Source organism: Medicago truncatula, chromosome 8, assembly GCF_003473485.1.
Source record: "Medicago truncatula cultivar Jemalong A17 chromosome 8, MtrunA17r5.0-ANR, whole genome shotgun sequence".
NCBI classification, from domain to species: Eukaryota; Viridiplantae; Streptophyta; class Magnoliopsida; order Fabales; family Fabaceae; genus Medicago; species Medicago truncatula.
The window spans coordinates 29,310,330-29,454,508 of record NC_053049.1 but is presented as its reverse complement, the minus strand read 5'-3'; the positions used below and the strand labels follow the sequence as shown (position 1 = coordinate 29,454,508).

The following is a 144,179-nucleotide window of genomic DNA, read 5'->3' as shown; positions in this document are numbered from 1 at the left end:
ATATTCTCGACAAAAGAATTGTTGAGAAAATTCTAATTTCTATTCCTCGTAAGTATGATGCAATTGTTACTACGATTGAGCAAACCAAAGATCTGTCTACTTTGTTAGTGACAGAATTAATAGGCTCACTAGAAGCTTATGAGCAAAGATTGAGTAGGCATGATGATGATACAATTGAAAATGCCTTTCAATCAAAGCTTAAATTACGGTCTCAAAATAAAGGATTTGGAGGAAACAAGAAAAGTGGAGAAAATTCAAGAAACAAAGAATTTTCTAGAAATTTCTCAAAGAAAAATCAAGATGATTATCCTCCATGTGGCATATGCAAGAGAACAATCATGCCGAGAAATATTGTCGATGGCGCGGAAAACCACAATGTGCATACTGTAAGAAATTCGGACATGTGGAGAAGGACTGTTACAGCAAAAATAAGCATCAAGCAAACTTCGTTGAAGAGCATGAGTGTGAAAAGGACCAACATGACTATGACCAACATCTTTTTTATGCCACACAAGATTCCAATAACGAATTGAGTAGAAATTGGTACTTGGATAGTGGTTGCAGCAATCACATGGCCAAAGATGAGAGCATCTTCAAGGATATTGATTACTTTGTCAAAGTAAAGGTTCGACTGGGAAACGACTCAGTCATGGAATCTAAAGGCAAAGGCCCTGTGATGGTGGAAACTAAGAAAGGTACGAGGTTCATCAATGATGTCTTACTAGTCCCCAACTTAAAGAAAATATTTTGAGTATTGGTCAAATGATGGAGAAAGGATATATTATACACTTTGAAGGAGACACATGCTCAATATTTGACAACAATCACAAAAGGCAAGAGATAGCCAAAATAAAAATGGAGAAAAGAAATAGAAGCTTTCCAATAAGCTTCAAATATACTACTAACACTGCCTTCAAAGTTGAAGTTGATGAAAATGCAAGCTGGAATAGGAATGAAGGACAAGTTGAGAGAAGCAGCATTACCATTCCAATAAAACAATCAAACAGTGAAGCTATAGAAGAAGCAACTAAGGAACCAGGTACGCCACCTTCACATTCTCAACAAGAAACTTCTTCTCTAAAATCTACTCCAACAAGAGTGGGATCACTGGTGGATATATATGAAACTTGCAACTTGGCTAAACATGAGCCTGTCAACTATGAAGTGGTGTCAAAACCAGAATTATGTGCCAAAGGCAATGGAGGAAAAGATCCAAGACTAAGAAAATCTTTGAATGGGCATAATAAACATCCTCGAGCATGGTACACAAGAATTGATCAACATTTTATCAATCGAGGATTTGGCTAGATCAAGATTTGAGCTACTACGAATTATGCTTGGAGTTACCGAAATATGCATCAAGGAGGAGTGTTAGAATGTGCTGCATATTTCTAGAATTCTCTAGAATGTATTAGTAGTTTAATTTATAGAATGATGTACATGCCTATATTTCTCTAGAATAGTTTAGTATGTTTTAGAATTAATTAATATTACACATGTAGTAGGAAATGTCATGAAGAATCTAGAAAGAAATATCTAGAACATGACATCCACACTATAAATAGGCAAGCATGTACTCATTTGTAATCAATCCAAATAATCCAAATCAATCCAATTTGGAGAGCAATACAATCTATTCTTGCTCCAAGTCCTCACACTACTTACTACTATATTTCAACTATCAACTAAAGCCTTCTTCACTATCCAACTACACTCTAAACTATCACTAATACCCAAAATACTAACAAGAACACTCTCTTGAAGTGTGTAGAAAGTTATCCCATGATGTGTCTAGAACTCTCCCTTGGAGCCTATAAAAAGGGGAGAGCTTGTCATTAGTAAATCAAGCAAGCAAACAAGAATCAAAGTATTCTCTCAAGTAATAAAAATAGTTCTTCTCTCAAATATTCCCTCCTCCTAAATTTCTCACAAAGTCTCACTATAACCTTCTTCCTTTCCAACAAACATACACCATTTTCTAACTCACTAGTTTGCATACATTTTTTTTATAAGGCTATCAGTTTGAATATGCTTAAACCTCATATGTTTGTGAGTAGTTTATTCATAATGCACTTGGACATGTTTTAAATCAGATTTTGCTAGAGTTAAAGTCTTGCAATTGCTCATCTAGAATTACCGACATCAGCATCTTACCACTCACTGTTCATGTTTGTATTATCATATTCAAGATGAATTACAAATAACTATTACTTTAATTTAGGCAATGCAATGGATGCAACTAGATCTGAATTATTGTGTTTCATTTTTTAGATTATTGCTTTTCCGGGAAGGAAAGTAACATTTTATAATGATGTTTATGATTTCTCTTTTTCTGCAGGTGCTACTCATAATTCAATCAGGTTTGCTCAGGTGTATGTAGAAAGTGTCTTACTATCTTTGTTAGCAGTCATTGTAGATATTATTCAAGTCCAATTTTCTTAGTTTTTGTTAAATAGAACTTATTTTATGGCAATTGTTGCAGGCTGATGGAAGTAGAAGAAGGTTAACTTCTGCGCTTTCCAAGGTTAACTTTTTGGGTTAAATTGAACCTATAGTTTTCTATAATGGGTGAGGGCATACTTGTATTCAAATATATTGAAGTTGTAATAAGATCTGAAATGTTTAACAAATGGTTTATAATTTTTTTCCTATGAAAATGGTTATCAAATTGAGATATTGTATTGTTTCTAGTTTGGAATATTTGTATTGTTGATTGGTGTTCTCTTTCAATAAAAGTTGTAGCTTATAGAGAAAAAACTTATAGCTATTGCTCTGTCCCAAATTTGACTCTCAAGATAGCTATCAATAAATTCTTTTTAAAAAAATAATTCAAAAGAACTTTTAATATGCCATTTGGCTTTCATTAGAAGATTATAATCCAGTGGTTCCTTATTTTCGTGTGATTTTCCTGCAAGTAGCTTCAAGTTCTTGAGGATTTTGCTGTCGATACAATTATGCTGCGGAATCACCTGCGGTATGTTTGCAACAAGCACACACGGGCAGGGAAAATCATCCAATTCTGCCCAAAGATTTCCTTTTCCGCAGAAAATTTTCCTGCGGTTACTAAAATCCTCAGGAGACAATTACCAACGAAGGTTATACCTGGGAACCTAAATCCTTGGTAAATTCCGTAGGAAACAGGTTTCCTGTGGAATTTTCACCAATATCCGCAGATAATTCCGCAGGAATATTGAGAGTTTCTAGTAGTGTGGGATACAAGCAAAATCAACTTAGAATAATTAGTATATCATAATTCATAACCTTATTTTCCATTTAATTATCCAAATACTTACTAGACAAATAGCTTGTTTAGCTAGCTTTGTTTAACGCACTCCAAATGCTTGAGTATTTTTTTGTCAAAACGGGAAATAGATAGCGGCAAGGCATGGTCACATGCATGAGTTTGGACCAAACCATAAGAAAACAAAAAAGGTCGTTGTTAATAGGGTGGTGAGATGATGAATGCTCAACTGCAGGGTTCAATAAGCGGTGCGAAAACAAGAGGGGAGGCTTCTTGACGGAAACAAATTATCTCATATCATTATCAATAATATCAACAACATTACTTGTAACCAAATCAAACACTTGAGGAATCATATGTGTAGCTGCTCTAGCTAACTCATGAGCAACCACTCTGTTTTTCCTCCTAGAAAACTCAACACTCGAGCTTGGACGTGCTGCAAGACTAGAGATAAAATCATTAATAATAAAACCAAAATAGGATAATTCCCATGAAGGCTTATTAAAATTGTCTAAAACTATTGTCGAAAAAAAAATTGTCTACAACTACTTTTGCATCAAACTCGAGTTTGTGGTCCATCTTATTACTTGTAATAAACCAGAAACCTCACCTTCTTTAACTGTTAAAATGGAGAATGATCAATTTGATATTCTTCAATCAATTTTTGTATATGAATGTCAATCAAATTGATGGAAAAGTTGTGCTTTTAAGGGTGTGATTAGGGTGCAAATTGATGGATGAGTTATAGTATATCACATACGACTACACCATAATGAACAATGGGAAAAAACAATTGAGAGAGTGCATAAAATCCAAAGCAGCATAATTAGAAGAAATAAGCTCCTCATGAATTGGTCCATTAGAAGAAATAAGCTCCTCATGAATTGGTCCATTAAAGCAAACTAAACCTTCAATTCAAGGTAAGAGAAAATCGTTCCATAAAAAATGACAGTAAAATGCAAATGGATTAAGAAGAATGTTTTGATATTTAAATCTGAACTGAAACTTGAGAATTGCATATTTGAGATATAATATCAAGTAAACCAAAGTCATGAAACAAAAGATATACAAAATCATCCTAATTAAACATTAATTCAGAGCAACATAAACCTTAAGGAAGGTAAATTATAAACTTTAAAGAGAGGAGAGATTAAGGGAGTTATGAACCTAACACTAGAGTTCATCAGGAGAACAATAACAAAGGATTAAACTGTTGTACATGGAAAAAGTTTTAATGCTTTAGATGTTACTTGCATGTCATTGTTTAGAAGCTTTAATATTGTGATAAATAATCATTTCAAGGCCAACGTTTGAAGCTTTAATATTGTCCATAAACATGAAGTTGGAAAGGGAAGATCCAAGCAAGTATCAACACCATAGTCTTAGCAGCAGGCGGTGCCATTAATTTCAGATTAAGATTTATGCCGGAAGCCATGATAAAGTAAATAGGTTATTCGTATTCACAACAAATTAACCTCATTTCACTTTAACACAACAAATCAACGTATTCATTCCATATTTCAGACAATGTCCCTTCCACAATAGGTTATTCAGATATGCATTTTTCATTCCGTATTTCAGACAATGTCCCTTCCACATAAAAAATAAGCTCCCGACATTAATAGGTTATTCAGATATGCATTTTTCACAATGTTCCTTCCAATAAAGCAAACAAAAAAGAGCTTGTTGTCGCAATTGTGTAACATGTCGGCAAGTCAAACACACGGACGGGTTGAAGGAAACAGATAGAGAAAATGGGATTCCAAATACTGAGGGTTAATTATATTCCAAAAAATATCTCTCCTAATTAATTAAAAACATAAGGTCTGGTAAAAAATAAAGAAGGACATCCAGATATTGAGCCACCATAAGTTTGTGTTAACTAGGGGGGACCAATAATAGTGTCGGCATACTTTCCCATGGTTACTTAGTTTGTATAAAATCATATCATATCATATTTTATAAAACTCAATAAGTTTTCACAATTAGGTTTTTCAAAAAGAGAGAGAAAGTAGAGTTTGGTTAAACATGCAGATTTTAAGATGACATATTTTTGCATACACTATCAATATGATCCATCTTTTGAGAGATATCTCCTTACTTATCTAGGTGAAATTCAAGTGCTATAGTATGAGTACGCTATGTCTTTTTCTATGTTAATGTTATGCACTCAAGAAATGGTTGATTTTGGAAAATGATTTTCTCATATGAAATACCCTCTCAATCGGCTCAAACATGCTCATCATATTATGTCATGCAGGAGTTCACGAAAGAAGCTTGCGGAAGAATTAATGGAAGTGAATAACCAAATTGCTGAGCTGAATTCTGAAGCCAAAGACACTGCAGTAACAACAAATTCTTTAACTTATAATCGAACAATTACCATTACATGGGTGAAGACTCGGTCTTATATTTTATCAAACCGAACATCACTCTGTCCAAAGGGTGTTCCACAGACAGGAATTTTGCGGTGACTCTGTCCAAATTTCCTCAAGCAGGAGTAATGTTTCTTGGCTTTTCCTTGAGAAATGTTGGATCATCATCTTCCTTCGAACCATCATCTAGAAGTTTATGAAGCCATGGTGGTCGACTATTTTCATCATACCCGTAATCAAAGAAAAGCTCCTCCCCAGTTTCAATACGTTCCTTTGCAAATATTCCTACTCGATGATCCCCATTAACAAGCACAACCTGCAATAGGAAACACATTATTTACAATTCAATAATTAAGTACACGGTGTAGAGATTAAAAGATAAGTTTCGTATATCGCATATCTCTATAAAAATGAGTTGCTAGACTCACCTTTGCATAGAAATTAGCTTTTGATGAGTGACTTGCAAATTCAACTTGTTTCCTTTGCGATAAGCATCAAGACGATAATGAAAAAAATCATAGTAAGGATTAACATAATATATGTTTTTTGGGATATAAGGATGACTTGATGCACGAAAAGGTTGACTAGAAAAAATTAGTATTCAGATAGTAAAAGACCGTATAGGTTAATATGCAGTCATTTTTCCACAATTCCTCACTTATATTATCATCATTTTTCTGCTATACACTTTAGGAAAAAACTAGTAAACAAATAAGTTTAGGCTTACATGGACCACGACTATAGGTTGTCATAATGAATTACAAAGAGAAATCTAATTACTATACAAAATTTGTGATTCATCATGACCACCTATAATGGTGGTCCATGTTAACCTAAGCTTATTTCTTTATTAGTTTTTTCATAAAGTGTACAACAACAAAATGCTGATAAGTGAGGAATTGCGGCAAAATGACTGGATATTAATCTATCTAATCTTTTACTATATGAATACTAGTAATATTTTTCTAGTCAACCTTTTCGTGCATTAAGTCATCCTTATATCCCTAAAATCATCTATTATGTTAAACCTTAGTATGATTTTTTTCAGTATTGTCTTGATGCTTATCGCAAAGGGAACAAGTTGAAATTTGCAAATCACTCATCAAAAGCTAACTGCTATGAAAATGTGAGTCTAGCAACTCATTTTTATAGAGATATATGATATATGAAACTTATCTTTTAATCTCTACACTGTGTACTTAATTATTGAATTGTAAAAAATGTGTGTCATATTGTAGGTTGTGGTTTTTAATGGGGATCATCGAGTAGGAATATTTGCAAAGGAACGTATTGAAGCTGGGGAGGAGCTTATCTTTGATTACGGGTATGATGAAAATAGTCGACCACCATGGCTTCATAAACTTCTAGATGATGGTTCCAAGGAAGAAGGTGATTCAACATTTTCTCAAGGAAAAGCCAAGAAACATTGCTTATATGAAGATATTAGGCATTCTTTCTCTTCAACGGAAACTGTATCAATCACGGACAGCCCTATGATCACATTATCATGCCCAAGAGTTCCATATCCATATTCCTCCTAAAGTGCATGGTGCTCGCCTAGGATAATCCTGAGGATCAAAAACACCACGCTGTATTCACATATGTTCCCAAACAAGACAATGTATGCATAAAACTTATTTAAAATTGTATTATCATAATTTTTACAACTATTATTTAAAATGTTATATTCTACTTTCCTATTATTGAATTTTTACAATTGTTACATCTACTTTGCATTGATGTCATTGTTATCTCTGATCGATATAAAATATTGGTGGTGTCTCCGAAGGTTAACATAGATTTTTTTTCCTTCTTTTAAAATTGATATTTTATTGGTTGCTTCTCTTTAAATATTAATATAAATATTGATACTCTTTTTAGTAAAGTTCTCTTTATTTTTCTTTCTCACCTACTTTGTAATAGGTGTTTTTGCAAAAACTTATCTATATAATTTGACTAAGTGATGTTCTTTGCATGGTTACATAATTTCCAACACATTTCTAATTATGGAACCAATATGCCCTCCAATTAACCGCCCTCCAGTTAACCAACTTCTAATACCATTCATACTTCCTAATTAAATACTTACCCCGGTCCTTTTATATGAAACAAATGGGTCAACAAAAGCTGATGTGTTTGGTCTACATTTTGAACCAAATACATCAATTTTGGTTGACCAATTTTTCCCTTATAAAAAGGTCAGGAGTGTATTCTAACTAGCTTCTCTAATAGTCCCTTTTTTTCATCCAAACATGGAGAAAAAAGATATAACCCTAAAATTCATATTTACATGATATGAGATTTACAAGAGAGAAACTAACTATCCCTATTTATACTTTAACTGGACTCTGAGACTGAGTCCTGATTAAATGAGGACACAGGTCATGGAATATAAGAAATTAGAGCAGCCAAAGATGCCGCAACATAATTTTATGATAAACCCCATTTTTATACTCGAAATATTCTCAAAATTCAATGTGGCCCTCAAAAGATTTTTGTATAAATTTGGTCCAATGATATTTTAACAAAAGTTACTGCGCATAGAGGCAAAATTGATGTCATGTCAAAAATCATCATAGTTAATATTTCCAAGGTCAAATTGATGTTCAAAAAAATCTTTTAAGGATCAAACAGGAGATTTTCAACATACACCATATATAATATTGCCACTTATAGTTATAACTAACAAATATAATTAAACAACATGGAACCTTCCTTTTACCAAACCATGTTGCTAACCATTTAAAATCCACATTATATGATAGTCAATATAATTTCATAATAACTAAAGTACTCAAAACAATAAAGAAAAAAAATGCGTAACACTTCAAATACCTGTAAGGTGTTTGCATGGAGAGTATCAATCCCTTCATGAAAATTGTCGGCCTCCTTTTTCTTCATATCATCAATCTTAGATGTTTGGATGATAACATCTACAAACGCAAATATAAGTAAAAACAAAAGATCAATTATACATATTTTCTTAAGCAATACAACATCTATGATATATGGTAAAAAAACTATCAATTCAATAAAATCATTGCATAATATCTAATATGTATTATACCTTCCATAGATCAATCTTTGTGTAAAACCTGACCTAAAACTAAAACAGTCTCTTTCACCTCTAAAACTTTCGAGAGAACTTATGAAAACCCTTGTCCATACCATGTGTTAAACATGAAGGATTCTCAATGGCCCAATTAATAACATAATTAATCAATAACAAAACAAGATTAAACAACAATTAATCACAAAAAAAAAGAGATTAAAAAAGTTTACATTTTCACTATTAGGAGAATGGTTGGTTGAATTTGGTGAGCCGCATAAAGAAATAGGTGTGAGAAGATGTGGCTTCTTCTTGTTTGGTTGGTCGTGATCTGAATTTTCCATTTCAATTCTGAAAATTTGAAGAAAAATGAACCGCACGAAGCATTACATATAAGAGAATGAAGATGAAAAATTGTGAAATGTGTTAAGTTAGATAGAAAAGAAGAACGAGAAATAGAAAAGGAGAAAGAGAAATTAACGGTACAAAATATAGCACTTACTTCCAAAACTCTTTCTACTAGAACTTACAACAACGTCTTTAAATTTGAGTTTGGACATTCAACGTCTTTAAAACTATAGAGTTTATCGTCCATTTGAATCTCATAAAGCTCAAGATATTCATAAGAAAAGAATAAAAAAGTAGTAAATCAAAAAATATGAAAAAATAGAAAAAGTCAATAAAAACTTTCCTTTAGTAAAATATAAATAAATAACAACTTCCTTTTAAGTTTTGTTTTAAAAAAAAATCCGTTTTAAGACGTTTCTAGAAAACACTTTATGTCCTTTTTAATTTTACTATAAATATAATTTTAGTAAAATTTCAAAAAAAAATCATATATCATTTCTAATCTTACCAAATTAATGGACCAAATTAATATACAGCCAGCGATTCAAAAAATTATGGGACATTTTCTATCAACAGAAAAACAATAATGAGAAAAAAGAGAAAAAGTATAATGTAAATAAAATATTCTTATAGTCAACCTTTTAAAAAAAATTCCTTTCGTTAAAAAAATAAATAACAACTTCCCTTTTATGTGTTGTTAAAAAAAATCCTTTTTTGACAAAAAGAAAATCAAATCCCTTTTCAATATTTATTTTGTCAAAAATAAGGATTTACTTTTTATTTATTTTGTCAAAAATAAGGATTTACTTTTTAGGGTTAAATATGCTTTTAGTCCCTATAAAATCATAAGTTTTCAAGTTTAGTCCCTATAAAATTTTAATGGTAATTTTAGTCCTCCATAATTTAGTTTTGTAAGAATAGTCCCTATTTTGAAAACTTTTTTATAAAATGGACACTTTTAGTCCTTCAAAATAGTCCCTTTAAAATGCAAATAGGGACTAAAAGTGAATAAATTTTTTGTAGGGACTAAACATAAAAGCTTGTAATTTTGTAGGGACTAAAAACATATTTAACCCTAAATATGCTTTTAGTCCCTATAAAATCATAAGTTTTCAAGTTTAGTCCCTATAAAATTTTAATGGTAATTTTTGTCCTCCATAATTTAGTAGTTTGTAAGAATAGTCCCTATTTTGAAAACTTTTTTGAAAAAATGGACACTTTTTTTTTTTTTTTTGGTACATAAATTTTAAATTTTTTGTAGGGACTAAACTTAAAAGCTTGTAATTTTGTAGGGACTAAAAACATATTTAACCCTATTTTTTTTACCAAAGTTATAATTGATTTCTAGAAAGACAAAATTACACTTTTAGTCCCTTAACTTAATTTTAGGTAACAATTTAGTCCTTTATTTTTTTCATTTCAATTTGGTCATTTTTGTCCATTTTCATATACAGTTTTAAGCTTAAAATTCATGATTTTATTTTCTTATGGTCTTTCAGTCTTTAAATCTATAATCCTGGTCTATGTTTGTATAAGAATATTAGATTTGAAGCTTGAAAATGTATATGAAAATGGACAAAAATGACCAAATTGAAATGAAAAAAAGATAAAGGACCAAATTGTTACCTGAAATTAAGTTAAGGGACTAAAATTATAATTTTGCCTTTCTAAAAAATATGAATAAGAATAATAATTCATGTCATCGAATTTCTGGCTTCAATTAAGTCATATATTTGGTTGAGACCGAGAATTGTTGTATGTTTTGAGTACCAAACTTGTTACTAGTGGTATTCAATTTTATGTTTGAGTAGTTGATATCAGCTTAATAATCCATTTGTACTTCACCAATGATGGTTGGTTCGGTTGGTAAGGAGTAAAATTGCTCGCAAGGTCGTGTATTTCAACTTTTTCTGCCGATTTGAGGGTATATTTGATTGGTGATCTTTGATGGTATTATGATAGCAATTTATGCCCCTTTTTAACGAATGCCAACATTCATAACAAAATCACCAATCGGTTAGGAAAACCAATGTTCGATACATGAGTTAGATAAATTTTTCTCACACTTAACTTACCTTACGTCGAAAGTCATTGATTGGATTTGCACTAGATCAAAGCTGATCTGACAATCTGAACCGAATAAATACCTGAACGAAACAAGAAAGACAAACAACGCCGCACAAAGTCGACGAACAAACCAACGACGCACTAAGACGACAAAATCATAATCAAAGAAACTAAATAGATGTGAGAATTACTTATTTCAATAAAAGGGAAAAAGGAAAACGAGTTAGAGGGGTGATTTTGAGTCAAAACTTAACCCTAAATAACCCCTCTTTGGTGGATGCAGGATAAGAAACTAGGTTTTAGTAACGGTTGTTTAAGATTATTGATACATAATATGAAAATCAACAAATACCCAAGCTCTCTTAGTTTTGTTTTTTTTTTTTTTGATAAGTCAAGAGCAAAATGACATAAAAAAGAAGAGTTGCACTCACTGTGTAAAAGAAATTTACACAGTCAGCCAATAAAATTTTGCCACATAATCCTTTTTAAAAAAATGTTAATTTATTCAATAAAAGGTAAGGTGTGCCTCTCCACGTTCTTGTCTTTGTTGTGTCGTTACTCCCCCCATTTTTTTCTCTCTACTTCTGTTGTTCTTGGCAAGGGTTTTATTGTGTTTCATTGATTCAATAAAATAAAATAATAAGCTACCATCTACTATGGAAACAAGGACTACGAATAAAATAAAAGGGAAGAAAACAAAACCAAGACAATATCCTCATATCAATTTTTTAGTCAACACTAAGAGCATAAGGATTTTTAGATCTCCCAGCCAAGAGTGTTGTAAGAATAAATTTGAAGGATGTTGCACTGCGTTAACACAACGGTGAACGAAATGGGAACTGGGAAGAGAAGGCAATGGTGCGATAGAAATTTAAGGTGACTATTAATTTTAAACATTTTCTTTTAAAAAAAGGATTATGTGGCAAAATGTTATTGGCTGACTGTGTAAAGTTCTTTTACACAGTCAGTGCACCACAATTAAACTCTAAAAACGAATAGTGTCCAACTAAGTTGATACCCTACTCTAATTTGTTGTCAATTGCTCATATGGGTGCGTTTGTTTGACGGTTTAAAATTTCATTCATGGGATTAACCTTTCCTGGGAAATAATAATGGGCATCTTATTCCTGAGTATTTTTAGAAAATTGTGTTTGGTAAATAATTGTCAGATTCATGGGAATTGTTTGTGATAGTGGGTATATGGGTAGCTATTTCCATTTTAGTACCATTTACATGGGAATCTTTTATTCCTGCCCACTTTCTTTGGGAATAAAATCATGGGTAAGTGGAAGTTATTTTTTTCCTAGGAATTCTTTATTCCCGGGAATTATTTTTTTAACTTTGTAACAAACATAGGAATCTATAATTCCAACCTCCATGTTCCTGGGAATAATTTTTTAAACCAGGAAACAAACACCCTATATATTAAAAATCGATAATGTAGAGAATTTTATTTCCAAAAATAAATAAAATTCGATAGGATTCTCGAAAACAATACACTTTTATTTGTCATATAAATATCAAAGTTTTTTTAATGAAATATTTTTTTTTTTTGTATCAGTGACTAAGCACGTTTGTATGGTCCATTGAAATAGTATATTTTTGGCTTAAATATGTAAAGTCCTCTTTACGTTCACGTGTTTTTTGTAACACCCCGTTTTCCCAATATACAAATTTCTTAAATCATTTATCAGAGTAAGCATCATAAACAACGGGATATCACATATAACATAATCCAAAACAGTTAAATAATAATTTAACCAAATATCTTAAACATTGTAGCGGAAATTATATCGTAGTCATAAAACGTTTTGGCACGCAGGCCCCATCAAAGTAATCTCAAAAGAGTTAGTTCAATAAACAAACAACATATTATTCACGTAATAGAACGAAGCATGCATAACATATAGCCCCATCCCGTTACGTATCAGAGCGACCTAGACGACACAGTGAAGGCAAGGCCACCCACGACGGAAACTGCACACTAAGCACGATCACCTGCAAGTTACCCATACGAAGGGCAACATTTTCAAGCAGAAGGGGTGAGATTTCATAACAAAATAATGTTAATCAAAGTAATTCGAATCATAATTAACATTAACATCATAATCAATCATAAGTAACTTTGCATATTTGATAAACAATTATCACGTAATCACATCATCAATCATAGACAACTTTGCATATTCAATAAACAAGTATCACGTATTCACATATTCAATCGTCATCAACAACATAGCATTATAGACATGACAATGTGACAATGCTCTTAGACTCCTTATATGCATGTGGTACCAATCGTCATCATAAGTATTAATATACTTTAAACGTGCGGAGGACAAAGCTCCTAATAAAATCGTGCGGAGGACAAAGCTCCTAATAATCGTGGTGAGGACTAAGCTCAATGAATGCTAATGCATGGACTCTTATGAACAAATCACCGTAATCAACATATCAACATGCATCCAATAATTTGGAGCTAAACGTCATCATTTCATCTTATATAGACATTATGCACTTAGTTAAATAACAGCAGCAGCATAGTCAAGTCACATAACAGAATGATATCATTATATCAATAGCAAATCAATTGCATCATAATTAAACTTTCATATCTTACATAATTGTACAATATATTAATCATGCTCAATTAATATCAATATATCTTAAACAGCTTTACAGACTGCATTAAACGTCATCATCAGGTCTCATTATCATAAGGGGGTTCACTCTTGATCCAAACGTGCGACACAGATCGCACAAGCACTCATTACACTCCAACCTGGAAGTGCTCGCGAGGCGAGGGTTCTTACTCGCCATGGCGAGTACAAGACAAGTTCCAAACTAATGCTGTTTTGAGTTTAATCTTGTCCTACATTCATCCTTAATCATTACTAGGTATGTTCAGGCACTCAAAGGCACTCAAGGTCCAACTAAAAAGTCGAAATTACAAAATCCAACATGATCTCTGCCTTAACTCGCTATGGCGAGCAATACCAAAAGAACTCGCGAGGCGAAGGGAAAGGCTCGCGTGGCGAGCGATGAAGATCATCACTCGGGAGGCGAGCGATGAATGTCGCTACGGCCAGGCTTCCTATTTTCACAAAAATCCGACGATTCTCAGGGTTCTAAGCCTAGTATTGATTCCAAAGTTTCTCCTAAACATCATCTAAGGTCCAGGAACACTTTCTACACCAATTTAATCAATTCCTACCGTTTAATCATCAATTTTAGGGATTTGACCTAGTTTTCGTTTTCTCCAATTCAATCCTAATTCTTGCTAACTAATCATCAGAATTACATTCAATTAACAATACTGAGTTATTAGTCTCACCCTTACCTTAAATTGCAGAAAATCGCAGCTCTCCCTCTTGGTTTCTCTTCTCTTGGCTTTTTCTCCCTTTTTCTCCAAAAACGTACGTACAACAATGTTTTTCTAAAACTAGGTCTAACTCTTTTATATCTCCTCTTAATTACTTATCTTATCTCACTTTCTCCCCCAAAACTATCTAAAATATCAAAACAGCCCTCAACTAAATAATATATATTATTTTCAAATCTTTATTTTATTTAACAATAAAATAAATCCCTTAATCTTATCAAATCGTCCAAAACTCATAACTTATCACAATATCAACCAAACCATCAATAAAGTCGTAACTCATTCAAATCATACCAAAATCATGCATATATTATATAAATATAATATAATCGCCTAAACTCGATTAAATAAACAATTAACGAAAGTGGGCGTTACATTTTTGGTTTTTGTTCATGTATCTTTTTTTAGTCCAGGTTTGCCTCTATTTTCCAGCACAACGCTTTTTTAACAAAAGTTATTGTTAGGGACCAAAACCAAAACGTTAAAAACATACTGGGTTTATTTTAGAAAAAAAGATATAGGGACTAAAAGCAAAAACACAGGAATTTACAGTGATCTTTTACATATTTAAGCCTTTATTTTTTAATATAATTTATTTACTTAAAAGCCAAAAAAAATAAACGACAATTAATTTTTTATATGAAAAAATAAAAAATAAAAATTGAAATTAATAAAAAAAAAATCAAAATTAACTGGTAAGATTATAAACTATATTCAATTTTTTTTAGTTAAAACCTTTTTTGACCAAAAATAAATATATAAATAATTAAACCTTTTTTTAGAATATAATAAATAAAATTCTAAGGATTTTGGACTAAAAAAATTAGTTAATTTTCGGTCAAAAATAATAAAAAGTAAATCCTTATTTTTGACAAAAGAAATATTGAAAATAGATTTTTTTTTTTAAGAACACATAGAAGGGAAGTTGTTCATAATTTTTTTGACTAAAGGAGTTTTTTTTAAATGTTGAATAAAGGAAATTTTTATTTACATTATATTTTGTCTCTTTTTTTCTCATTATTGTTTTTCTCTTGATAGCATATGTCTCGTAATTTTTTGATTGACTAAAGGAGTTTTTTTTAAAGGTTGAATAAAGGAAATTTTTATTTACATTATATTTTGTCTCTTTTTTCTCATTATTGTTTTTCTCTTGATAGCATATGTCTCATAATTTTTTGAATCGCTGACTAAGTATATTAATTTGGTCCATTGAACTAGTTTTTTTAATATAATTTCAAATAAGATTCGTTTATTCTGAAAATTAAAAACAAATCGCAATTAATTATTTATATGAAAAAAATTTCTATTAAAATCTTATAAAATATAATCATAGGTAATTGGTTAAGATTACAAATGATTTTTTTTTAATTTTACTATATATATATATATTAAAATTTAAAAGGTTGTTATTTAATTTTCTATTTTTCTTTATTTCTTGTTACTCTTTTTATGTTGATAAAATATGCAAGGTTCGGGGTTCAAACCCCGGCCACCACAAAAAAAAAAAATATGCATCTTAAGTTCTCGTCAGCTTATCTTAGTTCGTATGGACAATGCATGATATATGCAAGGTCCAGGGTTCAAACCACGACCACCACCAAAAAAAAAATATGCATCCTAATTTTCTGAATCGCTGATTAAGCATATTAGTCTAGTCAATTGAACGTAATAATAGACTTTTTTGCATCAACGAAAACACTATTAATCAAGTGTTCGACAAGGTAAAACTTCATTCATATTGGTGGATTAAGACAACTAATGCCATTTATGTTGTTGGGGTTCATGGTTGGTTGTTGTGCCCGCTTGCTTGTCCGGGCATTGGTTAGTCAGTTTCTGTCGTTTGTTGTTTGGACTCTGTTTGTAAACCTTAGTCATCTTCTTTAGGCACGTCTTGTGCTTGAGATGCTTTCTTGGTTGTTAATATATATGCCATTTTTCCTTATTCAGAAAAAAAAATATGGTCAATTGAATTAGTTTGTTAATATAATTTATTATAAGATTTATTTCCCCTAAAAAAAGATTTATTTATTTATAAGCTCATTAAATTAGAGTTAATTGTTTGTATTAAAAAAAATTCTATTTAATTTCTATAAAAAAATAATTGTTTATGAAGGTACTTTTGTTTTGGCCAAGGTTGTTAGCTACCCTTGTCGTTATCATGTTGATATTGGGGAAGCCTTGGGATTATGTTTTGCCTTGCAGTGACTTAGTGATATGCAAATTGACAACGTTGATTTCGAAACAGATTCCAAGCTTACTTGTGATGCCTTCCATACTACTTGATACGACTGCTCTGAATTTGGGTGCATTATTTCTTCCTGTCGTACTCTAGTTAGTTCTTTCTTTACCAACTCTAGGGTAGAGTTTGTTAGGCAACAAGCCAATGAAGTTGTTCATGTTCTTGCAGGAGAAGCCACATTACTAGCTAGTCTCGCCATTTATTTTCATATATCCGAATGTATTGAATCTCTTATTATATTAATGAAATGATATAAGCATATTTCCTTAAAAAAAAAAAAAAATCACAATCAGTTAATAAGATTTCAAATGATATCTAATTTTCTTTTGATTTTACTACATATATTTCTTTAATTTGAGAAAAATATGATAAAATGCAATATAATTATATATTAAATTTAAAAAGGACATAAAGTGATTTTCTTCTTCGAGAAACGACTTAAAATGGATTTTTTTTTTTAAACAAAACTTAAAAGGAAGTTGTTATTTATTTATTTTTGACGAAAGAAAAGTTTTTATTTACTTTTTCTATTTTCCCATTGTGTTTACTTTTCTATTCTTTTTTTTATTAATATCTTGAGCTTTTTAAGATTCAAATGAACTATAAATTTCAACGATATTGAATGTCCAAACTTATAAATTTAAAAACCCAATATTTTGGCTAGCCTAAATAGATCCTATCATTTCATCTAAGTATTATTGTAGTAAGTGCCATTAGAAAGAGTTTTGGAAGTAAGTGCTATATTTTGTACTGTCTTCTCTTTCTCCTTTTCTATTTCTCGTTCTTCTTTTCAAACTCAATACAGCTTCACAATTTTTCATCTTCATTCTCTTCATTTTACTGCTTCATTTGGTTGTTTTTCTTCAAATTTTTAGAATCGAAATGGAAAATTCAGATCACGACGAACCAGACAAGAAGAAGCCGCATCTTCTCACACCTGTTTCTTCCCGCATCTCACCAAATTCAACCATCCATTCTCCTAACAGTAAAAACGTAAACTTTTTTTTTGGTGATTAATTGTTGTTTAATCTTGTTTTGTTTTTTGATTAATTATGTTATTAATTGGGTCATTGAGAATCCTTCATGTTTAACACATGATATATGTTTTTTTTTTTAAACGGGAATAGATATGTATGGGCAAGGGTTTTTCATAAGTTCTCTCAAAAGTTTTAGAGGTGAAAGAAAAGACTGTTTGGTTTATTGTTTATTTTTTTAATAATGACTTGTTTATATGTTTTACTTAAAAAGGAGGCCGACAATTTTCGTTAAGTGATTTATTCTCTCCATGCAAAACAGAAAAGAGTATATTGTTGGTATTCAGAACTATATAGACGAGTGCTCACGAGATCAATCAGACATAAAACACCCTTACAGGTATTTGAAATGTTACTTTTTTTTCTTTATTGTTTTCACTACTTCAGTTATTATGAAGTTTAGAATAACTTAGGACAAATTTAAAAGATATTGACTATCATATAATGTAGGTTTTAAATAGTTAGCAGCATGGTTTAGTAAAAAGAAGGTTTCCTGTTGTTTAATTATATTTGTTAGATATAATTATAAGTGGCAATATTATATATGGTGTATGTGTAAATCTCTACTTTGATCCTTAAAAGTTTTTTTGAACACTAATATGACCTTGGAAATATAACAAGGATGATTTTTGACATAACATCAATTTTGCCGCTGTAAGCAGTAACTTTTGTTAAAATATCATTGGACCAAATTTATATAACAATCTTTTGAGGGCAACATTGAATGTTTTGAAAATCTTTCGAGTATCACAATGGGTTTACCATAAAATTATGTTGGGGCATCTCTGGCTGCTACAATTGTACAGAGAATATGTTTGGCACATTCATATCTTGTTATTTTGATGATTGGTGAATGTTAAAATGATATGGAAATATCTCATGAAATTAATATTATCGTATCTTAAAACAAAGGTGATCTATAAGGACTCCTTTCCATAATTTCTTACTAGCGAAAAGACGGGCATTCACTTGCTCGTCTTTCCGCTCTTTTTACTGCGTTAAAATTTGAAAATTATGAACTATGTCTTTTTTGAATGTGAAAATTCAAAGTTATTTTGGGGGGTGGGAAAAGTTTTTGTCCATGACCTTAACGAAGCTCGCATAAGTTAGCCCAAGTCATTTGTTGTTATTTTCTCTCTTCGATACTTATCCGCCGTTTTCTGGAGTGTTTCTCGCAAATCAATCGCCTGTAAGCCAATCTTCATTATATTATTCGCTTATTATATGTTTACATTAACTAAGTCTTGAAACTGTTTTACTTGAATATTGTTGATTCGTTCTTTTTGAGAAGTGACGTTCATTCTTCACCACTTCCTAAATCGTGAAATTTTCTAAAGCACAAGGTATGCATTTATTTTGATTTACTCTTTTACACGTTGATCATACAAGAGAGATTAGATTTTGGCGGATTCATTGTTCCGTTTTTAAAAAAATGTTTTTATTGTCCATTTTATGATTAGATACTAATATATGGTTGTAGTAATTTGCTGGTGATTTATAAGCCTAATTAATTGAGCATTCTGAGGAATATTTTTTGACCTAAAGACAATAAGTTGACTAGATCGCATGTTTTATCAAAAAGTTTTTATGGTCAACATTTTTTTTTGTTGACAAAAGCTTTCTAGTCAACATATTGTCTTTAGGTCAAAAGATATGCCTCAGAATACTAAATTAATTTGGCTTATAAATCACCAGCAAATTACTACAACCATATATCAGCATTTAATCATAAAATCAACAATAAATACATATTTTACAAAATGGAACAATGAATCCTCAAAAATCTAATCTATCTTGTATGATCAACGTGTAAAGGAGTAAATCTAAATAAATGCATAAAATTTCACGATTTAGGCAGTGGTAAAGAATTTCACGATTTAAAGAATGCACCCTAATATTTATTGATAGATATTTTCTATGTCTCTAGAGATCTTATTGGCTCTATAAATTTGGCCGATGGCTTTAAAACAACTGTTTCTTGAGAGTTTAGTTTTTTAATGATTAAAGGAGAGCTTGACGAGATTGTGGCTGAACTTGAAGTGAGTAGAAGAAAACTAGTCGGTTTGAAGATGCAAAAGGATGCAGCTATGGGAATGAATTCCACCAATGCTGATGTAGTGAATGGAAACTTGTCTCCTGAGAAGCCTGCAGAGAGAGCCATTACTTTGTCCGACTTGAAAAATTCAATTGAGGAAGCCAAGGTTTTATTTTTTGTGATTTCTTTCCTTCTCTCATTCATTTGTCGATTCTCTGTCTAAGATATATGCTTGGCTGATGTCACAGATAGTGAATGATGATCGTCTTTCAGAGCTTCAAGATGCACGGGTAGGAAATTAAATATTGACAAAGCAATTCCAAGAACGCCAGGTTTGTAAATGGTTTTGTCATTATTTCTTGAGTAATTTAGATGCATATACTCTAGGGTTCCATGTAAAAGTATATTTTTATGTGTGTTTAAAATTTAGAGTATAAAATTTGCTTTTAAATAACCATACTTAATCCACGTTAGTAATTTTTCACATATTTTAATTTTATATGGAGTTGTTTCATATTTTATAATAGGGTTTAAAATTATATGTTATAAAATATAACGAAAAATTTGTATTCAAAATTCGATTATATTAAAATGTATCTGCAATACTATTTTTATTTGAAGTGTGTTTGATTATTTTTTTGCTAGATTATTACCAATAAAAAAAAATATTTAGGGACTAAAGCGTAGATTTTAACACAAGAGGGGAGGCGAATGTAATTCAAGCTTCCCTCAAAGGAGGGGAGTGAAAAATTTTCTAATATGTTTTGAATAAGAGGGGAGGAAAGTGTATATTTTAACATAAATGGGGAAGGAAGTGTAATTCAAGCATCTTTGAAGGAAGGGGAGTGTAATTTACTCTAAATTAAAAAGGACAAAGTGTTTTTTCTAGAAATGACTTAAAATGGATTTTTTTTTATATACAAAACTTAAAAGGAAGTTATTATTTATTTATTTTTGACTAAAGGAAAGTCTTTATTTACTTTTTCCTATTTTCCCATATTTCTTGTATTTACTTTTCTATTCTTTTTTTATTAATATCTCGAGCTGTTTGAGATTCAAATGGACGATAAACTTCAATAGTTTCAACAATGTTAAATGTCCAAACTCAAATTCAAGTATTATATATTGAGTTTTAAAGACCTTAATTTGACCCATCATTTTAAAAATTTAGACAAGTGTTTAAGAGTGAAATACTAGCATAAAGGGTTTTGGAAGTAAGTATATTTTGTACTCTGTACTCTGTTTTCTCTTTCTTCTTTTCTATTTCTCGTTCTTCTTTTCAAACTCAACACAGCTTCACAATTTTTCATCTTCATTCTCTTCTTTGTAATGCTTCGTTTGGTTCATTTTTCTTCATCTTTTCAGAATCCAAATGGAAAATTCAGATCACCACCAACCAGACAAGAAGAAGCAGCATCTTTTCACACCTGTTTCTTCCTGCATCTCACCAAATTCAACCAACCATTCTCCTAACAGTAAAAACATAATTTATTTTTTTTAATATCTTTTTTTTTTTTGGTGATTAATTGTATTAAGAAAAACAATAAACTGACTTTACTTTCTTTCTAGTTTCTTACAATATTGCATGTTTTAGGGAGAAAATTTATCTGAAAAAAAATGGAAATATGATGGAAGAATGTAGATTGAAGTAAATAATTTTAAGATTATAATGAATGTGTATATAGGGATTGATGTTTTGTTATGAGCATTGCTCAAGACATTTAATTTTCTCTATAGTTTCTTGTTTACACTGTCATAGGGGATTCTTTCTCTGGTTGAGGGTTACATTAATACTTCTTAGATACATATATGTAAGATTTATTGTCATTATTTATACCAATTTAACTTGGAATTCATCGCTCTTACTGAGTTGAGGTGACATTGATTTTAGGATGGAATACAGACTTGAGTGGGAATTAACCAGTCTTCCTGAGTTCTTAACATGGTAATTAATTTATGGATAAAATCAAATTAACTTTACTTTTTAATTTTCCAACATAAACCTTGCACTAATCTTAATATTTAGGCAAATAGGCTAAGCCCAATTAAATAGTTTTTATGATATTTATCTAATTTTTCGATGGTTGAACCTCGATTTGTTTAACCAATTTTTTATTTACATTTTATGATTTATGCACTTCATTTATTTTTTCAATAAATTTTTATTTATCTATTTGTCATTTGATTCAACCATGGTTAAATCAATTGAACCAAGTGAACCAATGACCTGTAGTAATATCTTGAGGTTTATTTCATGTATGTGCAATGTTTGATGCTATACATCCCATGACAGCTAATATCTAAGAATGAAAAAACATTCAAGAATAAATTAATGTTCTAAATAAAATATTTTAAATTTGGTAACATTTTTTAACATGATTCTATATAAGAGTAAAATATTTTTTTCATAAGGTTCCAATTTGAATCTTATACCAACGATAAATTTTTTTAAATGTTACGAAAATCGAAACCTCTAGATGAATGAGCATGATTTAGTTGATAAGAAATTGACTAACATGTAAAATTATGAGTTCAACTTCTTCTGTTATCGTTAGAACTCATAATTTTACATGTTAATCAACTTCTTATCAACTAAGTCACGTTCATTCATCTAGAGGTTTCAATTTTCTTACCATTTAAACAAATTTATTGTTGGTATAAGATTCAAATTGTAACCTCATGAAAAAAAAAAAAATTACTCTTATATAGAATCATGTTAAAAAAATGTTACCAATTATAAAATCTTTTATTTAGGACATTTAATTTATTCTTTAATGTATTTTCATTCTTAGATATTAGCTGTCATGTGGATGTATAGCAACAAACATTGCACATACATGAAATAAACCTCAAGATATTACTACATGCATATCATACCACTCATCCTCATATCATACCTATACATCTGAAATCGAGGTTTACTTTTCTTCATACTCAAACTATATAAAATGTTGTTAGTTGCTGCAACATTATCAAACTATATAAAATGTTGTTAGTGGCTGAGAGGTTTACTTTATCAAACAACTGCAAAAACTTTCAACACTGAGCCTATTTCAAATTATGATGAGAAGATCCCTTCTAGAAGTTAAAGTGGAGCAAAGTATTATAAAGCCGTAAATGATAGTAACGTTAGATAGGTTAATTAGGAGTTAGTTGGTTTAATTGGCTATATAAGCCTTAATGTACTAGTTAATGTAACAATTCTCTCATAATCAATATTATTTTCCTTTTCACTTTTCTATGTTTTTCTCTCATATATGAATTCTATAAAGAATTGTAATACGTTATCAGAGAATAACTATTCCGTTATTTTCTTGAGAAAATTTTCATCGATTCCTTTGTTCATTTACTTATACTCCATGTATGATTCTTGAGGTTTCAGCATACCTCTGTTTAGATTTATGAAGAAAAGAAATTATCTTGATTATAACTCAAAACCATTCATCCATATCTTATTCAATGTATTTTATTTGGTGCAACCTTTGAATTTTACCGGACTGTGTTGTTGAGTTTATGATGGAACTAGCGGATGCATCACCGCACTTCTTAATCACTTTTAGATTAGATACATTAAAAACATTAAAATTTTAACACTATGAATAGCTGGGAAGAAACTGCGAAATTGCTAGGAACTCATGGCTAGTGATTTACTTTAAAATTTTTGTGTCAATATCCTAGTCAAATTTTGTCAAAAAAAAAAATCCTAGTCAAATAGTTAGGAAATTTAAATTTTGAATAGTATTTCGCTAGATATTAGTTTGAAAATAGCTAGGAATTTCTAAATATTAATTAGTTGCGAATAAGCTAGGAAATATTTTGCTATGTAATTTGCCGCCCAATCCATGCCACGGCCAGTTTGATACCTAAATCACAACCAAATTTGTAGCTAATTGAGTTTTGCTAGAAATTAGCTACGCGTTAGCTACGATTTGTGGTTCTTCATTCATAATTTTTCAACCGAAGTTCCCAACTTAATTTGACACCTATACTCTTGACAATGCAAAATCCAAATTTGAGTGATCTAGAGGCAGTGCATACAAGAGTGAGAAAGGAAGGATCGAAAACATGTGTAACCAAACACACTCTCATCTTCGGTTTTGCATCCTCACTAACACATTGCATATTATTATATGCATTAATATTAACTCCCCTGCTAATTTTCTCATTCATTATAACACTGAAGCCATGTTATATCCCTTTTTGTATCGGCAGGGTTGCTCTCATGATTTAAATTTTGTCAATTCAAGCCATGTTATATATAAAACCAATAATGTTAAGTTTTAACTTCACAACTTTAAGCTTTTAGGATATAGAGTGTGTTCTTTACTATATTGAAATTATAAGGAAGGTTTCTGAATTGGGGATTTTTGGTTTTATTGAGGGTTGTGGAAGAAACAACGATTTTGGTGATGAATTGTGGGAATTTGAATAAAGTTTAAGTGATTCTGTTGCATTTTGGCAAATTGTACTTACTTTCCTCATATATTAAGGGATATAGGTTTCGATTTATTATTATATAATAATAATCAAAGAAGTCAAGAATGTGGCAGATATGGTCAGTGAATCCTGTGTTCACTTTGCAGCGCACCAAATACCTCAGTAGTTTTCCTCAGTGGAAATGGTAGAAAAGTCGTAGATGATGTAATTCTTCGCACATTACTTGTTATTATTTGAGCATTCCTTGCAAAAGACGGGTTGTTTGGTTCAACTTCGCCAAGTCATCTGCAACACTATTCGCCTCACTCAGGTTACCGTGTACTAAGGAAACCTTCAATATTATTTGCCAAGTCTCATCCTTCCATGTTCGATCCTTCTTTCGAACAGTCACTCAATCAATATTATTTGGATTTGGTCGAAATACAGCTTGCACAGACTGCACAATTAGTAGCACCTATATACATCAAGCAATACGCCACTTTCTTGCTAAGCGAAATAAAAGCAAAGCAACACATCAAGCACAGGACCAATCTATTCCTTATCAGAAAATTAAAATAAATAAATCTTTTAACACATAAAATAATTTCACATCTCATGCTATAACCCTATCTATAATAAATAGATCTCATGTTCTCCTGTAAAAAAAATACACCTCTTGTTAAACTCTAACATCACTTGTTGAATATTATAGAGCAAGATCACATAGTTAGGGTATTAAGAGATCAACCATAAGCTAAAACTTGTAACTTCCGTATTTGATATTTGCACAAGATGATCACACTCCGGTATTTTAGAGCTTGGTTGAATATATATGTATATCCATCATTCGATATGATCTCATAATTTTAAATTAGTTTATTTTAAAATAAATTCAAACTTTGAATGAATTTTATCTACTATGTACCGGTATCCAACCAAACTTCAAGATACATAAGAACATACCTTTGCATAATTGCTTTTTCTTTGTTCTTATTCTTGTGTTTGCTTTTCTTTTAGAATGTTTCTTGTGTTTGTTTCTTTGATGATGTATGTTTTTCTAGTCTCTACATTATTATGTCAAAGATAGTAATAGAAATCACGCGATTTAAGTATTATATGTTTGTTTTTGTTTTGTAGTATGTCGAGAGAATTATAAACATGCATAAACCCTTTCCTAGCAAAAGCCAACCGAATTTTTTTGGCTCGAATCTTCTTGATGAGGCTCTCGCTATCTCTCCATTCTCAGATCAAGCCCTTCAACTTCGAGCGATGTCTATGCTATGTCTTAGAAGGTTCAAGGACCTTGAAAATATGCTTCAAGAATATACTCCTAAGTTGAAAATGACATATGATTCCATATCGGCTTCCTGATAATTCTAGATCAGAGTTTGTTCGAGAGCGTCTCTGAATTGATAAATCTTTGATCGCTTATTTCTTTAAAAATGACCAAATGAAGGATATTGGAGGTAAAAAAAAATGTTTGAATTATTTATTCATTATTTATTTTAAAGTAGATTATTATATTTAATTTGACTTGGTCATATTGTAACAAATAGTTTATTATTTTTGATCAAACAAAATAAATTTTTTTGTTACAGACTTACGGTAACAAAATAATTGTTTATGGTTATATAACTTTTCGAAATAGTTTTTTTTTTTTTTTTTAAGAAGTAACTTTTCCATATCTTCACAAACTGTTTATTCTTGATGGATTTCAATGCATATCCTTTAAGAATAATCCATTTACTTAGCAAGAATAATTGTAATTGGTATTTTTTCATTGGCAACTAATATTTGTTCTTATTTAAAAAAAAATAAAAAACTATTTACTATTAAAAATCCTTTCATTACTTTGATCTGTAAATTATTACTCATATACAGTTCATGTAAGATGGGTGGGAAAGACGATTTGTGCTAGAAATGTTGGTAAATAGTTTAATTAATGTCATGGTTTAAATATGTAAAAATTAAATGATTTTTAGAGTTTAAATCGAAAGTCCTAGTATCATAGGGATTAAGTTAATGTTTTTGCCAGCTACTAATGCAATTTTTTTTCCAATGCTTGATTTAAAAAACTCCATTAAATTTCAAAATAATGTACGTTAAAGTTATATATATACACGTTTATTCAAAGAAGACCAATTGGTAGCAAACTATTTCTATTTTAAGATCACATACTAGGCATTGTTTTTACAATTTCTTGTCTATTGATTAAGTTAATATGGATTAAGATAGTCGATACATGTTTAAATGTTCACTGAGATTTCTTGGTTTAATTGTATGAATGTGAATTACACATACTTGGTTTTAGGGAAAACATGTTTCCATTTAGACCCACTAGACCCTGCAATGGTTCTTCTCCAAACCGGAAAAAGCATCGCTAGAGCTGCATTCCGTTGCAAGAGCGTGTCCGACCACTGTTTCCCTGATGTAACATACTGTTATCCGATGACACCATTTCAAAGCCACCAACAACCAAACCATCTGGAAGTCCTCAAACTGAATGTGAAATTGTAAAGCCATTATTTTGTTACAATAAAACTACAAGGACAGAATTTTATCTTTTCAATGAGAAGTTTCACATTCTGTTTGAGGGCTTCGAGATTGTGTGGTTGTTCGTGACCTTGAAATGGCCTTAAAACGGTGTGTTACAACATTCAGGAAGCAGTCGTAAGACCAAGATGCGGTCTTGTAGCAAAAAGCAGCTCCGAAGAGGCTTTTTTCAGCTTAGAGAAGAACCCATTGCATGGTTCGGTAGGCCTAAATGGAAACATCTTTTCCCCAAAACCAAATATATGTAATTCACATTCATTAAATCCAGAAGGAAAAAAAAAAAAACAAATAAATGTTTATCCATATATCAACCACCTTATAAAATATTAACTTTATCGATATATAAGTAACATAAAAAAAGCCTAGTATGTGATCTAAAAATAGAAGCAATCGGCTACCAATTGGTCTTCCTTGTTATATACGGTTAATGTACATTGATTTGAATTTGATAGGAGTTTTTAAAATCAAGTGTGGAAAAACATTTCATTAGTAGCTGACAAAAGTATTAACTCAAACCCGTGATACTATGGATTTCAATCTGATCTCAACTTTCCTTCACAATAAATATAAACTGAACCCCATGACATCAACTTAATTATAAATCCAAAAAGAATTGATCGGTTTGTTAAGATTTGAAAAAGTTTAAACAAATGTCTTGTTAGTAATAAAAGAATTGATCGGTTTAACACATTTCATTTATGATAATATTTCAAATACAATGAGGAAATATAAGAACATACTTTAAAATAAATAAAAAATTGTAACATTTTGATTACCTCGGGTATCCTTCATTATTCCATTATTCCCACTTTTAAAGAAATCATCAGTCGTGACACGCTTTATCAAATCAAAAAAACATTCGAATATAAACTCTATCGAAAAGACTAGAATTTGTCTGTAATTTCCAAACTAAGAATATATTCTCGAAACATACCTTCAACGTCCTTAAACCTTATCAAAAATAGCAAAGATCTCATTCGAAGTTTAAGGGCTTGATCTGAGCATGGAGTGATAGCAAGAGCCTCATCAAGAAGACTCACAACCAAAACTATTTCGCGTGGCTTTTGCATAGCAATAAGGGTTCGTGCATCTTTAATATTTCCCTCAACAATCTACAAAACAAAATCAGACATGTAATAATTCTTAAATTGTGTGAGCACATTCAAGAATAAAATAATTGTTTAAGGTTTACCTGACCATTGGCCAATTTTGTTATGTGAGAGAATAGATTTCAACCTAAGAACACCACTTTGTGTTTGTTTGTTGAGAAGTGGTAGAACCCAAAGTGGGTATTTAACGTTGAGCTCAAGAAATATATAAGGTAAGCAAATAAATGGGGACGCGTCAATGAGAACGAGAACAGAAAGAAGTGAATCAGCTTCTACGTGCCAAATTAAAATCATGAAAGATCACTAGTAACGGAAAACATATATCAATTTGAGGGTGAGGCCTTGATTACCCTATCGTGTTTAGGGGTATTTACCTTTTAAGATATTAACCAATTAAAATGTAATATTAAATGTCAAATAAATAAGTCAATTTTTCTATAAAAGAAATCAATTTTAATAAGGTAACTTTTAATTTATATTTAATTATATTTAGGTATACAATCTTAATTAATTTACACTATAGGGCTTGTAACAATTAAAATTTCACATCAAATACGTTCATAAATTTTATTCCATTCCAAAACCTAAAACACACATAACATGCAATTTCTTCTTCATTCTTCTTCCCATATTGATTGTTCAATTCTCTCGTTCCAGAATTGCCGCAGTTTCCAATTATCGTGAAATCGTTGCCGTCCGTTTGATTCCAGACATCGTGAGATGGTCGTTGTTTCCAAAAGCTATATCCACGAATTGCTCACGAATTAACACTCACCTTATGAAATTCATGTTTGTATTAACATTATTTATTATTTATTTATTTTACTTTGTATTCTATTCCATAGTGTTAACCGACCTCACACCGTGGTCACAATCTGAACAAATGTTCATTTCTGCAACCTAAACACTTTTCAAATAATGCCTATTAGATTTTAGGCTTAATTGCACTTTTGGCCCCCTATCTTTTCAAAAGTTGTGATTTTGACTCCCTAAGTAATTAAAATACAAAAAAGCCCCCTATGTATTGGATCTTTGGCAATTTTAGGCCCAAGATCAATTTTTGACTTGGTCTTCATTGACGTGACACCCACATCATTTATTTTTTTTAAAAAAAAAATTAATTAAAAAAATAATTTTTTTCAATAAATAAATATTTTTAAATAATTAAAAAAAATGAATTTTTTAAAATTTATAATAAAGAATTTGATTTATCCTCTAAAATTAAATTATTTCATAAAATTATCTCATTTAAACACACTCTAATCAGTCAAACACAAGCACGATTTAAGGAAACTTTAAGCTTTATTTTAACATACTTGAATTCTTTTAACAACAGGCTTGGCGATCGACTGAAGACGATTTGTTATCTGCTTCTTCAACTTGTGAACTTCTTCCACTGATCGGAAAGTTTGATTGGCTAATTGGTGGCTACCTGTTTCAGAAGAATAAACACGACAAACAAAGGGAAAAAGGAGTATAAAATGTAGGGGAAAGGTGATAATTGGAAAGCTAAAATCCGTGTGGGTTTTTTGTGTTCTTGTACACGTTTGTGTTGTCTTCCTGCATTAACAAAACAAATTTGTTTATTCTCTTAGATTTTTGTTTTGTCCATGCAAAAATTCTAACTCCATATGCATCGAACGTAAATATATATTCTTAAATACTAATTCAATATCTGTCCAACATAAAAATACTACTCCATACCTGATTTTGATTTTGGTTTTGATTTTGTTGCATCCTAATTTTTAGGGTTGCTTGAAAAGTGTAGTGTTTGAAACCAAATTGTGAGTTCAGGACACTACTACATAAATGTAGGGAAGATACTAGCATATTGGAGGATTTGAAGTAAACATCATTGAAACGCAACGTTTCACTTTTTTTTTTTTTTTTTAAATATAAAATAAAGAAATTAAATAGAATAAAATAAAAACTAGACTGCAGCCACCTAACCCCACCCTCATTTTATTTCTCCCGAAGCTTCTGTATCCCTCTTTCAGTTTCCACTTCTTCTACCATCCTTCAGTACATCATTTTCCTTCCTCTCTTTCAATATACCATATTTCTTCCATAAACCATACACATGTGAGATCAATTTCACATCTAATCAAAGATATCTCAACTCTTACAAGTGCTCTTGGGTGGGATTTTGAGTTTGGGTTTGTGGATTAAGAAAGGAGAAGAATGCCATACTGTGAAAGTTGATCATTAAGACTTCTTGGAGGTATATTTATCAATTTACAACTCAATTAGTGCATATTTAGGCATGATTGGTGTTAGGAATTAATTATTGAGATTAGAGTAGATGATATGGGGATTTTATGGTTAACATAGTTATAGAAGTAGTAGAATGAGTTTCTAATTCATGAGAAAAATTATTGATGCTCAGATATGATGCCAGATGTTTCATATGCTACTTCAGGAGTGGTTAGAGAGCAGACTTAGTTGATGTGCCTTAACTGTGAGTTGATGACGATCATTATCAATTATTTTAATTATCATTATTATTGATATTTTGAGTATTTATCAAATTGGGGAACACACCCTTTGAACATTCTTCTCGTCATTGTTATATAATTTCAAAGTCATCAAATTTAACTATACTCTATTCGGATTTATTTATTGAGCAAAAGATTTGAAATTGACGTTTGGTTGCATATACTATGACATGAGTTTTGAGATATGGAGAAATACGGTTTTGAGATATATGTTCTTGGAAATTTTTGATATTAATATGCGCTCCATTTGAATTTGAATTTTTACTTGTGATTTATAAAGTAGAGAAATTGAAACGGAAAATTTCATTGTATGTATTTTCATAGTTTTGTTGATATGTTGTGAAACATGGTTTTGAAATATGCGTTCTTTGAAAGGTTAGATATTAATTTGTACGCGATTTGGATTTTGAATTGGATTTGCATTTGGATTTACTTATGTTTATAAGTAGTAGATTTTCGATTGAGTTTTGATGATACGTATTTTGAAATAAGTTTCGTTATGTTGTGAAATATGGTCTTAGCATTGTGTTTTAAGAATGGTGTTTTAAAAATTATGGTTATAATGACGACGACCTAGGTGCACCTAGTATGTGATTTCAATTAGGTAGAGTTACCCCGTTGGATGGAGCCGCCCCGATGGAAAGGCCACCATTAGGAGGAGAGGGCTATCAATGAGAGGTAAACTTCCTAATTGAAAATGTTTTACACTTTGTTTTGAGTCGAGAGAAAAGAGATATCCGTTAGATGGAGTCGCCCCTATGGAAAGGCCACCATTAGGAAGAGAGTGCTATCAACGAGATGAAGCTAGTTCTCGATTCACCCATTAGATTATTTTCGCTAAAGTTGGATTTTTATACTTTCTTCAAAGTCGATTATTTTAGTATTATTAAATGGAGTTTGAATTTATATTCTATTTGGATTTGATTATTTCGATTCCTTTTTCATTATACGCGATTTCTATATTTTCTTTAAAGTTGTGGATTTGGGTTCACTTCTTTACGACATTGGAATTTTGGTATAGTCTTATTTGTTTGTGAAACTTATAAGATTTCTGAATTTTCACGGTACACTTGTTTGTGAGTTTATTATATTTTTACACGGTTAGTAACTTTGTAAATCAAAATTTGATTTGAGAAAAGTAAAGAATCGTGCCCTTGTGTGTTTCCCTTCTAGTGGTGGTGGTTGTTGTCTCTCACTAAGTCCTTGTAACTTACTCCTTCATTTTCTATTTTTTTTCAAATTTCCAAGTAGCTATGGCATCCTTTTTCGGTGAAGGAACATGTAACTGAAAATGGTTACGTCGGAGGAGCGCATAACATAAAATGGTTACAGTGGAGGATCGTTAGACGGTGGTGGTTAGCGAACGATCCCTCATTCTAGCGCCAAATGATATGTCCGGTGAGGATGGATGAGAGGCAACGGTGGCAGAAAGGGCTCTAGTACAGTGGCGACGAGTCTTCGTGATGGAACGAAAGGTGCATTTAGGCACGTTAGCGCACTAACGCTCAAGTCAGTAATGGAACTGAGAGAGAGTGTGTAGAAAGTGTTGTGAAAAGTGAGTCATACCTTGAGCATGAAGCAATGTCGCCCTTATATAGGCGCGCGTTGAGAATAACCGCCTCCAGGTTTTGCGGCGTGTGATTAGGGACAATTAGAAGGGTGATCCTCGCGCGTGGGTTTGAATGGATGCGATGCAGTGCACCAAAGTTGATGTGATCCTTCGGGCACACGAACTTAAGGAGGTGTAAGTTAAGCCACGTGTCAACATGGGATTGGTCTCTGACCGGTCCGAAACAATTACCGTTTGAAGAAAAAACTAATTATCCTCGTTGTACTTGGTCCTGGACGATAATTTCTTTTATCTTCCCCTGTGTGAAACTATGTAAAGTTTGATACTTATGTCAATAAATATTGACTCTCTATTTCATGTCATTGAATGCTCGTCAAATACATCTTGCGGTCCTTTAAGTTTGATGTTAATAACAAATTAGTCTTTTGGGTATTTTTTGTTACAAATTGCTTCTTTAAGTAATAGAATATTTGCACTGTTACCCATTTTTTTCAATCAACTTCGTTAAAATGTGCTTATGGACCATTTAAAATTAAGGTGGTAGGTTCAAAAGTGTTTATGACATCAACCATGATTACTAACGCATATTTTCTTCTTCTTATTTTTGAATTTAAGTTTAATTTTATAAATAAATATTTCATCAATAGTATTATAAATCAAGTAAATGATCAATTTTGATTTAAATCAAGACTGAATATCACACATATGAACTATAGTTTTGAGAGCGATGAATTTGAACATATGAATTTAGTATTAAACGTTCAAATAAACACTTTTTAATCGAGTTTGATGAAAATAGAATAATAATGAGGATATTTTATGATTTAAAAAGACTAATTTATTATAATTATTTAAATTTTAAGAACCACGTATGATATTCGATCTAAAATTCCCTTCCACTAACTTTATGCTATCATGACCCGTCCGAAAGTAATTTTTTAAAGTTTGGAAGTCAATGATATATATTATTTTTTACCAAGTCAAAGTCAATGATTTATATTTTAATCGCACTTGATTTATTAAAATTGTCAACCATTGACTTTTTTTCCATCTCATATTAATTTACTAGGTTCATTTCGAAAGTTATTAAGTTGATGGCCCCACAAGTTTGAAACTAAACAGTAGCTTTATACTATTTATTTCAACATTAGCACCGTGGAAGTGATCCAAGCAAATGCTATTGATATCAAATTAACAAACAAATTATTTATTAAATAAGCTTATTTTTCTTTGCAGCAATGGATTCAGAAATGGTAAAGAAGCTTGGAACATCTCTCTTGGTTCCTTCTGTCCAAGAGCTAGTAAAGCAACCCATCGCCAAAGTTCCAGAACGATATGTTCAGCAAAACCAAGAACCTTCTGTAGTATCTAGCACAATCTCTTTACCACAAGTTCCAGTCATCGATTTGAAGAAGTTATTGTCTGAAGAAGATGGAACTGAACTAGAAAAATTCGATCATGCATGCAAAGAATGGGGTTTCTTCCAGGTTTGAATCACCGTCTCCCTTTTTTTTTTGTATGAGTCACAATCTCAATGGTTACATACTATAAAGCACGGACACTGACACGGACACCGAAACGACACTGACACGGACACGTCGACACGGATAAAATTTTGAGAAAATGACATAATTTAATGTAATCACAAGTGTCGTGTCGGTGTCGGACACGATACGTGTCAGACATTGGGACACGCCTTAGAGAGGTTACACATATGATTTATGGTTTTATTGTAATTTGGTAGTGTTAGTTGTCCCGTAACATGAACCATGATTTTCAAATTATTGGCAGTTGATCAATCACGGAGTCAATCCTTTATTGGTGGAAAATTTTAAAAAACTTGTCCAAGACTTCTTCAATCTGCCAGTGGAAGAGAAGAAAATATTATCTCAGAAACCAGGAGATATGGAAGGTTTCGGTCAGATGTTTGTTGTATCAGATGAACACAAACTGGAATGGGCAGATTTATTCTACATTATCACTCATCCATCATACATGAGAAATCCAAACTTATTTCCTAGTATTCCCCAACCATTCAGGTTCTTTCCGTTCTTCTATTTGAAAGAAGAAAAAAAAAAAATTGACATCCTTGCTGTGCACATCCTTTTGTACTACTCTGGAAAATTTCAGTTAAACAAATATTTTTCAGTTGCGTGACCATTATTTTTCCACTCAATTAACCAAATAAATTCTTGAAAAATAGTGGTCACGTAACTAAAAAATGTGATCACACAAATCATATATTTAGTTAGCTTAAATTTTTCAGAGTAATGCAAAGGGATGTACATTCTATTTGTACGTCTTATTTTCAAGCATACTAAATATTTAATATTTAAGAAACTTCATCATTTTTATATATTTTTTCATTTACAGAGAAAATCTAGAGATGTACTCTTTAGAACTGAAAAAGCTATGTGTGACGATCGTTGAATTTATGTCAAAAGCATTAAAGATCCAAAAAAATGAATTGCTAGAGTTGTTTGAAGAGGGAGGTCAAGCAATGAGGATGAATTACTATCCTCCTTGTCCCCAACCAGACAAAGTCATTGGACTCAATCCTCATTCTGATGGTACTGCCCTTACCATTCTTCTCCAACTCAATGAAATAGAAGGCCTTCAAATAAAAAAAGATGGAATGTGGATTCCTATTAAGCCTCTCACAAATGCTTTTGTTATCAACATTGGAGACATGCTAGAGGTAATTAATTAAAACAAAGAGTTTAATAATGTCGTCACATTATAATCAATCAAGTGTGTGATTGTCTTCGTGAGCTTAGTTCAGTTGCTATAGATAATGTATAAAATATGTAAGGTCTGGGGTTCGAACCCTGGTCACCACCAAAAAAATCAATTTCTTTTTACACCAACGATAAATTTGAATGAAACTCAAAAACAAAAGCAATCCACAAATTTCTTTTTCATGTTACATTTAGTAGCTATATTATATTACAACAATTAAAAAAAATCATTCCTTCAAAAAAAAAAAAATCAGAAGACAATCAATGTAAATATTTTGATTTTACCAAATATTTTAAATTGTTCGACAGATAATGACGAATGGTATTTATCGAAGTATTGAACATCGAGCAACAATTAACTCAGAGAAGGAGAGGATTTCGATTGCCACATTTCACAGTGCTAGGTTGAATGCAATTCTTGCTCCAGTACCAAGCCTTATTACTCCTAAAACTCCTGCAGTGTTCAAGGACATTAGTGTGGAAGATTTCTTCAAAGGATATTTCTCACGCAAGCTTGAAGGAAAATTGTACATTGATGACATGAGGATGAAAAATGAGTGATAGTAATAATGCATTGGCATGGAAAATTAAATAAAGATCATAGCAAATAAAGTCATGTTGGATGTGATGTTGTACAATATAATAATGTCAGTTTGAATTTACTCTTTGTTTAGTAATGTCAGTTTATCTATAATATACACCAAAGTGCATAAGAACTTACATTTGAAATGTAATTATGTAATAACAGATGCACCGACACTTTACATTTATTTTTATCGTTTTGTGCTTTGTTTGTGAGTGAGGGCTAAATGAATTAATGGCAAACTAGGATTAATTACTTGACTAAATTGAGTGCCTTAAAAATAATCAACTAGTAATTTTAGGATGGAATTTTACTTCGGACCTAACATCCTTAGTAATTCCACTCACGCTTTTATTTCTTGTTACGCTACGCCGTCGCGTTTAGTTTTTCAAGTTTACCGTTAGCTTAGAAAAAATCTTTTTACCAAAAAATCAAATATATCAAACTTCAAAACATATTTTCTTAATAAACCTTTGATTTTAATCCAAGTGTTTTTTCTTTTTATTTTCTTAATCAAATGTTTAATCAATTTAATATCCATATTAGAGTTGAGTTTCGTATAATTAAAATTTGACCAACCTCATCTTATTCTTTCATGTCTTGAGGCCTCTTATCTCTTCTTAAAACCTTTTTTTTCTTTTCAAAAATGTTAAAATCAATCTAACCCACCAAAAATCATTTCTTTTGAGAACGAACTACGTTGGGTTTTGATCCCTTTTCTTTAAGAGTATGTAGGCAAAGGATTTATCCTTCCAAATCAAATAAAAACAACAAAAACATACTTCTTCTCCCCCATTCTTTCACCTAGACTCTTAGGCAATAATTTTCAAATAAGCAAAATAATTTAGCACAAGATAATTAGGCAAGAGGTTCCTACGGAGTACCGTAGACGCTTAGGGTGATAGCACCTTCCCTTCGCGTAACCAACCCCCGAATCCAAAATCTCATAAGGGTTTTTACTCACTTTTTCCCTTCCCACGAATAAAAGTAGAGAGTTCAAAGATTGAATATTCAAATCAATTAATGAGTTGATATCCGAAAATCAAGGAGCACACCTTCCTAGACTTATAAACTTTAGAACCATATATATATATGTATGGGTTTTGCTAGAAGACACATTTTATGAATGTGTCTTTTAACAAGTTATTCTATGAGCATTTGCTAAAAGACACCAACTAATTTTTATGAAGGTGTCTTTTAGCAAAGTTATAACTGAAAAGTGAAAATCACACCTTGAGGTGTGGGTTGCTAAAAACACCTTCATGGGTGGCTTTTAGCAAAACCCTATATATATATAATCTGCATATCATGTGTAGTTGTTTACACCTTAAATGAGCTCAACATTCTCAACTTATGATAAATGAAGTGTGTTGTTGTGTTATGTTTAGGTCATTATATCATGTACGTCACAATTCTTGACTCTTCGTTTATACATTTTTAAGTCTACCGTTGTTTAGATCATTCTTTTTTTTTTCTTTTTTAACAAAAATAAACGATATTCATTCTTTTAAATTGATAAAGTACAACAATACAATATAAATCAAAAGTCACGGGGAGGAGGTGTGTTGCGAGTAATTTACCTAAATGTTGGATTTGGGTCCTTTTGTATTGGACCTATGTAAATGGCCCTTTGAACATTTGCTTGGTTCAGAACATTTATCAAACATGTTTTCAAGCATTCTATATTGACTATTACTTTTCCCACCCTGCCTGTTTCTTGCGCGCCCTACAAAAAAAATCAAAAATACCCTTGGTTCGGATTATTTAATCCCAACCATATTGCTAGAGCTTTCCAGAACACCAAATCCGAACAATTTTTATATGTGTTTATTGGTGTTTTCTTTGATGTCAAAGGTCTCTGTTGACCGTTATATAAGTCCCAGGTCATAAGTACATACAATGAAAATGTGTTTGTCATTCAAAACCGTCCATAAAACGCATTAAAACTCCACTAACTGGCCAAACCTTTGGTGAAACGCACCGTAAAAAAATAATTGAGAGTGTCCGGATTATATATTCCGGAAATGACAAAAACTATCCAGATTATAAAATACAGACAACTTCTTTGGAAGATCAACAGACCTATTAATGGCGCCCTATTTGAACTTTTCATCTTTATCCATAGTTCAAGTTCCAATTTTCATCATCATTGCACCTTTCTTCACAAGATTTCCAAGATTTTATGTCTCCCAAGGAAATTAATTATCCACTATCTCAAGGCATTTACGCTTCTTTGCTTCTTTCCAAGATATTTGCTTCTCTCCATTATCTCAAGTCACATTCACCATTATAAAAAGCCATGTTACCTTCTTGCATTACCACCAAATCCTGACTTTCTTTCCTTTGCATCTTCCATCTTCCCTTCTGACTCAAGGCAACAATAAACTCCTTCACACCATGGAAATGCTTCCACCAGAACTTCAACTCGTCATTGCCAAGAAGATCGCCGTTTCAAGCACTAGAGAGTTGCTAACCTTCCGGGCATCCGCAAAATTTCATCGGAGACTTTCCGAAAACCCTGAGGTGCTCAGAGCGATGTCAGAAGATTGTATGGGCCTTTTTCTCCTCGATTCGCCTAACACGGGACAAAGGAAGTTCATGCGGCAACTTACTCTCAATGGTCATGCACTGTACTGCGTTGTCAGAGCGACTCAAATGCTTCATCAACCTCACCTTGACCTGCCTAGGATTCAATCTGTTCTCACAGCGTGGAACGCGCAAGGTCAGATGAAGCCAAGTACTTCTTGATCATGTTGAAAGTGCTGGCAAGCGAAGGTTTTGTCAGAGAAAGGGTTTTTCCCATCTTTCACGACCTTTTCACTCGACAGCGTCTTTCTTATAGTAGAACCGTCATCAGTGTCGACGGTCTTCTCTTCGATTGGGGTCAACTCGAACTACGTTTTATGCCCCCGGGTTTGGACTACAAGTTCACTTGTCTTTCCAGCGGGGCTTGTGTGATGAGCAATATGATCCGCAATTCTCACTTTCCATCTCCAGGTGCAGACGAGGATTATGATATGATAAACATCTGCCTTCCTTGCCGTCTCGACACCGAGCTTGGTTGGTTTCTGAGGCACTTCCGCTTCTTCGACCTTGATTTTATGTTATAAAGGCCTAAAGGCCCTTTTTTGTAATATGTCGTAAGAATTCAGATTACATAATTCGGAAATCATGGGAGGTGTGCGGATTATGTAATCCGGACTGTGTCAGGATGTTTTGCTCAAAGGTTTCAAAAGATTTTCAAAGATTATGTAACCCGTTTTATTTTTGTTCGTATATTTGCGTTTTTATTTTGCATTTATTTTATGAATTTAACATCTAAATAATATAAAGTAATTCAAAGTGTAAGCAATGTGTGAAATTCTGGTACAAGTGTTTTCAGGATTATATAATCTAAAAACTTCTGAAAAATTATTTATCCGGCACGCGAGAAACAGACAGGGTAGGAAAAGTAATAGTCTTTTATATTTAATCATCGAATACTTTTTTCATTGAGAAATTCAGCCTTCAAATATCTTTCTATGTTTGCGATTTCAATATGTTTAAAGACTACAGTAACATTGTCTTACAAGTAGAGCTGTCAAAAAATGCACTCGGGCTTTTCAGCCCAAGCCCATTTGGGCCATACAAAAGTTGGGTCGGTCCGGGCTTTGGGCCGGCCCATTAACCCATATTTCATTTTATTTTTGTTAAAAAACAACATATTTTTTTAAAAAATTATCAACTAATTTAAAATTTATTAACAAAAAAATATTTAAATAAATAAACTTAATAAATATGGATGAATTTAGCTTACAGTTTTAAAATTTTAAAGTTTATAAATTATTAATTTGATTTAATTGAAAGAATAATCTAGAGTTTAATTTTTATTCAATGTTAATGTAAAAATTATTTATATTTTTATGTCCATCCAATCATATTTTAGCAAAAAAATAATGGTGAGTAACTAATACATAAGAAAATACATAAAAAAAAAGTGAATAAATTTTAAAAATAAAACATAAACGAGCCAGGCCGGGCTGGCCCATGGCCCACCCGAGCCGGGCCGGGCTCTAGAATTCACAGCCCAATCATAAACAGGTCGGGTCGGGCTGGCCCATTTCTATAGTCGGGCCTCTCGGGCCCGAGCCGGGCCGGCCCATTTGACACCTCTACTCACAAGTGATCAAATGACTATTTACTCTTTTATAATCCATAACAAATCAGACTTAAAAACCCTTAAAACAAAATCAGAAATAACTTGTGGCCCTCCTACACACCCTTAATTTTTTATATGTAATTAATAAATTGGACCGTCATAAATATTCCTAAGGGTTACGGTAAAGATTCTAGGGTTAAGAATCGTAGACTAGGGTTCTAATCTAGGGTTTTAGACTGATTATTCGATCCTTTTAGACTGACCCCAAGGGGGTTATTTATAGCCTGCTAATGGGCTTTTTCCTGCGTGACTTAAGCTCTAAGAAAGCAGGGTTTTTAGTCTTTTTAGCTCATTTAGGCGGTTTAGGGCGACTTCTAGAGGTTTCAAGCCTCGTTATTAATCACTTCGCCTTGTTCCAAGCCTCGTGCTTGGGGGGCTGGTGGACCGTCATAATATTCCTAAGGGTTAGAGCCCTCCAGAAGGGCCAAATCCACGTTATTAATCACTTCGCCTTGTTCCAAGCCTCGTGCTTGGGGGGCTGTGGACCGTCATAATATTCTTAAGGGCTTAAAAGCCCTCCAGAAGGGTTTAGGCGCCCTATAGAAGGGACTTTGGAGGCCTAGGCGCGTCCTCCTCAGGGCGCCGTCTACCTCGGCTTCTAGAAACCTCTAGAAGTCGCCCTAAACCGCCTAAATGAGCTAAAAAGACTAAAAACCCTGCTTTCTTAGAGCTTAAGTCACGCAGGAAAAAGCCCATTAGCAGGCTATAAATAACCCCCTTGGGGTCAGTCTAAAAGGACCGAATAATCAGTCTAAAACCCTAGATTAGAACCCTAGTCTACGATTCTTAACCCTAGAATCCTTACCGTACTTTTTCTGCAAGTACAGTTGGCGCCGTCTGTGGGAAGAGGTAAAACTAACCTAGACCACTCTTTTGAATCGTAATCCGCGATTTAGAAATTCTAAAGCCATAGGAAACTTAATCGTAGTCACTAAACTGCGATCCGGATGATCTTCATCATTCCCAACCGCCACGATGACCGAATCCTCCGATCACGATGCAATTGGATGAAAATCAATTCGGAAGCATGGCAGCAACCTCGCCGCCGATGAGAAAGGTGGCGTGAACAGAGTTATTAACTTTGTAAAATTGCTTGCCTCCCTTGCATAAAAATCATTATATAAAATTGATTGGGTGTCTTGACCTATTATTAATTCCTTTGTTATGAAAGCCACGAATAAGATATACAGTATCTTATTGGATAGATTATGTTTTATCAATTCCTTGTTATGGAAGCTACAGGTTATGTGCAGGTGGATATCGGGGGAGCTATATTGGTTGTTTGTTTTGAATGGATGATCTCTATCTATTTTAGCAGGTGTAATGCAGGGGCATGTCGGGAGCTATATTAGTATTTTTTGTGATGATTCTTTATTCAAAGTTTGTTTTATGTTATAAGGAGATATGAATCATATAAATTGAATTGATTGTGGTTTTGTATCTATACACGTATGTCATCTTTTGTTTTACATCATCATTGGCTATTTTTTATTAAAGTGATTAGCTAATGGATACGTATATTGTATATTCATGTTATGATCATAATCGATAAATAATATAAAGTGTTTGAATTTGATTACAATGAAGATAATATGCCTAACATGAATTCCTATTATTGTATAAATGGATGCTTTATCTAGGTGGTTGATCATAACTAATTACTTTGATAATAATGTGTTTCAATCTTGTAATTATGTATATTGCATCCTATGGTCAATCGATTATGGATTTAGCTTTACAGCTTTTCAATTTAACTAGTAATATATGTTGTGGTTTGGCCTCATGCTTCGTGAACCTAATTGAGTTTGTTAGTTGGAGAGGTGTTTTTGTGCAGCTTTTTGTGCAGCTTTTCGATGCCACATAGCGCTTTTTGGCCTCTGATATGATAGGAAGTATGGTAGTAACATTCTCAAAAGGGGATCGTATACTCTGTTTCTTTAAATTTTTGTAAATAAACCGTATTTATGATATTATGGGTTTCGACAGTTGATTTGAAAGTAACTAACATGATTTGTTCGAGTATGTATGTAATATCTTTGTAAAGAGAATTCTACGAATTAACAAGAGCGCCAAGAACTTCAACGAACCAAGGGAACACTGCACAACCGTAACAACGTCTCTCATGACTCAGAGAAAAAAATAACGTTCAGGTTTCATCTTTCCGATCTTTACGTGTAGGACAATTGTATATTGAGAACTGACTTATTCTTCGATAGCCTATTATATTTTTGTTTTTACTCGGATTGGCGAATAGATAGGATAATGGGCGAGTTAGTTCCAATTTCTTATTATGAGAGAAAAGAGCACAACAAATAAAGAAAAATAGGTAGAAGAAATAAGGCGAGTATTTACACTTTTTATTGTCGAATATATTTTGAGAAAATAATTCTGTTTGATTTGAAGAAAATTTATCGTCAAAAATATTGTGAGAAAATATACTGTTTAGATTTGAAGAAAATTTATCGTCGAAAATATTGTGAGAAAATATACTGTTTAGATTTGAAGAAAATTTATCGTCAAATATATTTTGAGAAAATATACTGTTTAGATTTGAAGAAAATTTATTATCAAATACGAGCTAAATAAAAGAAGACAAAGAATAGTTAGTTTTGAGGAAGTATGATTGCATATGATTAAAGGACTCGTTTATTTATGATACTGATTACTTTGGAAGTTTGGAGAAATTGTTATATTTCAGATAAATCAAGGTTGGAATACTAACAAGCTCGCCAAGGGCTAGATGAATAAAAGAAGAGAATTCGCCAATCAACACGCCATGATTAAACGAGCATGGAAGCAATAGTCCCGCCATGGAAAACATAAAGATGAAACGCGGAGTTATATTCTAAAATAACCTTTTCGACCTTTGAGATTTGTTTTGCAGGTTTTTTATAAAAGGGAGACTCAAAGCCAGTACGACCTTCTTAAAGGCGACTAAAAATCCCGGCCAGTATGACCTTCTTAAAGGCTGCTGAGACTTTAAAAATCCCGGCCAGTATGACCTTCTTAAAGGCTGCTGAGACTTTAAAAATTAGTACGACCTTCTTAAAGGCGACTAAAAATCCCGGCCAGTATGACCTTCTTAAAGGCTGCTGAGACTTTAAAAATCCCGGCCAGTATGACCTTCTTAAAGGCTGCTGAGACTTTAAAAATCCCGGCCAGTATGACCTTCTTAAAGGCTGCTGAGACTTTAAAAATTAGTACGACCTTCTTAAAGGCGACTAAAAATCCCGGCCAGTATGACCTTCTTAAAGGCTGCTGAGACTTTAAAAATTAGTACGACCTTCTTAAAGGCGACTAAAAATCCCGGCCAGTATGACCTTCTTAAAGGCTGCTGAGACTTTAAAAATTAGTACGACCTTCTTAAAGGCGACTAAAAATCCCGACCAGTATGACCTTCTTAAAGGCTGCTGAGACTTAAAAGTTAGTACGACCTTCTTAAAGGCTACTAAAATTCCAAGCAATAGGTCCGACCTTTTTAAAGGCGACTGACAAGTCCGACCTTTGTAAAGGCGATTGATATTTTAACATCAACAGAGCGCCTATGAAAGTTTTAAAACTTTATAAAGAGCTCTAATTCGGCAAATCCGTGAAAGGGATAAAAGAAGATAATTCATAAAAAGAAGCCAACAAACGTTTATGGTATGAACAAATCGCCCATAAAGATTAAACTTCATCAAACCCTTATAAGTTAAGGACGCCCAAAGAGGACGCCCAATCGAGGAACAAACGATAGTCTTCTCATAAACAGAACCATCCCGCCCAAACGTATTAAAACGTCCCGACCTCATAAAGAATCAAAAGCACCACGCCTTGTTCCAAGCCTCGTGCTTGGGGGGCTGTGGACCGTCATAAATATTCCTAAGGAGTTTAGAAACCCTCGGAAGGATCCTAAACGCCCTTTGTAAAAGACCTAAAAGGGTTCTCCAAAAGCTCTATTGGACTTAGACCCTCAGAACTTTCCTGAATCTATTTTTAGGAACTCTTCAGCTTTAAAAGCACCACGCCTTGTTCCAAGCCTCGTGCTTGGGGGGCTGTCGACCGTCATAAATATTCCTAAGGGTTAAAAGCCCTCCAGAAGGGCTTAGGTGCCCTATAGAAGGGACTTTGGAGGTCTAGGCGCGTCCTCCTCAGGACGCCGCCCACCTCGGCTTCTAGAAACCTCTAGAAGTCGCCTTAAACCGCCTAAATAAGCCAAAAAGACTAAAAACCCTACTTTCTTAGAGCTTAAGTCACGCAGGAAAAAGCCCATTAGCAGGCTATAAATAACCCCCTTGGGGTCATTCTAAGAGGATCCATTATTCAGTCTAAAAACCCTAGATTAGAACCCTAGTCTACGATTCTTAACCCTAGAATCCTTACCGTACTTTTTCTGCAAGTACATAAATCTATACATTGTGCTCGAACTCATGTAGGGGTAGGATCTATAAAGTTGGTAGAAAATAGGCTTAGATGATTTAGATATGTAGAGAGAAAACTCATACATGCCGTTGTAAGAAGAGTAGATCAAATGGAAGAGAGTCAGATAAAAAGAGGTAGAGGGAGACCTAGGAAAACTATTAGAGAAACCATTAGAAAAGATTTAGAGGTCAATAAGTTGGACCAAATATAGTTTATAATAAAACACTATGTCGTAATTTGATCCATATAGTCGACCCCGTTTAATGGAATAAGGTTTGGTGTTGTTGTATTGTGCTCGAACTCAATATCACAAAATTCCAATAGAATAGCATCAAGTGATGGATTAGTTGAAGACATGGCTTGGTTCTACATATTACCTTTTCCATGTACGCACACACTGGTCCTACTTGCATATTGTCAATGTCCTCTCTCTCTCTCTCTTGTTTTCTTTCACGAATATTTAAGATTCAGTCAGCAATTTAGTGCTATAGCAAAGAAAAGTAATTCTATGCCATAAATATCCTTGTGACCACCATCAAGTTGCACGTCCTTTTTCTTAATATGATGCATCATATATGCATAAAACCATTTTTTTTTCCTAATAGCAAATTGATTGCAAAAGAAAAATACAAAATCAACATGGATATGATACGTCTTGTGATGTTTAGTTGCATCAGATTCCTTTGTTTGCCAGCTAAGTAACTCCTGTCAGATTTGGTCATTTTCATGCATAAAGATACTTAAAATCTTCTGCTTAGCATGCATTTATATAATTAGCTTTATGTTATATCGTTAATTAATTAAAGTTGTAGATTCCTCATTTTGATTCGCTTGATTAATCTATATAACCATGCTTTACCCACCTCTTAACCATTTTCAGCTTAGCAATTTAAGCTGAAATTACTAGGGCATTTAAGATTGCTTGGTCCGTGTGAAAGGGTATTTCTATGCCATTTCAATTCAACCACCCGAAATTTGTTACACTATATATAGTATAGTTAGTATACATTTCAAAAGTAGAAGTATATACGCATGCTAATATATACTTTCCTACAAACCAAGTATTCTTTTTTCATTTGTCAAAAAAAAAAAAGGATTGTCTCTTCTTGATATATCAATGAAATTTAAAGCCTCTAAACTAGATACCCTAATTTAAAAACATAAAAAATTGATATATTTAGAAACAAAATAGTTATTATTTTTTAAAACCCATTTAAATTTAGATTGCATTTAACCTAAACGATAGTCTTTAGTTTGAATTCGGAAAATGTAAATTGTTACAACTTTTGAGATCTTTATGGTTAACTTGTGCCGTTTCTTTTCAACTTGAGAGATTAATCTCTAATATTGCATTTGCAAATACATAGTTTATAAAAACAACATATTATTAATTGGAATGGTCACCTAAATATTGGTGTCCTCTAGATATTTTTTATTTTTTTTTAAAAAAGGTAATGTGAAAATTATTATAAATTAAGGTCAAACTCTTAGCAATGAATATACATCTCATCGAGAAAATGAATAGTGTTAAAAATGGAAAGAAGAAAAAAAGTGCTAATTTATTTTATCCACCCTTCACCGTGTTAATTTTTTGGCAATCAAAATCAAATTGTACACGTTTCAAACTCTATTAGTTGTTCCCAATAGGATTACAGCTAGAATTAACGAACGAGACATGTAATGGACATTACAACCATGCAAGGAAGATTGAGACTGCCCATCAAACATTAACTAAACGTCCATTCTATTCCATACCTCTAACTTTAGGCCAAGCCCCACTACACAAACCCTGCCAAACCAAGAAATCACCTTGCACATGACACTTTGGAATGTTGCCATTAAGATCCAAGACACCCACCAAAAAATATATTTCCTCCGTCCTTTGTTATAAGACCAACTTATAAACTTTACGAGTATAATAATAATAATAATATAGTTATAATAATAAATATATTAATTTTTTTTCTCATAATTACCTTTACAATTATAAATATGATTCTAGAGAAACAAATTTACGTTTCTCAATTGAAAATTAAATTTAGTTCAAATGGTTAATTAATTTCAATTAAAGACAGATTATTCGAGAGACTCCGAGTAGAATTATGAATAAAACAATAATTGATTAAACTTTATTTACTTTATGATCGAACTATAGATTATATGTGTCTGTTTTTCTTTAAAACTTGAGGGTTAAAGAGAGAGAAAAGAATATTTTTGTAAAGAAATTATTAAGTAAGTGAAATTTTGAAAAAGAATATCCTATACTAAGGGACATAAAGATTTCAAAAGTGAGTCTTAAAATAAGTGATGGAGGAATCACTATAGATTGAAAGAGAAAGCCAAGTAGACATTGGCCAGCTAGAAAACAACTAAGCAAAGATTATGAAATATATGAACCCCATTAAACAAACCAACCACAATATATATACCTAATCTTCCATGTTAATTTTCACATCATCTTGTGTCCTAAATAAACATGACTCATTTGCATCAAAACCTACCCTTCTCATTTCTACTAATATTTTCCTTAACAACATTGGTTTCTTCACATAGTAGGCCTTATTCACCTCCAAGTGTCACACACATAACCAATTCTTTTCCTCATGTCACAATTGAAAGTGCTTTTTCTAATGCTTTTGGAGCCTCAAATGTCAAGTTTCTTAGTAATGGGTCCATGGCCACCCTAGCTCTTGACAAAATTTCAGGTTTATATGAAAACCACTTTTACCAATGAAATTAACTTATTTCTAATTCTTTGTTCATTTATTTATAAAATGTGTTCTTTTAGGCTCTGGCTTGGTATCCCAAAGTAGATACTCATATGGATTCTTTAGTGCTGCAATCAAATTACCTGCTGGTTTGTCACCTGGCGTTGTAGTTGCTTTTTATGTAAGCTAGCTTCTTCATTATTCTTTAATTTGTTTATGAGTATGAAACACAGATACTGACATCAGACACGACACGGATACTGACATGATAGAAAATCACATAATTCAGTGTAATTATATGTGTCGGTGTCGTATGAGTGTCGGACACGACACGTGTCTGGCACGGGGACACGCCTTATCTGAGGAGTGTCCGTGCTTCATAGACTAGAGATTATACTAATTTATTTTTTAGGCTATGATTTGTGAAGACATTATATTTAACTGGAGAAAATATCAGTTGTCAAATGCAGATAAATTTCCTCACAACCATGATGAGATAGATATTGAACTACTTGGTCATGACAAGAGAAATGATTGGGTTATTCAAACAAATATCTATGCCAATGGAAGTGTCAGAACAGGAAGAGAAGAGAAATTCTATCTCTGGTTTGATCCAACACAGCAGCACCATTATTATAGCATCTTGTGGAACAGTTATCACACAGTGTAAGTCTTTCAATTTTCAAAAATAGCATCATTATATAATTGTGCAAGGACTAAATTATAAATATTTTTTTTAATAAAAATTTGGGAAAGGGAGAAATCATAGTTTTAAATTGTGATCTACGGTCATGAGATAGCGGATTTTGAAGTCTCCACAATGCTGTCACAACTGTAACTTTGACCGTTTCACATGTGACACAGTTTAACCGCAACAATTGCAATTTGAAACTATGGGAGGAATTCTTACTCTCTCCATCTGATCTTAAATATATGCACAAAGTTAAATGTATTTTGTTCAAATTTAAATCAAATACATTTGACTTTTTGTATATATTTAAGACCAGAGAGGAGTATGATCATTTTATAATCATCTCATAAGAGATTTAAAGTTTATACGTTAATATTACTGGATCAAATTTTTACCGTTGAACTGACACCTGATAGACTTTTTATTTTGGCCTTTGTAGATTCTTTGTTGACAATATTCCAGTGAGAGAATTCATACACAAAAACACACCCTCTTTTATTTATCCATTGAAACCAATGTCATTATATGCAACAATATGGGATGGTTCAGAATGGGCTACACATGGAGGAAAATACCCTGTGAACTATAAATATGGACCATTTGTTGTTTCACTTGCTGAAATGGAATTAAGTGGTTGCATAAATGATCCAAAATCACCAATTTCTTCATGTTCTAAGTCCAACCCTTCAGGACTAGACCCTGTTGATGGAGCAGAGTTTACTAAGCTATCACAACAACAGATAGGAGCTATGGATTGGGCAAGAAGAAAACTCATGTTTTATTCTTATTGTAATGATAGAACTAGATACAAAGTTTTACCACCAGAATGTCAATGAATTATTGAAGGAAAAAAAATTAAATTGAGAAAAGGTAAGAACAAGGAATTCTTCAAAAATAATTATTTATTAATTATCATGAAGGAAGAAAGAGTCTATAATCTTTTTGAGGAATTCCTTTTTCTTATCTTTTATATTATATTTTTTTATTTAAATTATTTATTTATGTAATATGGAAGTTACATTTTAGACTTAAGGGGGGAATATTGATATATACATATATAAAAGTTCAATTCTTTAACTTAACAATTTGCATTGAAGAGACAGAAAGGGGAATGTGGACAGATCAATATAATGTATTTTTATGTATTTATACAAGTTGATATTCCTAAACAGGCAAATGCTAATTATCACTCTAGTGTCTTCATATTTCAAAGACAAAATTACACACATGCTATCTTTTTATGTTTTTTCTTTTTTTTTGTCAAATTAACTAGTGGCTAGAATTCACCTTTTAAGATGAATAAATGGGGTGTCCGAGGTTTGAACCTCAATCCCTATATATAACAATGTATTGTTCATGGCAACTGAGCAATGCTCGCGATGACAGATCACAACCCCTACTTGCACGGGCTAGATTTGATCCTATGACCAATTAAGAAAACACTCAAAAAGTGTAGTTGTAAGATGTTATGTTTCAAATAGGCATGTTTATGTTGCTTGTGTAATAGTTATACTAAAATAGACAGATCATTATAGTCATCTGAATTTGTTTATTTGGCTATGTAAGAAAAGAATTAGATGTTAGAGTTACAATTTTTACCTTAAAATAGACTATAGATAGAACAATAACCAAAAATAGACAAAGTATCTTATAGTGTGATGATATGTGCATATTGAGGAGCATACCATGTGGTCCAAAGTGTCTGAACTTGCAATATGTTTTCCATTTTGGAACCTTCAGCATGCATCAAAAAGCATATATACATAGTACACAAACTTTATATGATTAATTCGCTTTCACCTTTAGGCATGTGGGACAGATATGTAACATACAAACATTGGTTTGGATGTGTCATAAGATCATGAGAAAATTGTTTTTTTCTGACGGTGCTGAGATATATGGTTTCAGCTTAAATCTATTGTGCAATATGAAACTAGTCATGGTAAGGATTAGTCATGTTTAGGATGTTCCTTAATTAACATTTTCTAATGGATGGAATTTGAAAATAGATCTATTTTAATGTATTTTTCATCGATAGTTTGAAAATATTATAAGATTTTTTTTCTAGTAACACCCCATAAATCCTAATTGCACCTCTTTGACAAAACTTATTTAATTGTAACACCCAAAGTATCCATGGTCCTATATTTATTTATTTTTTTCATATGTTTGTTTTAAAACATGAGTTAACATCGTTTTAAAACACATTCTGATTCTATACTTCCCATTAACATTTTTTTTTTCTCGTGTTTGAAAATATGTATGGCAAAAATATAGTTTTAACACGTAATTTGGACTATTTTTTTTCTATAAGCATAGAGCATAATGACATAAAAAATAATAGTGTCCAATTAAGTTGGTGTCCTAATCTAATATGTTGTCAATTGCTCATATATTATTAAAAAACGGGAAAAATTACATAAAAATTGGGGGACATAAAACCTGACCCAGTTAACAATATATTCTGATAATTTGACATCCCTTTTTCTCTTTGGTATGATTTTTTTTTTTAAGAAGACAAACTAGGGAAAATTGAATCTAAGATCTTAGGAAGGACATATTTTAAAGTTTCAATCCAACACCATTGAATCAACTCAAGTGGATTTTTGTATGACTTTTTCGGAATCTCTCATGCATGCATCAAACAGCCATTATATACATAAACAAAATAAAGTTAATGTTGCTTTTGGTTTAGAGGTAAATAAACGAAAATTTTCATTCATGTTTTATTTTAATATATTTGATTCAAGTATTATACTTGTTGCTTAGGTTCCAAAAATTGTCAAAAGGTTGTACTATATTTCACAAATTGCCAAAAGAAGGGTTTGTATTTAAGTGTGAGCTAAATATTAAATATATATGAAAGACTCATATATTTAATGTCTTAAATTTTTGGTGGAGATGTGATCTCCCTCTCTTACGGTTTTGGAGCATATTTCCTTCATAGCTCTTGATAGCTCTTTTTATAGTTAGTCCCTAAATATTTTATCATCTACACTCCTTGTATTGGTCCTCTTATTATCCATGAAATAGCTTGAATTTCTTCCTAAAAAATGTATGTTGTGTTTTTACTGATGTAGGCGTTTTGGTTTCAATTTTAATCATTAAGGAGGTGGCATTTGGTTCAGCAGTTTGAGGGGTGTTTTATTGTTGAATCTTAATGGTGTGTACTTGGTTTATGGGTGAATTTCTACACGGATTAGGGCAGTTGTGTACATCTTATGTTAATTTACTCGTGGTAAATAAAATTTGCTTATAAGAGAAAAATAGATATTCAACGACATTTTAAAAGTTTTTGTTTAGAAGGAGTATTCGAAATAATCTCACTCAAATCAAATATGTTGTCTTGTGAAAAGAAGTGGAAAAGAGAAAAGTGTAAAATATAGCATAGAATTGCTTACGAGTCACGAGCACCTAAAAATTCTAAAATTACGTCAAATTATAGATAACTACAGTTCCAATATTGTCATATACATACCATTGGAACGGAGTTAAGTATGGTTTAGAAGCAAACGGTAGTTAACTAGTGTTGAAGTCGATTTGCTAGATTGCCTAAAGAGTAATTCATCTACCTACAACAATAACTAACGCGAGTAATATGGCACATACTACTCTTTGGACCAAAAGTCTATACCTACCTAAAACACCTAGCTTGTGAGCAAAATCGTTTTCTCTGAATTGACTCTAATCTACACCCACTATAAGCTAGGTTAGGTCATAGCTCGCTAATAAAATTAGTAATCAATTACTATTAATGTAGTTAGACTCCTACAATAGAAAGAGATGTTAAAATCCCAAATAAAAAAAAGGTGTCGGACAATATCTCGAATATGATTATTTTTCGTAAATAGACTTGTGAGAAAATAAATGGTAATCTATCACTTCTTTTACTTGACGTGATTACATTAACACTACAATATTTGTCGGAAACTTTAGTAAATTTTTGTCATGTTAGATTATTTTCCGTAGATGGACTTTGTGAGGAGAAAAAAATGGTAATCTATATAACTATGGGATTACGTTAAAACTAGCAAATTTTAAAGGGTTAAACAAGCAAATTTGAAGGGTGAAACAAGTTTTCAGCTTTTCTTAAAATTTTAAAGTTTTCAAAATTCTTATAAATATCTTAATTTTTTTGTCCTAAAGCTTTTCTAGAACTTAGAATAGAAGAATAAATCCATCTGCATGGAGAAGAGGAGTAGGAATTTATTCATAGAAACAATAAGATTTAATCCAAAATATTGACAGATTTCTGCGGAGTCCGAAGATCCTCCTTCAAAAAAAAAAAAAAAAAGATCCACCATTAGAATTTCATTTCTATCCTATTTGATTTTTCAAATATTTTTCGCCACTGGCTTTTGATCCATGCTTTTTAATATATGTGAAAATAACAAAAGATGTCCCTAACAGCAATAGATTCAGTATCAGTATCAAACAACAAGAAACTACCAAAAAATATCTTTTATTATTAATATACTAGGATAATTATTCAAACATAAAAACCCATAGGTAAAAACATCAAATGCTTAAATGACAAATAAACAATATTTTATCATCATCATCATCATCATCATAAAATCCATATTTATTGATCTATATTACAGATGCTCAAAGCCATGCTGGATTCTTCAAAGGTGTAACAACAGCCTTCACTTGCAAGTAGTTTTTAAGACTATATTCTCCTTTTTCTCTGCCTTGTCCACTCATCTTATATCCACCAAAAGGAATTGCAGCATCAAATGTATCAAAGCAATTTACCCAAACTGTTCCAACTTTCAATGCTCTAGTCAAAGTATTTGCAGTGTCTATGTTCTTTGTGAAAACCCCTGCTGCAAGACCATACTTTGAATTGTTTGCTCTTTGAATTACCTCACCAAGATCCCTGAATCAATCAACATTCAAATTAATTTCATTGCACATAGAAAAAGGCACGTAAAAATAAGGTTCAATATGTTTTTAGTCCCGGTAAAATACACCTCTTATGAAAATTTTCTAGTGATGCTCAGTTCTCAATCTGGTGATTTCAACTTTTACAAGAATCGTCAAATTGGGAGCTAAACAACACTGAAATTATTATATAGACTACATTTGATGAAGGGTGTTTTAGAGGAACTAAATATATTTAAAACTAGAAAATATCATTCTCTACAAAATAAGACTCATTGATCTCACTTGAATTTCAATATGGTTTGTACTGGACCAAATATCTCTTCCTTTGCAATCTGCATGCCATCCTGGTTGATTGTAACAAATACAATTAAAAACATTAGGAACTGTATTTTCATAATCCTTTGCAAAGATGAGAATATAAGCGTGCACGTGCACGTGCACACACACACACATACACACACCTGAACATTTGAGAAGACAGTAGGCTGAATATAGTAGCCCTTGCTACCAAGTCTTTCTCCTCCAGTTTCAAGTGTAGCGCCATTTTCAACGCCAGATCTAATATACTTCAATATTTTCTCAAATTGCTTTGAATCAATCTGATTGTTTGGATCATAAGAAAAATTTCAGTATATTCAGACATTTCATAAGAGTCATAAACATTAAGATTTCGTTTATGCATTTCAATTTTGTGAAGCCTCTAGTATCTGAACATCACAATGACTGTAGCGAATTAGGAAAACCAAGCTCTAGGATTAATCATGAAGATGTCACTCAAATTATTCATTGTAATTTACCTGAGGACCTTGTTCTGTTCCTGACTTAAATGGATCTCCTACAGCACGTTTCAAAGCACGGGCCTTTGCTTTCTCAACAAACTCCTCATGGACACGTTCATGTACAAATGTTCGAGACCCGGCACAGCAACATTGTCCCTGAATGTCAGAAAGAACACCAATCACTGCTATTTGATTTATACGAGAGACAATTGTTTAATAGCAAGAACTTTGTGATTGAACATACCTGGTTGAAGAATAAGGCAAAGTGTGCTAGCTCAACAGCTTCATCTATATCAGCATCTTCGCAGACAATAAACGGAGATTTCCCTCCAAGCTCCAAAGTTACCGGCTTAAGATTGCTTTTAGCTGCCAGTTGAAGGACAACTTTTCCGGTATCGGTTGAACCAGTAAATGCAAGCTGCAAAAGATTGTCCAAGATTCAGGCTATCTGTTCTAGACGTTTAATAGTCCATTAATGTACAAATAAAATGTCACAGTTGAGATTGAAACCTTTACACGAAATAAAGATCCACAGAAATTTTAACAGATAACTTCATGTGACTGCAGCAATGAAATACTAATGCAGACACCGGACAGGCGGACACAACTTTGACACAGAGACTAGTAATAATATAAGAAATAGAAGTGATCAAATGTAATCATACATGTCAGTGTCGTGTAAGTGTCAGACACTAACACATGTCTAAAATGTCGGTACATGGAGTGAAGTCAGTTTGAATATACTAGAACTTATAATTACATTAAAACACAAGTGCAGAACTTAATATTTTAATACCTTATCAACATCCATGTGACTAGCAAGAGCAGCACCTGCAGTTGGACCAAAGCCAGATATTATATTCAACACACCAGCAGGAAGTCCGGCCTACAAGAAAGATTACAAATTAGGAATGAAGATAAAAAGATGTATTTTATGGTTAAAATAAACTCCACCAAAAACAATGCTTTTATATTTATTTGTAAAAATTAAAACAAGATTGGTTAATGTATAAAACCTCGTGAAATAGTTTTGCTACATACAAAGCAGACAATGGTGTCTGTTCAGCTGTTTTTAGAACAACGGTGTTGCCACACGCCAATGCGGGTCCAACCTTCCAAGCAAACATGAGAAGAGGGAAGTTCCATGGAATGATTTGACCAGCAACGCCAATCGGTTCGTGCAATGTCTGCACATGATATGGTCCATCAGCTGGAACTGTGAGCCCATGAATCTTATCTGCCCAACCTGGGGAAATATGAAAATACAAGTGAGTGTAGTTTTACAGAAAACAGAGAAGAACTGTTAGTACCACCTTCCACACCACACGTACCAGCATAGTAACGAAATAGGCGAACCAGCATTGGAATTTCAATCTGAGCAGATTGTTCATATGGTTTCCCATTATCCCAAGTCTCAAGTGCTGCAATTTGATCGTTATGCTTTTCAATCAAATCAGCAGCACGCAACATTATCTTTTGCCTTTCCTATAAAACACGGAAACAGAAAAACAAAAGTGGACTTAACTGCAAATTCATTGAAGTTGAACCAAATATCATGACTTCACAAACAGAAAAACAAAGATGCAATGATCAAAATAGTATACATAGGCAGGAAACTTAGGCCACGGCCCTTGATCGAATGCTTTGCGTGCAGCTGCAACGGCTCTATCAACATCTTCAGAGTGACCCTCAGCAACATGAGCAATCACTTCCCCTGTCCTTGGATCCAATGTTGGAAATGTTTTACCTGATCACAGACAAATTCCAAAAGGTAAGATACCACAAAAACAAACAATCCTTCTTTTCCTTTTGTTAATCCACTTTTCTTTCATAATCAAAATTATATCTTTTTGTTCAAACTATAAATGGGAAGAGAGTGAAAAGACAAAGAAAAGCACTCACCAGAAGCAGCATCTACAAATTTGCCATCAATTAAGAGCTGAGTGTGATCTACTTGCACCGATGGTTTAATCGGTTGTTCATCGATGGCAGCAGCAGTGCTGTATTTAGAGAGTAATCCACCCAGATAACCATTTCCACCTGAAAGTTTGTTTTCTTTTTCAGTTTGTCATTGAGTATCAATCAATGTCCTTATAAAGTCAAAAACCCTAATGAAAACCTCAAATTGAAACACCCTTTATAATCACCAATTGAAATCAGGATTAACATCTCCTCCAACTGACACAAACATGAGTTTTACGAGGAAACATTTAATACCACAGTGAGTTTGACGAAATCACAATGACATATTTATTTTGTTAATCACGATGCCACAGTGATTTCACTCATCTCACAGTTAATTTAAACATACATTTCAAGGTGGTACACCGTGATTCGGCCAAATAGACAATCAATCAATCTAAACATGTACAAACCAATTTTCATATTACTATAGCCAAAAAAGTAGTAGCAGATAACTATAAGTGAAGTGAGAGAATCAAAAAGTACAGTTATGAAAACGAGACCACAGAGTAGTACCAACTAACCATGCAATTAATGAAAGAAAAGAACCTTTTTTTCATGTCACACACATATTACAATGACAAAGTTTCATCCTTTTCATATCCCCACATACATGTACTTTGTTTTTCCAAAATCTTATCTTATTTTTCTCAAAATCCAAAACATGACAGTGATCCTCATCCCATCAATAATCAAAACAACCCCAGAAAATCATTTTCTTAAAAAAGACAAAATTAAAAGAAAAAACTGAAAAATTAAAATATCAAAAAATAAACATAAACATAAACATAAACACAAACAAAAGTCACATGATTATTACCTCGAGAAAACAAAGAGGTAGAAGATGAAGAAGCAGAAGAAAATGATCGAGAGATAAGTCTTGAGATTTTGGTTGAAGAAGCCATTAGAGATTTTTTTGTTCTGTTTCAAAAACACTATTCACAAGGGTACCGAATGTTATTGGTTCCTACTTTATAGAAGAAAAGCATTGCAATTTGCAACACAATGTGATTAGTGTACCTACCCACACAAATCATGACCATTATACTTTTGATTTGATTAATTAATTTAATTAATGTATATGTCTTTTACCCTTATCGTTTGGACTTTGGATCGATACATGAAAGTTTGTCCTGACTCTATAAGAATGACAGGGGGTGCTGTCGAGTCTATAATGGGTCCCACTTGAGTAAAATTATGGAGATGGGAATTATGAATAAATCATAAATGTATGATATTTAATTTAAAGAGAATGTTAACCCTTGCTTTGAGATACTGATTAAGAGGATAAAAATAGAAATATAATATTGAAAAATTGTAAAAAATGATAAATTTAACTTTTTAAAAGTTAAAATATTATTGAAACTAATATAAACATACTAATTTTGACTTATTTGACCATTGCCCTCATTATTGCCATCAGGGCAATGGTTAGAAAGACTTTTAATTAAAAAAAAAAGTATTCATGTGACAATAGTCGTTATGAATAGAGGTAAAAAAAATGTTATTTGCAACATATTTGTTTCCTTGTTTAACATTAAAAAAATTGTTTTTCAAAGTTATTAATCAATAACAATTTAATAATCGTCTTTTAAGAAAATTAAAAAGAACATTTATAATAAGAAATACTAAAATACTTTTGTCTTTACTTATCTAGGATAGGATAAGATAGTATATCACTATCATCAATTCATTTATGGAATAGTCATTATGATGATGACGATGACGTGACGTGGCGGTTATTTGGTTTTTTTTTTTTTTTTCGTATAAAATCTGATTGTTTAAATTTCAAAGTTTTCCTTTTATGTGCCGACGTTATCACGTATCAGCCCAGATTTTTTGAACTGAAAATGGTGAATTTTAGATCCAAACATGTATTTTCTCTTCAAATTAAAAAATTAAAGCAATAAATCAACACACATTGGGCTACAAATAAAAAAAAAATTAATGAAAATTAGAGTTTGTTAGTATTGGAACAAAAGTTATGCTCCCGATAACTTGATAAAATTGAGAACTCTGAGGAAGAAAAAAAAATTAAAGGAAAAAAAACGTATTTTAAGCCTATTATCATTACATCTCCATCAAAAAATTTAAGTTATTAAATAGGAAAATTAGTAACTTCTCTTCTATATCCAACATTTTATTTATTGAGCTTGATTAGTATGTATTTTAGTAAAATAGTCTAGTGGCAAAACCTCACGCAATTTAATTGTGGAAAAGAGGAGTGTTCGGGGTTCAACTCCAGCCTATGCATATAATATTCAATATTCTTACCAACGTTCTTGAAGATAATTAGTATCTTCTATTGATGTAAAGTTATTTTACACATACATTCAACGGTATGTTGTTACGAGTAGATATTCTTTACATTTCTTAAAAGAAATGGACATTTCTTCACATATCAATTCATAACAACTCATGTGTTTTCATATTTATTAATTATTGATGTGGTAACACATCATTGAATAAATATGTAAAATAATTATACACTAACATATTATACCATTTATAAGAAAATGTTTGTCCCTAATACAAAATCATCTACAAATTTATTGATACATCATTACTCTTTTGTCAACTATACCCCTTATTAATATTATCAATTATCTTGGTATATGAAAAATTAATATTAAATACATTTATACATAAAAGACGATTTATTTACTTACTTTTCAGACACATTTATTATTTCAATAACTTTTCTTAATATCCATTATTTTATAAACTATTTTAATATTAAATGATGAAAGTAGTACAATCTAAGATTGAACCACCCATTCTTAAAACTCAACACCATTCAATCAAATGAGAGTAAGATGTTTATTTTTTCTTATCATCTATGAAAATACCCTTCTCATTTGATGAGAGGCAAGTATAATATGTTCAAATATTGTTTAAGTCAAAAAATATCCAAACATATGTTCTCATTTTTATTTTTAAAATGACACTTAGACCATTCACAATGATGAATAATTTTACTTATTCAACATAATACTAAACAGACACCTCTTGTTAGAGTAGAAAACTTGAGTGCTTACTTATGAAGAAAACTTGGTGATGAGTTGGAAAATATTGATTTTTATTAAATATTATCATAAAATAAGTGATGTAGACATATTTAAGCATGCAAAATTGTTGTGGTGCTCTAAGGTTCTCATCATATTTTTCAACATGAGATCAAATTAGGTAACAATTTTATTTTTTTGGTGAAGGTGTGTATAATACAAACAAGTGATGTGAAAATGAAGCAGTTGACAGAAAAACGAAATGAGTGACTTACCTTACTCTTCGCCGCAGCCTAGATTGACCAATCTTTATGCATTTATTCGTGTACGTCAGAATTCACGATATTTTCTTGTGCACGTCAGAATTTACTTTTTTTTTGTTATATTGTTTTAATTTTATTATTATAATAATAATAATTAGATTAGATGACAATATAATACGTAACCAAAAAAAGATGACAATATAATACTCATCAATAAAAGGTAATAGCCCTTAAAAGATAGTAGAGTTACTTATATTCACTTTTTTTAAGAAGTTATTTATATTGACATAATATCAATCAAAACTGTAACATTTTGAATTGCTTTTAGAATTGTCGATTGATTACATAAATTAACACGAGTCTTTTCAGACTCTCATTTTAAAATTGCTTCAAATCAAACACGCTCAAATATAAAGTTATTATCGAATTAGTTATCGGAAACAAGATGCATCTTATGTTCATAGATAAATAAGAATTTTTTTTATTATAATTATAACAAAATTTTGAGATAATGTCAATGCGATAAAAAGTGACATTATAAATTCATATTAATATAATGCTAAAATTGTTTGCACTTATCTTATTACTATTGAAAGTTTCAATTATGCTCAGATAGTTTTTTTAACTCTAAATGTTTAAGTTGGACGAACGCTATAGGTGATCCAGAATAGAAAGAAGGAAAAAATTATTATTGTAAGGCATCCACGCTTCAAAGACTCTCTTGATTCGAAGTTATTGGCAAAACATCCGTTATTATCTCATGTGATCTTAGCTCTGGTTTCAACTGAAAAGGTAACGCATTAATCAAGAATATGATGTATGAACTCTATTCACACAAATTCGGATTACATGCTTTTACATTAATCTTAACAAGCAAGTCATTTACACATTACCAAAAAACAACAGAAGCTAGAAATCAATAAAATCGGAAGCCAATCCTTATGTCAACATCATTCAAAATTTAGATTCAAAATGTTGCACATCAAACAGAAAACAAAGCAGAAACTAATATAAAGGAAATAGGAATCAAGAAGTTAGCGAGACTATTCCAGAATTTATCAAATCAACATTTTATGCAAAGGAGTTAACAAATAAATAATCAACATTATAGGAGTATTTACTTACCATCATACATTGATAATAAGTTATAATCAGATATAGAGAGACAAAAACAAAGAAGGCAAGATAAAAAGTTAATAGCAGTTTTAGTCTCCTATGTTTTAAGAAGTTGCGATTTTGACCCCCTAACTAAAATAATTTGATTTTGGCCCCCTATGTTTTGCCCCCTTTGCACTTTTGGCCCCCTATAGCAATTTTGACCAAGTCAATGCTGACATGGCGCCACGTGTGTAATTTTTTTTAATTATTAAAAAAAAAATACTTTTTTAAATTATTTTAATTAAAAAAATACTTTTTTTTATTTTTTAATTAAAAAATAAAAAATACTTTTTTAGTTAAAAAAATATAAATAAAAAATAAAAAAATTACACATGTGGCGCCACGTCAAAATTGACCTAGGGGGCCAAAAGTGCAAAGGGAAAAACATAGAGGGTCAAAATTGCAACTTCTGGAAACATAGGGGGCCAAAACTGCTATTAAGCCTAAAAAATTATGTTTAAAAAGTTGGATATGCTTCCTAATCAATATAGTATGATGTTAACCTACGATGAGTTTTGAAACATTATTTTAGACATAAGGATTTGAATTTGAGATAGAGACGGTGGGTGGAGCTTTTTTTTTTTTTTTAAACTAGTGGTGCAATGCACCACCAAAATATTATAGAAAAGAAAAAGTGAAACAAAAAAGGATTGGAGGACTATAGGGTGGAGCTTAAATACATCAAATGTGGCTGTTGATATGCCTTGAGTAGAAAACCTATGGGAACTTTTGCACACATTGCTGGAATTAGGAGGACAATAGTGAAGGAATTTTAGAATCTTGCTAGTGGAATAGAGTTTGAAACCATAAATAGATAGTCACTTTTAGTACATGTTGAAGTTCGTTCTTCTTTGGTGGACGACATTAAGGCAACTCAAGATAAAGATTCTTACTTGAAAAAGGTTATGAAGGATATCAAAAGAGGCAAATTCGTGATATGCAAGAAAATGAAACTGAACCTCCTTTCACTCCTTATTTGACAAAGAAACAAAAACAACAACACAAGATAGATGCTTACATAACCCATTCTAAGGGTGCACCATCCTCCACTCCCCAACGATGGAGTATTTGCTCGTCATAGTCATACAATTCAAGGGTCTATGGAGATGACTGATTTTCCTTCTTTTATTAGAGACAATTTTTTTAGGGGCCTGATGACAGATCATTTTACGTTATTTTTAGCATATTTTTCATTTATTTTTAGTAGGTTTTAGCAACAAAAAGGAGGAGTATTGGAACGATTGTCTATGATTTTGGGACTTTTGTAATGGTTTTTATATTTGAGTCTGTAATTATGGTTTTCCCGAAACATAGCAATTTTAGAGGGTTTTTCAAGTAATTCATGAAGAAATCATGTAAATCAGCAAATCAAGAACATATGAAGAATTGTGAAGATTCAAGAAACAATAATAAAGATTCAAGAGGCCTTAGAAGACTTACAAATGGGAGGAATTTTGTTCCCAAAGTACCGAGACAAGTTATTTGAAGACGAATACCTAAATTGGAGATTGGGCCCGGAAGAGAGACAGAATGCGCCTACGGCATGGAAAAAATGCCTAGGGCATGAATTTAGCAATCCATGCGCCTAGGGCATGAAAATTGCTCTACTCTCATGCACCTCGTGCATGCAAAAAGTCAGGGGACAGCTGTCTTTTCCTGCTTCCGTTTTGGGTAAAGCCCGTACTTTTAGCCCAAACTCAGGTCGAAGCTCTCACTATAAAACCAGACTTCCTCATTCAGAATTTCTCGTTCAGAACTGTGGCAGTTCAAGAGGAAGGCAACTTTGGAGCTTCAGGAGAGTTTCTATCTTCTCCTTGATTTTCTAGGGTATGTTTTATCTTTAGTAATTTGTTTTTAGTTACCATGTGTAGCTAAATCTTTTTAGGTTAGAGTTCTAAGATGAACCTCTGTATATTTTTGTTGGATATTTATTTAATAAAATTGGTCATTATTTTATTTTATTTAGTCTTTTGTTTGCTATTAAGTTTTATTAGGAAGTAGTTTATTTCTGTGAGAGGTGCAACCCTAGATTAGGTACTTAGGATGTGACATGACTTAATATTGCTATCACTAACTGGATGCTTATATCTTGTTATTTATATCCCTTTGTTGATAACTATCTATCTAAGAAGTAAGTGATTATTAACTAGCCAAAGATACCATAAGAATTGTTAACCATAGACATAGATACTTAGTGGATTATGCCCATTGAGTCAGGTGGTGCCTTACCGAACCTAGGTATTAACTGGTTAGTAATTAGGGAAACAAATGCCTAGCTATCCGAAATAAGTTGCAACCTAATAGAACCATTCTCTTGAAACCCTTAGTAAGGTGGACGTAGATTAGGGCTGCTCGTTTGTAGAACTACTAAGAAAGCGTAAAGAGAGTGTGCTATGAGTGTCCTAAATCTTTAGCTTGATAAAAAAAAAAAAAAAAAACTTCGCGTATATTACAAGGTCTATTCGAGCAATTAAACCTTAATATTTTTATCTCTCAGTTAACAACCCCTCTCACTTAATATAACCCATTTTTATAATGATAATTATTATTATTATTGTTGTTGTTGTTATTATTATAATATCATTACATATATTTATGAATGTGTATTGAAACCTACAATCTAGTACTAAAAAACTATGGGCAAATAGTATTACTAAAAGAAAAAAACTATAGATGAAGAAAAGATAAATTATTTTTTGCGACAAAGAAAGACACTTTATTGAAAAGAATATGACGTAGTTGTATGGATTAATTCAATTATTTTATGCTTGTTTTTTTTTCTTTTTTTCTTTCTTTCTTATCTCCTTTGAGAGATACATGAATTAGAAAGCCACTTACTTTTGTGGTGATATGGTGTTGTGATTCATGTGGACAATCACAATCACGTATAAATAAATAAATTATTTATTTTGACTCATGCGTTGCAATTTCATAAATATAATTGTCAATTAATAAATTCGAGAATCGCTATTCTATCAACTCAAAAGGATTTAGTCCAACTTTAGAGTCAGTTGGTGTCTTGTTATTTGAACACACCCTGGTTGTTGTGAAATGTGGAGGAGATCATCTTCATTTGTAAAAAAAAACTGCATGGATATCTCTATTACTATATTTATTTGTACAAATTTACAATTAATTTCCTTCATTTTAAAAATTTATACATTATATATCATCTATACACTTTACAGTATAGTAACAAGTCTCTCAAATTCTTTTAATAAAGGCAGAGAATATTAAACCATCAATATAATGATTCTTGAAAAACATTATCTATTATGGTCCAAAGGGTGGAAAAAGAGACACATGTCATAAATTTTATATATTATAAATCTATTAAAGATATACATTACATGCATCGTATGTGGATTGTTATGGTTTTAATGTCTATAATAAATTATTTGTATGAATTTATGACATAAAAGCATAAGATTTATTTTTGGTACAACATAAAAACTTAAGTTTAACTCTTTCAATGATTTTTTTGGTCTGTAGATGAGATGACAGACATAATTTGAAAAGCATAAAGGGATATTACGAGTTCAAACCTGAATAACCAAGAAAAATATTCTTTCTAACAATCTCAACATTTTTAGTTGAGTTAGGCCTTACAAACATTTTTAATGTTTGTCCTCGTGAGTTTAACTTAGTTGGTATGGACAATGCATAAAATATGTAAGATCCGGGGTTCGAACCCTGGCTACCACTAAAAAAAAAAAAACATTTCCAATGTTTTTCTAAAATCATAGTAAATGCAGAATCAGAATAAAAAATTAATCCAAATAATCATATATTGCATTTATGGATTAAAGTATTTTATTATTATTTTTTGTGACATTCTTTCTTGTGATATCTTTTATATTCGTAGTAAAACTAGGTGCATATAATTAATAATAATAATAAAAATAATAATACATGTTTCATCCATAGAATAATAAACAAATTTTAAAATAAATTATAAAAGTAAAAACATTATTATGAACATTATTACATTTTTAGTTGAGTTAGGGCTTACAAACATTTTCAATGTTTGTTCTCGTGAGTTTAGCTCAGTTGGTATGAACAATGCATAAAATATGTAAGATCCGGGGTTCGAACTCTGGCTACCACTAAAAAAAAAAAAAAACATTTCCAATGTTTTTCTAGAACCATAGTAAATGCAGAATCAGAATAACAAATTAATCCAAATAATCATATATTGCATTTATGGATTAAAGTATTTTATTATTATTTTTTGTGACATTCTTTCTTGTGATATCTTTTATATTAGTAGTAAAACTATTTGCATATAATTAATAATAATAATAAAAATAATAATACATGTTTCATCCATAGAATAATAAACAAATTTTAAAGTAAATTATAAAAGTAGAAACATTATTATGAACATTATTACATATAAATAAAACTATACACTTAGAGTTAACATAATCATTTTTAAACAGAATTTTTTAGTCTCTCCAATAGTCACAAAAACCATCAAGGCATTCAACGACATAATATATTTGTTGTGGACAATCAACTTTAGTTTTGCATGGAATGGTTTCTACATTGTCAAATAAGAAAAAAAGAATGTTACAAAAGTGATATAATATTGTGTAAAGAAAAACATGGAAAATAAAAAATTGTGTGAAAAATAACATACTTCTAGTAGGAGGAAGAGGTATAGAAAGAAAGATGATAAAAGCATAAATGAGCATGTGAAGTGAATCCATAATTTTCCTCGTTTGCATATAATGATTTTTTCTTTATCGCTTATAAGTTAAATTGTCGTGATTTATTAACGCCAATTAAATAGTTTTTACCACTCCATAGTTGCTAGAAGCCATTTATTATATTGAAAATTAATATAAAATATCTCTAATCAATATGTCATTTTTATCCCCAATAACTCATATATATATATATATATATATATATATATATTACATTTTAGCATTTCGTAATAGATAGGGTACACAATTCAAAATAAAAATAATAGTGATGAATTATAAAAAAAGAAACTATTATATCAATAACTCTTAAAAGAGGTGACAACACGTTTATTTATAAATTAAAAGTACCAGAAGATCATTTTTTCGAACATTTTACATAAAAGTTAATACATATCAAATGTGGAAATTGTATGAGTTGAGTGGTAGCACTGGAAACACTACATTCTTTTAAGAGTCTATTAGTGCAAGTATATATTGTCTCAAGTAATAATATAAAAAGAACGAATACTTGTTTACATAAAAATAAAATAAATCATTCAAAGTAACAAAACTTAAAATAAAGTTGAAAAGAATAAAAGTTAAAAAAGTGGTAAAATACTTAAAAGATCTCAAATGACAAAGCATGATTAAGAACAATGAATTAGTTATGAACATGGGTTTGAGAAGATGCTGGATCCTTGTTAAATTCTTGCAAAAAGATTCATTATTTTGCTGAGATACCTTCATAAGCCCGAGAAACGTCTCATCTACAACTTTCCTTCTTGTAGGGTTAATAATTAGGTTCTCCCCATCAAATATGGGGAATACGGCTCAAAATATGGATTGAATGGATCTTTATTATTATTCATTGTTTTCTTTCCTACAACAGTACAAGCCAAATACCCAATAGTATTGTAGTGCAAAATAAAAAGTTCCCCTCTCGTGAAGAATTGGGTTCTTCACATCCAATATGGGTAATACAACTCAAAATATGGATTGGATTGATCTTTATTAATATTCATTGTTTGCTTTCCTGCAACAGTAGAAGCCAAATAACCTAATAGTATTATAGTGCAAAATAAAAATATGACTGAATATAAACTAAATTAAAAATGAAATCTTTTTTGTTATTTTTGAATATAAGAACTTAAAAATAAATAAGTAAAGTGAAATGCATTGTTTAAAAGATCAAAAATCCTTGGCAACGTTGCAAAAAACATGATGATAAATTTGGCATGTGCAACAAACCATTTCACATAATATAGTATTCAATTATCGTCTCCACATGGATTGTTATTTTCTAACAGAAAATTTACTAAACTTTTATTTAAAAACTATAAATTAGAGGAATTTAAAAGATTGTTTGGCTACAATGCAAAGTAAATGGATTTTTGATTCAAATGTTAAACAATGTTTAGGATAATTCAAATCCTCTCTTTCTCTTTGTTCGATTAATATATGTTTTATACCAAATATGGCGTAAGCTTTATGATGGACAAAATTGGCAAGTGCACCAAATCATAACAAATAGTAAAGTTGTAAGTTCTATCGTTCTCCAAAGGGATTGTTGTTCAATTCAATAATTAGCAAAAGTTATTTTAAAAGTGAAAAGTAATAAACGATGAATAGAATTTCAAGGTTAAAATCCCCTATCAAATGCAAGATTAAGTTTTTGTGATTCAGATGATTAATGACAATTAAGGTTTCCTTGAATCCCCCTTCGGCTTTGATTGAAATTTATCTTTAAAGAAACAAAACAACTTATTTTGTGGATCATTGATTTAATGTGTCATGGCGGTGCTACTTGTTCTAAGTTCCTATAGGTAACTTGTGTAGGATCCACCCGAGCAGTGTTCTAAGCATCGACGGAGATGACTCAAACCTTTACTTCCTAACTTCTATAAGAAGTAGTAATTAGAAAAGTCAATGAACTAATAAATTTTTGGGTTGTCAGTGCCTAGTTTAACCATACAAATCAATCTACAAGGTTACACTCGTAGTTAACCAATTGCCAAAGCATTAAGAATGGACATAATCTAATTTACCTCTGAACACAATAAGAAGAATAAATTGAATGAAAACTTTATTAATATATTCTAACAAATAAGAAGGGGTTTATAGTGGAACCCTAATCTAGCTATTTAGTTGCTCATCGCAGTAAACATCGTAATAAAACAATAGAAAAACCTACCCTAGAAAGAATAAAAGGAGGAGAAATTATGCCTTGAATCTTTGATGTCTTAAGCGTCAATGTTTCTGAATGAATAAAATAGTGGGCAAGGGTCTCTATTTATAACATTAAGTTACTTAGGAATTAAGAGAAGAAAATCAGGCTTTATCCTCCGATCCAGTTTAGAAAACAAGCAAAAAGCGGTTTTTACCTGCTGCCAGGCGCCTGGACTGGGTGCAGAGGTGCCTGGGGCAGCAAGGAATGTTTTCCCAAGCGCAGGGGGCGTCTGAAGAAGCCCCACAAGATGTCTTGATTTGATGATTTACATGATTCCTCACTACAAAACAATCAAAACACCTATGGAGTTGCATGATCTAGGATAAAACTATATTATGATGACTCGAGTGAAAACAATACATTATGCTCCTTAAACCATTGGCAACTCCTTTAAATCTCATTTTATTTGTCTTCGATTGCGAAGAAAAAGTACTAAAAACATAGCCAAGATGTCATATGATACTCTGTCATCAGTTTATATAAACGATGGTTAACCTCGTTGGGCCTAAGATTCTAGCCCTTCCATATGTTGTATTATCCATGCCGATATACATGGACTTATACCCCAAATGTAATTGACTTCAAAATGTCATGTTGTTCCACAAGTATTTAAGGGACTTATACTTGCATAGTTGTAGGAGACGTGAGAATGTCATATTGCTCTCATGGTCGGGACTCACACTCACACATAAACTAATTTTGAGCAAAATACATAAATATTGATCTTGGTTAAAGAAAGATGCCAACTTATAAACCTTAAATTAAGATTGATTCAAAATGAATTATTTTTTGTAGATAGAGGCTCATAAATAGGCATTTTCACGGTGTGTTTGCTTTGGTTTATTATTTTCACATTATGGACTTCCACGAGGTGTGTTGCTTTGTATAATTACATGATTTAACCATAAAAGACTCAAAATAAATATGTAGTTATCTAGTTAGGGAAGAAATAGATTTACAATGACTCAAATAAAAAAATGCTCAAAACCATGAACAACTCAATCTAAAACCACGATAATGTCTTCAAATGAACAGTAACAGACTCCAAAAAATAACTAAAAACATCATATGATGAGATGTAGTCATTAACCATCTTAGTTAACTCCCGACTTGAGACATCTTCTGCAAAACAAAAATGAAGAGGGGATAAATGACCCCTTTGCCTCCTCGCTCTCTTGCAAGATAAATTACCATCCGACTTACCATTAAGATAATGAGGAAATTTGGAAGACAAGAAAATGGTTGTAATGTAATCAAATTAGAAAAGATTGAATTGAAAGAGGAAACATACCTGATTTCATTGTGCTGAAAATCTAGTAATAAAGGATAATGATCAAAATTAGATTTAATGAGAGTGCAACAATTAGAAGACATCCAGTCATCAATCAAGAGTTATTACAAACAACTTCATTAAGATGCTTTTTAGTGTGGCAAGAACCTCTTCTCCCATTAAACCAAGTAAAAGAAGCACCTCTAGTAGGAAGATACAACAGATCATTGGAATTCAACCATTCCAGAAATTCAAAAATGGCAATTCTAGCTAGGAGGAGCATGTCTACCATAGTTCTCATGGGCCTCAAGAATAGTGTTGTACAATCACCAATAAAATCTGAAAAGCACTAACAGGGGTATTTTTGAAATTTTTGCAGGGCGCGTGAGAAGACAGTAGAGTGGAAAAAGTAACACTCTAAAATGTAAAAGAGACATGTTGATATAAAACCACAAGGATAGTTAGATTTTAATTAACATAACATAAGCACCATAAACATAAATTAAGAAGAGAACCTCTACAATTTATAGCAAAAAAAAAAAAAGATTTAACTGAGATATCAGTCTTCTAGAGAAAAACACTAGAGTTCAACCAAGGCTCCATGATAAAAAAGAACACATCGGATTGTGTTAAGATCGCAAAGCCTTTTAAAGTCCAACTTAGAAAGGGAGTTTTCAATACCCCTAATGTTCCAATATATAGACTTAATTGAGTAGGGTTTAGAGATACTACCATATATTGGGATCCATGAGAGCCTTTGTTATATTTTTTCTTCTTCTTATTATAAGACCTTTTTTAGACTTTAAACCACTTGCAAATTGAAAATATTCACAGTTATTTTCTTCCTCTTTGTTGTTACCATCTCTTCTATTTTCCACATAGTGTGAGCTAACCGTTTCATCATAATTTTGCACATTTTCTGCACCAAAATTTTGCTCGTGATCAACATCATTAGACTTCTCACACTCATGGTTATACTGCATCTGAGGGTCATTACTAATTGCACCCTTTTCTTCCAAACCAGAAAAAATTCTTTAAATATTTGGACATCTGGTTGCACCACTTAGGGAATCCGTTGTTGCCACCCTAAACCTAAACCATACTTTCTATAATTTTAGCTTCTGGTTCATCAATTCTATATCTTCTACTTCCTCATCCGTATCATAAAAAAATTCAGATCCTTCAAAGGAGGAAGTATCTTCCTGATGATGAGCAACAGACGTATGTAAAATATTATCGTTGTTATTTTCTCCATAAGAACACAATTTCTAAGATCAAAAGTTAAATCCACATAAGCTAAATATGCGCGTAGTGACCAAATGATTGCTCAAACATAGATTTATTAGTTGTTGCATCCAAAAAAATAGGAGTAACAAGCTACTTGCGATTGCAAATATAATGTTGGGCAGCCAATATTCTTGACCTAAATCATAAATTCTGACATAAACTTGAGATGCATATTATTGTTGCAGACTAGGGAAAAAATTTGTACTCCAAGAATGAGTTTTAATACTTAGGGCTTAAGTTCCAAGAGTTGAGAGATCTGACACTTTGAACATCTTCGAGGGAAGAAAAGGTGAACTCGTAAAAGCCTCTTCCTAAGTTAAAACGCATGATTTTACGTATCTTTACTATTAATGTCCCAAAGAATTCCAAATGACGGGGAGTTTTGCACACCAAGGTTGTCAAAGTCGTGATTTTAGTTCAGGTTGAAAGGGATCAGCAAAATCAAAAATCGTAAAATCGCAATCAAAATTGATGGATTCTACAAAAACAAAAAATCATGCTAAATATATGTTATAAATTCATGCTAAATATATGTTATAAATTGCATATATAAATGTTATTAAAAAAAAATTGCATATATAAATAAATTAAATATTTATAGACTCAAAGCCTAGAAGCCGAATATTCTTTACTAGTCATAATAATGTTGAACAACCTAGACAAAGTACTTGAAACAAATACTTGATGTAAGTGACTATTAAGTTTCAAGGAAAAAGACTAGATGCCTAACAAAATACTCAAGGGCAAAGCCTAGATGCAATCATAAATCACGAAAAAAGCATCAATTATATGGATTATCTCACAATATATCAACCTGTTCATGTTCATCAATCTCTTATGGTGAAGAGACAATGTGATATGAAATAATTAGTTACTTTGTTGACTTTTACGTGTTTATAGAACTGGGTCACCAGTACAAACTGGGTCAATTGATGAACCGGACCAAAGTTTACCGGTATCATAAAAATGGATGGAATCCTTTAAACTCCTTCGATTTTGCTTTATTTTCACGATTTTGTGCAATTTTGATGCGATTTTACTAGAGTTTTGCACGTATTTTAAGATTTTGCTGTGAATTTGAATCGTTAAAGTGAGTAAAGTTGCAATACCTTAGAGTTTGGGATTTAAGGCGCGATTTCAACAACAATATTGCACACAACACTTCTATTTATAGCGGTGCACCATTTGGCCAAATAATTTGACTATGACGATTATGTTTACATTTTTCTACATGAATATCACGGGAACACTATTGTTGATGTGGATGAAAATTTGACGGAAACAAATTGCACCCAATGAATAAAATTGCACCGAATAAAGAAACACAACACCATTTGATTTGTGTAATTCGAATAATCAATTTATAAAATACCTATATATATACTCCCTCCGTCTCTATATGTAAACCCCCTTTGCCTTTTTCACATTTCTTAAGAAAAGTTGTTAATGTAATTAATGTGTCTATTTTGTGTGTTAATATTACCAAATTGTCCTTTGTTTGTATGTATATTAAATTTGACTTTACATATTTCAAGATAAGTTAGTAGTATTAATTAGGGGTATGTTTAGGAAAAAAATAATAAATACATCTAGTAATTTAAAAAAAAGTTTACATTTAGGGACAAAAATAAAATCAAATGGGTTGTTACATATAGGGACGGAGGGAGTATATCAGAAGAGATTCATTTACTCTAAGAGTAAGTCTAAACACATACTCCAAATCATGGCCCTTCATTTTAAAATAATTAATGGTCTTGGTTAATTCATAATAATTGTTAAGATGGGGTGTTAATGGCTGACATTATTTCATAATAATTGATTAGCAATTGTATTTTTCATCTCAATTCTGCATATCTAGCTATTGAATCTTATATCAAGATTTTTATGAACAATTTTCTGTGCGTTCTTTTTTTTCTTGTGAATAATTTGTTAGTTTTTCAATAAACCTATGACATCTTATTTTACATAAGTGTATGACCATCAAACTTCCTCATGTTTTATCTCATATATGTGTTTTCTACCATTACAAAGGTGCGTGGATAAAAAAAAATTCTGAACAAGTTGTATTAATCAATTGAAAAATAAAATGGTGCTGTACGCCATCGTCCAAAAGCCATGAGACACCACAATATTGTAGCAATTGAATCAATTAAGCTCCTCAAATATTCCGCAACCGCTCCGCACAATGCACATAAACTCAATTTATTATCAAATAACAATCAAAGATTGTGTATCGGATAAACCCTAACTAGATTTTTGGAGGAAGAAAAAACAGAATATTCGCTTGATAAATAAGGATTCAACAAGTTAATCAAAAACCCTAAAACAGAACGATTGAAGCTTTTGTATATGTATATATATATATATATATATATATATATATATAGAGAGAGAGAGAGAGAGAGAGAGAGAGGGAGAGAGAGAGCAAATGACCATCCATAAGGACTAGCTAAGAACATTTTCTCTCTCACCATTCGTTCCCATTACTGTTTATTATAAGAAAAATAAAAAATCTTTAATATGCCTCACTCTTGACATTTTTATCAATTTTGATTTATGAGTTGTGTATCGGATAAACCCTAATTAGATTTTTGGAGGAAGAAAAAAACAGAATATTCGCTTGATAAATAAGAATTCAACAAGTTAATCAAAACCATAAAAGATAAAACAGAAGGATTGAAGCTTTTGTAGATTGATAGATAGAGATAGTTAGAGAGAGAGAGAGAGAGAGAGAGAGAGAGAGCAAACGACCTTCCATAATTCTCTTACCGTTCATTCCCATTACAGGTTATTATTAGAAAAATCAAATCTTTAATATGCCTCACCCTCGACATTTTTATTCAATTTTAATTTATGAGTTGTGTATCGGATAAACCCTAACTAGATTTCTGGAGGAAGAAAAAAACAAAATATTCGCTTGATAAATACGGATTCAACAAGTTAATCAAAAACCCAAAAACAGAAGCATCGAAGCTTTTGTGTGTGTGTATATATATATATATATATATATAGAAAGTGAGAGAGAGAGAGAGAACGGCTATCCATAATGACTAGCTAAGAACATTTTCTCTCTTACCATTCGTTCCCATTACATGTAATTATTAGAAAAATCAAATCTTTAATATGCCTCACCCTTGACATTTTTATTCAATTTTGATTTATGAGTTGTGTATCGGATAAACCCTAACTAGATTTTTGGAGGAAGAAAAAAACAGAATATTCGCTTTATAAATATGGATTCAACAAGTTAATCAAAAACCCTATAACAGAAGGATTGAAGCTTTTGTGTATATATATATATATATATATATATATATATATATATATATATATATATATATATAGAGAGAGAGAGAGAGAGAGCAAACGACCATCCATAAGGACTAGCTAGGGACATTTTCTCTCTTACCATCCATTCCCATTACAATTTATTATTAGAAAAATCAAATCTTTAATATACCTCACCCTTGACATTTTTATTCAATTTTTATTATTAGTCATGACTTGAGTTGGAGGATTGATATTGAATGGGTAGACAATTGTAGTTCGGTTAAAATTTTGAAGATTAATTTTAGTCATGACTTGAGTTAGGCCTAACAAATCTTTCCAATGTTTTTCTAGAACCATACTAAATATATAATCAGAATTAACAATTGATCTAAATAATCATATATTGTATTTATCTATTAAAGTAGTTTATTATTGTTTTTAAGTGACATTCTTTCTTGTGATATCTTTTGTACGCAAACTAAACTATTTGCATATAATAATAGTAGTAGTAATAGTATTAATAATAATAATAATAATAATAATAGTAATAATAATAATAACTATAATAATAATAATAATAATAATAATAATAATAATAATAATAATAATAATAATAATAATAATAATAATAATAATAATAATAATAATACAATTTTCATCCATAGAATATAAACAAACTTTAAAGTAAATTATAAAAGTAAAAACATTATTATGAAGATTATTACATACAAGTAAAACTATATGCCTAGAGGTAACATAATTATTTTTAAAATGGATGTTCTAAGGGTTTAAAATGGCGACAAAAACCAAAAATGCATTCTACAATGTATTTTTTTTATGAGTAGTGATATTTGAACATTGTCATACCCCAAATTTTGACCACTTTTCTCTATTCTTACCCATTTTATTCGTATTTTTAATGTCGGAAATTTTTGTCGTTTCAGACGAAATTTCGACAAAGAGGTTACTTTAAAATACCTCATTTTTTGATTCCGAGTAGGGCCATCTTCTCTCTTTATTTTCTTTTTATTTCAGTATTCAATTTCCATCTTTTATTAGTTTTAATTTTAATTTTGATTTTAAAATTGGTTACTTTTTTTTTATGTATTTAATAGTTTATTTTCTGTTTTTGTGCTATAATGTCAATGAGTCCGAAAAATCCCAGCAAGGGTCCAAAAAAATATTTTTTTCATACGCCTCATATTCAGATAGATAGGCAGATTCATAGGGTCAAATTTTTGTTTCCATTCCTTTTTCTCTTCAACCATAATGCTATAAAATAAAAACCTGCAAAAAGAAAAGAGGAGGCTGCACTGTACACACTGACACCGTAGCCGCACAGTCAAACTCAAGAACCCTAATTCTCCCAAATTTTCAGATCTGTTCAGATCAAACATTTTTTTTTCCAAAGGATTTCTCCAGAATCTCAAGAACATGTACACAGTGTTCATCACCATACACTAACAGAAACGGAACCAAAGTCACATTCAAATCCAAGCTGATTCGGAACTGAGCAGCAAGAAGGAACAAAGCTTGAACCGGATCGTGAAAGGAGAAGAAAGTGATAACAGAATCGAACCGGCTGAACCGGAATACATACCGAGCCAAACCGGATCTGAACCGTAGAGGAAGAGGTAAGCCGAACCGGTACGAGAAGTAACAAAGGGTAAGAGTTTTGTTCATCCTTTTTTTTCGAATTTTGTTTTGTAGATCTATGTAAATCCGTGTTTTGTTTTGAAAATTTGTTTTAAGAATTGAAACCAGCACGCAAAAGGATGTTTAAAACTACAAGAAATTTTTGAATCGGAGTAAGTTTGAACTCCGGCGCGGTGGTGCCACCACCGGCCACCGCGTCGGAAAACACTATCTGTAACGTCCTAGTTGTTATATTTAATTATTTTGATGTATGTGGAGTGTATATATATATATATTTATATGATGTTTGGTGATTTATGTGGAGTATATATATATATATATATATATATATATATATGTGTGATTTTTGGGTGATTTATGTGGTGTATCATTTTATTATATAGTTTATTTAATAATAATTAGAATAAGTATGAAATAATGATTATTTTGGTGTTTGGGGAATTAATAGGAGTTATTAGAAATTATGGGGAGTTAAGTGTAATTAGAAGGGAGTTACTTTTGAGTGGGAAGTTATACAGAGAAGTTAGAATCAGTTTCACGTAGAACCAGTTTTGGGAGCAAGCAAGAGAGAACCAAGGAAGAACCAAGAGTTGAATTTTTGCTGTGCATTTCTTCTGCAAATTTAAGGTAAGGGTGAGGTTTACTTTCAATAGTATAGATTGTAATTCTGATTTTGGATTTAACATGTTTCTGGTAGAAATTGGAGAATTTGGGATTAGGTTTTGATTATTGATTTTTGGATGAAAAAGTGTAGAAACCATAGAATTGAATGGTGAAAAGAGTGGTTAATCAGGTAGGTTAGTGATGGGTTAACGTTTTAATGATAGGGTAATCATATGGTGATGTTTATGGATGATTTTGGAGAGTTTAGGGTTAAGAGATGGAGCAAAGGAGGTTCCCATGGTAGAAAATCGCAGAAAATCTGTGATTTCAGCATGTCTGATACTGTCGAAATCATGAGGCGATTCTAGAAATCATGAGGCAATTTTGACAGAAAAATCTGTAATTTTAGTATGTCTGATGCTGTCGAAATCATGAGGCAATTCTAGTGATCATGAGGCGATTTTGACAGAAAATGTGTAATTTTAGTATGTCTGATGCTGTCAGAAACATGAGGCGATTCTAGAAATCATGAGGCGATTTTGACAGAAAATGTGTAATTTTAGTATGACTGATGTTGTCTTACCATAAACTCTAAAATGCAATTTTCTTCACTCCAAATGCTTCCAAACTTCTTCCTAAGTGTAGGGACTTTATCCTAAACCTATAGAGATGTTTTTAGGAAAGATATAACGTTGTTTAAGGGTCTAATGAGTTCACGAGTGGTCCTTGGGGTAGGGATGGAAGTTGTCTATAAGGGTATAGCCTCTCAATGTATCTAAGCTAATCTAATTGATGTTGTTGATTACTAATATCTTTGAGTTGTTGAATTCTGTTTGAACGTTTTGAATGGAGCTTGATGTATGAACATGATTAAGATAAATTGTGCATTTTTCTGGATAGTTGAATCTCTGTTGATTGTTGATTGATGTTGAGGAATGAAATGTATGTTTTAACTATTAATCATACATGTTGTTTAAGTGGAGTCACATGGAGTTTGCATTGCATGGTCAGTTGTATGTAGATATACACAAGTAGGTCCATGGCATATGCATAAAACAGCGGTGAGGACTCATGTCCTGGAGTACTAGTTGCTCAACAGCGGTGAGGGCTTCGGTCCTGATGAATGCTTTAACCATTCAAAAGCGGTGAGGGCTTCGGTCCTGTTTGGTACCACATGCATATTTGCATATTTGAGAAGTCTAAGGTGTTGTCTTAGCAGTGTTGTCATGTCATTTGCATGAGTCGTAGTTGTTGATTGTAATTGTTACTTTGATGATGATGATGTTGTAGGTAAATATGTACATTCTATACCTACTTGATGAGTGGAATCTAATGATGTTGTTGTTGCTTGTGAATTAATTATGTATAATGGCAAGATGATGTATTTGATGTTATAGGGTGTTAGATTCAATTGAAGATTTAATATCTATATTTATTGTTGTGAATTTCACCCTTTCTGCTTGAAAATGTTGCCCTTCCTATGGGTAACTTGCAGGTGATCCTGAGTAGTCGGTGGTGGCTCAAGAGTCGTGTCTAGGGCTCTGATACGTGGGATGGGAATTATTATATTATATTATTGTTGTTTTCCTTTCCATGTATCAAATTTTGGAACTTGTTGATGTGGCCCTTTGTTGGTCGACTTATTGTTGTTTAGGCTTAATGCCAAGATGTTGTTGGAGACTTAAACCGTTGTTGTTGTTATTGAAATGCAAACTTTCCGCTGCAAGATTTTGAAGTTATTAAACATGTTGAATTAAATAGTTTTATTTTCTATTTAAGAAATTTTGAATTTGCAATGTAGCATGCCCGTTGGTGCTTAACTCTGATTAGTATTTGTTATTTAATTACTTTTGGGTAACGGGGTGTTACACTATCTCGCCTGAGAAGATGATATAAGGGGGCGGCTGTTTGTTTTGTTAAGAGAGAAGTGAGAACAATTGTTTAGAGAGAGAAGAGAAATGTTTTATGTGTGTTTTTTTGCTGAGATTTGATTTTTATACTCCTTTTTGTTTGAACAATCACGTGCACCTCCTTGTTTCTATTATCATGTACCTATTTTGTTGGAACCGTTGGATCTACGATCTGACGGTCCCTGCTTCACTGTCATTTTATCCCTTTTTTAGTGTTTACTCTATGTGTTTTGTGACCCTTGGATCATTTGATCCAGTGGCTGTGATGATACTTCCTGTGATTAGATGTAGACCTTGTGATTCATCGAACGGTTCAGATCTATCCAGTCTGAGCCCACTATTTTTTTAAAATTCACTACTGTTACTTTTGTCACCACTGTTTTTACTTTCTGCATCTTTTTGCTTAAAATTTTCTAAAAAAGTTTACAAAAATATTTTACTTTGTGTTAATCATTTATTTACTGTTTTTTTATTATTGTTATAGTATATTTGTATTAGTATTTTGAATCATCTCATGCATGTTTAATTTTTGTCATTTTATTTTATTGTTATTATTTTTAGTGTGTATTTAGGAATTTGATGTAACATAATCATGCATTTTATTTTCCTTGCTATTTACATTTTTGTTTTAGCATGTATCTAGGTTCCTTGTAAATATCCATAAATGAGAATATGCACCGACACATACACCGACACTTCACATTTATTTCTTGTGACATTATGCCATTACGTTAGCACGTTAGTTTAGAAAAAACCATTTTCCCAAAAAAATCAAATATGCAAAACTTCAAAAATATTTTTCTTAATAAACCTTGGTTAGTAACCCAAGTGTTTTTTTTCTTTTATTTTCTTAATCAAATGCTTAATTGAATTAATATTCATATTATACTTGATTTTCTTGTAATTAAAATTTGACCAACCTCACTTTGTTTTTTTTTTCTCATGCCTTGAGGCCTCTTATCTCTTCTTAAAACCATTTTCAAAAAAAATATTAAAATCAATCCAACCCACCAAAAAGAAATTTTTTAGGTGAACTACATTGGTTTTGATCCCTTTTCTTTAAGGGTATGTAGGCATAGGATTTTTATCCTTCCAAATCAAATAAAAATAACCAAAAACATACTTCTTCTCCCTCCATTCTTTCACTTAGACTTTTAGGTAATAATTTTCAAATAAGCAAATCAATTTAGCACAAGGTAAATTAGGTAAGAGGTTCCTACGGAATACCGTAGACGCTTAGGGTGCTAGCACCTTCCCTTCGCGTAACCAACCCCCGAATCCAAAGTCTCGATAAGGGTTTTTACTCATTTTTTCCCTTCCCACGAATAAAAATCAAGAGTTCAAAGATTGACGATTTAAATCAATTAATGGTTTGATATCCGAAAATCACGAGCACAGAAATGGCGACTTCACTGGGGACTTAAATTCTACGCGGGTTAAACCCACCTTATTTTATTTATTTTGTGCTGTACTATTTGTTTATGCTTTGTAAATATTTGCTTACACACCGTGTTACGTGAGTGGTGAGATAAGTCCTACACCCGGACTTGAGTGAAACATAAGATAGGACGGAGTACGATCATAGTGCCATACCAGGAGCGGTCCTGCGATATGTGTACACGTGATGTAACTCCACTCAACGTAGGTCTTTCAAAAGTAATAATATGTCGTCATGAGCAGTCGTGATTGGCGTTATTATTTTTGAAGTCCGCTAAACGTTGAGGACCTTTAGATCACCCTTAACCCATCTTGGCCTTTTTTAGGACGTATTGCGGTGGCTAAACCAAGAGCAGTCTTGACTTTGGTCGACACGCGATACTACACTTAAACTAGACTTACTTATGGATGTTATTGGACTAGGAGCGGTCCTATACACCGATATGTTCATAAGGAAAGTTGTAATTTGGGAACTTGGTAGAACCCGTGATACAGGTACAATTTGAAACCATAGTCCTTACAAAATGACGTTGTTACCCTTGACTCCAACATTGTGGAATTTAACCTCCTCTTGTATTCAATGTACTTTAGTATAACCATGCATACATGCATTCATTCATAAATATATTTTTCCATCAAAAATTGAAGGACTTAGACAAGTTTTTTGCAAACATTATGGATATGGACCTTGTAAGAATGAACACCAAGAGATACAACTTCAAAAATTTTAACTAAGCTTTAGCTTTTGTACTCTTTCCTTGGTTTCGTTCTTACCTTTTGAAAAAGGAACCGTTTGCAACGTCTTTACAATGTTCAAAATGAAGCCATGTTCCTCTACAATGTTTACAATTCACTTTGATAAGTCCTTCAAAAAAAAAAAAAACTATTTTTGCATAAGCATATCATGCATCATTTTGCATTCATAGTTTCTAGTACGTGTCTCATATTTTGTTTCTACCAGCAAAAGGTTAATCCATCAGTAAAGTCAGTCAATGTCTTCATCCAAGTTCGGCTCGCATATGCAGACACTCGTGTAAACAGGAAAAATGGATCGACTTGAGCAAGAGGTCCACGAGCTTCGTAGAGAGGTAACAACACTTCGGGCTGAGGTAGAGAAGTTAACTAGCCTAGTATCTTCATTGATGGCCACAAAGGATCCACCGGTTGTTCAGCAAAGGCCTCAACCACTATGTCAGCCAATATGCATGGAACGACCTCGACAACAGGGTTCTCAACCGCTTATTCCTCAAAATCAGGTCCGAAAAGCATCTCAGTGTGACCAAATTCCGGTGAAATATGCGGATTTGCTTCCCATTTTGCTTAAGAAGAACCTTGTTCAAACCCTGGCACTGATGAGTCAATTATATGTTATTTTAATATGCTTTTTAGTTTAGTTTTATTTAGATTTTATTTAGTTTTATATTAGTATTATTTCCTTTTTAGAATAGTTTACTTTAAAATGCAATTTATTATATTTCAGGGAAGAATATTGGATGGAGAGAGTCTTGGAGCAAAAGAAAGGGATTTGGAGCAGATTGGACACAAAAATATGAAGATTGGGAAACAAAATATATCTCCCACAAGTCAGAAGCTTGGCACGGCCCGTGCTAGCCTTGGCACGGCCGTGCCACCCTCCAGATGCCTTTTGCTGCTTTTGCTTTGACTCCAAGCTATTCTATTTTGGCGCACAATCTACCGAGGAATATTCTAGGAATATACTTGCTTAGATTTTAAGTCAATTGTGTACTATAAATAGAGTAGCTAGCCATCACTAAATATTCATCTTTACTTGGAATACAATAAGTGACAATTGCTTTTCAATAAAGTTCTTTTCCTTTCCTTTATTTTCCTGTCTTTTACTTTCATGCTTTCTCTCTTCTCCCCCATGTCTACGATGAACATGAGTGAGTAGACTTCTTCTTGTCTTGGGATTGTTGGATAAGTCTAAATGACATAATCCTAATCAAACCAAACCCTAAGCCTTAATCTTATGTAACCCTAGTTTCTTATCTGAATTCACCGTCTTAACATGGATTAACCATTATCAAACTGTGGAAACGAAAGTGGAGGGTTTGATAATTGTTCGTCCATTATTCCAAATATCAATTCATAAAACGAAAGTGGAGCTTTGATATTCGAACAAGTGAATTCAGACAAGGATTGCAAAGTCAGCGAAATAGGCTTTGCAATCTTTGAGACATATAGTTTCGATCTTCAAGGGAACTAATAACAATCAAGTCAGCGAAATAGGCTTGGTTGTTAGAGGAACCAAAATCCAATAGTAATCAAGTCAGCGAAATAGGCTTGGTTGCTAGAGGAACTTAAGAGAAACTGTCTTGAGAAATTAGGTCTAACATAACATTATAAGCTTATGGTTTCGGTTTGAGAGGGACTTGTTATTTAGATGAAACCAACGATCCCAAGGCTCTTTCATTATATTGCTTTCAACCGTTTAAAAACCCCCAATCTACAATCTCTTCTCTCTTCTAATCATCTCTAAAGATTAATTAAATTGAACTACTCCCTGTCGGAACGATACTCTTTTATACTACTTCGGTAAGACCGTGCACTTGCGGTTTTATCTCATCAAATTTTTGGCGCCGCTACCGGGGAGTAAACTAATTGAATTAATTCTTTCTTTGTGATTAGAACTCTCTTCTCTTTTCTCTTCCTCTTCTCTTCTACTTTTCTTTCTTTTTGTTTTTACCACTAACTTCTTGGGTTCTCGGTTTCTTATGCGAAGAAGTAAAAGTCTCGGAGAATTTATTCCTGAGATCGAAAGATTTTTGCATAAGAAAAAGAGAGAGGCACAAAATAATACCGCTATGGCTGAACGTACTCTCAAAGAGTATGCTACTCCTTCAACGGAAGAGCCACAAGCTATTATCGTGTACCCAACGGTTGCGGGTAATAACTTCGAAATCAAGCCTGCACTACTCAATTTAGTGCAGCAAAACCAGTTTTCTGGATCACCCACTGAGGATCCAAATCTCCATATTTCTTCCTTCCTTAGACTCAGTGGCACCATAAAAGAGAACCAAGAAGCCGTAAGACTTCATCTCTTTCCCTTTTCCTTAAGGGATAGAGCTAGCGCTTGGTTCCATTCCCTAGAAGTCGGTTCCATTACTTCATGGGACGATATGAGGCGAGCATTCCTCGCCCGATTCTTTCCCCCATCTAAAACAGCTAAGCTTAGAGACCAAATTACGCGTTTCAATCAAAAAGATGGGGAGTCTCTCTATGAGGCGTGGGAGCGTTTCAAGGAAATGCTTAGACTTTGTCCCCACCATGGCCTAGAGAAGTGGCTTATAGTCCACACGTTTTATAATGGCTTGTCATATACCACTAAGATGTCTGTTGATGCAGCTGCAGGTGGAGCTCTAATGAACAAAAACTACACGGAGGCTTATGCTTTGATTGAGGACATGGCTCAGAATCACTACCAATGGACCAAAGAAAGAGCCGTCACCACTCCTACTCCCTCTAAGAAGGAGGCAGGTATACACGAAGTCTCTGAATATAACCACCTTGCTGCTAAGGTTGAGGCATTAACACAAAAAATTGAAAAACTTAATGTTAATGTTGTCCCACCTTCTTCTGCATCCCCTCCTTGTGAAATCTGTGGTATAACTGGTCATATAGGTGTTGATTGTCAGTTAGGTAGTGCTGCCAACATTGAGCAACTGAATTACGCTCAATACAACCAAGGAATGAGGCCAAATCAAAATTTTTACAAAAATCCTCAAGGTTCCTATGGGCAAACAGCACCACCTGGCTATACAAACAACCAGAGAGTAGCTCAGAAATCTAGTTTGGAAATACTGTTGGAAAATTGCATGATGAATCAAAATAAACAACTTCAGGAGTTAAAAAACCAAACCGGATCTCTGAACGACTCTCTCTCCAAGCTCAATACCAAGGTTGATTCCATCGCCACACACACCAAAATGCTTGAGACCCAAATCTCCCAAGTGGCCCAACAAGTGGCCACCTCTTCTCAAACACCAGGAGTCTTCCCTGGTCAAACTGAAATAAACCCCAAAGCCCATGTCAATGCAATTTCTCTTGGGGGCAATAAGTTAGAAGAGACCATTACCAAAGCCAAAGGTGTCAAGGGAGAGAGTGTTAAGCTTTTAGGTGAGAAGGATGCGATAAAAACACCACTTGATAAGAACAAGATTCTTAATCCATTAAGGCTCACTAAGCTCAACTTGGAGGCCCAGTTTGCTAAATTCTTAAACATACTTAAAAAGATTTGCATTAAGATCCCCTTTGTTGAAGCCCTATCTCGTATGCCTCTATACGCCAAATTTTTAAAAGAAATTTTTTCAAAGAAAAAGGCTATAGATCATAAGGAGACAGTAGCTTTAACTAGGGAAAGTAGTGCAATCATCAAGAAGCAACCCCAAAAGCTTAGAGATCCAGGTAGTTTTGCCATCCCTTGTGTGATAGGAAAAGAAACCGTTGACAAGGCCTTGTGTGACTTAGGAGCTAGTGTAAGTTTGTTGCCTTTATCCCTCTTTAACAGGATGGGAATAGGAGAGCTTAAACCGACCGAGATGATCTTAAAACTAGCAGACCGTTCTACTATCCCCCTAGCTGGCTACATCGAGGACATACCCGTTAAAATAGAAGGGATATATATCCCGACTGATTTTGTAGTGGTCGACATAGAAGAGGACCTTGATGTCCCGATAATCTTAGGACGACCCTTCCTAGCTACTGCAGGTGCTATAATAGATGTTCAGAGTGGAAGGATAGTTTTTCAAGCAAGTGATGCAATGATTGGGTTCGAGCTGGAAAATGTTATGAAAGGTCCCGCTCTTTATTCTTGTAACATGATTGAAGTACATAATGTGAAAGAACGCTTTCTAGCGTCAACTACACAATATGACCTCTTTGATCCTTTCTAAGGACACTTTCCTAACGTCAAGCTAATGACAATAAACGAGCGCTTCGTGGGAGGCAACCCACGCATTTAACTGCTTTTGTTTTTGTTTTTTGTTTCTTTTAATTATTTTGTAGGTTATTGTCCGAGAAAAATTCAAGAAAACAGAAAATTTTGATGCCTAGCCTTCCAGACCCTTGGCACGGCCCGTGCTCACACTGGCACGGCCGTGCCAGACCCTCATAGACCAAACAAATGGCCAAGGTCCAGAATGTTGGCACGGCCCGTGCCCGACCACAGGTAAATATAACCCTACCTTTTGGACTTCTTCTTCCCTCACTCTCCAACACAAACTTCTCTCTACTTCACACCTTCTCTCTCAAACCTCCATAACCATACAACTACAAACCTTTACAACTACCCCCACATCACACCCATTCACAAATTTTCTCCACCCAATCAATCACAAACACCATTCCAATCATAACCCACCATTCAAAAACCAATTTCATCCATTCAAACAACATCCCCAAATTCGTAACCCTCCTAAACCTAACCCAAAAACCTAAAATTCTTCACCAATCTCATAACCCAACCCCCACAACTCACTTAAACCTTCACCACAACACTAATCCAACCTTTTCCACCAAAACAACCCTTACCCAAACCACCACACCAAAGGCAAGGTCAAGGCAATGACTTCAAAGAGAAGTGGAAAGGAAGTTGCAAGCTCATCCGGAGGACCTCCCCCAAAGAAGAAAGCACAAGCCAAAAATCATGGCATCATCTTCCGGGACAACAAGCAAAGGGATAGGTACAAACTTCTAATCTCTAAACCTCTACAACCTTGCAGGTACCCTGATAACCATGATATGAATAAGCTAGGTATTAAAGATAATGTGTTCAAATTGCTAGAAAGGCTAGGATGGGTTGATATGTTGAAACCTATGAGAGGGTATGAAAACTTCACCTATGAATTTTTAAGTTCTATTGTTTTTACAAAAGATAGGTTGAACTTTGATAACCCCAACCATAGAGTTTCTTTCTGGCTTTTGAATATTGATTATGAGATGTCTCTTCAGCACTTCTGTGATGAGATGGGCTTCGCGAATGCGGGGTTCATCCACGACTCTTGGGATCACAATTTAAAACCGGTTAACTATCAACCCGCCGCCTTTTGGGAGCAAATCACCGGTCTTGACCAATTTAACACACGTGCCAACAAAGCTAGCAACATTCACAACCCCGTACTTAGATACCTTCAAAGGGTTATAGCTTGTACCATCAGGGGACGGAAAGAATTAGGGAACACTAGGAATGATGAACTCTTCATGATTTGGGCTATGTTGCACAACCAACCCATTAACACTTGTTTTTACTTGCTTGACTACCTTTCCCTTATAGGAAATAGGTCCGATAGTAGGGGAGAAATAGTAGTTGGTGGTATCATAACATACATAGCTGGGCGATTCGGTGTGAGTGAAGACCTAGGGATAAACAAGATCGAGGGTAACAATAGACTAAACATAGAAACTCTCATCTCTATGAATTTCATCAAAACTCGAGTCCCCTTTGTCTATACACTCCAACTCAATGTGCCCATCTTGATTTTATTGCCTAACCCATCTCGAACTAACACCGAGGTGGAAGCAAATTTGTTGTATGTTGCTGATGACCCACAGGTGCACATAGAGCAGCCTAATGAAGAAACAGAGGATGCACACTTGCATCAGGAAGAGGAAGGTGCACAACTGCACCATGATGAGGCATACCATGACCCTAATGAAGATGAAACAAATGAGGATGCAAGATGGGCATGGATGACTACCGAGGTTGAAAGAATAAACACCGAGCAACAAAGGCAAGGTGTCGAACTCATGAGCATAAGGCATGATGTCCAAAGGGGCAACCGCATATCCGAAGAAAATAACCAAATGCTTCGGAACATGATGCACCACTTTCACCTCCAAGGTCCTCCATATGGACCTCAATGATAAAAATGTGAGCTTTCCTCTTCCACTCTTCCCTTCTTATCCTTCTCCTTCTTCTTCTTCTGCTTCTTCTTCTTCTACCTCTACTTCTCTTTTATTTTTCTTTTCTCTTGAATCATTGAGGACAATGCTTCTCCTAAGTGTGGGGGGAGCCTAATAAAGTGTCTTTAGTCGTAATGTTTCCAAACTCCCTTGAACTTTATTCTTTTGTTTTGTTTTATGGTAAAAGGCATAGTTAAGTAGCTAATTTTTATTGAAAACATCATGACACAAAAAATTTCATTGTCTCCTCTTATTTTGTTGATTCTTGTGCATAAAAGCAAACTCTTGTGTTTTAAGTCTTCTTGATATAACCACATCTTGTTTTAAAGTGAATAAAATTCTCCAATGAGAAAAACACAAAGTTGCTTCCCTTGAGTAAATGTATGAATAGGTATTTTAAGGAAACGCGTTCTAATCTTAGTGGTGCATTAACCTTTAAAAATTCTCAAAGCGCCAGTAGTATAAGTGAGTATAAGGGAGATCATAAAAAGCCAAAAAGCCAAATAAATTCCAAGATCTCATCACTGAATCTAGATTGGGGAAGGAGGTAGGCCCTCCGACTTCCTACGTGAAGGTGATTGTTATCTTGAGAAAAACTTTAAAAAGCATTGTTGAAACTAGATTGGGGAAGGAGGTAGGCCCTCCGACTTCCTATGTGAAGACGATGTTTTAAGGAATACCATTGAATCTAGATTGGGGAAGGGGGTAGGCCCTCCGACCTCCTACGTGAAAATGTTGTTCCTTAAATAAAGAACTTAAAATGTGCATATGGCAAAAGAACAAAGATTCTCAAAAACTCTCATCTCTCTTATATGAATTGTAGAAGGAATTTTTCTTGGTTAGTTTAGTGCTAGGATTAGACCATGTTTCCTCATTATGCCTATCTTATACAAGAGCAAGAAAAGGGTTGGACTTCACAACACACACTCACTTAAAACTTGATCGTTGGGTAGAATAAAGATTTCAAGAAATACTTGAGTTTGTGATTAGTGTACATTTGGGATTTAAGCCCTTGAGGAGACATGTGCTTTAATTTAATTGTCATTTGATTTAACTGTTGATGCTACTATGTTTATGCCTTTTGCTTGAGGACAAGCAAAGATTCAAGTATGGGGGAGTTTGATGAGTCAATTATATGTTATTTTAATATGCTTTTTAGTTTAGTTTTATTTAGATTTTATTTAGTTTTATATTAGTATTATTTCCTTTTTAGAATAGTTTACTTTAAAATGCAATTTATTATATTTCAGGGAAGAATATTGGATGGAGAGAGTCTTGGAGCAAAAGAAAGGGATTTGGAGCAGATTGGACACAAAAATATGAAGATTGGGAAACAAAATATATCTCCCACAAGTCAGAAGCTTGGCACGGCCCGTGCTAGCCTTGGCACGGCCGTGCCACCCTCCAGATGCCTTTTGCTGCTTTTGCTTTGACTCCAAGCTATTCTATTTTGGCGCACAATCTACCGAGGAATATTCTAGGAATATACTTGCTTAGATTTTAAGTCAATTGTGTACTATAAATAGAGTAGCTAGCCATCACTAAATATTCATCTTTACTTGGAATACAATAAGTGACAATTGCTTTTCAATAAAGTTCTTTTCCTTTCCTTTATTTTCCTGTCTTTTACTTTCATGCTTTCTCTCTTCTCCCCCATGTCTACGATGAACATGAGTGAGTAGACTTCTTCTTGTCTTGGGATTGTTGGATAAGTCTAAATGACATAATCCTAATCAAACCAAACCCTAAGCTTTAATCTTATGTAACCCTAGTTTCTTATCTGAATTCACCGTCTTAACATGGATTAACCATTATCAAACTGTGGAAACGAAAGTGGAGGGTTTGATAATTGTTCGTCCATTATTCCAAATATCAATTCATAAAACGAAAGTGGAGCTTTGATATTCGAACAAGTGAATTCAGACAAGGATTGCAAAGTCAGCGAAATAGGCTTTGCAATCTTTGAGACATATAGTTTCGATCTTCAAGGGAACTAATAACAATCAAGTCAGCGAAATAGGCTTGGTTGTTAGAGGAACCAAAATCCAATAGTAATCAAGTCAGCGAAATAGGCTTGGTTGCTAGAGGAACTTAAGAGAAACTGTCTTGAGAAATTAGGTCTAACATAACATTATAAGCTTATGGTTTCGGTTTGAGAGGGACTTGTTATTTAGATGAAACCAACGATCCCAAGGCTCTTTCATTATATTGCTTTCAACCGTTTAAAAACCCCCAATCTACAATCTCTTCTCTCTTCTAATCATCTCTAAAGATTAATTAAATTGAACTACTCCATGTCGGAACGATACTCTTTTATACTACTTCGGTAAGACCGTGCACTTGCGGTTTTATCTCATCAGCCACCTCCTCGGGTGCCGAATCCGCTGCCACCTTGGTATCGCCCTGACCTCAACTGTGTATTCCATCAAGGGGCGCCAGGTCATGACACTGAGCAGTGCTATCCTTTGAAGGAAGAAGTTCATAAGTTGATTGAAAATAATGTCTGGTCCTTCGATGACCCTGATATAAATGTGCTACTTCAACAACAACATATGTCTTCTCACTCTCTTGCCACTCTTAGGCCCATCACCAATGTTGTTCAAGATCCGGGTTATCAATCCCAATTTCAGAAATATCAACAACAGCCTCGACAACAAGCTTCGGGACAGCCACAGTTTGATCCGATCCCCATGAAATATGCAGTGTTGTTTCCCGATTTGCTTAGGAGGAAGCTTGTCCAGACCAGACCACCTCCTTGTATGCCTAAGAAATTGCCAGCTGGGTATAGGCCCGACCTCACTTGTGTCTTCCATCAAGGGGCACCTGGTCATGATATTGAGCGTTGTTTTGCTTTTAGGAATGAAGTTCAGAAGTTGATTCAAGATAAGGTCGTACGCTTCTAAGATTGAACGCAGACATGCAAGTTAATCCGCTATCGGATCTTGAAGCCTAATATTGATACATGGAATGTTTAGCTACAATTGGGTCTTTGCTGATGTTTATTTTTACTACTCATTTGTTCAATTAATATGTTTGTTTGTTGCTTTATGTTTTTAAAAAAAAAAAAAAAAAAAAATCCTTCCGTCCCACCCGAGGCGAGAGTGAATTTGTTTAGGGCTTTTTGCTTTATGTATTTTCATCATTAATGTCGTCTTGATCCCGACCTTGTTTTTATTTTGTGCTTTTTCTTGAAAAATGGTAATACAAAAGCCAAAAAAAATCTTTCCCTTTAATCATTTTCACATATCTCCATAATCATAATGTTTATATCAATAATCAAATCATGCATTAATAACCCCGTTGAACACTTAAACCTTGTACTCTCTCTCGACTTTGAGTTCCTTGTATCTGAGGCTGAAGAAGAGGATGATGAGGAAGTTTCCACTGAGATTTCTCGCCTAATAGGGCATCTTGGCCGTCGTAGCTGCAAATATCAAGAAAGAATGTCTAGAAGAGGACTTTCATGTACAAAGATTGGCACGAGATGCTACTATCTGCCTTGCAGGGATATTGTACTTCATGCACATTTCAACAGGGGCAGTCCCCCCGCCATCCCTCAGTATTCAATGTAAAGGCACTGTGCTACATGGAGGTTAGAGCCCTATCAACGGAAGTTCCAATGAAAGCTAAGCTTGATTGGACTTAAAAGTGTTATTGCCGCGTGCCATGGATAGTTATATCAAGAGGATAAAGCAAGTATTCGGCAAAGAAGGCTCGTCCCCGTGATGTCAAGAAAGTGGCTTTGTGCTTAAAAAATATGTTACCCAATTCTAGGGGCAAATGGATGCCAAATTACAAAGAATGGTGGTAAACTTGTATGCCCTGTGAATACCGATGCAGTCAAGAAATACTTTGTTAAAATGAAAAAGCTCGATAAGTCGCAAACCTGAAAAGGCGGCTTAGGCAAAAAAGAGCGTCTCGATGGACTGAAAACCCGAAAGGGCGGTCCATGCAAAAGTTAGAGACATATATAAAAAAAAGTGTTTATCCTGATAGGTTGAAACCCGCAAGGGCGACCTATGCAAAAGTTAAGGATTATGACAAAGTAACTGCATCTGGTCGGACATGACTCACTTGGGGCATTTCAGCCGTCAAGTTTTCCGACTCATGGCAAGGTAATTTCATCAAGTTAGATATGATTCATTTGGGGCATCTTAGCTGTTAATGGACTTCCGATCTGAAGCGTCTGCAAATCAAAGACTCAGAACAGTGGAATTCAAAGTTGTTAGAGGGAACAGTGGTTATTGTGTTCAATGTACCTTTTCCATATAATTACCATTTTCCAAACTTTTCAAAATCCGTGGAGCCACGCCTTTGGCAGGCCACCACTCCATTTACATTAATTTGAGTCTATGCCCATTTATTTGAAATTCTCATTTATTCTGTTCGAAAATTTTTCTTCTATTTTTGATGTTAATACCTAAAGCAAAAAAAAAAAATCTTTTAAAAATCTTTTTTCATGTCTTCTGAAAAGCATAAACAACAGGTACATCTTCTTTGAACTTATGAGTAGGTGAAACATGCATCAACATCCGTCTCAAGTACAGTTAAACTCTGCAAGGTAAGCATGACCAAAAGCTGTGAGATGACCTCTGTCAAAAAAAAACATATACAAAAAAAAAAAAAAAGTTCGCTAAGTCGGAAACCCGCAAGGGTGGCTTAAGCCAAAAATTAGCGTTCTGGTGGACTGAAAACCTGAAAGGGCGGTCCAGGCAAAAAATAGGGGCATACCAAAAAAGAATATATTCCTGGTGGACTGAAAACCTGAAAGGGCGGTCCAGGCAAAAGTTAGGGATTAAAAAAAAAAAAAAATACAAAATTTGAAAAAATGAAAAAGACAGAGGCATCATAGCTCAAGTGGGTCGATTGGAAGAATCACTTTGTACTGATTTACAAATGGCGACTTCTGCCTATGGTTTGATTGTTGGCAACTCCTGCCTATGCTTTGACAAGTGGGTCGATTGGAAGAATCACTTTGTACTGATTTACAAATGGTGACTTCTGCCTATGCTTTGATTGAGGGCAACTCCTGCCAATGGTTTGTTTAAACGGTGACTTCTGCCTGTGCTTTGATTGATGGTGATTTCTGCCAGTGGTTTGAATAAATGGCGACTTCTGCCATAATGATTGATTGATGGGTTTCATCCCGGGAAATGGCGACTTCCGCCTATGCGTTGATTGAGGGTAACTCCTGTAACGCCCTAGTTGTTTATTTAATTATTTTATTATGTGGAGTATATATACACATATATATATATATATATATATATATATATATATATGAGGTTGGTGATTTATGTGGAGTATATGCATATATTTATATATATGTGTGTTTTTGGGTGATTTATGTGGTGTATTATTTTATCATATGGTTTATTTAATAATAATTAGAATAAGTATGAAATAATAATTATTTTGGAGTTTGGGGAGTTATTTAATATTTATTAAAGTTAATGGGGAGTTAAGTGAAAATATAGGGAGTTAAGTAATGGGAAGTTAGGAAAAGAGAAGTTAGAAGCTTTGTACGTGAAAACTGTCAAGTTGGGAGAAAGGGAGAGAAGAGCAAGTAGAACCCAGAGAATTCAATTGTTGTGCATTTTTCATTCTGAATTAAGGTAAGGGTGAGGTTTACTTCAAGAATGTAGTTATTAAATTCTGATTTTGTATTTAACAGGTTTTGGTGAGGAATTGGGAATTTGGGGTTTTATGATAGAATGAGGATTTTGAAGTTGTAAACGTGATTTTGATGTTAGAATTAGTTTCTGGTTGCATAGAACACTTAATTATGTATCTGTAAACTGATTTGGGGAGTGAATGGAAGAAAAATGGGATTTTTGGGAAAAACCAGTTTTCTGCCCGTACTGATGTTCATCGCTCGCCTCGCGAGCATTCATGTCTCGCCTCGCGAGTGAACAACATCATCACTCGCCTCGCGAGCAGTCCAACTCGCCATGGCGAGTAAGCCTGGATAAAACTTGATTTTTGAAAAGTTGTTATAAGATGTTTTGGGGATGGTTTAAGGTACCTAGATGATAATAAAGATGAATGGTGGAAGTTTTAGGTTAAAAAGATGATTAGGGAACATAGAAATGAGTTCTGAGTGTGAAAATGACATTTTTCCCGAGAGCACCTGATTTTCACTCGCCTCGAGTTCGCCATGGCGAGCTAGTGTTTTTGTGAACTCGCCATGGCGAGCAGATGTGCTCGCGAGGCGAGCTGCACAGTTCCCGAGTGTTGAATTGTTTGCTTGAATAATAGTGGTTTGATGTTGTTGTTTTGAGCATGGTTATATATAATTATGCATTGTTTTGGTTGATTGGATTGCTGGATTGATGAATACTGATGATGGTTGAAATGTATGCTAATTATTGAATCATACATGTTGTTTAAGTAGAGTCACATAGAGTTGCATTGCATGGTCAGTTGTATGTAGATATACACAAGTAGGTCCATTGCATATGCATAAAACAGCGGTGAGGGCTTCGGTCCTGGAGTACTAGTTGCTCAACAGCGGTGAGGGCTTCGGTCCTGATGAATGCTTTAACCATTCAAAAGCGGTGAGGGCTTCGGTCCTGATTGGTACCACATGCATATTGCATTTCATTAAGAAGTCTAAGATGGTGTCTTAGCAGTGGTCATGTCATTTGCATGAGTCTTGGTTGTTGATTTCAGTTATTATCTGATGGATGATGTTGGTGTTGAATATGCATTTATATATATATTCATTGTGATCATGGTGTATTGTTGATGTTGTTGTTGCTTGTGACTTATACATATATATGTTTACAAGATAAAGTATTGTTGATTAGGGTGTTAGATTCAATTGATGATTTTAATATCTATAATTATTGTTGTGAATCTCACCCCTTCTGCTTGAAAATGTTGCCCTTCCTATGGGTAACTTGCAGGTGATCTTGAGTAGTAGGTGGTGGCTCAAAGTCGTGTCTAGGGCTCTGATACGTGGGATGGGATTTATCATTTTTATAATTGTTGCTTTCCTTTCCATGTATCAAATTTTGGAACTTGTGGTGTGGAGCCTTTTGTTGTCTTAGAACTATGATGTTGAATTATGTTAAGGCCTTTAATGCCATAGACTATTGTTGGATGTTCACGAGGTTATGGATTTTGAAAACTATTCCGCTGCTATGTTTTCATATATAATAAGTTGAATTGATTAAATAGTTTTATTTTCTATTTAAGAACTTTTGAAATGACATGTAGCATGCCCGTTGTGGAATTACTCTGATGTATATTGCTATTTAATTGCTTTTGGGTAACGGGGTGTTACAACTCCTGCCAATGGTTTGTTTAAATGGCGACGCCAGAATGGTTAATTGATGGATTTTATCCTAAGAAATGGCAACTCCTGCCAGGTTTGATCAGTGGGCTTTATCCCCAAGGAATGGTTACTTAACCATTAGTTGAGACAATATATCGGGTCGTATCCCATCAGTGCTTTGTTCATTGGATCGTATCAGTGGTTTGATTAGTGGGCAGTTACCCCTTCAGTGGTTGGATTAATGTTTTGTTACCTCTTAAATGGTTGAATTAGTAGTTTGTTACCTCTTTAGCGGTATGTTTAGTGGGCAGTTACCCCTTCAGTGTTTGAATTAATGTTTTGTTATCTCTTCAGTGGTATGGTTATAAGGTGTGACCCTGCCGTTGGTTTTGGTTAGTGGGCAGTTACCCCTTCAATGTTAAGTAAATGGTTTGTTACCTTTGTTACCTCTTCGACGGTGTGATTGATGGGCTGTTACCCCTTTAGCGGTATGATTAGTGGGCATTTACCCCTTCAGTGTTTGAATTTATGTTTTGTTACCTCTTTAGTGGTATGGTTATAAGGTGTGACCCTGCCGTTGGTTTTAATGGTGGAGTTTTTACCCCTCCAGTGTTTGTTTCTCAGGGCTTTACTCCATCAGTTAGTTTGAATATGGGTTTTTACCCCGTAAGTTGGTTTGGATATGGGTCGTATCCCATCAGTAGTTTGAATATGGATTTTATCCCCATCAGTTGGGTGATTGTTGGGTCGTATCCCCATCAGCAGTTTGATTATTGGGTTGTATCCCTATCATTGGTTTGATTATTGGGTTGTGCCCCCATCATTAGTTTAATTATTGGTTCGTATCCCCATCACTCGTTTGATTATCGGGTTGTTCTCCCATCAGAGGTTTGATTTTGGGCTTTACTCCATCAGTGTTTGACTCACCTCCTGTATTGGTATCCCCGTTGAAGATTCTCGAGTGTTTGTGCTGCGATGCCGGGCTATTTCCTTTTAGGACCTGTCCAAATCTTGTCTCAACAGTCTTCCGTTGTACTGTCATATGTGTCTCGTACATGTTCATTCATTCATACATACATAACATGCACACAAATGTCATCCATGCATGGTTGCATTATTACCAGGTGTCTTGTTTCAGTGTATCCCGTAAAAAGTGTCATCCCCAATGTGTCCGATTCAGGTATGTTACCAATTAAAGTTCATAAAGGGGCATGTCCCACCAAATCTACCTTTGTACCAATACGGTTCAGCTCCCTAGTACCTTATGTGAGCTATCCTTATATCAAAAGCACGTGCCTTTTATCTATGTTGGTCGTTACCCGAGTTGAGGTAACTGACGATATTTCCTTTTTGTATGTTGGTCGTTACCCGAGTCGAGGTAACTGACGGTATTTCCTTTTTTTGTACGTTGGTCGTTATCCGAGTTGAGATAACTGACGGTATTTCCTTTTCTTATCGTATATTAGTCGTTACCCGAGTCGAGGTAACTGACGGTATTTCCTTTTCTTATCGTATGTTGGTCGTTACCCGAGTTGAGGTAACTGACGGTATTTCCTTTTTTGTATATTGGTCGTTATCCGAGTTGAGGTAACTGACGTTATTTCCTTTTTCGAATGTTGGTCGTTACCCGTGTTGAGGTAACTGACGGTATTTCCTTTTTTGTATGTTGGTCGTTATCCGAGTTGACGTAACTGACGGTATTTCCTTTTCTTATCGTATGTTGGTCGTTACCCGAGTTGAGGTAACTGACGGTATTTCCTTTTCTTATCGTATGTTGGTCGTTATCCGAGTTGAGGTAACTGACGGTATTTCCTTTTCTTATCGTATGGTGGTCGTTACCCGAGTTGAGGTAACTGACGGTATTTGTATTTCCTTTTCTTATCGTATGTTGGTCGTTATCCGAGTTGAGGTAACTGACGGTATTTCCTTTTCTTATCGTATGTTGGTCGTTACCCGAGTTGAGGTAACTAACGGTATTTCTTTTTCGTAAGTTGGTCGTTACCCGTGTTGAGGTAACTGACGGTGTTTCGTGTTCGTAAGTTGGTCGTTATTCGAGTTGAGGTAACTGACAGTATTTCCTTTTCTGATCGTATGTTGGTCGTTACCCGAGTTGAGGTAACTAACGGTATTTCTTTTTCGTAAGTTGGTCGTTACCCGTGTTGAGGTAACTGACGGTATTTCGTGTTCGTAAGTTGGTCGTTATCCGAGTTGAGGTAACTGACGGTATTTCGTGTTCGTATGTTGGTCGTTATCCGTGTTGAGGTAACTGACGGTATTTCCTTTCTGTATGTTCGTCGTTATCCGTGTTGAGGTAACTGACAGTATTTCCTTTTCTTATGTTGGTCGTTATCCGAGTGCAGGTAACCGACGGTATTTCCTTTTCTTATGTTGGTCGTTATCCGAGTGGAGGTAACTGACGGTATTTCCTTTCCGTATGTTGGTCGTTATCCGAGTCGAGGTAACTGACAGTATTTCCTTTCCATATGTTGGTCGTTACGCGTGTTGAGGTAATTGACAGTATTTGCTTCCATATGTTCGTCTTTACCTCAGTAAAGGTAAGTGACGATATTCATGTTCGTATGTTCGTCTTTACCACAGTAATGGTAATAAAATAATATTTCCTCCCCAGTGATATCTATAAGTTTTTTCCCCAGTCAATGTATTTTTGTCGTCCTTGCCATACGATATTTCCTTTCCATATGTTGGTCGTTACGTGTGTTGAGGTAATTGACAGTATTTGCTTCCGTATGTTCGTCTTTACCTCAGTAAAGGTAAGTGACGATATTCATGTTCGTATGTTCGTCTTTACCACAGTAATGGTAATAAAATAATATTTCCTCCCCAGTGATATCTATAAGTTTTTTCCCCAGTCAATGTATTTTTGTCGTCCTTGCATTCATACTTGCATCACAGACATTCATACCAGTATATTCATAAGCATTGCATTCTCAGCATTTCAACTGGTCAAAAATTGGTGTACTTGGTATTTAAGTCTCTTCGACCCGTTGATTTAAAAATTTCATTTTTTTAAATCTCCATGACGGAGAAACTTAAATGGGGGCATCTGTCATACCCCAAATTTTGACCACTTTTCTCTATTCTTACCCATTTTATTCGTATTTGTAATGTCGGAAATTTTCGTCGTTTCAGACGAAATTTCGACAAAGAGGTTACTTTAAAGTACCTTATTTTTTGATTCCGAGTAGGGCCGTCTTCTCTCTTTATTTTCTTTTTATTTCAGTATTCAATTTCCATCTTTTATTAGTTTCAATTTTAATTTTGATTTTAAAATTGGTTACTTTTTTTTATGTATTTAATAGTTTATTTTCTGTTTTTGTGCTATAATGTCAATGAGTCCGAAAAATCCCAGCAAGGGTCCAAAAAAATATTTTTTTCATACGCCTCATATTCAGATAGATAGGCAGATTCATAGGGTCAAATTTTTGTTTCCAAATCCACTTGTTTCCTTTTTCTCTTCAACCCTAATGCTATAAAATAAAAACCTGCAAAAAGAAAAGAGGAGGCTGCACTTTACACACTGACACCGTAGCCGCACAGTCAAACTCAAGAACCCTAATTCTCCCAAATTTTCAGATCTGTTCAGATCAAACATTTTTTTCCATAGGATTTCTCCAGAATCTCAAGAACATGTACACAGTGTTCATCACCATACACTAACAGAAACGGAACCAAAGTCACATTCAAATCCAAGCTGATTCGGAACTGAGCAGCAAGAAGGAACAAAGCTTGAACCGGATCGTGAAAGGAGAAGAAAGTGATAACTGAATCGAACCGGCTGAACCGGAATACATACCGAGCCAAACCGGATCTGAATCGTAGAGGAAGAGGTAAGCCGAACCGGTACGAGAAGTAACAAAGGGTAAGAGTTTTGTTCATCCTTTTTTTTCGAATTTTGTTTTGTAGATCTATGTAAATCCGTGTTTTGTTTTGAAAATTTGTTTTAAGAATTGAAACCAGCACGCAAAAGGATGTTTAAAACTACAAGAAATTTTTTAATCGGAGTAAGTTTGAACTCCGGCGCGGTGGTGCCACCACCGGCCACCGCGCCGGAAAACACTATCTCGCCGGAGAAGATGATATAAGGGGGCGGCTGTTTGTTTTGTTAAGAGAGAAGTGAGAACAATTGTTTAGAGAGAGAAGAGAAATGTTTTATGTGTGTTTTTTTGCTGATATTTGATTTTTATACTCCTTTTTGTTTGAACAATCACGTGCACCTCCTTGTTTCTATTATCATGTACCTATTTTGTTGGAACCGTTGGATCTACGATCTGACGGTCCCTGCTTCACTGTCATTTTATCCCTTTTTTAGTGTTTACTCTATGTGTTTTGTGACCCTTGGATCATTTGATCCAGTGGCTGTGATGATACTTCCTGTGATTAGATGTAGACCTTCTGATTCATCGAACGGTCCAGATCTATCCAGTCTGAGCCCACTATTTTTTTAAAACTCACTGCTGTTACTTTTGTCACCACTGTTTTTACTTTCTGCACCTTTTTGCTTAAAATTTTCTAAAAAAGTTTACAAAAATATTTTACTTTGTGTTAATCATTTATTTACTGTTTTTTTATTATTGTTATAGTATATTTGTATTAGTATTTTGAATCATCTCATGCACGTTTAATTTTTATCATTTTATTTTATTGTTATTATTTTTAGTGTGTATTTAGGAATTTGATGTAACATAATCATGCATTTTATTTTCCTTGCTATTTACATTTTTGTTTTAGCATGTATCTAGGTTCCTTGTAAATATCCATAAATGAGAATATGCACCGACACATACACCGACACTTCACATTTATTTCTTGTGACATTATGCCATTACGTTAGCACGTTAGTTTAGAAAAAACCATTTTCCCAAAAAAATCAAATATGCAAAACTTCAAAAATATTTTTCTTAATAAACCTTGGTTAGTAACCCAAGTGTTTTTTTTCTTTTATTTTCTTAATCAAATGCTTAATTGAATTAATATTCATATTATACTTGATTTTCTTGTAATTAAAATTTGACCAACCTCACTTTGTTTTTTTTGTTTTTTTTTTTCTCATGCCTTGAGGCCTCTTATCTCTTCTTAAAACCATTTTCAAAAAAAATATTAAAATCAATCCAACCCACCAAAAAGAAATTTTTTAGGTGAACTACATTGGTTTTGATCCCTTTTCTTTAAGGGTATGTAGGCATAGGATTTTTATCCTTCCAAATCAAATAAAAATAACCAAAAACATACTTCTTCTCCCTCCATTCTTTCACTTAGACTTTTAGGTAATAATTTTCAAATAAGCAAATCAATTTAGCACAAGGTAAATTAGGTAAGAGGTTCCTACGGAATACCGTAGACGCTTAGGGTGCTAGCACCTTCCCTTCGCGTAACCAACCCCCGAATCCAAAGTCTCGATAAGGGTTTTTACTCATTTTTTCCCTTCCCACGAATAAAAATCGAGAGTTCAAAGATTGACGATTTAAATCAATTAATGGTTTGATATCCGAAAATCACGAGCACAAACATCCATTTGAGACAACTCTTGTGACAATTTCTTTTCTCTCTCTTTTCATTGGTCAAAAACAATGGAGAGAAAAAAGAAGAGAGATAATAAGAGTATAATGTGAGAATGAGAGAGAATGTTGTCAAAAAGTTGTCATAAAGTGATTGTACAAATATCATTTCTCATTTTTTTATGTTGTGGACAATAAGCTTTAGTTTTGCATGGAAAATTACCAAAGTTGTCAAATAAGAAAAAAGGAATGTTACTAAAAGGTGACATAATATTGTGTAAAGAAAAACCAGAAAAATAAAAAAAAATGGTGTGGAAACATACTTCTAACAGGAGGAAGAGGTATAAAAAGAAAGATGATGAAAGCATAAATTAAACAAACATGTGAACCAAATCCATATTTTTCCTCGTATGCATGTAATAAAAATTGTTCTTTTTTATCACTTATAAGTGTAATTTTCTTGCTTTGTTAGCGTCAATTAAATAGTGTTTATCACTTCGTAATTGCTAGAAGCCATTTATTAAATTGAAATCTAATATAAAATTTGTCTAATTAAAATTTATCCTCAATAACTCAATCATTTGACCTTTTAACCTGAGTAAAGATCTCAATTAAGATTCTAAACGATCATCAATATATCGATATATATATATATATATATATATATATATATATATTACATTTTACCATTTTGTAATAGATAGGGAACACAATCATAAGAGAAATAATAGTGATAAATTAAAAAAAGTAAATTAGTTATATCAATAACCCTAGAGGAGGTGACAACACATTATTTATAAATTAAAAGTACCATAAGATTAATTCTTTCCAACATTTTATATAAAAGTTAATACATATCAAATGTGAAAATTGTATGAGTTGAGTGACAACACTATTACGAGTTTGAATATGAATAACCACGAAAAATATTCATCCTAATAATCTCAACATTTTCAGTTGAGTTAGGCCTTACAAACCTTTCCAATATTTTTCTAAAACCATACTAAATTTAGAATCAGAATAAACAATTAATCTTGATAATGATATATCGCATTTATGTACTAAAGTACCTTATTGTTATTTTTCAACGACACTCTTTCTTTTGATATCTTTTATATACAAACTAAACTATTAGCATATAATAAGAGTAGTTGTAATAATAATACTAATATACGTTTCATCCATGGAATATATATCAAACTTTAAAGTAAATTATAAAAGTTGAAACATTATTATAATCATTATTACATACAAGTGAAACTATATGCTTAGTGGTAACATAACTATTTTTAAAATGGATGTTCTAAGTGTTTAAAATGACGACAAAAACCAAAAATGCATTCCGCGAAGTATTTTCTATGTTGTGTACAATCTGCTTTAGTTTTGCATGGAATGTCACCTAAGTTGTCAAATAATAAAAAAAAAGAATATTACTAAAAGGTGACATAATATTCTGTAAAGATAAACTAGAAAAATAAAAATTGGTGTGGAAAATAACTTACTTCTTACAGTAGGAAGATGTATAGAAAGAAAGATGATGAACGCATAAACAAACATGTGAACCAAATCCATATTTTTCCTCGTTTGCATGTAATAAAAACTATTCTTTTTTACACTTATAAGTAAAATTTCCGTGCTTTGTTGGCGCCAATTAAATAGTGTCTATCACTTTATAATTTCTAGAAGCAATTTATTAAATTGAAATTTAATATAAAATGTCTCTAAGTAAAATGTCATGTTTATCCTCAATAACTCACTCAATTGGCCATTTAACCTTAGTAATGATCTCACTTAAAATTCTAGAGGATCATCAATATATCGATATATATATGTCAATACGTCACATAATTATTATTATATATATATATATATATATATATATATATATATATATATATATTACATTTTAGCTTTTCATAATAGATAAGGGACACAATTGAAAAGAGAACTAATAGTGATCAATTAAAAAAATAAATTAGTTAAATCAATAATCCTAGAAGAGGTGACAACACATTATTTATAAATTAAAAGGATCATAAGATCATTTTTTTCCTACATTTTATATAAAAGTTAAACAAATCAAATGTATAAATTGTATGAGTTGAATGATAGCACTATTACAAGTTCGAATATGAATATCCAAAATAAAATTATCATCCTAATATTTTCAGCATTTTCAGTTGAGTTAGGCCTTACAAACCTTTCCAATATTTTTCTAGAATCAGAAGATAATGATATATTGCATTTATGTATTAAAGTAGCTTATTATTATTATTATTATTGTTGTTGTTGTTGTTGTTGTTGATGACATTATTTCTTGTGGTATATTTTATATGCAAAGTTAACTATTTGCATATAATAATAATAATAATAAATAATACATGTTTCATCCATAGAATATAAACAAACTTTAAAGTAAATTATAAAAGTAAAAACATTATTATGAACATTATTACATATAAATAAAACTACATGCTTAGAGATAACATAATTATTTTTAAAATGGATGTTCTAAGGGTTTAAAATGGCGACAAAAACCAAAAATACATTCAGCAATGTATTTTTTATGTTGTGGACAATCAACTTTAGTTTTGCATGGAAAGTCACCTAAGTTGTCAAATAAGAAAAACAAGAATGTTACTAAAAGGTGACATCATATTGTGTAAAGAAAAACTAGAAAAATAAAAAATGGCGTGGAAAATAACATACTTCTAACGGGAGGAAGAGGTATAGAAAGAAAGATGGTGAAAGCATAAACAAACATGTGAACCAAATCCATATTTTTTCTCGTATGCATGTAATAAAAAATATTCTTTTTGATCACTTATAAGTAAAATTTTTGTGCTTTGTTAGCGTCAATTAAATAGTGTTTATCATATCATAATTTCTAAAAGCCATTTATTAAATTGAAATTTAATATAAAATATCTCTAATTAAAATGTCATGTTTATCCACAATAACACTCAATTGACCATTTAACCTTAGTAAAGATCTCACTTAATATTCTAGACGATCATCAATATATCGATATATATGTATATATGGGGTTTGCTAGGATACACCCACTAGTTTTTATTAAGGTGTGTTTTAGCAAAGATAAAACTAAAAAGTTGTTAAATACACCTTAAGGTGAATGTTGCCAAAACACACCTTCTTAAAAATTAAGTGCGTGTATGTTAGCAACTCCTATAGGCATTTACTATAACACACCCACTTATTTTCTAGAAGGTGTGTTTTAGCAAGTTATATCTAAAAAGTAGTTAAATACACCCTAAGGTGTAGCTTGCTAAATTACTCCCACATAAAAATTATTGGATGTGTTCTAGCAAATCCCTATATATATATATATATATATATATATATATATATATATAGACACACACACATACAAGCCAATACGTCACATAATTATTTTTTAGTTAGACCTTTTATATATATATTATTACATTTTAACTTTTCATAATAGATAGAGGACACATTTCAAAAGAGAACTAATGGTGATGAATTAAAAAAATAAATTATTAGTTAAATCAATAACCCTAGAAGAGGTGACAACACATTATTTATAAATTAAAAACGCCATAAGATCATTTTTTCTACATTTTATATAAATGTTAATACATATCAAATGTGGAAATTGTATGAGTTGAGTTTCTTTTTGTTGCTGGGCATGAAGAGAGGACAGGCTTCAAGAGGCATCATCGACATCCCAACTAGGTTGGCACCTCGGGAAACCTCCATCCTACGCCGCCAAACTCTAAAAATTTATTAAATAAAGGGAAAAATATGTACAAAAGGAGGGGGGGACTAGGCCAAAACCCTCCAAAGAAAAAGAACGGAAAATAAAAATAAACAACAGTTTGCTAAAAGCTAAGGAAACCTATAGTTAGGCAAACCAACTCTATCACGGAAGAAATCAAGATGTAACTCCGTCGGGAGTGAGCTGATCCCAACAAATCCCTGAATAGCATGTCTCATATTCGCTACCTATCAGCACAACAATTACCTTCGCGAAAAATATGAGATGCAATGATCTGAATGCCAAGACTACAGGCATTATACCATCTGTTCCGAAGCAGCAAAGGAACTAAAGAAGGATTCGAAAAAATTAAAATAGCACTTGAGGAGTCACTTTCCAACCAAACATTTCGCCATCCATGATGAGCCGCATGCTCCATAGCTAGAATGAAAGCCAAGACTTCCGAATGGAACACAGAAGCAGCACCGATATTACCAACGAAAGCACCAAGAAAAGATCCACGGGAGTCCTGAAAAAGGCCCCCACAGGTACGGTAGTGTGCAGGCATCGTGAAAGAATCAAGTAAAGTAGAGTCTGTGTGCAAGTACTTCCCCACCGAAGCTTTACTCAACATGACCACCAAGGAATGAATTTTCACCTTTGCGGATTGAACATTAGCTGCATTAGAAGAAAATCGGATAGAATTGCGCGATAGCCTAATAGTGTGAATCGTATGAATGACTGCTACAAGGAATAAATCTACAATCTGAGAAGAGCACCGAGTAGGAATACAAGAAAGGAGAGAGAGCGTTGAAGCACACTCTATCACGCAATTGAGCTTTCCACCCAGCCAAGTCCAAAGTTCCTTTGCAAACGGGCACTGAAGAAATAAATGATACGAGGATTCGTCGGTATTCAAGCAAAAGCAACAAGCCGAAACTATAATACAACCCCGCGTCCGAAGATTCTCATCTGTAGGCATCGATCTTTCTATGCACTAAACGCCAAAAGGTAAAGGAATGAGAAGGAGGTATGCACCTCGTTCAAATTAAGTCCACCCAAGGCAAAAGAGGATGAGGAACACATTCTTTGATGATAATGTACTATCTGTAGAATATTGTTTCTTCAAAAGAGGATGAGGCGGCTTTAAGAATGCAAACGCATTCTCATAATTCTTCAAATATTGTTTCTTTTTTGTTATAATTTGTTTCTAACAAAATCAAAAAGAAATTCTTGTGTACTTATTGTTATTAGTAACCTTTGTTGAAAGTTGTTTTTGGAATTAAAATTATGGTTACAAAGAATAGAGCAAGGTTTGAACTCTTTAAAGAGTCCTATTCAAAGAGCTAGGTTTAACAAATAGAAACAAAAGAAGTTTTGTAAGCGAGAAAACATTCACAGGCACTATTAGTGGAGTTCAAGAAGAATTAGAGAGAATAGTATGGATTAAATTGAATGGTTTGGCACGGGATGCTAATTGCTCTATGGCGGTTGAATTCTTTGCAAATGCTTATCAAGAGGATGATAATGACCCAATGTTTGAAACAATGGTGAGAGGAGTCAAAGCTAAGTTTGATGAAGATACATTAACAATTGCTTGGCACAAAGGCTCCTTTAAGGAGAATTAGAAAAGATTTAGGAGGAACTTTGTGTTGAGAATACACCGTGGTCAAAATAAACCAAAGGCTTCCTACCTACAAAATTTGGCTCAAACTACATGAAGCCTTTAACTAGATGGGCAACTTTCTTTGTTCATACACTCGAAAGTTGTTGGAATTCATCCGAGTTTCGGCTAGTAAAAGCCGTGGGAGTTCAAACTATATTGAAGGGAGAAGAAATTAATTTGGTAAGACTCATTGCTAACTTTATGGAGGATTTCTAATGAGACTAAAGATACTTTCACACTTGGGCAGTGTAGTATTATTCGATCCTTATGCAAGGACGCGGGGGTCGATGTGATGAAAAATGATATGGTCTTAAAGAAAGGTTCAAACATGAATGAGAGATGTATGGATAGAATAAAAAAGGAACTAGAAAAGAGAACAAGAGAGGAGAGAGTGGTGTTATAAACATCTAATAAGGTGGACAGTGAACAAGAAGAATGAATTCAAGATGAATACAACAACTTGTCTTTTAGGATGGCAAATGCACTAATGGATATTAGCAAAGCTATTAATTATCCAACAAGTCAATTTGAAGGCGATGAATATTGGAAGATGCTATGAAGAAAGCAAGAGAAGGACCTTCGACATCATCTTCTTATGAGAAGTACAAAATGCCCCCTTTAATAGCACTCAATTTGGCTCTTAATAGCGCTTCCCAAGCGCTAAGAAAGCCTCCGTTATAATAGGTCAGGATCCTATAATAGTGCTTTCCAAACGCTATTAAAGAGAAATATGTCAATAGCGCTTTTAGGAAAGCGCTAATATAACCCTATTCTAGTGCTATTAAAATAGCTTTTCTAACAGCTGTTTCTTAGCATTTTCTGGGAAGCGCTATGTTATTCATACAGGGGATTCTTAGCGTTTTATTGAAAGCGCTAATAAAAGTAGCGTTTTTTTTTTTTTTTTTTTAAAAAAATCTGTAACCAAAACTGCTACAATAAGATACTGAAATATGAATATAGCAAATTACATTCATGATAATCTCAATACAAATTGATCATAAACTTAATCCTAAATGTCATGATACTAGTCAATCCAAAGTTGCCAATAAAAAAAAGCTCCTAAAAGCAGCCACAATTACAAACAAAAAAACACCTAAATTTTAGAGGACTTGTGACGAGCTATATAGTCCAGCACAACCAATTACAGTGTAAGTCTCTGAGCAATATAGTCTCCTGTGTCATAAAATTAATTAACATAAAATTTCCAGTACAACCAATTGCAATTTAAAATAACTCAATTAAAAAATGCAAATGAAAATTGTTGGAAAAGAAAATGAAACTCACTAAGATACTCGACCATAAAGGTTGCCCAATCCTCCTCGACCTCAACTAGCTTATCTTTAGAATAAGTTTTACATTTGTAATCTCCATTTGTAATCTCCAAAGTACTTCAAATATAAAAGTAGCAAAAAATTGAGTTAGAAAAAGAATGCCTAGCTATATATATATATGATTACAAATTAACAGTATATTAAAACTCACATACATACATTTTCGAGGATCATGTCTTGATTTGCCAATATTATCTCTTTCATAAATCGCATTACAAAATAGCCACAGTCAATGCCATTAGTTTGCATAGGACACTGGAAAAAAAATTACATAATTGAAATTTAATCCGCATGATGAATTAAAAATATCATTGATTACGTTGTCAAAAAAAATACCATTGATTAGAAAATATACCTTTATTTCTATCCATGGGATTACACTTGACTTTGATTTTAACTTGGGATGAAGGCAACGACAAATACACATGGCACTATCAAAATTAAATCAACTTCAAATGAGTAATAGCACTCAAAAATCATACTTATGTCAATTATAAATCAAAAGAATCAATACTCACTTCATGAACTTTTTCAGTTGAATAATCAATAAAAATATTCATCCTAATAATCTCGGCATTTTCAGTTGACTTGGGCCAGCCTTACAAACCTTTTCAATGTTTTCTAGAACCATACTAAATGTAGAATTAGAAAAAAAAACAATTAATCTAGATAATCATATATTGCATTTATGTGTTAAAGTAGCTTATTATTATTTTTCAGTGACATTCTTTTATGTGATATCTCTTATATGCAAAATAAACTAATTACATATAATAGTAGTTATTATTTTTCAGTGACATTCTTGTATGTGATATCTCTTATATGCAAAATAAACTAATTACATATAATAGTAGTAGTAATGGTGGTAGCGGTAGCAGTAGTAATAGTAGTACGAATAATAATAATAATAATAATAATAATAATAATAATAATAATAATAATACACATTTCATTCATAGAATATAAACAAACTTTAAAGTAAATTATAAAAGGAGAAACATTATTATGAATATTATTACATACAAATAAAATTATATGTTTAGAAGTAACATAATTATTTTTAAATTTAAAATGGATGTTCGAAGGGTGTAAAATAGCGACAAAAACCAATAATGCATTCAGCGATGTAATCTATTTGCTGTGCACAATCATCTTTAGTTTTGCATGGAAAGTCACCTAAGTAGTCAAATAAGAAAAAAAGAATATTACTAAAAGGTGATAAAATATTGTGTAAAGAAAAACTAGAAAAATAAAAAATGGTGTGGAAAATAACATACTTCTAGCAGGAGGAAGAGGTATTGAAAGAAAGATGATGAAAGCATAAACAAACATGTGAACCAAATCCATATTTTTTCTTCGTTTGTATGTAATAAAAATTATTCTTTTTGATCACTTATAAGTAAAATTGTCATGCTTTGTTAGCGTCAATTAAATAGTTTTTAGTACTTCGTAGTTGCTAGAAGCCATTTATTAAATTGAAATTTAATATAAAATATCTTTAATCAATATGTCGATATATATATATATATATATATATATATATATATATATATATATATATATATATATATATATATATATATATATATTACATTTTAGCCTTTCATAATAGATAGGGACACAATTCAAAAGAGAAATAATAGTGATGAATTAAAAAAAAAAAATTAGTTATATCAATAACCCTAGAAGAGGTGACAACACATTTATTTATAAATTAAAAGTACCATAAGATCAATTTTTTCCAACATTTAATTTATATAAAAGTTAATAGATATCAAATGGAGAAATTGTATGAGTTAACTGCCAATACTGAAAAAACTACTTTATATCAAGAGTCTAACTAGTGCAAGTATACATTATCTCAAGTAATAGTATAACAAGAACAAAATTTTGTTTGCATAAAAATAAAATAAATCATGAAAAGTAACAACACTTAAAATAAAGTTGAAGACAATAAAAGTTGAAAAAGTAGTAAAATACTTAAAAGATCTCAAATGACAAAGCATGATTAAGAACAATGAATTAGTTATTAACATTGGTTTACGAAGATGTTTGATCCTTGTTAAATTCTTGCAAAATATTCAATGTTTTGTTGGGATGCCTTCATAAGCCAAAGAAAAGTCTCATCTACAACCTTCCTTCTTGTAGGGTTAGAAAGTTCTCTTATTATTCAGAATTGGCTTCTCCCCATCCAATATGGGTAATACTACCAAAAATATGGATTGGATGGATCTTTATTAATATTCATTGGTTGCTATCCTGCAACGGTAGAAGCCAAATACCCAATAGTATATTAGTACAAAATAAAAAGTTCCCCTCTTGTTAATAATTGGGTTCTCCCTATCCAATATGAGTAATACGACTCAAAATATGGATTGGATGAATTTTTATTAATATTCATTGGCTGCTTTCCTGCAACGGTAGAAGGTAAATATATAATAGTATTGTAGAACAAAATAAAAAGTTCTCCTCTTGTTGTAATTGACTTCAAAATGTCATGTTGTATCACAACTATTTAAGGGACTTATACTTGCACATATGTAGAAGACATGCCATATTTCTCTCATGGTAAGGACTTACACTCGCAAATAAGTCTTAGAATGTAACCATCATACTAAGAATCCCTAATTTCTTAACTAATCTTGGGAAAAATACATAAATATTGATTCTGGTCAAAACAAGATGTCAACTTATAAACCCTAAACTAAGATGGATTCAATTTATAATCGAAAAAGAATAAGCACAATCAATGTGTAAATTAAATATAACTCAAATCATACTGAATAAATGAAATCATGGATTATAAAATTCCAACAAATAAAAAAGGTTCATCTTAGAACTAAAATCTTTAGGTGTTTAGATACTCATGGTAACTAAATAAAAAATCAAGGAAAAATATAACATACTCGAGAACAATCAAAAGGAGGTTGTAAACCACTCATCATTGATGCTCCTTTCGTCTGCCTTTGCCTTTAAACTACCAAGATTCTAAATGAATTATTTTTCGTGAATTAAGGCTCTTAAATTAGCATTTTCACATTGTGTTTGCCTTCGGTTATCGGTTATCGGTTTTTCTCTCTACATCCGGGGCGCGTGGCCTCATGCACAGAGGCTAAATTGTATTTCCAGGAAGGCAATGGTTGGGGCGCATGGCCCTGATGCATTTTCTGATTTTTCTTCATTCTTCAAGTGTTTTTCTTCCTTGACATGCTCTTAGGACTTGGGGCCGAATTTCCCTAACTTGACTTGTCTTCAAAACCTTTGCTTCTCTTGATTCTTTAGCTTCCTTAACATCCATGATATGTGTTGCTTTGTCGAATTGCATGATTTAACCATAAAAGACTCAAAAACACCTATTTAGTTATCTGGTTAGGAAATAAATAGAATTACAACGACTAAAATCAAAAAATTCTCAAAAACATGAGCAACTCAATCTAAAACCACTATAAAGTCTACAAATGCATAGAAACATACTCGAAAACAAAGCTAAAAACATCATATGATCAGGCGTAGTCATTAACCATCCTATTTAACCCCCTACTTGAGATAAATGATCCCTTTGCCTCCTCCCTCCCTTGCAAGATAAATAACCATCCAGCTTACCATTAAGATAATTAGAAAATTTGGCAGACAAGAAATTGGTTTTAATCCAATTAAAAAAAATTAAATTGAAACCAAATGCCCTCAAAATATGTAACAAGAAATCTTAATCCTGGGTGTAAAAATCTTTCTCGGTAACCATTTTTCAAAGCAATAATACCTCCAAAAGACCTATTGTAAAGAAAATTAATTGCTTTCCGTAAAAAAAAGAATTTTAATTGACTCATATGCAAGAAAGATGCAATCAAAAAATTCCCTTCCATCATTGTTGATGAGAAATAATAGAAAGAACAACTTGAGCTAGTCTATCAAGAAGTATTTTTGTGATGACTTTGAACTTCAAATTAGCCAATGCAATATGTATGTATTGATCAAAAGAGTCTGCTGCAGTAAACTTAGGAATTTAGATAACATTTTTGGCCTTCATGTTAAGCATGACCCAACTATATATGAAAAATTGCTACATGGCAATAAAAACATCTTTCCCCACAATCTCCAAATATGTGTGGAAAAATAAAGCACCAAAATGATCAGGACCTGGAGCACTATATTTATTCATAGAGAAAACAACATTGGAAACGTCATCCGTATTTGAAAAAGTATTTAACATCTTATTGACATCATCACTCACCAAGTTAGGAATTCATGATTAAATTTTCACCAAGACAAAGAAGTGAATTTTGTTTTGGTACCACACCTTACCTTTGCAATTTTGTGAAAATATGGAGTATTTCTATCACCCTCAATGTGCCACTTAACTTTAGCATTTTCCTACCAAAACTATTCCTCAAATTTAACAGCCTTGTCAAATTCAATCATAGCAAGTTTCTCCTGGTCCATAAGTGAATCCGAAAAACCTATCGTAGAAATTTGATTTTGGATAGATTCCGTATTTGATGCAGCCACTTTGATTTTGTTCAAATCTTTCAAATTATTCTTAAGTAACTTCAGATTTTCTGTTCAAATAAACATCCGACGACCAACAATATTAGTGTTCTAAGAATCTTTCACAACATTAATACAATCATTGTGAGACGCCCACATATTTAAGTAATGAAAAGAGGAAACATATTTGATTTCATTGTGTTGGAAATCAAGTAATAAAGGATAATGATCAAAATTAGATTTAATGAGAGTACAACAATTAGAAGATGTCCAACTATCAATCCAGATGTATTATAAACAACTTTATCAAGATGCTTCTTAGTGTGACAAGAACCTCTTCTCCCATTAGACCAAGTAAAAGAAGCACCTCTAGTGGAAAGATACAAATGATCATTGGAATTCATCCATTCCTGAAATTCAGATTTTCTGCAATTTTCCACCATGGGAGCCTCCTTTGCTCCGTTTCTGGACCCTAAACTCACCAAAATCGTCCCTAATCATCACCATATGATTTCCCTATCATTAGAACACCAATTCTTCATTAACCTACCCGATTATCCACTCTTTTCACCGTTCAGTTCTATGGTTCACTTTACCCTGTGTTATTTGTCTCGAATTTTAATCTCTCAACAACAATTCAAATCCCAAACACAATAGCCTCATCAACAATCTCATCGCCGTCACAACAACACTCATACTTCGACACCTTTACAACTCGAAAATAAAATAATAAGCCCTAGAGATGAAGAGATTCTCCCCCTTACCTCGAATTATTTGAAAATTTCGGTTTGTGGCTTGACTTCGCTGTCGCTAGGGTTTCTCGTCCTATGCTCCTCTTTTTTTTTCTTTTCCATGTTCAGCAATATTGACTCTTCTAACTCCTAACCTTTCTATTTATATTTGGGCCGGTCACTTGTTAAGATTCTCTTCTCCTCTACTCACTATTCTTTTACTCCTCCCCTCCTCCACTTATTTAAAACTTATATTCTACACCCCCAATCCTAAATTATTTTGTTTCACTACTCACTTCATTTTATTTAAATTCTCATATTACTTCTCAATCATCATCAATATTCTATTTTCTCAACAACAAAATAATTCTCAAGCACAAGCAACATCAATAATAATATTAATAAAAATTTCACTTATTAAACATCATTAAATTAATTAAAAAAAATTGAAAATTGGGGTGTTACATAAATGAAATAAAGATAATGGTTAGAATTTAAAATAAAAAAAAACGAAAATCGGGGTGTTACTTATTAAACATAATTAAATTAATTAAAAAAAATTAAAAACCTTGGTAGAAATGGTTAGAATGAAAATCGGGGTGTTACGTATTCAACAACTCAAATTCATCCATATTTGCCTCTGAGCTAAACTGATTTGCAATGACCTTTTCAATGTCAATAACCAAGCTATTTTCATGAAAATCGTCACTCGTTTTATTTCTTTATTTTGTCTTGAGATTTTTCATTGCCGAGAAAGCTCTCTATATATTTGTTATGTTATTATCTATTATGGTCCAAATGGGGGCAAAAGAAACACTTGTGTCACAAATTTTATGTATTAAAAATATATTAAAGATATAAATTACATGCATCATCTTATGTGTATTGTTACGGTTTTTAATGTGTATAATAAATTATTTGTATGAACTTATGACATAAAAACTTAGGTTTAACTCTTTCAATGATTTTATTTGGTTTGCAGACGAAATACCAAACATAATTTGAAAACTCACAAGCACAAGTGTTATATATGAGTTCAAACCTAAGTAACCAAGAAAAATATTCATCCTAAAAATCTTGACATTTTCAGTTGAGTTAGTCCTTACAAACTTTTCCAATATTTTTCAAGAACCATACTAAATTTAAAATCAAAATAAACAATCGATCTACATAATTGTATATTTCATTTATATATTAAATTAGATTATTATTATTTCTCTGTGAATTATTTCTTGTGATATCTTTTACAAGCAAAGTAAAACTATTTACATATAATAATAATAATAATAATAATAATAATAATAATAATAATAATACACATTTGAAGTAAATTATAAAATTACAAACAATATTATAAACATTATTACATACAAATAAAACTATACGCTTAGTGGTAACATAATTATTTTATTTTGGTTTTTTTTAGTCTCTCCAATAGTTACAAAAACCATCAAGGCACTCAATGATGTAATATATATGTTGTGGACAATCAGCTTTAGTTTTGCATGGAATGGTTTCTACGTTGTCAAATAAGAAAAAGAGAATGTTATTAAAAAGTGATATAATATTGTGTAAAAAAAAACTAAAATTATAGAAAATGGTGTGGAAAATGACACACCTTTAGCAGGAGGAAGACGTATAGCAAGAAAGATGATGAAAACATAAACAAACTTAAGAAATGAATCCATATTTTTCCTCGTTTGCATGTAATAAAAATTATTATTATTTATGGCTTATAAGCAAAACTGTTGTGCTTTGTTAGCGTCAATTAAATAGAGTTTAACACTTTGTAGTTGCAAAAAGCCATTTGTAAATTGAAAATTAATATAAAATGTCTCTAATCAATATGTCATGTTTATCTCTAGTAACTCACACAATTGACTACTTAACCTTAGTAAAGATCTCACGTAAAATTCTAAATAAACATCAAAGTTCGTTATTTATTTTTTTCTTGCAAGAGATTCAATGTTTTGCTAGGATGCCTTCATAAGCATGAGAAACGTCTCATCTACAACCTTTCTGTTTGTAGGGTTGGAAAGTTCCCCCTCTTGTTAATAATCGGGTTCTCCCCATCCAATATGGGTAATACAACTCAAAATATGGATTGGGTGGATCTTTATTAGTATTCATTGTTTACTTTCCTGGAATAGTAGAAGCTAAATATGGATTTATCACACTGACTTTTAAAGATTTCAAAGGATTTTATGTGATTTTAAAATTTCAAAGGACTTGATGAATTTTAGGGGAAAAAGAACAAACTTACAAGCGTGAATGATAAAAATAATGAACAAATAAATTCTAGCATTTGAATAAAGAAAAATAAAACAAATAAAAAGTTCTTTTACTATTGATTTTCGAATTTTAAGAATTTTTATGGATTTTATAAGATTTTAAGGGACTAAAAAACACTCTAACACACTATTCTCAATACACATTTTTTATTTGTTAAAAATGTTATTCCCACAAAATCCAATTGTACATATTTAAAATTATGTCAGCACTTACAAATCTTTCAAAAAAATATTGTGTCAGCCACTACAAGTCGGTCGAATTTACACGAGTTTACCGAGTGTTAACTCAGTCAAACTCGTTAAACCTTCTGATTTTACCAGAAACCGAGTTTACCTCAGAGTTAACACGATTTTTGTACCTATAAACATAAACTCGGTAATCTCGGAGAGTTAACACTCGATTTGTGTAACATTGATTACGACATACTCTCTATAATAATATTCTCAATACAATTTTTTATTTTTTTATGAGATAGAGAGAGGGAGAGAGGGGGGATGAGAGATGAGAGAGAGAGAGAGAGAGAGAGAGAGAATGGAGATGTAGAGAAACGAAAAGAGAAATGAGAGAATAGGGAGGGGAGAGGGAGAGAGGGAGAGAGAGAGAGAGAGAGAGAGAGAAAAGAGAAGAAAGAGATAGTAACTTTTAAAAGAAAAACAATCTCAAGAAATCTTATTTTTTTCTGAAAGACTTTTTCTTGTTAAAATTACACTACAAAATCCCACAAAATCCATCAAAATCCAATTTATTAAACAATACTTCGAAATTTGAATGATTTTGAATACCACAAGACTTTTTTTAAGTGATGAAAAGTCTTGATTGAATACCTCAAAGACTTTTTTAAAATGACAAAGAGTCTTGATTGAATACCACAAAACTTTTTTTAAGTTGCAAAAAGTCTTGATTGAATACCACAAAACTTTTTCATAATTAAAGTCTTTTAAAATCTCATAGAATCCTAATCCAATACATCCCGTAAGAGTATGATTTAATATAACCTAAATTTAAAATGAAATCATTTTTATTATTTTTGAATATACGAGTTTACAAATAAAATAAATAAATTGAATTGCATTGCATTGTTTAAAAGATCAACAATCTTGGCAACATCGTCAAACATGATGACAAATTCGGAAAACAAAGCATTTCAAATGATAGAATATTTAGTTATCGTCTCCACATAGATTTTCTTTTTCTAATGGGAAATTTACAAAACTTATACTTTAAAACTATAAATTAGGGGAATTTGAAAGATTGTTTGATTGCAATGCAAAGTAAATGAATTTTTGATTTAGATGTTGAACGTTGTTAGGATTCTTTGAATCTCCTCCATCTCTTTGTTCAATTAATGCATGTTCTAAACCAAATATGACCTAAGGTTTATATAAATGATGGTTAACCTCGTTGGACCTAAGAATCTAGCCCATCCGGAAGTTGCATTCTCCATACTTATATACCATAGACTTTTACCCTTAGATGTAATTGACTTCATAATTTCATGTTGGTCCACAACTATTTAAGAGACTTATAAGTGTACATATGTAAAAGACGTCATAATGTGATCTTTTTCTTATGGTGTCGGGACTTACAATCGCACATAAGTCCTAGATTGTAATTATCATACTAAGATCCCTAATTTATTAACTAATCTTGAGAAAAAATACATAAATATTAATTCTATTTAAAGTAAGATGCCAACCTATACACCCTAAACTAAGATTGATTCAACTTACAAGTAATAAATATGTAAATTAAATATAACTCAGATCATACCGAATAAAAGAGATCATGCATTATAAAATTCTAACAAGTAATAATAATGATTTGTCTTAGAGCCTTAATCGTTAGTTATTTAACTACTCATGGTAACTAAATAAGGAATCAAAGAAAAATAAAACATACTCAAGAACAATCGAAAGGAAGTTGAAAAACACTCGTCTTTGAAGTTCCTTTCACCCGCCTTTGCCTTTAAACTACCAAGATTTTAAATAAATTATTTTTGGTAAAAAGAGGCTCTTAAATAGGCATTTTCACACTTTAAGTGCCTTGGGTTATTAAGCTTTTTGATGGAGTAAATCCGCAAGTGCACAGTTTACCAAAGTAGTAAAAAGAGATTATCGTTCCAACAAGGAGTTGTTCAATTCGATTAACTTTTATTGATGATTAGAAAAGAGTTTCAGTTGCAAATTTGTGATTTTAACGGTTTAAAAAGAATAATAAAAAAAAAACGTCTTGGGATTATTAGTTCATCTTGATGACAAACCTTTCACAAACCAAACCCTAAACCTAAAACTTTATATTGGACCTACTTTCTAAAGACAAGTTTCTCTTAAGCCTATCACATCTCCTTTCGGTTTCAGTGAGTGTGTTCCTCTAGCAACCACGCCTATTCTCATGGTTGATTGCTATTAGAATCCTTGAAGAACGAAACTTTATTTGTCTCAAGGTTTGCTAGACTATTCTCATGTTTCACAATCCTTGTCTAATTTCACTTGTTCCAATATCAAAACTTCTTCTTTCGATGCTTTGCTTTGATATTTGTGATGATGAATTAACAAGTACTAACCCTCCGTTGTCGCTTTATGAGTTTGATACTTGTTAATTCATTATAAAAACGATGAAATTAGATTAGAAAGTAGATTTATCTAAAATTAGGGTTCGAGTCTTGGTTTGATTAGGATTAGGTCATTAGACTCATCCAACAATCCCAAGACACAAGAAGAGTCTACTCACTCATGTTCATCGTAGACAAGGAAGAGAAGAAGAAGAACATAAAATAACAAGAAAATAAAAAAAGAACTTTTATTAAAGAAAACAATTGTCACTATTGAATTCCAAGAACAAAAGATGATTTTACAAACTAGATGGCTGCTCTATCTATAGTCTAACATTGACTTGAGCCCCAAGAATTAAATCACTAAAGTGTTGCACAAGAAAACATGGGCTCTAGGTCAGAAATACTAAAATACGCAGCTTGTCGAAGAAGCAAAAGCTGCAAAAGGACAATATGGGGCGCACCTATGCTATATTTTGGTACAAGATCTTCAAATTCTTTCTTTTGCTTAAAGACTCAACCTTTTCAAATATTTGTTCCTGAAATAAAATAACTTACGATTGAAGTAAAATAGCTCTAAAATGAAATAAAAACATTAAATCTAAATAAAATAAAGTTAAATATTATATAAAAAACACTAATAATTGACTCATCACTTTTCCCCTACCAGAAACAACAAAAAGTTGTTTTTTTTCTCGCTACAGCTGATGGATGAAATTGGAAAATGCACCAAATCGTAACAAGTAATAAAGTAGTAAGTTCATCGTTCTCCACAGGGATAGTCGTTCAACTATAGTAATTAATAAAATGTATCCTTCTCCACAGGGATAGAATTGTAGGGTTGAATTGCCCTGTCCAATGTAAGATTAGGTTTTTGTGATTCAGATGATTAACGACGATTAGGGTTTCCCTGAATCCCCTGTCATCTTTATTGGAATTATCTTTTAAGAAAACAAACAACTTATGCGGTGCATCATTATTTTAATGAATCCCAACAGTAAAACCCACACTAGTTTCTGTAAATAACTTGTGTAGGACCAGGCAGAGTAGTGTACTCGTTTAGCTAAAGAAAAGTGTAATGACATGGTAACAGTCATCATATCATAAGAAAACAATAAAAAACATACCCTAGAGAGAACAAAAGAAGGAGAAATTCTGCCTTGGAATTCTGATACTTGACCCTTGCCTTCACCATCAAATATTTCATAATGAATAAAATAGTGTTCAATGGTCTCTATTTATAGCATGAGATTGGAAAGATTCATGGTTATTTTCTCCCTCTTTGTTGGTACCATCTCTTGTATTTTCCACATAATGTGAGCTATTCGTTTCATCGTACTTTTGCACATTTTCTGCACCAAATTTTTTCTCATGATCAAGAACATTAGACTTCTCACACTTGTGATTATGTTGCACCCAAGGGTCATTAATAATTGCATCATTTTCTTCCAAACAAGCCGAAGTTTCTTTCAATATTTGCACATCTGAATGCACCACTTAGGGAATCCGATTGTTGCCACCATGAACCTGGACCACATTTTTTATAACTTCAGTTTCTTGTTCATCAATTCTATCTTCTACTTCCTCATCCGTAGCATTAAATAATTCAGATCCTTGAGAGGAGGAATTATCTTCCTGATGATGAGCAACATGCGTATGTAAAATATCATCATTATTATTTTCCATAATCAGAGTTGGGAATTCCCTTTCTACATTAACAACAGGAAAAAAGCTCGATTAGGTTGCTCTTTTTTCAAGGTTTCCTACCCACTGTGATGAACATTGTCTACACTTTTCTTGGCAAATTTAATTATTTTGAAATTAGCATTGTCCGAGGCCACCATTTTTATAGTGATTACAGAATTCTAGAAGATTCTCACAATCTATCCCAGCAAAAAAAGTAAAATCATTTCTCTCCACAAGAACACAATTTCTAAGATCATAAGTTAAATCAACATCAACTAAAATACGAGCTTAGCGACCAAATGATTGGTCAAACATAGATTTATTAGTTATTGCATCTAAATAAATAGGAGTACCAATTCTTGTACTCCAAGACAAGAGTTTCATGTATCCGGGCTTAAGTTCCAAGAGTTGACATATCGAACACTTTGAACATCGTCGAGGGAAGAAAAGGTGAACTCGTGAAAGCCTCTTCCTAAGGATATTACTCCCCATCTGCCCAAAGACTTCCAAAATACAAGTTGTTTTGCACGCAACATTTCTATTTTTAGCGACGGGTCATCCTTTGGCCAAATAATTCGACCATGAAGATTATGTTCACATTTTTCAAGACCTGCAAGATATTCATCTTCAGGAATACTGATGGCGATATCATTCCTTTTGATGCAAAGGAACGATCCTGATTTTGCTTATTTCTTGCAACTGAAACTGGATTAGGGATGATCGAAACCGGACTAGAGGCGAGACGTGGCCACATGAATCGCACCATGTGCATGGAAATTTGACGGAATCAAATTCCACCCAATGAATAAAATTGCAAGAAAAAAGAAACACAACACCATGGATTTGTGTTTGAATCACTGAGAATGACACAGCACAAATTAACACAATTAGAGATAAAACAAAATCGATTGAGAACAACACCAAAGTATCAGTTGGGCAGGAAATGAAACTGTTGTGATCATGTTAGCGCAAGGATATGAAACTATTGTGATCATGTTTTCACTAAGGCTTTGTTTGCGAGTTTTTAGGGGAAGGAAAGGAAAGGCTAAGGAGGGGAAGGGAAGGAAAGGGAGGGAAGGGAGAAAGGAGGGAAAACCTTCCCCTTGTTTGGGAGTTAAAAAGTCAATAAGGTAAGGAGATGGAGGGCTTATGTTATAATTTTACTATTTTACTCTTTTTTCTCATAAAATCAATACATTGTTATACTTCATAATTTAACTTCTAATTTATTCAAAACAACTTCTCTCATGAAAAACAAATTGTTACGATCTATTTTTAAAAAACAACTTATTCAAAACAACTTATTTATAAAAAAAATAAAAATAAAAAAAAAAATAAAAAACTTATTACAATCACTTTTTAAAACCAACTTATTTATACAAAACAACTTATTACGGCCTCTTTTTAAAAAACAGCTTATCATATGAAAAACAAATTATTACGATCTTTTTTTAAAAAACAACTTATTTATACAAAACAGCTTATTATGACCTCTTTTCAAAAAAACAGCTTATTCAAAACAGCTTAATACGATATCTTTTTCAAAAACAACTTATCCAAAACAGCTTATGTATACAAAACAGCTTATTACGACCTCTTTTCAAAAAACAACTTGTTCAAAACAGCTTATTTATACAAAACAACTTATTACAATCTCTTTTTCAAAAACAACTTATTCAAAACAGCTTATTTATGCAAAACAGCTTAATACGATCTCTTTTTCAAAAATAGCTTATTCAAAACAACTTATTTATACAAAACAGCTTATTACGACCTCATTTTCAAAAATCGCTTATTCAAAACAACTTATTTATACAAAACAACTTAATATGACCTCATTTACAAAAACAGCTTATTCAAAACAACTTATTTATGCAAAACAGCTTAATACGATCTCTTTTTCAAAAACAGCTTATTCAAAACAACTTATTTATATAAAACAGCTTATTACGACCTCATTTTTAAAAACCGCTTATTGAAAACAACTTATTTAGACAAAACAGCTTATTACGACCTCTTTTTCAAAAACAGCTTATTTATATAAAACAGCTTATTACGACCTCATTTTCAAAAACCGCAATTTCAAAACAGCTTATTTATACAAAAAAGCTTATTACGACCTCTTTTTCAAAAACAAGTTATTCAAAACAACTTATTTATGCAAAACAGCTTAATACGATCTCTTTTTCAAAAACAACTTATTCAAAACAACTTATTTATGCAAAACAGTTTAATACGATCTCTTTTAAAAAAATAACTTATTCAAAATAAGCTTGTTTTGAAAAAAAGAGGACGTGATAAGTTTTTTTGCATAAATAAGTTGTTTTGAATAAGAGGTTTTTGAAAATGAGGTCATAATAAGCAGTTTTGTATAAATAAGTTGTTGTGAATAAGCGATTTTTGAAAATGAGGTCGTAATAAGCTATTTGGTATAGATAAGTTGTTTGAATAAGCGGTTTTTGAAAATGAGGTCGTATGAAGCTGTTTTGTATAAATAAGCTGTTTTGAATAAGTTGTTTTTGAAAAAGAGGTCGTAATATGTTGTTTTGTATAAATAAGCTGTTTTGAATAAGCGGTTTTAGAAAATGAGGTCATATTAAGATGTTTTGTATAAATAAGTTGTTTTGAATAAGCTGTTTTTGAAAAAGTGATCGTATTAAGCTGTTTTGCATAAATAAGCTGTTTTTGAAAAAGAGTTTGTAATAAGCTGTTTTGAATAAGCGGTTTTTGAAAATGAGGTCGTAATAAGCTGTTTTATATAAATAAGTTGTTTTGAATAAGTTGTTTTTGAAAAGAGGTCTTAATAAGCTGTTTTGGATAAATAAGCTATTTTGAATAAGTTGTTTTTAAAAAAGAGGTCGTAATAAGCTGTTTTGAATAAATAAGTTGTTTTTGAAAAAGTGATCTTAATGAGCTGTTTTGCATAAATAAGTTGTTTTTGAAAAGAGGTTGTAATAAACTGTTTTGCATCAATAAGCTGTTTTGAATTAGTTGTTTTTTGAAAAGAGGTCGTAAGAAGCTGTTTTGCATAAATAAGTTGTTTTTGAAAATGAGATCGTAATAAGCTATTTTGCATCAATAAGTTGTTTTGAATAAGTTATTTTTTGAAAAGAGGTTGTGATAAGCTGTTTTGCATCAATAAGCTATTTTGAATAAGTTGTCTTTTGAAAAGAGGTTGTAATAAGCTGTTTTGCATCAATATGCTGTTTTGAATAAGTTGTTTTTTGAAAAGAAGTCTTAATAAGCTGTTTTGCCATAAATAAGTTGTTTTGAATAAGCTGTTTTTAAAAAAGAGGTCGTAATAAGCTATTTTGTATAAATAAGTTGTTTTGAATATGCGGTTTTTGAAAATGAGGTCGTAATAAGCAGTTTTGGATAAATAAGTTGTTTTGAATAAGTTGTTTTTGAAAATGAGGTCGTAATAAGTTGTTTTGAATAAGTTGTTTTTGAAAAAGATTGTAATAATTCAGTAATGTCTAAAATTGGAATTTTGAATTATTATGAGGGCAAAATTGTCAATTTGTATGTTTAACCCCCCAAAACCCTCCAATTTGGGGAAACTTTAAAATTGGACAAATGAAGCCCTTCAAAACCCCCCAAAACCTTTCCCTTCTTTTTTTAAAACTCGGAAACAAGGGTTTACCACTCCATAAGCCTTTCCTTCCCCTCCCTTCCCCTCCAAAACCCAACTCGCAAACAAAGCCTAAGGTGAAAAACCGTCACAACCCGGAAAATTTATTATTGATCAAAGTAAAATTAATAATAATTTGTTATTTTAGCAAAGAGAAAATATTAACTTTATATCTTAGGTATATATCAAAAGAAAGTGACTTTATGGTATTTTTAAGATGAAAGGAAAACTTGTAAATAAGTGAAGAAGGAAGGACTTAGTGGTGAAGAAAGTGGTAACAATATAGAAGAAAAAAAGACATGGAGGGAAATAAAAAAAAAATCTGATTTCTCCTCCCTCCTTTCCATTGTCAAGCTTGCATGCTTAATCATCCTCTCAAATCTTTCATTAAAGCAAAAAGTAAACAAAGGTAAATCAAATACTCCTTCCCTCTTCCTTTTTGGAAGGACCAAACCTAAACCCTAATTTTTTCCTCAAATTTCATTTTCTCAATTTGGTTGAATTGAGAATTTGCATGTGGACCTTGAGTATCATGTAGTGTTGTTGTAGATTGATAGGAGCTGAAGTAGAATAATCGACAAGGGATAGATTGAGTCATTTTAGACCAAGAGGAAGATTACTCATAGAGAAGAGTTACTCCTAATAAGTTTTAACCCACTTGAGTTGGTCTGGTGGTATTGGCATTCGATGTGAGAGTATGCTCCTCCTTAATTTTTAGTACATGTACTGAATATTGAAATGCATTCTGCATTTCAATATATACTACATAAATTAAGTCAGACGAACAATGGATAAAATATCATCTGAATATTGTGTATATTGCATTGGTTGTTAACTGACTATTTATGTACGTAGTATATATTGAAATGAAGAATGAATTATGCATAAAATAATAATGCGTTAAATGAATTAGGTTCATTATTTGAACCAAGAATTTAAGTAGTTGAGGGTCAAATGACACAATTCGCATTTAAATTTTTTTGTAGTAATAGTTAGAACGTCATAAAAGCTTTTATCAAGAAATTTTGAAGTTATTAAAGGAGAAATGAATTAATTGTGAATTGGTTAAATATGTTAGGAACAAAAATTCTTAATTGATTCATCCCTCGTTTAAAAAATTCAAAATTTAGTGGTGGAAATTCTTATGATGTTATAAATATGTTAGGAAAAATTATGGAACAAATTTTGATCCATGAATATATACTTACTTGGAAAAAAGTTTGTAATTTTGGATGTTTTGGTTGAAAAATAAAAATAAATTGAAGTATAGTTGGAATGCTGCGAAATTTTTTCAAATCCTCACTATGTATTTTTATGGAAGTTTTTACTAAAAAAAACTGAAAATTTGACTTCTAGGTTGAGATTTCCGTTTGTGGGGGTTTGTATTGCTTTGAAAAATTCATAATTAATCCGTCATTTGGCAAAAAATTCTAATTTTTTATGGAATTCTTATTTTAACGTTCTAAACATGGGTGGATTCTAGGATGAGGGATCAATTAAGTTCCTCACCGGTGAACCACTATGAATAATAATTAAGAGTCATTAGATTAATCAAGTACACATAGCTTATTATATACCATATACACTATATTGCACCTCTCTTTCTTTTCTTCTCCCTCTCGTCTCTTGCCTCTTTGATGTTCTACTCCCTTTGGGTACTAACAAAAGAGGAACATTGACTACTTTCCTCCATCCAATTCATGTACCTACTTCTTCAGCCTGATATTTCTTTCTTTTATTTCTTTTTTAAATATTGCTACTCTTTTCTGGGAAGAGATGTGGTTCCATCAAAATAGATTGCAATGTTGAATGATGGTGTTCATACTTTAAACTTGAATTTAACATGGGAACATGAAATCAAACATTTGGGGTTTTTGAAATTTCCAGAAAATTCATCTTCATATTCTCTAATAATCATTATTGTGGAAATCTGTCATTGTTCTTGTGCAATATAGTGTTTTACGTTTCATGGATTAATTTTTCAATGAACAATTTGTTGAGGGTGGTGGCTTGATTGTGTGAGAAATGTCTAGATATTATCATTTTGATTTCTAATAAATCTGGACGATTGATTAAATCTAATGGTATTTTTTCCGTGGTTCACCGGTGAGGGACTTAATTGGACCCTCACCCTAGAATCCACCTCTAAACATGTTTTAAAAAATGATAAATAAATTCCACTTCTAGATCACTATTCTGAACTTTATGTATACATGGCTTACCATTCTATACAGTTTCTTTGTAATGACTTTTCCTTATTAAGGGTTCAGGCCGAATCTTCTATGTGTAATGCAATCTTTAACTTGAATAAAAAAAAAATAGGACATCACCTATATTACAAGGTCTATTTGTGCAAGAGAACCTTGATATTTTTCTCTCTCAATAAACAACCTCTCTCGACCAATTTTTATAATAAAAATAATATATTTACGTATATTTTTGAATGTGTATTTAAACCTACAATCTAGTACTAAAAAGCTATGGACAAATAGTATAACTAAGAAAAAACTATAGATGAAGAAACGATAAAATGTTTTATGCGACATGGAAAGACACTTTATTCAAAGAAATATGATGTAGTTGTATGGATTAGTTCAATTATTCTATGCTTGTTTTTTTCTTTCTTTCTTGTCTCCTTTGACAAGAGATACATGAATTAATAAGCCACTTACTTTTCCGGTGATATGGTGTTAGATATATGTGATTCATGTGGACAATCACATAGAAAGTAATAAATAATTTATTTTCACATGTGTTGCAATTTCATAAATATAATTGTCAATTAATAAATTTGAGAATCACTATTCTATCAACTCAAAATGACTTAGTCCAACTTTAGAATTGGTCGATGTCCTGTCATATGAACATCCTGGTTGTTGCGAAGTAGAGATCATTTTCATGAGTAAAAAACTACATAGATATATGATATATCTATTACTATATATGTGTGTACAAATTTCCAAATAATTTCCTCCATTTTGAAAATTTATACATTATATATATATATATATATATATATATATATATATATATATATATATATATATATATATATATATATTTGTGTGTGTGTGTATCCTTTATACACTCTAAAATATAGTAACAAGTCTCTCTATTTCTTTTAATAAATGTAGAGAATATTAAACCATCAATATAATAATTCTTGAAAAAGATTATCTACTATGATCCAAATGGTGGCAAAAGAAACATTTGTCAAAAAATTTATGTATTATAAATTTTACGTATATAATAAATTATAATTTTTTATTTTATCAAAGAGAAAATAGTAACTAAATATAACTAAAGAAGAAGAAGAATATCTTACGTATTTTCTTTCAAAAAATATCTTACGTATTTAATATCAAAAGAAGGGGACTTTGTGGTATCTTTAAGAGGAACGACAAACTTGTAAATAAGTGAAGAATGAAGGACTTAATGGTGAAGAAAGATTTCTCCTTCGTCCTTTCCATTGTCAATCTTTCAAGCATGCATGCTTAATCGTCCTCTCAAACCTTTTATTAAAGCAAACAGGAAATAAAAGTAAAGCAAATACTCCTTTCCTCTCCCTTTTTGGATATTGACCGAACCCAAACCCTAATTTTTTCCTCAAGTTCCATTTTCTCAATTTGGTTGAATTGAGAATTTGCATGTGGACCTTGAGTATCATGTAGTGTTGTTGTAGATTGATAGGAGCTAAAGTAGAATAATCGACAAGGGATAGATTGAGTCATTTTAGACCAAGAGGAAGATTACTCATAGAGGAGAGTTACTACTAATAAGTTTTAATTACAAAGAATTAGTACTGAAAAATTGATGATCAAATTGATTGAAAATTGAAACATTCTCTGCTGCCGTGGGTCCTAAGAAACAGATGGGAAAACTGCTTAAACATCACAAGAAGTAGAACAATGAAGTTCATTGCTACTCATGTCTACAGGGAGGGGAGGGAAACACATGTGTTGATACTCTTGCAAATGTTGGACTGTCCCTGAATCACTTAACTATTTGGTTACATGTTCTTGACTGTATTAGGGAGTTTTTTGGTAAAAACAAGTTGGGAATGCCTAACTATAGGTTTGTAACTGTTTAAGGAGGTCTTGGTTCTTGTCCCCTCCTTCTCTTGGTTTCTTTGATACATTTTGGTAGTCTAGCACTTTGTTAGCGACTTCTTTTGGTTTTAAAAAAAAAAAAAAATTACAAACATAATTTGTAATTTCACAAGCACAATGGGGATATTACGAGTTCAAATATGAATAACCAAGAAAAATATTCATCCTAATAATCTCTGCATTTTCTTGAGTTAGGCCATACAAACCTTTCCAGTGTTTTTCTAAAACTATACTAAATGTAGAATCAGAATAAACAATTGATTTGGATAATCATTTTTTTTAAACAAGCTAAAATGAGATAAATTAAAAATTGCGAATGAAACACCCTGCACAAGAAGCTTATTATTATTATTTTTCAATGACATTATTTCTTTTGATATCTTTTATATGCAAAGTAAAACTATTTGCATATAACAACAACAACAACAACAATAACAATATATGTTTCACCCAAGAATATAAACAAACTTTAAAGTAAATTATAAAGGTAGAAACATTATTATGAACATTATTACATACAAATAAAACTATATGCTTATATGTAACATAATTATTTTTAAACTGAGTGTTTTAAGGGTTTAAAATACTGACAAAAACCAAAAATACATTCAACGATGTAATATATATGTTGTAGACAATCAGCTTTAGTTTTGCATGGAAAGTCACCTAAGTTGTCAAATAAGAAAAACAGAAAGTTACTAAAAGGTGATATAATATTGTGTAAAGAAAAACTAGAAGAAAAAAAAATGGTGTTGAAAATAACATACTTCGAACAGACGGAAGTGGTGCAGAAAGAAAGATGATGAAAGCGTAAAAAAACATGTGAACCAAATACATATTTTCCTTGTTTGCAAGTAATAATTTTTTTAATCGCTTATAAGTAAAATTATCGTGCTTTGTTAGCACAAATTAAATAGTATTTAGCACTTCGTAGTTGCTAGAAGCCATTTATTGAATGAAATTTTTTTATTTTTTTTAAGCAAAAATTGAATTGAAATTTAATATATGTCTCTATTCAATATGTCATGTTTATCCTCAATAACTCACTCAAGTGACTATTTAACCTTAGTAAAGATCTCACATAAAATTCTAAACGATCATCAATATGTTGATGTATATATGTTTTTTTTTTGGTAAGTATATATATATATATATACATATATATATATATAGTGTGTTTGTCAGAGAGGTAGATAGATCACCTACAAAATGCTCGGTCAACATCTCTCTTTCTCTCTCTTTGTTGACTGCATATATATATATATATATATATATATATATATTACATTTTAGTCTTTCGTAATAGATAGGGGATACAACTCAAAAGAGAAATAATAGTGATGAAATAAAAAAAAAATAGTTATATCAATAACCCTAGAAGATGTTACAAAACATTTATTTATAAATTAAAAGTACCATAAGATCATTTTTTTTCCAACATTTTATTTAAAAGTTGATACGTATCAAATGTGGAAATTGTATGAGTTCAGTGACAGCACTGAAAAGACTACTTTATTTTAAGAGTCTAACTAGTGTAAGTATACATTATTTCGAGTAATAGTATAGAAATAATGAAAATTTGTTTGTATAAAAATAAAATAAATCATTCAAAGTAACAACACTTAAAATAAAGTTGAAAACAATAAAAGGTGAGAAAGAAGTAAAATACTTAAAAGATCTCAAATGACAAAGTGTGATTAAGAACAATGAATTTGTTATGATCATGGTTTTGCAAAGAAATGAATTACTTATGATCATGGGTTTGCGAAGATGTTGTATCCTTGAAAAATTCTTGCAAAAGATTCAATGTTTTGTTGGGATGCCTTAATAAACTGAAGAATTGTCTCATCAACAACCTTCCTTCTTGTATGGTTAGATCCTCTTGTTAAGAATTGGGTTCCCCCACCAATATGGATAATGTGGCTCAAAATATGGATTGGATAGATCTTTATATTAATATTCATTGGTTGCTTTTCTACAACAATACAAGTCAAATACCCAATAGTATTGTAGTATGAAATAAAAAGTTCCCCTTTTAATAATTATTGGGTTCTCCCTATCCAATATGGGTAATACGACTCAAAAATGGATTGGATGGATCTTTATTAATATTCATTAGTTTCTTTCCCGCAACGGTAGAAGCCAGATACCTAATAGTATTGTAGTACAAAATAAAAAGTTTTCCTCTTGTTAATAATTGGGTTCTTTCCATCCAATATGGGTAATACGATTCAAAATATGAATTGGATGGATCTTTATTAATATCCATTATTTGCTTTCCTGCAACAGTAGAAGCCAAATATCTAACAATATTGTAGTACAAAATAAAAACATGACTAAATATAAAACTAAATTAAAAATTAATCTTCTTTGTTATTTTTTAATATAAGAATTTGAAAATAAAATAAATAAGTAAAGTGAATTGTGTTGTTTAAAAGATCAATAATCCTTGGCAACGTTGTTAACATGATGATAAATTTGGCAAGTGCAATAAACCATTTCAAATAATGTAGTATTCAGGTATTGTCTCCATAAGAATTGTAATTTCCTAAAGGGAAATTAACTAAACTAATATTAAAAACTATAAATCATGGGAATCTAAAAGATTGTTTGCCTCCAATGCAAAGTAAATGTATTTTTTTATTCAGATGTTGAACAGTGTTTAGGACTCTTTTAATCATTTCTATCTTTTTGTTTGATTAATGCATGTTTTATACTAAATATGACCTAAGATTTATATAAACGATGGTTTAACTCGTTGAACCTAAGATTCTTACCCCTCCAAATGTTGTATTCTTCGTACCGATTTACCATGGACTTATAACCCCATATGTAATTAACTTCAGAATTTCACATTGTTACACAATTATTTAAGGGACTTATACTTGCACAAATGTAAGAGACATCAGAATGCCATATTGCTCTCATGGCTAGGACTTACACTCACACATAAGTCCTAGAATGTAACCATCATACTAAGAATCCCTAATTTTTCAACTAATCTTGAGAAAAATACATAAATATTGATTCTGGTTAAAACAAGATGTCAACTTATAAACCCTAAACTAAGATTGATTCAATTTATAATTGAAAAGCATTAAACACAATCAATATGTAAATTAAATATAACTCAAGTCATACTGAATAAAAGAAATCATGCATTATAAAATTTCAACAAATAATAAAGGTTCATCTTAGAACCCCAAATCTTTAGATGTTTATCTATATATGGAAACTGATTAAAAAAATTAAAGAAAATCAAAACATACTTGAGAACAATCGAAAGGGGGTTGGAAACCACTCATCATTGATGCTTCTTTACTCTGTCTTTGCCTTTAAACCACCAAGATTCTAAATAAATTATTTTTCGTGAATAAAGACTCTTAAATTGGCATTTTCACATTGTTGTTTGCCTTGGGTTACCCTTTTTATCACTACAGCCGGGGCGCATTGCCTCATGCACGGAGGATAAATCGCATTTCCAGGAAGACAATGTGTGAGGGAGCATGTAACGCCCTCTCTAAATTATTTGATTATTTTAAATGAGTTTAGAATATACTTATATGATTTGTGTGATTTATATGATTTATTTTGATAAGTAATATTTTGTTATGATATATGTTATATATTTATTAATATAATATATATGTTATTTGATTTAGAAATATATATATATATATGCTATTTGATTTAGAAATATATATATATGCTATTTGATTTAGAAATATAATATATGTTATTTGGTTCAGAAATATATATGATTCGTTATAGAAATATATACATGATTTGTTATAGAAATAAATGTTATTTATTGTAGAAATATGTATGATTTGATGTAGAAATATATAATCTGTTATAGAAATATGTATGATTTGTTATGGAAATATATATATATATATATATATATATATATATATATATATATATATATATATATATATATATGTTATAGAGATATAATTGTTATTTATTATTGTTATAGAAACATTTTATATATATATATATTGGGATAGAATATTAATATTTGGATTTAAGAGAAAAATAAGTAGGTTAAAGATTTATATAAATAGGAGAGACCTAGTTTAGAAAAACATAACGTACGTACGACTGCTTTTGGAGAAAAGGGAGAAAAGTCAAGAGAAGAGGGAGAAGACCTAGAGGCTGCGATTTTGTGTACTAAGGTAAGGGTGAGACTAACTTTGCAATTCTATTAAGTATGTGAATCAATGGTTAAGTTTAACATGAATTAGGATGAGTTTAAGAAGAATCGGAAATTAGGTCAAATTGATAGAATTGATGATTAAACGGTGGAAACTTGTTAAAAAGATGTAGAAACTGTCCTTAGACCTTAGATAATGATTTAGATGAATTATGGAATTGAAATTAGGCTTAGAACCTTGTTAGATGATGATTTTCGTGTAAAAAGTGCATCATGTCCGAGCCTAGATTCATCGCTCGCCACGGCGAGCTATGATCCTCGCCTCGCGAGTGATGATCTTCATCGCTCGCCACGCGAGCCTTCCCCTTCGCCTCGCGAGTGTTTTGGTATTGCTCGCCATTGCTAGCAACCTTACTCGCCATAGCGAGCTCAGGCAGAGAGCATGTCATATTTTGTGTTTCGACCTTTTTAGTTAGACCTTGGATGCCTTAGAGTACCTGAACATACCTAGTATTGATTAGGATTAAATGTAGGATCAGATTGAACCCAGAACAACACTAGTTTGGGAGATGAGTGGTACTCGCCATGGCGAGTAAGAACTCTCGCCTCGCAAGCACATCCAGAATTGAGTGCTTTTGAGGAATTTGAGACCTGAGTCGTTTGAATGGATTAGGAATGGAACTTTAGGTACTAATGAGACCTATCTAAGATGTTAACTGTTATTTGTGAAGCTATATTGAAATGCTAAGTGTTTATAATGTGATTTATTGATTGATTGCATTACTTGAATTATTATTGAATGATTAGGAAGTTGTTGAAAATGAATTGATATTAAGCTGTTGATATGATCTGATTATGCTGCTATTGTTATTTAACTAAGTTACATGAGTTGTTGTTGATTATCATTTGATATTTTTATATCCTGAGATGTTTATGTGTCGCCTATGTTGCTGTTGTTGGTTATGTGAAATATTTATATGCCTTATGTGGAAGATGTTTGATGTTTAAGTTGTTGATGCTTCACATTAATATTGTTATGTTGTGAATTGCAATTGATATATTGATATCTCTCTATTGTTGTGTGATTTGATTGTGCTACTGCTGTTATTTAACTAAGTGCATGATGTCTATATATATATTATGAAATGATGACGTTTAGCTCCAAATTATTGGATGCATGATGATATGTTGATTACGGTGTTTTGTTGTTAAGAGTCCATGCATAGCATTTCATTGAGCTTTGTCCTCACCACGATTAGGAGCTTTGTCCTCCGCACGTTTTAGGAGCTTTGTCCTCCGCACGATAAAAGTATATTAATACTTATGATGACGATTGGTACCACATGCATATAAGTGTCTAAGTTGCATTGTCGCATATGTCGAGTCAAGGTCGTTGTTGATGAATTATCATCCATGAGTTGTTAAGTTGTCGATGAATTATCATCCATGAGTTTGTCGAGTTGTGTTCTACCCATGTGTTGTTAAAGAAGTACCTACGAAGATTGTACGATGTGAATTATATGATGTTAAACTAAAATATTGCTATGTTGTTTAACTTGTTGATTATGATATTGTTATGTTGCTACGTTGTTTAAGATATTGATTATGATATTGTTATGTTGCTATGTTGTTTAACATGTTGATTATGATACTGTTATGTTGCTACGTTGTTTAAGATATTGATTATGATATTGTTACGTTGCTATGTTGTTTAAGATAATGATTATGATATTGTTAAGTTGTTATGATGTTGTGTATAATTGTTACTATTAAGTGATGAATATGTTGTTGTTATATTATTATATTATGAAGAGATGATGTATATATAATTATTATTATTATTAAGTGAATATCATGCTATGTTGTTGTTATATTATTATATTATGACGAGATGATGTATATATAATTATTATTATTATTAAGTGAATATCATGCTATGTTGTTATATTATTATATTATGACGAGATGATGTATATATAATTATTATTATTATTAAGTGAATATCATGTTACGTTGTTGTTATATTATAAGAAGATGTTTATGTTATGATGTAGATAATTATTACTATTAATAAGAGATTATTATATTGTGTTGTTTTAAAGTTATTAGTGATGATGATTACATGATGATATCTATGAGTTGTTAAGTGTACTTGATGATGTTTATGTTAAATTGATAAGTTGTCTTTTATTAATGAATTGATAATGAGATGTTTGATGAATAATTATTATTATGAATTAATGATGTTATTGTGCTGTATATGAATTATGATTAAGATGTTGTTATGCTATATATGAACTATGACTATGACGTGATGATCTATGTTTGTTACGATTTGGTTAATATGTGTTATATGATGATATTTATAATGTGATGAATATAAAGTAAATGATAATTAGAGGTTAGTTGGATTATTAAGAGTTATACATTAAGAATTATTATTACTAATAAATGAAGTTATTTGTGTTGTTAAATATAATTATTGAATTATATGCTTGATATTATTGTTTTGTGAAATCTCACCCCTTCTGCTTGAAAATGTTGCTCTTCGTATGAGTAACTTGCAGGTATTAATGATTAGTAGGAGTGGTGGCTCAAGTGTCTTTAGGTGCTCTGATACGTAACGGGATGAGAATTTGTTATTGCTTTCTATTCCTTACGTATTGTTTCTGAAGAGTTATGACTATGTTTTTAGAATGGATTTTTATGACATAATTGTAAAGAGGCTTTAGTGCCAAAGACTGTTTTGATTATTGAATAATTTCCGTTGCGAAGTATTAAAGACTTTTTAGTTATTGAATTTTAAAGGATAAATAGTTATTTATACAGTTTATGATTTTAAGAAAATAATGTGACATTCCGTTTAGGTGAATTACTCTGATTAAATAAATGAAATTTTCGCGTTGGGAAAACGGGGTGTTACAGAGCATGGCCCTGATCCATTTTCTAATTTTTCTTCATTCTTTAAGTGTTTTTCTTCCTCGATATTCTCTTAGGACTTGGGGTAGAATTTTCCTAACTTGACTTGTCTTCAAAACCTTTGTTTCTCTTGATTCTTTAGCTTCCCTAACTTCCATGAGGTGTGTTTCTTTGTTGAATTACATGATTTAACCATAAAAGACTCAAAACACCTATGTAGTTATCTGGTTATGGAAGAAATAAAATTACAACGACTCAAATCAAAAAAAATTCAAAAACAAGAGCAACTCGATCTAAAACCACTATAGTGTCTTCAAATGCATAGAAACACTCGAAAACAAAGCTAAAAACATCATATGCTCAGGCGTAGTCATTAACCATCTTAGTTAAACCCCGTACTTGAGACATCTTCTGCCAAACAATAAAATGAGATAAATGATATGTCTGCCTCATCCCTCTCTTGATAGATAAATACCCATCCACCCTACCATTAAGATAATGAGGAAATTTGGTAGACAAGAAAATGGTTTTAATCCAATTACAAAATATTGAATTTGTAACACCATTGAACCCCACATACAATATTTAATCATAAATGCAACAATTAATCAAATAACTTCAAGGTGTTACTCTTCATTTAATCCAAAACATGCATAATTCATCATGTAAATAAAGAGTCACGGCGGAAATTAATATCTTAATAACTAAAAGTCATATATCAAATCTCAGACACATCATCAAAGTGAACTCAATGGTTCCTTAAACATAAATCTTAAACATAAATAAAATATCCCAACTTCCTAACCAGAGCTCTACTAGACACGACTACGAAAACAAAGCGGTAAAAGGCGACTAGGCACCAAATCGTCCTCGAGAACTCACGTTGACTAAGCGTCCTCAACCTGCACGTCTACACCACGAGGATGTAGGCGACGAAACTGCCATTGGAGGGTGAGATACATGTTCAACATAAAGAAGATATGAACGCATGCTTAGTATTTAGGATCACACATTATATAAATTCACATATTCCTTTCCAGCATTACCATAATCACATTTTTTTCTCATTCAATCAATTAAATAGATATGACAAAATCTCAAATCAACTTCACAAGGATGTAACAAGTATCCACATCATCAATTTATCACCAAGTCGGATACATAACATTCACACTCCATCACCATCGTCAAATCACACAATTACCACATGGAACACATAGTCATGTACACATCTTTCACATAGATTCATATAGTCAAATCTACAACTTCCACATAGATTCATATGCATGCAATGCTCTACTTGACTCTACCAAGGTTTTAGAAGTCTCTGCGGCAGCATTGCAACCGCAATTGCAGCCACATTTGCCCATATTTAATTGCAGATTTTATTGAAAACAGAACCAAACATACTTTTAAAGTGGAGTCCACAACCACAATCGAAACCACAAAATAAAGGTTTTAGAGGTCTTCACAAATTGCAACTATCAAGGTTCACAGCTTAGTGGCAACCTCGAGTACAATTTAAAATCATGAAACTAAAGATAAATCATGGTAAACAATGGGGAAAGCAAACAAAAAAAAAAAGATGAAATACATAAGTTGTCATCTTAAGCCATGGCTGCAAAAAAAAAAAAAAAATGGCTGCAACAACTCTATCAACATTGGTAAATCATAGCTCCCCCAGATACATACTCTGTTTTGGTAAATCATTATTAACTTGGGTCTATGTAGAAGAAAGATTCAGTGAGGTGCTCTTTTCGTATCTTTTCATTTTGTGATTATGGTTGATCGACCTAATTAACTAAGTTGAAAGATATATTCAAGGATTTAAAATTTGTAGGAGCACCTATCACATCCTACATATTTTATTTGTGGACAATTGTTTTCTATTTTTCAGGTCAGAGATCCATGATGTTCCATTATTGAAGGTAATTCTTGCCACTTACAAAACAACCTCGGTGCAAAGATGTGCATAAAATCTTATAAAGAGCAAATTTCTAGCTTGCTTGAGGTTTGTAATTGTATATGTTCAGGAACCGAGAAATACTCATATTCCTTCCATGTAGGTCAGCCGACTCACACTATTTGACATTGACACATAGGCACTCGTAATAATTTGAGAAAATAATCAAATACATCAGTGTCGTGTCACTGGACACAACTTCAATTTAAATTTTCGGTGTTGCAACCATCCCTTATAATTTAGTCTCACAAATATGAAATGCAAGAGATAAAAAATGAAAAGAAATTATTACATAACCATCTAAATTATTCATGCATGAGGAAAAAAAAGAAGTTTAAAGATGACAACATTTAATGACTGTATGGCAAATAAATAAAAACTTTACCATAATTTTAATTGACTAATGATTTATTGATCCTCAAAGCCATGTTGGGTTCTTCAAAGGAGTAACAACGACTTTCACTTGCAAGTAGTTCTTAAGACTGTATTCTCCTTTCTGTCTGCCATATGTCCACTCAGGGGTGGCCCTGTAAGTGGGTGGAAGAGGCGGCAGCCCATAGCACCATTTTTTTAGGGGCACCAAAATTATTATTTTTACTTAATAGTTAGTACAATATAAATATATTTCTTTTTAATTTTCTTTTATTAATTCTATTGAAAATATATTTTTAGAGAACTTTGATTATAAATGAATCTTGTGCAACAAAAAATACAAAAATATTAGAATAATTAAAAGGGCACAAGTCCAGGACACCAAAAATCTTAAGATTGGCCCTGTGTCCACTCATCTTATACCGACCAAAAGGAATTGCAGTATCAAATGTATGAAAACAATTTATCCAAACTGCGCCCACTCTCAATGCTCTAGTCAAAGTATTTGTAGTGTCTATGTTCTTTGTGAAGACCCTGATGCAAGGCCAAAAGGTAAGTTATTTGATTTTTCAACTACCTCAGCAAGGTCCATGTGATCAATCCACATTAAAATTTGTTACTTATAGCAAAAATGAACATACAAAATTGCATTCTATTCAAAGTAAGACTCGTTTCTCTCACTTGAATTTGAATATAGTTTGCACTGGACCAAATATCTCATCCTTTGCAATCAGCATGTCATCCTGATAATTGTTACAAGTACAATTAAAAACATTAGGAATTGTATTTTCATAATCCTTTGCAAAGATGAGAATATAAATGTGCACGCGCATGCACACACACCTGAACATTTGAGAAGAAGTTTAAATCTTTCAATAAGTTCATTTGGTCTGTAGACGGAATGACAAGCATCATTTGAAAATTCACGAGTACAAAGAATATATCCCGAGTTCAAATCTGAGTAACCGAGAAAATATTCACCCTAACAATCTCGACTTTTTCAATTAAGCTAGGCCTTAAAAACCTTTCCAATTATATTTTAGAACCATACAAAATGCAAAATTAGACTAAATAATTACCATACATATTATATATTTCATTTATGTACGAAAGTAGCTTATTATAAGTATTCAATGACTTATGAGAAAACAAAGGTAAAAAGGATTTACATATAATAGTAATAACAATAAGGGTTTTTCTATCATGTGCAAATTTGCATATATTAAGAAATTTAAAATGGTAATTTTGACTTGGAACTTGTGCATTTCATATTAAATATGTAGCTTTTTAATAAATAAGTTTTGTTTTTCAATAAAAAATTACTACTTTTAGATATCTTAGCATGTGCAATGTTGCATATGTTAGACAAACCCTAATAATAATAATAGTAATACTACTACTACTAATAATAATAATAATAATAATAATAATAATAATAATAATAATCATCATCATCATAATGATAATAATAATAATGATAATGATAATGATAATGATAATGATAATAATAATGATGATAATGATAATTATAATGATGATAATAATGATAATAATGATAATAATAATAATAATAATAATAATAATAATAATAATAATAATAATAATAATAATAATAATAATAATAATAATAATGATAATAATAATAATAATGATAATAATAATAATAATAATAATAATAATAATAATAATAATCATAATAATAATAATAATAATACACATTTATTTATTACATACAAATGACATTATACGTTTAGAGTAATATTATTATTTTTAAACTGGATAGTAACAAAATCCATCAATGCATTCAACCTTGTAATATAAATTAAATGGACATTTATCTTTAGTACCAAAGCATGGAATGGTGTCTGCATTGTCAAAAAAAAAAGAATGTTATTAAAAGGTGATATAATATTGTGTTTGAGAAAAATTAAAACAATTGAAAATGGTGTGGAAAACAATATACTGGCAGGAGGACGATGTGCTATAGAAAGAAAGATGAAGAAAGCATAAACAAACATTTGAAATAGATCCATATTTTTTATTGTTTGCATGTAATCAAAATTATAATTTTTTGATCGCTTATAAGTAAAAATTTCATGCTCTGTTAACTTTAATTAAATAGCTTTTACCACTTAGAAGTTGCTAAAGGCCATTTATTAAATTGAAAATTAATGTAAAATTTCCCTAATCAATATGCCATGTTTATTCTTTGTAACTCACACAATTGACCATTTAACTTTAATATATATCCCATGTAAAACTTTTGAAGATCATCAAAGTTCATTATTTTCTTATTAAATCTCATTATACATACTAGTGAAAAGAAGAACGCTCATGTGTCCATTTTCCCGCTCTTTTTATTGCGTTAAAGTTTGAATTATATGTTGGAAAAAAATGTGTTTAGCATTACCCTTTGAGTTTTGATGATAACAAAGTATTAAAAATTGTCAATTGGATATGCTAATATTTGTTCAAGTGTGCAGGACCATAGACAAAACTTTAATGTCTTTAATTCAAGCATAGGTTCTGGAAGAACAAATGAGAGCAATAGAATCTACAAAAAGGAGGCTTGTGTTGCAAGAAAGCGTCTGAAGAAAAGAGGTTCTGAAGAAGCTGACGTCATCATAAGCACTCTCCTCATAAGCTGGTCACCAGAAGCTGATGTCATCAGAGGTTCTGAAGATCATCAGAAGTTGAAGATCATCAGAAGTTAGAAGAATGGAAGATTTAAATGTTGTTCAAATATTTTAATCACGCCTATCATTGCAGAAGTATAGAAGCTTGATGCAACGGCTAATTCAGAGGAATTTGGAAAGCATTCGAAGCTTATTCTTTGGAGAACGTTGGAAAAAGGACAATAGTATAAGTGTACAACCACTACCTCCACTACTCTGTTTTGTGTCTGTAATAGTACAAGAACAACATCTGTGAATACGATGGTATTCATCTATACTTGGAATGGATTTGAAATTGTTCCTTCATAAGACAATAACCATATCAGGCAACAAATCATTGGTGATTTGATCAAGCTTCAAACGACTCTTTTTTGATGTGCTGGCAATTAACAACGTCTCTTTCACACCTCTATATAAAGGACTAAAGACCTGAAGAATTGCAAGACTCTCACAACAATTTTACAAGTGCCAAAACTCTGCTGAAATTGTTTCACATCAAAGTTTAGAGTCTTAAAAGAGTCCGTATATGATTTATATTGTGAACACCACTAATTGTATATCAAGTGTTCAACCTCAAACAAATTTCTTTGTAATTCTGTTTGAATAGAAGTCTCTTGCAGTTTTGCTTGAGCATAGGAAGTCTCTTGACTTAGTTCTTGAGCATAGGAAATCTCTTGCAGTTGTGCTTGAGTAGTTTGAAGTCTCTTGCTAGTTTTAGCAGTGAGCAGTTGTAATCAGATATTTTCTTTTAGTGAACTCTCTTTGGAAGTGCAAGGGGGACAGGACTACTTCCTGTTTGTGGAAGGAACCTGTATAATTGCTTTGTGTCTTTCTTCTATCTCTCTCTCTCTCTCTCTCTCTGATTTTATCCGCTGCATTTAGATTCTGAACATCATCTCAAAAACTGATCTCTATCAGGTGCTGAAGTGTGATTTCAGTTTACGAGAAAACGAAAAATCTAACACAATTCAATCACCCCCACCCTCCCGTCTTTTGTTTTTCTCACCTTCAATTGGTTTCTAAAGCCTTGGTCTGTTGTCTTAGCACTTAACAATGTAACAGAAAAAGATCCGAGAAAAACATGTGTGGGGAAGACTCCTCTACCGGTCAGAACAACAATGTTTTTCCATATGATTATGGTGACAAGAAAGCTGACTCTGGTAAAATTCCAAAGTAAAATGGAGATCCTGAAGCTTTCTCTTGGTAGATCCTTACGTGCGGCGTCTTGCTAATTCAAAGGTAATTGAAACATAAACATTATATTGGCTTTCTAGTGTTTCCCAAAGCAATGAAAGCCAAGGTTCCCTTAGGTCTGCCTATCTATGAATCTTAGGACACTCATAACATACTCTCTCTAAGCTTACTTAGTAGTTCTACAAACGGGCAGATCTAATCTACGTCTACCTTACCAATGGATTCAAGAGAGTGGTCTTATTAGGTTATAGCTTTAAGTCAGACATCTAGGTGCTTGTTTCCCTAATTACTAACCAGTTAATTCCTAGCTTTGTTAATGTACCACACGACCCAATGGGTTCTAGCCATTGGGTACCTACGTCTAGGGTCAACAATTCTTATGGTATCTTTGGCTAATTAATAATCACTTACTTCCTAGATAGATAGTTATCAGTAAAGAGATATAAATATCAAGATATAAGCATCCGGTCAGTGATAGCAATATTAGGTCCTGTCACAGCCTAAGTACCTAATCTACGGTTGCACCTCTCACATAAATAAAACTATAATCTAATAAAACTTAGGCTTAAACACACTTTTTACCCCCTAAGTTTGCAAAAGTAGTAATTTTGGCCCCCTATTAAAAAAAAAGGCAAAAGTGACCCCATGTTGACCCCATTTTGCAAAACCCCAATTTTAACTTGGCCAAGTCTACATAGCATGCCACATAAGTTAAAAAGTTGCCAGCTGTATACTTTTTGAATTAAAAAAATTGGAAAATCCACGCGTGTATTTCTAAAATTTACAAAATAAAAAAAGGAAACCATCATAGAGGGAAGCACGTGAGTCTTTTCTCTTCTTCCCCAAAACATTCAAACCCAAAAAAATTATCAATATTTTTCAATTCCTCTTGTTCCACACTCCCTTTCAGTTCTCTCTTTCAATCCATACAACATTCATCAACGTCGCCCAGATTCATTCATTATCACCATAAAATCCTCATCACACCAAGAAAACAGTAGCAGCAGAATGAACAAAAACAAGAGAAAAAGAACCCAGATTATTATTATGAAGCAGCACTGCAAAATCCAACTCTATGTAAAAGTTATGGATTCGATTTTATATTTGACGAAGGGATGCCGCAAAATCTACTTATTTTCTAATCCACAACAATGTTTTTTTTAGGGTTTGATTTTTTGTACAAAACCCTCCCACTCGATAAGTACACGTAATGGGTGAAGGATGAACAAGCTAAAGTTATTGTGGGGTTTGGATTTGAACATAGATTGTGGTTGTTTTGATAGACAATTGGATTGAAGTTGTTGTGGGAGAAAAGAGTGCCGTTGTTATTACTCAGAAAGAAGAAAATTTGTTGTTGTAAAACGGGTTGTTGTTATTACTGAGAAAGAAGGAAAAAAAAAAGGTTGTTGTTGTTGTTTGAGAGATAGAGATTATGAAAATTATGAAGATAAAGAGGTTAAAAATGAATATGTTTTGCTATCTTTTTTCCTTTCTTTTTGCACATATTGAATTTTATTTATATATATATATATATATATATATATATATATATATATATATATATATATATGGCATATTTATTTAATTTTTATTTTAAAAAAAAAAACACATTTGGCATGCCATGTAGACTTGACCAAGTCAAAATTGGGGTTTTGCAAAAGGGGGTAAACATGGGGGATAACTTTTGCCATTTTTTTAATAGGGGGTCAAAATTGCTACGTTTGCAAACCTAGGGGGTAAAAAGTGTGTTTAAGCCTAAAACTTAATAGCGAACAAAAGCATAAATAAATTAAATAACCGAATAATTATATTAAATAAATATCCAACAAAAACATACAAAGTTTCATCTTACAACTCTAACCTAAAATTATTTAGTTACACATGGTAACTAAAAACAAGATACTAAAGATAAAAACATACCCTAGAAAATCAAGGAGAAGATAGAAACTCTCCCGAAGCTCCAAATTTTCCTTCCTCTTGAACGAGAAATCCTGAATGAGGAAGGATGGTATCTATAGTGAGAGTTTCTACCTGGGTTTGGGCTAAAAGTGCGGGCTTTACCCATTTCGAAAGCAGGAAAAGAACATTGCGCCCCGACTTTTTGCATGCACGGGGCACATTGCAAATGCATGGGGTGCATAGTTCAACTTTCTTGCATGCCCTAGCGCATGACAAATGCCCTAGGCGCATGGAATTGATTTTCATGCCCTAGGCACGTTCCGTCTCCCTTCCATACCCAATCTCCGATTTTCTGTCGTTTTTAGGTCTTCGTCTTCAAATAACTTGCCTCGGTACATTGGGAACAGAACTTCTCCTACTTGTAAGCCTTCTGAGGCCTCTTGAATCTTGAATCTTGAATCTTGTCTCTTGAATCTTCAAAATTCTTCGGTCGTTCTTGCTTTGCCGATTTGCATGATTTCTTCGTGAATTATTTCAAAACCCCCCTCAAATTGCTATGTTTCGAGAAAACTAGAATTACATAATCAAATATAGAAAATATTACAAAAGTCCCGAAATCATAGGCAATCGTTCTATTACTCCTCCATTTTGTTGCTATTTCCTACTAAAAAATACTGAAAAACATGCTAAGAATAACGTAAGATGACGTGTCATTACAACCCCAAACTTAGACTGTTTCTTGTCCTCAAGTAACAAAAAAAAACATAATTTAGTCTTTGCATTTTTTTCCAGGAAAAACATACCTTTCCAGGAGTTGTGCTTAAGAATCATTCATCACATTTATAATAGAGCATCAACTAAACTTACTACTATACATTCAAGTAAGTATGGCTTGGTGAAAGTAACCTATATTGTCAGCCTTACTCTTTTCTATGATACACATATGTATCTCCTAAAGCCAGTAGGGTTAGTCATGACATTTTTCCACTCCAGTCGTCACATGAATGTACCTTACTATAAATTTGAAACAATTCTAAACAGACAGTCAAGTTAAAGTTATTCACACACTATGAGGACTTCGAGGGTTATAATTTGGCTTAGGATGTTGTTAATTCCAAAGAGGAACCCTAAACTTACTTTCAAGGTATGTGCAGTCATAAAAAATATTTACCTATCTAACTTCAAGTGAAATCAAATAAGGTTCATGTAAGTGCAGGACTGGACATGATTTGTCACTAATAAAGAAAAGAAAATTTCGTCTGGAGGCTCAAATTGGTTTCATAAAGGATAATAAGAATATAATAGGGTGGCTTCAAAGGCTCTAGGTACCAAGAAAAAATTGCCTCGTATGTATAATAACCTAACCGATCGTCTGTAAAGAACGTCCGAAAATTCAAGGAAAAAATAACATTCACATGGAACACTCATAATATGTATTGAAAATATTTAAGTACCTAACAACCTAGAACGGATATGGAAATATTTGGCTCTAAATCTCATCGGTTATGCTATTCGAAGAATAGTAGGTGATTCTATAAGTACCTTCACTAGCAAGCCCTAGAAATTTACCTTCTATTGCAGATGAAGGAAACTATTATCTTTGGATGTATGGATAAAATAGCCTCTGCCTTAAATGCTTTGAATGAATACCTAAGGCTAAAATAAATTTAAGCATAAAAGGAAAGGTTGTAAATGTAATGCAAAAGAAATAAATTTTTATTAGATAATACTTGAAAGAAAAAGCAACTGAAAAAGTAAAGAAATTGATTAGTCAAGTCATCTCAGCTTAGCAAAACTAAAAAATGTGAAAAATAAAAATAATGGGTTGCCTCCCATTCAACGCTTGTTTAACGTATGAGTCCTGACGGTCAATAGGTTGCCTCCTATTTAACGCTTCTTTTGAGCCATTAGCTTGACGATAATAGGTTGTCTCCTATTCAACGTGTGTTTAGCGTCCCGAGCCTGACATATATTGTCTAACTTGTGCTAGGGAGCCCCTGCCCTTCTGGCTCCTTGATCTATTCCTCCTCGAAGTCATAGTCGTCATCTTATGGATACCCTCTTGCTTCATCTTCTTCGATTTTCCATTGGGCATAAGCATCTACAATTTTTTTGAAAAGTTTCCATTCGGGTGTTTGACTTGCATCATTTTCTAAATCAGAGCGAACACCTCGTATAGCCTTGAAGTGCGGATGGTAGTTTTCCCTTGTTCACCATCTAATATTAAACCTCCTTGGGGGAAATTTTTTTGCCAAGAATTAGCGCAAAATTGTATCTCCTTCTGGTGTTTGCAATTATGATGTCTAAACGATAGTCGAAGCCACCAATGTTAATTGGAAAATTCCTAAGTATGCCAATGGATTTTTCTACTTTGCCATTAGCGTACCCTATTGTATAAGGATATGATTCTACCGATCTAATTCCCAACTCCCTTGCCTTGGTCAAGCACATTAGGTTAGCATTTGTTTCTGAATCATATAATCCTTTTCTAATATATACCCCGTTAACTTTGATAGGAAGATTAACGCATCCTTCACCATCGAACCTGTCTTCAGCCGGTACTTCGTTAGCGTCGTGATATTCGCTAGTCATTGATAGGATTTCTTCCTCAGATGAAGTGGCATCAGTCTTCAATAATTCTTGAAGAAATTTGATGCAGCATGGACTCGTCTATGCCATTTCATTGATTGGCATCACTATTCCATATTTCGTTAAAATGTGATGCAAAACATTATATTCTGGCGGTGCGTCCTTGCTCCATTTCCTATTTTTAGTCTGAGGTTTCTTCCTTTCAATGTCCACCGATTGAACCTGCTCGTCTTTTCCAGCTTGTTTTGACTGCATCAACTCTTGTCGCTTCAGCTCCACTTCTTGCTGGAATTCATGGTACCCTGGCTCTTTCTCCAGCTTCTCCATGATGGGATAAAACCGCAAGTGCACGGTTCTACCAGTGTAGTAATAAAAGAGTATCGTTCCGACATGGAGAGTTTTAGACAAAAAGTTGGATTTTAAAAGAAAATAAAAGAAAAGATAAAAGCCTTGGGATTATTGGTTCATCTAATTGACAAGTCCTTCACAAATCAAACTATTAAACTTATAACCTTATGTTAGACCTAACTTCTAAAGACAGTTTCTCTTTTGTTCCTCTAGGAACCAAGCCTATTTCGCTGACTTGATTACTATTAGAATTTGGTCTTAAGTTGCAACCAAGCCTATTTCGCTGACTTGATCACAATTTAGAATCCTTGAAGTTCGAAACTATATGTCTCAAAGATTGTAAAGACTATTTCGTTGCCTTTACAATCTTTGTCTAAATTCACTTGTTCGAATATCAAAACTCCACTTTCGTTTTATGAATTGATATTTGAGATGATGAATTAACAATCATCAAACCCTCCAATTTCGTTTCCACAGTTTGATAATGGTTAATTCATGTTAAAGCGGTGAATTTAGATTAGAAATTAGGGTTACATAAGATTAAGGTTTAAGAGCTTGGTTTGATTAGGATTATGTCATTTAGACTTATCCAACAATCTCAAGACAAGAGAAGTCTACTCACTAATGTTCATCGTAGACATGGAGAAGAAGAGAGAAAGCATAAAAGTAAATAACAAGAAAGTAAAGGAAAAGAAAAGAACTTTTATTAGAAAGACAATTGTCACGTATTGAATTCCAAGAAAAGATGAATATTTGTGATGGCTAGCTACTCTATTTATAGCATACATTCGACTTAAAATCTAAGCAATTACATTACTAGAATGTTCCACAAGAAACTGCGGGCTAAAGTAGAGTAGCTTAAAATCTAAGCAAAAGTAGCAAAAGTGACTCTAGAGGGTGGCACGGCCGTGCCAATGATAGCACGGACCGTGCCAAGCTTCTGACTTTGGGGGAGACATATTTTGTCTCCAAATATTCGTATTTTCGTACCGAATCAGCTCAAAATCCCTTTCTTTTGCTCAAAGACTCAATCCATTAAATATTCGTTCCTGAAATATAACAATATGCAATTAAAGTAAAATAGTTCAAAAAAGAAATAATACTAATATAAAATAAACTTAAATTTAATTAAAACAAAATTAAATAACATATTAAAATAGATAATAAATGACTCATCACTCCACAAAAGAACTAGTAACCTTCACCTTCTTTAATAAATTTATCAATTGCTTCAAATTATGTTCTTCGGTTGCCTCATTGATTGTCATTGTTGGTGTCCTTTTGGTTGATTCCATTGTTACCTATTTCACACAATAATTGCAACTTCGAAAAAAATTCCTATCCAAGAATAATTTGCGCTTGATTTTAGATTTAGATAAGGGTTGGGGTTAATTCCTATGTGGTTACTTAACTCTAATTATATCCTAGGGTACTCAGAATCTGATGATTTTGTGCTTCATGCCTAGGGAAGGAGGAACATACTACATGTGCTAGGATCATAAACATTTCCTATTGTTCCTTATTGAAAAATGTCTAATAAATCATCCAGCATATATCTTCAACCATATGTGCACTTCTATCAGAGAAGGAATCAAATGGAAGAAGAGTGTGCCTTATACAAGACTAATTTCAGAGATTCTGTATCAAGGAAGATTACTTCAAAAGGTGCAAGACTTAGGAGTTTCTTCTGATGAGGAGCTAGGAACAAAGACTGGTAAGGTGGTTAATGGAACGATGTTGGGGTTCATGAAAATAATTTGGAAGATGGATGTGATAATCTCTAAAAATGATTTGAAGCTATCAGCCAGGACTACTGATCTCTTAGATGATTTTCCACCAATTTCATTAGAAGATCCTCTTGTAGTAATTGCAGAGTACATTGCTGCATACTACAAGGAGACTGGAGTTCCCATTAAGCGGGATCAGATTCCAGACAAGATAGGTGAGCCGCTATAGCCGAAGGAAGAGGAAAGCAACTTCTGAGGAGGTAAAAGATATACCTCAGAAGCCACCAAAGAAGGTCAAAACTATCAAAATTGTTGCTTCTGGTGTACATAAGGAAGTAGCAGAACTGGACACTTCATAAATTCTTCCCACCAGAACTAGAGGTGGTGCTACTATAAGAGCCTCACCTGCACAGTTAGAGAAGAAACCAGTCAAGCAAGCAAGAAGGCCAGCTAGGAAGTTGGTGATGTCCAAATATGTTGAGGAAGAAGTAATTGAAGAAGAAGCTTCAAGTCTCATCTCTAGATAAGATAGAGCAAAGCAAGCTAAAGCTAACAAGCAGGTCCTAGAGCTATCCTCAGGATTAGAAGTTGATGGTTTAACTCAAGCTGCACTGAGTCTAAAGGATCTTGTTCATGAAGATCCCAAGGAAGATGTATCCAGAAAGCAAACTGAGGACAGGGAGCAAGTTAGGAAGCTGCCTCCAGACTTACAAGGAAAAGATGTTGTAGAAAGCTCAGAGTTAGTGGCATCTCTGAT

General features: G+C 32.3%; 5 protein-coding genes, 6 long non-coding RNA genes and 1 other non-coding gene across 16 annotated transcripts; 3 read left to right on the top strand and 9 right to left on the bottom strand.

Moving 5' to 3' along the window:
- The first annotated feature begins 19,717 nt into the window (after positions 1 to 19,717).
- On the top strand, positions 19,718 to 21,254 carry LOC25501317 (uncharacterized). The gene is made up of 3 exons (XR_003007700.2): positions 19,718 to 19,936; positions 20,019 to 20,102; positions 21,136 to 21,254. It is a non-coding gene; the product is annotated as an uncharacterized lncRNA (long non-coding RNA).
- An 8,552-nt stretch (positions 21,255 to 29,806) lies between these two features.
- On the top strand, positions 29,807 to 35,380 carry LOC25501314 (protein SRG1). Of its 2 annotated transcripts, XM_024773771.2 has the most exons (6): positions 29,807 to 30,069; positions 30,235 to 30,306; positions 33,150 to 33,400; positions 33,705 to 33,952; positions 34,287 to 34,611; positions 34,961 to 35,380. In XM_024773771.2, exons 2-6 carry the CDS (start codon positions 30,294 to 30,296, stop codon positions 35,210 to 35,212), a joined length of 1,089 nt encoding a protein of 362 aa, XP_024629539.1. In that variant the 5' UTR covers positions 29,807 to 30,069; positions 30,235 to 30,293; the 3' UTR covers positions 35,213 to 35,380. The 2 variants fall into 2 exon arrangements, with proteins under 2 accessions (XP_024629539.1, XP_013445956.1); XM_013590502.3 differs by lacking the exon at positions 30,235 to 30,306 and having other exon boundaries at positions 29,832 to 30,069.
- A 10,888-nt stretch (positions 35,381 to 46,268) lies between these two features.
- Positions 46,269 to 48,421, top strand: LOC25501313 (probable xyloglucan endotransglucosylase/hydrolase protein 33). Its single transcript, XM_013590501.3, has 4 exons — positions 46,269 to 46,538; positions 46,622 to 46,722; positions 46,999 to 47,207; positions 47,672 to 48,421. Exons 1-4 carry the CDS (start codon positions 46,310 to 46,312, stop codon positions 48,066 to 48,068), a joined length of 936 nt encoding a protein of 311 aa, XP_013445955.1. The 5' UTR covers positions 46,269 to 46,309; the 3' UTR covers positions 48,069 to 48,421.
- A 3,254-nt stretch (positions 48,422 to 51,675) lies between these two features.
- LOC25501312 (benzaldehyde dehydrogenase, mitochondrial) lies at positions 51,676 to 55,890 on the bottom strand. 2 transcript variants are annotated; one of them, XM_039828826.1, is made up of 12 exons: positions 55,684 to 55,890; positions 54,804 to 54,941; positions 54,506 to 54,648; positions 54,233 to 54,386; positions 53,918 to 54,147; positions 53,698 to 53,787; positions 53,146 to 53,319; positions 52,920 to 53,057; positions 52,584 to 52,721; positions 52,405 to 52,466; positions 51,834 to 52,114; positions 51,676 to 51,796 (listed from the first exon to the last, which is right to left on the bottom strand). In XM_039828826.1, the coding sequence occupies exons 1-11, from the start codon at positions 55,766 to 55,768 to the stop codon at positions 51,841 to 51,843; spliced, it is 1,626 nt and encodes a 541-aa protein (XP_039684760.1). In that variant the 5' UTR covers positions 55,769 to 55,890; the 3' UTR covers positions 51,676 to 51,796; positions 51,834 to 51,840. The 2 variants fall into 2 exon arrangements, with proteins under 2 accessions (XP_039684760.1, XP_024627803.1); XM_024772035.2 differs by having other exon boundaries at positions 51,679 to 52,114.
- A 7,692-nt stretch (positions 55,891 to 63,582) lies between these two features.
- LOC25501311 (uncharacterized) lies at positions 63,583 to 64,047 on the bottom strand. The gene is made up of 2 exons (XR_003007627.2): positions 63,932 to 64,047; positions 63,583 to 63,832 (listed from the first exon to the last, which is right to left on the bottom strand). It is a non-coding gene; the product is annotated as an uncharacterized lncRNA (long non-coding RNA).
- A 16,781-nt stretch (positions 64,048 to 80,828) lies between these two features.
- LOC120577767 (small nucleolar RNA R71) lies at positions 80,829 to 80,935 on the bottom strand. Its single transcript, XR_005643749.1, has one exon. It is a non-coding gene; the product is annotated as a small nucleolar RNA R71 (small nucleolar RNA).
- Positions 80,936 to 98,531: 17,596 nt separating this feature from the next.
- On the bottom strand, positions 98,532 to 100,223 carry LOC25501308 (uncharacterized). The gene is made up of 3 exons (XR_003007625.2): positions 100,066 to 100,223; positions 98,859 to 99,963; positions 98,532 to 98,755 (listed from the first exon to the last, which is right to left on the bottom strand). It is a non-coding gene; the product is annotated as an uncharacterized lncRNA (long non-coding RNA).
- A 1,116-nt stretch (positions 100,224 to 101,339) lies between these two features.
- LOC112417399 (uncharacterized) lies at positions 101,340 to 102,077 on the bottom strand. Its single transcript, XM_024773033.1, has one exon. It carries the CDS (start codon positions 102,075 to 102,077, stop codon positions 101,340 to 101,342), a length of 738 nt encoding a protein of 245 aa, XP_024628801.1.
- A 1,635-nt stretch (positions 102,078 to 103,712) lies between these two features.
- On the bottom strand, positions 103,713 to 105,529 carry LOC25501306 (uncharacterized). Of its 3 annotated transcripts, none has more exons than XR_005643401.1 (6): positions 105,370 to 105,529; positions 104,611 to 105,268; positions 104,448 to 104,523; positions 104,248 to 104,347; positions 104,046 to 104,149; positions 103,713 to 103,934 (listed from the first exon to the last, which is right to left on the bottom strand). XR_005643401.1 is itself a non-coding variant. In XM_013590493.3 (6 exons), exons 2-6 carry the CDS (start codon positions 104,613 to 104,615, stop codon positions 103,903 to 103,905), a joined length of 321 nt encoding a protein of 106 aa, XP_013445947.2. In that variant the 5' UTR covers positions 104,616 to 105,268; positions 105,370 to 105,529; the 3' UTR covers positions 103,713 to 103,902. The 3 variants fall into 3 exon arrangements, 1 of the variants encoding a protein (XP_013445947.2); XR_005643400.1 differs by having other exon boundaries at positions 104,252 to 104,347; XM_013590493.3 differs by having other exon boundaries at positions 104,244 to 104,347.
- Positions 105,530 to 110,578: 5,049 nt separating this feature from the next.
- LOC25501303 (uncharacterized) lies at positions 110,579 to 111,054 on the bottom strand. The gene is made up of 2 exons (XR_003007626.2): positions 110,927 to 111,054; positions 110,579 to 110,825 (listed from the first exon to the last, which is right to left on the bottom strand). It is a non-coding gene; the product is annotated as an uncharacterized lncRNA (long non-coding RNA).
- A 20,267-nt stretch (positions 111,055 to 131,321) lies between these two features.
- LOC25501301 (uncharacterized) lies at positions 131,322 to 134,410 on the bottom strand. Its single transcript, XR_005643615.1, has 3 exons — positions 133,834 to 134,410; positions 133,672 to 133,733; positions 131,322 to 133,524 (listed from the first exon to the last, which is right to left on the bottom strand). It is a non-coding gene; the product is annotated as an uncharacterized lncRNA (long non-coding RNA).
- Positions 134,411 to 134,651: 241 nt separating this feature from the next.
- On the bottom strand, positions 134,652 to 135,099 carry LOC25501300 (uncharacterized). The gene is made up of 2 exons (XR_003007553.2): positions 134,954 to 135,099; positions 134,652 to 134,855 (listed from the first exon to the last, which is right to left on the bottom strand). It is a non-coding gene; the product is annotated as an uncharacterized lncRNA (long non-coding RNA).
- Positions 135,100 to 144,179: the final 9,080 nt, after the last annotated feature.

What these genes read in the sequence shown, in the direction of transcription:
- LOC25501314 (XM_024773771.2), top strand. An exon ending in AGTATTCCCCAACCATTCAG is followed by an intron (nt 33,953 to 34,286) that starts GTTCTTTCCGTT and finishes TTTCATTTACAG; the next exon opens with AGAAAATCTAGAGATGTACT. An exon ending in ACATTGGAGACATGCTAGAG is followed by an intron (nt 34,612 to 34,960) that starts GTAATTAATTAA and finishes ATTGTTCGACAG; the next exon opens with ATAATGACGAATGGTATTTA.
- LOC25501313 (XM_013590501.3), top strand. Translation starts at nt 46,310, where the DNA reads ATGACTCATTTGCATCAAAACCTACCCTTCTCATTTCTACTAATATTT. An exon ending in GCGTTGTAGTTGCTTTTTAT is followed by an intron (nt 46,723 to 46,998) that starts GTAAGCTAGCTT and finishes AGAAAATATCAG; the next exon opens with TTGTCAAATGCAGATAAATT. An exon ending in TGGAACAGTTATCACACAGT is followed by an intron (nt 47,208 to 47,671) that starts GTAAGTCTTTCA and finishes TGGCCTTTGTAG; the next exon opens with ATTCTTTGTTGACAATATTC.
- LOC25501312 (XM_039828826.1), bottom strand. Translation starts at nt 55,768, where the DNA reads ATGGCTTCTTCAACCAAAATCTCAAGACTTATCTCTCGATCATTTTCT. An exon ending in ATTTGTAGATGCTGCTTCTG is followed by an intron (nt 54,649 to 54,803) that starts GTGAGTGCTTTT and finishes GTCTGTGATCAG; the next exon opens with GTAAAACATTTCCAACATTG. An exon ending in CTGTCTTCTCAAATGTTCAG is followed by an intron (nt 52,467 to 52,583) that starts GTGTGTGTATGT and finishes ACAATCAACCAG; the next exon opens with GATGGCATGCAGATTGCAAA.
- LOC112417399 (XM_024773033.1), bottom strand. Translation starts at nt 102,077, where the DNA reads ATGCCTACAGATGAGAATCTTCGGACGCGGGGTTGTATTATAGTTTCG.
- LOC25501306 (XM_013590493.3), bottom strand. An exon ending in TCCCATGGATAGAAATAAAG is followed by an intron (nt 104,348 to 104,447) that starts GTATATTTTCTA and finishes TTTTTTTTCCAG; the next exon opens with TGTCCTATGCAAACTAATGG. An exon ending in ATCCTCGAAAATGTATGTAT is followed by an intron (nt 104,150 to 104,243) that starts GTGAGTTTTAAT and finishes TTATATTTGAAG; the next exon opens with TACTTTGGAGATTACAAATG.